The 106,339-nt window shown below is 49.2% G+C and overlaps 3 protein-coding genes across 13 annotated transcripts; all 3 read left to right on the forward strand.

The window, feature by feature from the left end:
- Positions 1-1,947: 1,947 nt before the first annotated feature.
- SCUBE3 (signal peptide, CUB domain and EGF like domain containing 3) lies at positions 1,948-36,046 on the forward strand. 5 transcript variants are annotated; one of them, XM_072730674.1, is made up of 23 exons: positions 1,948-2,526; positions 15,159-15,281; positions 16,417-16,542; positions 18,984-19,118; positions 20,298-20,423; positions 20,605-20,721; positions 22,808-22,855; positions 25,167-25,283; positions 26,965-27,087; positions 27,568-27,684; positions 28,184-28,309; positions 28,585-28,701; positions 28,840-28,944; positions 29,235-29,351; positions 29,697-29,855; positions 30,090-30,305; positions 30,652-30,813; positions 31,001-31,168; positions 31,695-31,856; positions 32,270-32,467; positions 32,963-33,115; positions 33,240-33,319; positions 35,002-36,046. In XM_072730674.1, exons 1-23 carry the CDS (start codon positions 2,442-2,444, stop codon positions 35,149-35,151), a joined length of 3,030 nt encoding a protein of 1,009 aa, XP_072586775.1. In that variant the 5' UTR covers positions 1,948-2,441; the 3' UTR covers positions 35,152-36,046. The 5 variants fall into 5 exon arrangements, with proteins under 5 accessions (XP_072586775.1, XP_072586747.1, XP_072586784.1 ...); XM_072730646.1 differs by having other exon boundaries at positions 2,298-2,526; positions 20,301-20,423; XM_072730683.1 differs by lacking the exon at positions 30,652-30,813 and having other exon boundaries at positions 2,298-2,526.
- A 9,426-nt stretch (positions 36,047-45,472) lies between these two features.
- ZNF76 (zinc finger protein 76) lies at positions 45,473-80,165 on the forward strand. Of its 3 annotated transcripts, none has more exons than XR_003233770.2 (14): positions 45,473-45,800; positions 64,587-64,755; positions 69,387-69,467; positions 69,583-69,660; positions 70,800-70,999; positions 74,237-74,353; positions 74,687-74,762; positions 75,313-75,438; positions 75,541-75,720; positions 76,508-76,741; positions 76,837-77,000; positions 77,790-77,967; positions 78,642-78,755; positions 79,300-80,165. XR_003233770.2 is itself a non-coding variant. In XM_025990794.2 (14 exons), exons 2-14 carry the CDS (start codon positions 64,683-64,685, stop codon positions 79,402-79,404), a joined length of 1,713 nt encoding a protein of 570 aa, XP_025846579.1. In that variant the 5' UTR covers positions 45,473-45,800; positions 64,587-64,682; the 3' UTR covers positions 79,405-80,165. The 3 variants fall into 3 exon arrangements, 2 of the variants coding, with proteins under 2 accessions (XP_025846579.1, XP_025846580.1); XM_025990794.2 differs by having other exon boundaries at positions 77,790-77,954; XM_025990795.2 differs by having other exon boundaries at positions 45,473-45,686; positions 77,790-77,954.
- A 4-nt stretch (positions 80,166-80,169) lies between these two features.
- DEF6 (DEF6 guanine nucleotide exchange factor) lies at positions 80,170-101,234 on the forward strand. Of its 5 annotated transcripts, none has more exons than XM_025990793.2 (13): positions 80,170-80,916; positions 81,429-81,528; positions 81,737-82,053; positions 91,314-91,454; positions 92,046-92,231; positions 93,855-94,100; positions 94,195-94,341; positions 96,903-97,011; positions 97,149-97,447; positions 98,505-98,671; positions 98,783-98,981; positions 100,358-100,448; positions 100,652-101,234. In XM_025990793.2, exons 3-13 carry the CDS (start codon positions 81,958-81,960, stop codon positions 100,873-100,875), a joined length of 1,905 nt encoding a protein of 634 aa, XP_025846578.2. In that variant the 5' UTR covers positions 80,170-80,916; positions 81,429-81,528; positions 81,737-81,957; the 3' UTR covers positions 100,876-101,234. The 5 variants fall into 5 exon arrangements, with proteins under 5 accessions (XP_025846578.2, XP_072586807.1, XP_025846575.2 ...); XM_072730706.1 differs by having other exon boundaries at positions 81,890-82,053; XM_025990790.2 differs by having other exon boundaries at positions 80,635-80,916; positions 81,890-82,053; positions 92,034-92,231.
- The last annotated feature ends 5,105 nt before the right edge of the window (positions 101,235-106,339 follow it).

Below are 106,339 nucleotides of genomic sequence, written 5' to 3' on the forward strand. Positions count from 1 at the left end.
CTCCAACTCTTCTCCTCCTTTTTTTTTTGTTTAAAACCACTCTCTTGTTTGGGGCAGAGAGGATGGCAAGTTTGCACTTGTCCCCCAGCCCTATACATAATTGGTGGCAGCAGGCAAAGCAGCTTCAAGGGGAGGGGTTTGCCAATGGAATGAAGGAGGGAGGGAGTCCTAGAGTGACAGAGCAGGAAGGGACCTGGGAGATCACTTGACCCAACCTTTTGTGGCCTCCACACCTTTCCTGTGATCTGTGTGCTTCCATCCCTACCATCATCTCTCGTGCCAGGCAGGGGCTCTCAAGACCTCCTCTCCAGGCTTCCTAAGGGCATTGTCTCCTTTCAGCCAAGGGGCTAATCCATCCTCTTCTTCTCTAGATAGCACTGAGAGGCCCATTGAGATGTGATTTGCCCAAAGGCAATCCTCATCCCAGGACACAGCCAGGACAAAAACCCCAAGTGCTTGAGTCTGTTTTCATCCTCCTACTCTTCTACTCAATCCCGAGGGAAGGAAGGGCTCAAGTCTTCTCCCTGGGGGCTCAGGAAACCTCTGACACATCACACCTGTCACCTAGCTGATGTGAGCTGCTAGTGTCAAGGTTCTGAGAACTGAGTTATTTTCAGGATGATTCTGGTCATTTCCCTTCCTCCCTGGGTACCCTGAGGGCTTTGTGAGGCTAGTCTGGGTCCCAATTGCCTTTTCGCTGCAGAAAGTTGGCTTTGAAATAACTGTCTGGAACCTGGCATGGTCTCAGGCTGACGAAGCCCCACGTTCCAAGAAAGCCCTCACTATCTTTTCAAGGGGTTTTTCTCTAGTGATGAGAGGAGAGAAGATGCCAGGCTGTAAATCCATCCAGGAGGCAGTGTCCAGGGCTCAGAGACACTTCCTTTTATACCCTTTGCATATATATATATATATATATTTTTTTTTTTTTCAAATATCATTCATCGCTCCTCTGCTGCTGAGCAGTTGGAGATATGAAGTGTTCAGAATGGACTGTTGGGGCCACATCCTGAAGCTGTGAGGGCAGGTTTGGAGAAGCGTGTTGTGCCGATGATCTTTGTGTCGGCATTTACACGCATAGGCATATTCCCGTGGATTAGCTTTTGCCCCTGTGCCGAGCGCATGAGAGTTTTATCCGTAAAACGCCCTCTATAGGGGTAGGGTGACTCAGTGGGCTACCTTCAAGGCCTTAACTGCAAGGGAGTGTGCCCTGGGGCTGGCAGTTTGAGCTGAGGGAAGACTACTTTCTTCTTGGTCCTCAATTAAAGTGGACTCGGCACTAGGATTGAACACTGAGACCAGAGGGTGTGTGTGTGGGGGGTGGGGGGGGTGGTAAGAGTTGGCAGGGAGTCGCTCGGCCCGAGGTCGGCGCCGTTCTCGGTCTTTCTTGGTCCCGTGCGGCCGCATCTCCCGTGCCCGGCCGCGTCGGCCGGCGGGCCGGGGTGCCAGCGCGATTCCGTCCGCCCCAGCCTCCCCGACACCCCGAGCTCTCTTTGTCTCGGGGCAGAGGTGTGCGTGCAAACCTGCGTCGCGCGGCCCCCAGCTCGTGCGAGCGCGGGGGGCGCACCCTAGCTTCCCCGCTCTTTCGGCGGGGAGAGAGGACGAGCCGGAGCCGGGTGCTGTTTGGTCTGGAGCCGAGCGGGGCTTGCATTGATCCATTGATTGTGCGCGGTCTGCGCCTGACCTCCCTGCTCCCGGGGAAGCCGTCTCCATGGAGACCGGGCCCGCTCCCCCAGCGCCGGATTGTAAATTCCTGCAGGCAGCGGCCCGGCAGCCTGGGGAGGGGGCCGCCGCGCCCGGGCGCGCAGGGGGAGCGGCCGCCGCGCCGAGGCCCCATTTGAAAGAAAAAAGGGGCACGAAAAAGGAGGTGGTGGAGGAGGAGGAGGGGGGGGAGGAGGAAGAAAACGAAAAGGAGCAGAGGAGAGGAGGAGAAAGAGGAGGAGGAGGAGGAGAAAGGCGAAGAAAAAGAGACGGAGCCCGAGACGCGGAGAAGGAGCGAGAGAGGAAGAAAGAGAGGCAGAAAGGGCGTGTTTCTGGCGCGGCGTTTCCCCTCCCCTTTCTCAGGTCCCTCGCTCGGGCTCTGCGCGCTCTCCCGCCGCAGCTCTCTCCGGGCGAAGCCGGGAGTTGGGGAGGACTGGACGGAGCAGCCCCGCCGCCGCCGCCAGCTGAGCCCGGCTCGGACACGGCGGGGGCTCCCCTCCGTCCGCGGCGCCCGGCGCCCCCAGCCTCGTCGCGCCCTCCGCGCCGCTCTCCCCGGCGTCGGGCCGGGAGAAGCCGGCGGCATCGGGAGCCTCCCGCCCAGGGCGCCGCGCCCCCGCAGCCCCGCGCCCGCAGCCCCCGGCCGGGGCCCGGCGGGGCGCCCCCTGCCCTGCCCTCCTCTCCCCTCCCCTCCCGCGCGCGGGGGCCCGGCCGGCTTCCGCCCTCGCGGGGCTGCGACCCCAGCCATGGGCTCGGGGCGCGTGCCCGGGCTCTGCCTGCTGGTCCTGCTGGTCCACGCCCGCGCCGCGCAGCACAGCAGAGCCGCGCAAGGTAAGGCAGGAGGGGCGCGCGGCGGCGGGGCGGCGGGGCGGCGGGGCGGCGGGGCGGCGGGGCGGCGGGGCCCCAGGGCGGGCGCGCGGTGTCCGCGGGGCCGGGCAGGTGCCGGGAGCGTGCGGCTGTCAGAGCCCGGCGCCGTGCGGGGCCCCGGTCGGGGGGCCCGGACCTCTGGGGGCCCGGGCCTCGCGGCGCCGCGTCCTGGCCGCGAGGCTGGAGGAGCCGGGAGCGACCCCAGCAGTGAGACGTCTGCCCCCACCCCCGGGGCAGAAGTCGCCACGCACCTCAGCATTCTCCGCCCGCCTTCTGGGCCACCCCCAGCATCTTCGAAAGACTTCTTGTCTTCCAAAAGTACGAGAGAGAATCTTCTCTTCTCTCAGACATTGCCAGAAACTTTTGAGCTGTGGCCTGGAGAGACGGAGAGAATGAAACTTTCAAGCCACGCCGTGTATCTCTTCCCTTCACCCCACCCCCCACCCCGCCCCAACCCTCACGCGGAGTCAGACAAAATTTCCCAGTTGTTGTCTTATCAGTAGAAAAATGTCAAAGAAAAATAGGATCTTTCCTCGAAAGACCAGCTCGTCTCTCACTGGAAGGTAGGGGGCTGAAGAAGAGAAGAAAGATTTCTGACTGGCTACCAGCAAGAATGTCGCTTTTCTGCCTCTTTGGGGGAAATCTCTTTCCTCTTGCATGGCTTTCATTTCTTATCATAATATTTATTTATTAAGGCCTCGGGTTTCCAATTCCATTTAAATCCAGGTCAGAATTGCATTAAAATAACAAAGTAAAATTCCAGGCCAGGGAGCTCTGACAGGCCCCTCTAGGAATTAGAGAGCGAGCCAGGGAGGCCCTGCGGCCCCCATCCCTGACCCCAGGCTCGCTGCCCGGCGGGTCCGAGGCTCTGCTGGCAGAAACCAGGCTGGTGGGCTACAGTTCTCTTGGGGACAGCCTCCCCTCCCCGTTGACCTCTTGTTGCACCCTTCCCCCATCATGTCCTCACCCAGGAAGAGATTTATATGGACAAAAAGAAAATTCTTCCCGACAAGCCTTCGCTGAGGAGGATCTGATTCTGCCTATTGTCCCAGGGGCTCCTGAAGCCAAGCTAGGGTGTGGAAGTGGCTGAGCCAGAAGGGAAAGTTGAACTTGGGCATTGGGGAAGCCTGAGCCCCCAGCAGTCAGGTTGCTGTATCCTGGAGCCTGAGCGCCCGCCTGGCTCTTAGGCTGCTCTTGTGTACTGGATGGGCTCCCACTCCAGGTGAAAGGAAGGTGCTATACCAACACTGCCTCTTCAGCTACCTCCTTCCTCCAACCTGCCCTTTAAGGGAGCCCAAGTGGTGGAGATCCGCAGCTGTCACATACCAGAGCTCACCCCCACCCCCTGGCAATCCCAAACTGCCTCTTCTCCGGTCCTGGCTCCAGACAGCCCACTACCACTGCCACCCCCAGCCTGGGAGCAGCCCCTCTTGCACTGTGGATTTGCTTGTGTTTTCATAAACAAAGCTGGCTTTTGTAGTGTGTGCTGACTTACTCATAACATAGAATTAGCTGGGGAGTTTAGTCTGAAGGAAGGAACAGATTTCATTCAGTAATCTAGAGACAAGATAAGGGCCTCTTTCAAGTTGGAGCCAGTGTCTGTAGTGGCCCTAGTGAGACCGGGGGGCTGGGGGCAAGAGGGGGAGCAAACAGTATATCCAGGGAGGTTCCCAGGGCTGATGGAGACTCCTACAAGGGACAGGTGCCAAGGGGAGGTCAGCTCATCCTTTAGGGACAGAAGACTCAAGATCCCTCCACGGGAAAAAACAAAACAAAAAAAAGATCCCTCCACGGTGCTCCAGGGCTCCCTCTTTCATCAGACACCCTGCTAAATGCTGTGGAGGGCTAGGAAGATGCAGCCGGAGTGGAGTGGAGGCCCCTGCCCTCAGGGAACTTACATCCTAATAGTTGCATCCACTACTTATATTCAGGCCACACCTGCGCTGACTGGGCCACAGTTAGCTGTGTGTCTTCCTTCCTTCTGACCCTTGAGTCTAACCTGGCATAGAATAAAAGCCTGTCATTTCAGCTCCCTGTGATGCTGCTGTTCAGGAAATATACCAACTGGGGCTGCCAGAGATTGGCTAATGACAGGTCTGTTGGGTTAGAGGGATGTTTCCGTACCCAAACCTACAGACCAGTGCCGCGGGAAAGCCAAGTACTGACGGGGCACACAGTGGAGTGCTGCAGACACTCCTTGCTCCCAGACATACCTCCTAGGTATCCCCAGTGCCAGGAGGTGTGCCTTTAATGCCACATGCTTTTAAATAAAGCTCTGGTGGGTCTCTTTATATTACAAATACCCTCGGTAAATGTCTTGTGTGGTTATTATACCTCTGGGTATAGTGTGTGTGTATATATAGTATAGTTACTATATTTCAGTGCCTTTTCCCCAAAGACTCCATCCCACTAAAGAACTAAAGTGGAAAGGGATAGGGAGGAGGAGAGGGACAAGGAGGGGAGCCCTGAGTGTGCAAGTGCGTGTGGGGTGAGGTTCATCACGATCACCCACATGTGATATAGCTGGGTGTCTATGTCTATTGTGACTTGGTCATTAAGCCTAGAGATGTACATTTTAGTGTCTGAAAACTGTGTGTGGACGAATGGGTGGGTAAGCGCGTGTGACTGGGAATGAGTGGGCATGAGGGTACATGGTTTTGAGTGTTTTTCAAGTGCTCGTCTGTGTATTTTAAAGTAGACAGACTGGATAACCAAGATAATTGTTAACTTAAAAGCATTAATTTGCTTTGCTTTTTTTGGGGAGGGGGTGTGTGTGTGCAGCAGTGGTTAAAAAAGACCTAATCCTTGCTTAGGGCTCAGGTTACAGCTGAATGAAAAGGTCTCCTGGCCTCCCGGGGAAAACTTGTCCCCAGGGCGGGCTCAGGGAGAGCCAGCCTGGCCGCTTAGTTTACCTGGTTGTTTTCTCTTCTCATTAGGGATAAAATGTTGATAAAGTCGTGTATTTAGAGTTTCCCAGTAACACCATCCCCAGGACTGAGCCCGTTCATCTGGTGGCAAACAGTGTCTCTCTGTCTCCGTGCGTCTCTCTGGGTCTCTGTCTGGGTGTATGTGTGTCTCTCTCTTTCTTTCCCCCACCCCTCTCTTCCTCTTTAATGTGGCTGTTTCCTTTCCTCCCCGCTTCCCTGGGCTCCTGTGGCCAGCTCTTACAGTGAGGGGACTGTTCCTCCTAGCCCCTCCCTCCAAAATATGAAATGAAAACCATAACCGTGTCAGCGGGTGAGGGTGGCCCCGTGGGCAGCCGGCTATTGCCTGTGCCCCATCCAGGCCACACTGGGAGAGAGAGAAAGCAAGTCAGTCCCCACTCTTGGAGCCTGATCTTCAATCAGTTGCTTCTAAGCCTGTCTCTCCACCACCACCACCAACCCCCTCCATTTTTCCAGAAGGGTGGAGAAGGGGGGTGGACTGCTTAGAAATTCCTCAGGAATCCCTTTGACCTCTCTTCTCTCAGTGACATGTCCCCCGGGGAGGTGGGGGGGAAGCCTGGGGCCAGGGGAGGACTTCTTCACTTCTCACCCCTCATCTCCTTGAGTCTCCGCAGGGTGGAATGGGAGAGAGGGGAGCAAAAGACACCGACCGAGGCCAGAATTACTACAGGCGGACAGAAAAGAAAGTTATTAGCCACCCCTAAATGAGATTGTTTTCTGAAACCTTCAGGAATCCGAGAGCATGAGAACCGGTTTGAGATGTGAGCGGCTGGGACCTGTTGTAAAAGGAGCCGGCCCTGGGTGTGAGTTTGGGAATGTGAGGTGTGCATTCACTGGGGCATGCAAGCGTGCGTGTGCATGACTCAGGGTGTGTGTGTGTGTGTGTGTGTGTGTGTATGTGTGTCCGTCCATCCGTGCGTGTGTGCGTGCACAGTGCTCTGGTGAGAGGAAAAAGGAAGCAGGGAAATGTGCATTTTGTTTTCGTTGGAGAAGTAAAGAAGTGGAATGGCTTGGTCTGGTGCCTTCGATTGAGTGTGGGGGAAGGGAATGGATGGTTTCAGACACTCTTGTGAAGATGGAGCTGGAGGAGCTTGCTGCCTGAGCTCACCCCAGTCCCTGCCCCCGGCTCCTGTCCCCGCTTGTCAGGGTGTGGGCCTCCTTTGCCGTCCCTGTACCCCTAGGCACATGACCACTTGCAAGAAAGAGTCCCTGTCAGGGCTGGAAACTGCAGAGCTGCTCTGAGGCTGGCAGTGCCCGCAAGAGGCCCAGACCTGGGGACAGCTTCTTCAGGCTCAGTTATAAGACAGGAGTCTGCTGGGCCCTGGGGGGAGAAGTGATACGGCTGCCAACCCAGCGACGTCTGCAGGGTTGAGGATATAGGCACCTGGGTGAAGAGGGGACATAGACCCTCTCCTCTTCCCCAGTGGCCCCTCTGTCACCAGACTGGCCACTCTCCTCCTGTGCCCTATATTGCCAGCCCGACGTAGCTTGTGGTAGGGCAGTTAGTGCCAATGGGGTTAGGTAGATGCAGAGCCTGAGGACTGGGGCCTTTGAGGGAAAAACTGAAATTCCCTTCCTCCCTTGTAAATGGGCTAGAGTATTCAGCTCTGAGGTTCTGCACATCTTATCAAAATCCTTCTTGCTAGAAGACAGAAGACACCACAGCGAGGCTTGGTCCTGTCCCCAGACCTCCTCAGGCCTTCTCGCCTGACACTCAGGCCCTCTTCTCCCCATCTGCTTAGTTTTCCTGGTTGTTTTCTCTTCTCATTAGGGATAAAATATTGATAACGTTGTGCATTTAGAGTTTCCCAGTAACACCATCCCTGGACGGAACATGTCCCTGCCACTTGGCTACTCATCCTTTCTTCCCCCACCCCTGTTTCCTGGGGCCCAAAGTACTCAATAGTTTCGTGTCCTCAACTAGAGTGCCCCCTCCCCGCCCGGGAAAACAAGTGTGTGTTTCTGTGCCTGTGTGTGGATGTGTGTGTACCCAACAACTTTGGGAAGTTGAGCTGCAGTGGTTGTGTTCTAGAAACTGAATACTGTCTAGGCAGGGCCCCTAGGCCCCAGCCCCTGGTCCTATACCGTATATTCTCAGATCCAAGACTAGCCCTCTGTGTTTTGCTCCAGCTGAAACATCTCCCCTTTATACACCAAGGTACTGTTCTGTCGTTGCCATTGGGTTTGGCCCCAGAGGTGAAGAGATGACTCCTAAATAGGGGGCTGTGGCCCTCACTCTCAACTACAGTCTCCCCTGCGGCTGTAACCACAGCCCTAGACAGCTGTGGGGTTTGGATTTCAGAGCCTCAGGCCAGGGGCTGTCCACATCTGGTCCCTGATGGTGACAAGCTGAGGAGAGACCTGGGCAGGAGGTGCTGGAGCTGGAGGGAAGATCGAGAATAAGGCCAGAGATGGAAGGAATCCCTGGGTGAGGGTGGAGCGTCAGGATGGATGTGTGGGCATGGTGGAGGGGGCCCTGGGAGAAACGGGGAGCTCAAAGGACAGATCCTGGGGAGCAAGTTGACAGAGAGGACGTTTTTACAAGTTTCTAATTATATTTATTTGGAGTTTTTCCTCTGGCGGTTTGAAGCTGTTAACAGCAGGAACCTGTATCCCTGGTGTTTGTTTTTGTTTCTAACCAGCTGCTTGGCCCAGCAGAGTGAATCCAAGTTGGAGACACCTGCCCACGGCTGCTGCCCACCCCTTCTTCGCTGCAGCTCTGTCTGTGCCCACCCTGGTACACTGCCCTCCTTCCCTGCCTGCCACTCTGCGCTCCCCTCCTTCCAGCTACCCCCATGCCCAAAGCTGGTCTCCCAACAGGAACATCCAAATGGCAGCTCCAAGACATTCCCTGGTTACGTATCGAATGCTTGCTTCATGCCTGTGCTTTGCACTGAGTTGGGGTGGTGGGGTGCACAACAACGACTAAGGCGGGGATTCCTCCCTCGGGTGTTTATGGACCATAATGCGTAGTGACTAAGCACTGGACTGGGAGTCAGGAGACCCAGGGTCTGGCTCTGCACAAGGTGTTCACTCTTATCCTCTCTGGGCTTGTTCTCCGTCTGTGTCGTGAGAGACAGGACCATGTGAAGACCATGCGAAATAGCCTGAGTCAAGGCTCTATGCACATAATTATGCACCATCTGATATCATCATCGTCATTCATGCTGTCATTTTCTCCATCAATGTAAAGAGAGAAGGCTGATAACCATGAAGCTGGAGCTTGCCTTGGCCCACTGCCTGCCTCCCTGCCCCTGTCTTTCTAGTGCTCTGTTCTTTCCTTCCTACCCATCCTCTAAAGGCCTCTGAATGGGTGAAGACTCTCAGGTTCAGCCCTGCTCCCATCCGGTCACCTCTGGTCACTCTTCAGTCAGGCTGGCTCAGCTTATATAATAGGAAGGGTCCTTTTTTTTTTACAAAAGAAGCAAATGCTCTGTGTCCTCTCCTTGGGGTCATTTGTGTGGTTTACTGGATTCTCTCCAGGCATTCCTTAGTCCTGCCTATGCTTTGTCCAGGCCGAGGATGGGCCCTGGCTCCAGCTGAGGTCACAGAGTCGCATCCCAGTTCCAGATTGGGAAGGCAGCCTGAGGAGCCAGAGCTGGGAAGCCAGGCTCTACCAGTTTCCCTAGTTGCCCTTTTGATCTAGAGGTAGAGCACATGCACACATACGCAGGTTAAGGTGTCATGGCCAAAGCCTGGGCTGGTCCTACTTTGGATGTTACTTATGTGTGGGAGGCAACAAGGAGGAAAGGATAAGTGAACGGACCAGAAGCAGCAATGGTATGCTGGTGTCAAGTGGACTCTGGGGCCCTGTCATCCCGTGCTAGTTAGCACTGAGGCTGGGGAACATCTATTGGACAAAGATGCTCCAAAGAGATGCCTGAGCAGCTCCAGATAATATCTGAAGCCCCTGGGAGCCTATGGATCCTACAGAATTCCCTAGGAATCCTACCCTCGATTCATTGGTCCCAGTCTCTTCTGGCCTCAGCATCACCAAATGGATGTGTTTAAGTGGGTCTCTTATTTTCCCTGAGTTTCCTATACTCCTACCCTTAATTTAAGACTAAATTTCCTAGGACTGTGCTCCACCTAGAACAACCGTGGGGTCACAGGAAAATAAAAAGCTTTTTCCTTGTGGTAACAGAGAATGGAGAAGATGACACAAATGTGGACCTCATCTACTCACCCATCAACCCATCCTCCTGTCTGTCATTTACATCTTGTTCACTGCTGGATGCCCAGCTCCTAGCGCAGTGTTTGGCATGTTGCTGAATGCATGTTCTCAGCCCCTAGCTGCTATGTGGGTTTCAAAGATTATCAGAAGCCCTGGCCTCAGGGAGGTTTCAAGAGGGAGATAATACATGTGACCTAAAAGTTAAATAATGTACAAGCAGCATGTAATAGGCATTACAAGACTGTGGCCAGGCAATAAGAGAGCCTGCACTCAGCCCAAACACCCTGGGGTAACCTGGCTTGGGCAGGAAGGATGTCATAGAGGTCATTAGGACACCAGGCGGGCTGCTTTGGACCTTCTCACTGGACCCAGCAAATCTGCCCACAACTCCCCCCGCCCCAGACACTGAATGATAGGGACACTACGGTGGTAATGGTGGTAATGTAAAAGTGAGGTGGACTCTCCCTAGGGGTGCCTGCTTATCTGCAGCCTGCATTCTGCATTTCCATTTGTTGTTATTCCTGAGCTGGACCAGAGCAAAATTCTGAAGCAGACAGAGTATTTCCTTGGCGGGGGCGGGGGGGGGGGGGTCTCCTGCTTCCATTTTGAGGTATACTTCCCCATCCTTGGAGGGAATCTTAGGGCTGCCCATGTTCAAATAATCCACCCTTTCAGGGCTGCCCTCTCACCCTCTATACGCCACCCCCCACATCCCAGCCTTCCTCCCTGCATTGAGCAGAATTTAAGGAGCGCTCTGCAAGGCACTGAAGCAAATCCAGAAGAAATGTCAGGTGGCACTGGGGAAAGCTACTGCAGTTACAAATCAGTGCTTTCAAGACAGAGAGGGTGAGGCAGGGAGGTTCTTACTCATCTGGGGTATCTCGACAGCTACCAATCTCCCCTAATTCAGCTTTTGATCCAGCCCCGTACTTGAGGTGGGAATAAAGGCACAAAAGGATAACTCTCACAAAGGATCGTGGAGGGTAGCTTTTTGGTTCCCAGCTGGCCCCTCGCCCACTTCACCCTCTTCCTTGGGCAGTTCCCAGCGTGGTGGAGTAGTCAGGCAGTGGAGAAGGTACCTTCAGGTATGTGTCTCCCCAACATGCCCTGTACCATCACATGCTCTCCTGCGGCTGCACGTCCCCACACCGGGCCTGTAGTAGGGCCTTTGATGAAACAAAGGAGGAGCAGAGTTGGGGGTTAAGAAATGATACTGGGGAGAAAGTTGGAGAGGGAATAAAAATAGCAGACCTTTTTGAGCACATACTGTATGCCTGCACTGCAGTGCTAAGTACTTGATAAGTATTAACTCATCTGATGCTCACAGCAGCCCCATGAGGAGGTGCTATTATTACTAAATGTGTTTACAGAGGAGGGAGCAGGTAAGTTCAGAGGCTGGCCCAGGACCACACGGACACGGGTGGAGCTGGCATTTGCACTGACACAGTACCACTCCAGAATCTGTTTTCTCAGACACTCTGTCAGCTTGCTTCCCAGCTCAGGCAAATGGTCTGTTCACATTATTTGAGATGGGAAAGGAAGACAGACCACAGCCCAGCCCAACCTCACCCTTGAGGTCCTGATGCAGCCGGTCTAGGAGAGTGCCTAGACATCCACATTTTTTTAAACGCCCCCAGGGAATCCCAGTGTGCAGCCAGGGTTGAGAACCACCAGTCTAGACCAATCCATGTCCAACTAGCATCAACTTGTTTGTCAGGCCAGTAGTAAATACTTGCTCCCTGAGAGCTATGATGAGACTATGCCTATGGGTATTGAAGGGATCACCGAATGGACAATTCTGGGTGGGCAGATGTGGTGGAAGGGTGCTCTGAAAGAATGAACTGGCAAAAGGAAGAGACACTGGATATAATTTAGGGTCCTTTTTCAGAGCTCTGTTTTGTTTATTTATTTTTAGAGAAGGGGAGGGACAGAGGGAGAGAATCTCAAGCAGAGCTTCATGCCCAGTGTGGAACCTGATGCAGGGCTTGATCTCACAACCCTGAGATCATGACCTGAACCTCAATCAAGAGTTGGAAGCAAACTGACTGAGTCACCAGGAGCCCCTCAGAGCTCTGCTTTCGGCCTGAACTGATTCAAAAGATTCCATTCAAATGGTTGAAGGGTCCCGTCCTTGGTGAGTGACCAGCCAAGTGAGGAAAGCTGACCATGCCACACAGGAGCATTAGCAGAGCGGCTCAGCAATGGCAGCAAGTGAGCAGAGGCAGGCTGAGTCCCCTGGGACCAGGAACTCTTAAGGAATAGGGCTTAGCAGGAAGAGCTTTGGGGGAGACAATTCTGAGCCAGATTTGGGAAGCCAGGAACAGTGTGGCTAGAAAAGAGAAGACTGTGTCTCAAATGTGAAGAATGAGATGTGTGTGAATGTTTGCACAGGGGGAGAATGCTTAGATGTTGTAGAGGGAGGAGGTAAGAGATAAAGACTTTCAGAGCTGAGACTCTTGGCTGGAGAGGGATAAGAACCATGAGTGGGAGGTGAGGGAGTGGGTAGGACGGTGGGAAGAGCCCAGCTGTTGGAAGGGTCTAAAGGTTCTGCCAGGAAGCCTGGGTTTGCTGCCATCAGTATCAGTGGCACTCAGGTACTAGCAAGCATTGAACTGGAGGCAAAGCAAAGAACTGAGAGCCCAGATAGTCTGGTGTAGACTCAAGCGAAGCACCCAGTAATTGGGAGACAGGCCTGTTCCTTGGAGATGGCCTAGAGGAAAGGCTTGCTGATGGGTTTCCAAATTGCCCTACTGGCTGCTGGGTAAGGGATGGTGAGAGACAGAGAGGGCTCAAAGCAGGATGGACAGGATGATTATTAGTCACTGGGATTGTCCAATGCCCCATGCCAGCCTCAAAGACTCACAGGGCATGGATATAAATGTGGGGACAGAGAATAAGGACTGGGACCTCTGGATACCTTGTCTTAATGCGTTTAGCCACACTTGAAATTTCCTCTTTCCTCTTCTGACAGTCAAATGCTTAGCCAGTCTCCAAAACTCAACTTGAATCCCACGCCTTAGGAAGTTTTTTGGTCCATCCCACACCTAGGAGCATCCCTTATGAACTCCAAGAGCAGTGCTCCAATAGAACTTCCTGTGATTGGGATGCCTGGGTGGCTCAGTGGTTGAGAGCATCTGTCTGCCTTTGGTTCAGGTCATGATCCTGGGGTCCTGGGATCGAGTCCCATATCGGGCTTCCTGCAGGGAGCCTGCTTCTTCCTCTGCCTGTGTCTCTGCCTCTCTCTGTGTGTCTCTCATGAATAAATAAATAAAATCTTTTTTTTTAAAAAAAAAAAGAACTTCCTGTGATGTCTGAAGTGCTCTCCATTAGTGGTAGCCATTCGCCACGTATGGCCACTGAGCATTTGGCCTAGTGCAACTGAGCAACTGAATTTTAAATTAATTTAAATTTAAATGGCCACTTAATGCACTAGGCCAAGTGCTCAGTGGCCAAACTTGGCTAATGGCTACCACTAATGGAGAGCATTTCCGACATCATAGGAAGTTCTATTGGAGCACTGCTCTCAGAGTTCATAAGGGATACTCCATCAGTTGGGCCTACTGATACTCCACATAGCCTCTATCTACTATCTACTATCCTTCTTGCCTTCTCTCATGAACTAGTCTTCATGCCCGCCTTCTCTGTTCTTTCATCTGCAGATGAATTCCCAGAGTGGGCCAGCAGGTAGACACCATGATTGTAGAGCCTGAGGTGGAGAGTAAGTGTGAGTTACAGCAGTTGGTCATGGCGGACTGCCGCAGAGGAGTCAAAGAGAGAAAGTAGAGTGCAGAGCTGAATAGAAGCCCAGAAGATTGGAGGCAGGATTTTGGGGGCATTCTTCCAAATTTCCGTTCTCTTCACCCCACGAAGCTTTGGTCCTGCCCCCGAAGTACTTCTTGAAATTGGGAAGCAGAGGACAATGAACTATTTCAAGCAATGATTCACGAGTGTCTAAGTTGGAGTGATTCCTGGTCCACTCGTTCATTCATATTCAGTAAAAATCAAGCACCTTTAGGATTTGGATTCCATAGCTTGGTGATAAGGCCTGAGAATCTGCATTTTCACAAAAGCCAGGCAACTCTGCAATCCTCTTCTCTTGGTCACAAATACCATTCCTTTATTGGCAGGTTGCTACTTATACACTTGGGTTCCCCAGTTCACAGCTAGAAGTAGCATCTTCCTCCTCTGATGTTCCTTTTCACAGAGATTCTCAGTCCTGGCTGCACGTTAGACTCACTGGGGAGCTTTTGAAAAATACTGTGGGCTTGTTGACTAAGACCTCTGGGGATGGGTCTGGGCCTCTCCTAGGGGAGTTAACTCTGATGATGTGTAGCCAGGGTTGAGGACCCTGTCACCTTGTCTCTAATGTCTCTGTGACTCTCAACCACACCCTACCTCATGTTACTGGTCTCTCCTTTAGGCTGGGCTGAGTCACCTCGGAGCCTCCACAGCCTTCATCATAGTACCTTCCACAAATACACCCTGTAGAACAATTTTCAACCGAATGCAACATGTTGCCATATTTTAGTTCTGCTCTATGCATACCATAACACTGCCACAGAAGTTGGAATCTTTTGCCCAAAGATGATAAATGATACTCTCTGCTATGTCCTTGGAGAACCATTCTCTTTTTTGCTAGATCTTGGCTGGCCTCTTCGTTTAGCATAGCTCTGGGAAGAGCACCTTGTGTCAGAGCGAAAGCCAGGAGTGAGATGAGTACCCTGGGTTAGATGGAAGAGTTCAAGGTGGCGGGCTGAATGAGCCTGAGTCAGCTGGAGAGCCAAAGGGCTCCACTGATCAGGCTTCAGGTTGCTGGTACCAGCCCCTGCCAGGTCCTGGTCCCTCTGCTATTGGCAGCACAGGGGCTGAGGGAAATCTTCTAGGATGGAACTTCTTTCCTTTAAAGATTCTTGGCGCCTTAGTGGGCAAGTGGGAGCAGGCCTGGTCTCAAGCAGAACTGTGAGGCAGATGAGGATTTCTCAGGTGCCCTGTCTCCTCTGTTTCTTCCTCCTTCAATTACCAAGGGCCACTGGACCCTGCCGCTTTCTCAGAGGCCACTGTCCCTGTGCTTCTTCTCTTCCTCCCACCCAGCCCCCTTCTAAGCCTGCTCATAAGAGAGGTGAACTAATTCACACTGAATTGAATATTTCTAATAAAGGTAAGTGTGCTACCTAAGGGTTTTTGTTTTTGAATTGGAGTGTTTCTTTTTTTTTTTTTTAATTGGAGTGTTTCAAATGATGGAATTTTAGCTGTCACTGTGGATTAAGTATTTCTGAGGGGAGTGGGGGGGTCTTTCTGAATTCCTGAAATTACAGAGTCAACCCACTGTGAAATCGGGAGGGTGTGGACGAGCATCTGTCTCTGGAAGGGTCACTGTGTCTATTTTAGAGGAGAGAGGATTTTGCCCTTGGGGAACCACCTTCAAGGCACCTGTGGAGTGTGCTGACCATCTCATGTGCCCCCTCTGCCCCTGCCAGATGTGGATGAATGTGTGGAGGGGACCGATAGCTGCCACATTGATGCTCTCTGCCAGAACACCCCGCGGTCCTACAAGTGCATCTGCAAGTCTGGCTACACGGGGGATGGGAAACACTGCAAAGGTGAGGCTGGGAGGGTGCTGGGGAGGGGGACCTGCCTGAGAGGGGAAATCGGTGCCACACCAAGGCCTGCAATCCCTGCCACCGGCAGGAGGAAGAGGCTTGGGAGGGGAGGCTGTTTTTTCCCTGAGAGGGCACCACAGAGGCCAACTGAGGCTCTGGTGGTAAGAGTTCACAGCCTCCCAGCTAGGGTGGGAGGGGGATCCAAATCCTGAGATGAAGGCCGGAGGTGCCCTGACATTGGGACCTCCATCTTTAGACCCTCCTACCATTCCCACATAGGATGAGAACAGACAGTTCACCGCAGGGGAAATTCGTACCGTAAACAAACACAGTCTTCCCCTCTCATAATTAAAGCAATGCAAATTAAAGCACTCTTGAGATGTTATTTTAGATTTATGACCTTCCATGTTGGTAAGACTTTAGTGGACAAGGTACACTCATTAATTCTTGGTGACATTATAAATTGAAGAGTGATTTTTTGTCAGGCCTAGCCAGAATCTGAAAAGGTATTTATACCCTTTGACCCAGAAATTTAATTCCTAGGGACTTATTCAAGAGAAATTCAAAGAAACAAAATAATGTACGGGGAAAGGTGTTCTTTAATGCATTATTTATGATAAGAAAATAAATGGAAGGAAGAAAGAGTGAATACATTATGATATAGCAATGCAATGGAATATTTTGCAACCACGTACAGGTGGTAATTAGAAAGACTGGGTGGAGACATATGAAAATGTTTATGACTTAAGTTTATTTATATGTATGTATGTATGTATTTAGAGAGGGAGAGAGTGGTGTGGTAGGGGGCACAGTGAGAGGGAGAAAGAGAATCCTAAGCAGGCTGCACATGGGGCTGTCATGGGGCTCGATCCCACGACCCTGAGATGAAATCAAGAGTTAGATGCTTAACTGACTGAGCCATCCAGGCACCCCTGTGACTTAAGTTTAGATGAAAATAGCAAAATGGTTTATGGGCTATGAAAGTAACTATGTAAACACATACATACACACACACAGAGAAAAAATATATACATACAAACATACATATTTAAACCACCACAGGGCTGAGCCCAGGGGAGGACAGTGAGGGAGCATGCTAGTGGGTCCGGCTGCCTCAGATCCTCTTTGCCCACAGATGTGGATGAGTGCGAACGAGAAGATAATGCGGGTTGTGTGCACGATTGTGTCAACATCCCTGGCAATTACCGATGCACCTGCTATGATGGATTCCACCTGGCACATGATGGACACAACTGTCTGGGTGAGCAAAGGAGAGGGAGAGGAGGTGTGGGCAAGTGGTGTCTTGTGGGGAAGGAGTTGTTTCCAGCATTTCCCATTTCCCAGGCCAGGAGAGGAAAGTGATCAAAAAGCTGCATTCTCACAAAGTAAAGAACAAGGTGAGCCTCTCCTTTGAGACGGGGTGCTAAGGATGAAATAATTCTACTGCTGGATGAAAAACATCAGAGGGGATGCTGCTTGAAAATGCTCCCAGGGCAAGGGCCAGAGGATGACAAAAATGGGTGTAGCCACAAGGAACGGAGCATGGTGGGAAGGCAATTTGGCTCCATGCTTCAATAAATGGGAGGAATGTTAAATGATGATGATGATACTGATGGTGATGATGATGATGATGCATCCCTGGGCCCCGGGGAGCCTCTAACCCTTAAAGGCTGATTCTCTCCCAGTTTGTCCTGCAATCTCCAGGTTCACCCTTTTCTCACTTCTTCTGGCCTGATCTTTGTCCCAGGAACTGGGTCAGAGATAGGAGACTTTCTAGGGGACAAAATTCAACTTTGGTCTCTTAATCATTTTGGAAAATTACCGGGACCATGGCAGATTATTCCCCAGGTGGAAACACTGAAGCCCGAAGCAGAGAAGGATTTGAGGCCAGGAGACTGGAAGACTAGAAGACAAGGAAAGGAAGAGAAGAGGAATGATGCTCAGAAAATTGGGCTAGGCTGCTTCCCCACCAAACTGATAAATTATCTGAGGTTCTATTAGTTGAGGAGAGCCTCCTTCCTACAGTGCTGCCTCTAGACCTAAACCCAGTCACATCCCATCTTTGGACCAGACTTATAGGTTTCCATTGCCAACCCAGGCCTCTATAGCCTGACCCCTATGGGGCCTTCCCCCCAGCCCTGACCACCTGGCCACCTCTTCTACCAGGAAAGGACCTCACTTCTCTTCCACTCAGTCACCTATGAGGGCCTCTTTGGAGACTCCTTTGGAAAGAGAATCTATGACACTTTGACCAGGACAGTGAGTTTCCTGCAGGACAGGAAACATCGGTTTCTGAGTTATTTGGTTGCTTTTGACCTTTCTAGGCTCCTGATTCTCACCAAGTCTTGTTTTCCTGTGACCTGGGGAGAACTAACCAGGGGGATGAGAGAATGAATAGGCATAGGAAGGGTCAGAGGGAGCAAAGGTCTACCAAACCCTAGCCTTAGGGTTGTGGTTCAATTTCTCAACTCTATCTTTGGCTTTTAGGGGAACCCTAAGTCATCCATGCCCTGGGCCTCAGTTTCCCCACTGAGAACTGGAAGAAAGAACTTGGCTAGAGCAGCAAAGTCACAAGGTTGCACTAGAAGGGAGCAAATAGAAGGACGGACGGTAGGATGGGTCAACAGTGGGAAGACAAGGATGGGGAGAAGTGAGAGAGGGGGAAGGGACAGGAAGGAATAAGGCAAAGGATAGTATACCTCCTTGACTTTACCACAGATACCTCTCAGGCAGGAACCTGCTGGATCCATGCCCCTCTGCCCTTGGCCAGAAAGGGGGAAAAGGACGGGATTTCAGGGCTCAGCAGAGAGGATGGGAAGAGAGGGGCAGATGAGGGCCTCAGGAGCTCAAACTCCAGCTGCTCTGTTTGGAGACCAATCTCCCTGAAGCCTGCTGGGCCAAGGAAAACCGAGAAGGGCTATAGACTCAAGAGGGCAGTAGGTAGCACAGAGATGGAGTCAAGGCATTGAAGTGGGAGCCCCAGAATGAGCTTGGCTCTGGGACCTGGGGGTGGTGATTTGGGGTAGTAATTAGGGTGTGGCCTGGCAGCTTTCCTCCCACCCCTCCCCGCCAAGCTACCAGACTGTTTTGTTAAACCAAAATAGGAGAAAGGCTAGGGACTGTGGCAGCAAGCCCAGGCATGGGGGGAAGGGAGGAAGGACGGGACTGTGGCCTGTCCACAGAAATGGTCCCTGCCCTGCAAGGAGTTGAGGCTTGCTGCCTTTACCCACATTGCCCCTCAGACCTAGCACCATGGCCACAGCCCTCCCTGCACTTAGAGCCAGTTCCACATTCTCTCATTCCCTGGCTGTGACCACTGCCCCAGTGCCTCTCTCTGACCAATCCCTATCCTTACCATCATCTCTGTTCCTCTTGCCCTGGCCCCTTTCCTGATCTCCTCTGCCCTCACACCCAGTTCCCACAAGTGAGGGAAGGGGAGGCCAGTCTTCACCTAGAAGAGGCAGGTTCAAATGTCCCCTCTCCACCAGTGTAGCTCCCCAGCTCTGCCCTCTTAGGATGACCCCTTCAAGAGCAGTGGGGCATTCACTGATGAGTGGGTAGGAACTTTCTGGCCTAAGGCTTGGTGCTGAATTGGGGCAGGGAGGTTGTGCTAGATTTTAGGACCGTTCTCAGCCCTTGATGCTAAAGTCTCAGGATCCTGGGCTGCACCCCATGGCCTCACCACCCACCTATCCTACACAGATGTGGACGAGTGTGCCGAGGGCAACGGTGGCTGTCAGCAGAGCTGTGTCAACATGATGGGCAGCTATGAGTGCCACTGCCGAGAGGGCTTCTTCCTCAGCGACAACCAGCACACCTGTATTCAGCGGCCAGAAGGTCAGCCCATGACCATGCAGGGCCCAGCCCTGCACCCCCAGGCTTCTCTCCACCTGCTGGGAACTTTTCCCTCAATACCCGCTATGTCTCACCCTCTGTTCAGAACTCCACTAGCTCCTTTTGCTCTAGTCCCTCCACCTAGTCATATCCTAAGGGCTCCATGGACCAACACTGTGCTGGAGCAAAATCTGGAGGAGTTCATTTGGGGTTGGGATCAGTGTGGGATTGAGGTCACTATGGGGTACCCTCTGTCCAGACCCAAGATGGATGTTGTGCCAAACCGTGGATGGCTGACCTCTCAGCTGCTGTTATCTGAGGACCTCACCAATGTCTTATTCTTGGACTGGATAGGGAAGGTGAGGCAGGAATAGTGGGGTATTGTCTGTTTCTGTGACTCTGCCATCCACCTGCACCCCAAGCCTGCGACATCCCTGAGGACAGGGCTACGCCTAATTCATTTTGTGTCCTCGGAACCTTATATACTGCTCTGTATGTAGTGGGAGCTTAATAAATATTTGTGTAATAAAATCTTATAGTAATGAGGGGCACTCACCTGGCTCAGTTGGTAGAGCAGGTGACCCTTGATCTCGGGTTGTAAGCTGGAGCCCCTTGTAGGGCATAGAGTTTACTTTAAAACTTAAAGTAATTATCTGCACCAATTATTTCCTACTCACATTATTATCTTCTTCCTGATTTGATGGTAAGCTCTTTGAGGAAAGACATCATGTTTGTTTGTTTTAAAGATTTTATTTTTAAGTAATCTCCATATCCAACATGGGGCTCAGACTCACAATCCTGAGATCAGGAGTCACCATGCTCCACCGACTGAGCCAGTCAGGCACTCCCAAGAGATATTTATTTTTCTGGGTCCTTCCTAAATCCACTGGTACCTAGCACAGTAACTATTAGATACTACTTTTGGTTGTCTGAAGGAGAGGGTGCTTGTGAAGGGCTTTGGGGGCGCTGGGTATCAATACCTATATATCATTCAGAATGACTCTGAGCCCCACTCAGTAGCACCAAAACAGGATGGGGGTTGGTGAGGGGGAGTTCCTCTCATCTGTGTTGCAGCCTCAGTGGATTCTCTCAATTTCCTAGGCCCCAACTATCCTACCCGTTCCTCTTCCTCCAGCATCCAGAGATACACAGAGCACTCACCTCCCTCCTCTTACTTTTTAGAAGGAATGAATTGCATGAACAAGAACCATGGCTGTGCTCACATTTGCCGGGAGACACCCAAAGGGGGTATTGCCTGTGAATGCCGCCCTGGCTTCGAGCTCACCAAGAACCAACGGGACTGTAAACGTGAGATAACTGGGATGGCAGTGGAGGAGGAGAGACAAAGAGGAAATGCATGGGGACTTGGCAGCAAGACATGGGAGGCAAAGGGAGCATGGGAGAGGCGACTAGACCAATCTCCATGCTGTGGAGAATGGTGGTACCCAAGGAAAAGCAAGCTGACAGGCCTCCCACCCTCTCTGCACAGTGACGTGCAACTATGGTAATGGTGGCTGCCAACACACGTGTGATGATACAGAGCAGGGTCCCCGGTGCGGCTGCCACGTCAAGTTTGTGCTCCATACGGACGGGAAGACGTGCATCGGTGGGTGAGGCCAGTGAACACGAGTGCACCTGTGATGGGGGTGAGGGGAGGGTCCCTGGGGAGCCCAGGGAGGCGGGAGCACACGGGGCCAGGTGCTAGGCACAGAATGATTGGCGAGTGGACTGAAGACCCAGATGACAAGGCCAGGTCTAGGAAAGGACAACTCTGAGAGCTTGCAGGGCTCACTCTCTTCTCTGCCCCACCCCTGGGGGCCTTGCCATCCTCTTTATCCAGGGCACAGTTTTGCCAAAGTGGGAATAATCAGCAGAGGTGCGTGTTGACCAAGGCTGTGCTTAGGAGGGGGAGGAGAGCTGGGCCAATGCAACTGACAAAGCCTGACCTGAGGCCCTGGTGACTAGCATGGGAAGATGGGAGCCATCACATCCCTTGGTCTGCACTCTGGAACTGGGGTTGGGACACAGTATTCTTTCCTGGAACAGCCAGCCCTGAACCAACAAATGGGGTTTCCTGACTCCAGGTGTCTTCCTCTCCATCCTGTGTATCCTGGCCTGCTCCCCTCCCCAGCCCCCCTCATTGCCTCCTCTCTCCTCCACACCTCTACCTGCAGCCCTTCACTGCCTCACCAGCTCCAGCCTTCCATCCCTCTCACCCTGGCTGGGGCCTTCTTAACACCTGGATCCCTTTTCCTGAATTCCTAGGCCTTACCGCACATACCTTCAGGTACTATAGATGGATTTAATTTCTTAATTCCTGGAGCTGAATTCCTAACGCCTTCTGTCTTTAGGTATTTTGTGAAGGCCAATTACTGTGTGCTCACAGAGTGCTGAGAGAGACAGTGGGACAAGGTGCCCCTTGGAGAAGTGGGAAACAAAAGGGAAGGGTCTGGTCAGGGAGCCAGGCAGGGGTGAACTTGCTGCGTGGGCAACAGGTATTTATGGAGGCCGGTCATCTCAGGGGCTACAGAATGTGGAGGACAAGGAAGCATGAACACAGTCACTGTGTATTTGTCAGAAACATGACATTCAGCTTAAGAGCTAGACTCTCCCCATCTCCCTCCAGTGACCCCACCCGTCTCTGCAGACAGCACTGCCCTACTCCCTGGATAGAAGAGCAGGGAAACAAATGATGCTGTTAGAGGTGTCCTCCAAGTACCTGCTCCAGAAACTTCATACACATGGCTCTAAACTTCTTTAATTAAACTCTCTCCTGCTACATGTTTCCCTCTGAACTAACCCTTCAAAGACCCTGGGACACTTTTAGGTCTCCGTGTCACCTTCTCCTAGCTGGTTCCTTCCAGCTCCTTTCATCTTTCCCCTCATAAGTTGAGTTCTTCTGCTTCTTAAACCTCCCACCCCCTCCCCAGGACATACTCCCACATTCTCAGAGTCTCCCAAAAGAAACTGCATGCCGTCCCCAAAGAAAAGCTGCATGTATCAGGACAGAGCTCGGACTAGTGAATGTGGGGCCAGCTCCCTCTCTGGCTTCCTTTTGTTCAGATAGTCCTGGGCATGGCTGCTTTTGAAAACACATCGTGTAAGCTTGAGCTCTTCTCTAATGCAAGACCCAATCTGTCTTCTGGACCATGGCCAAATGAGGCAGAAGAGAGCAAATGAGGCTTTCTAGGGTTGATGGCTATATTCTTCCCGAGTTCTTCTCCCTCTTTTCCCATAGAACTTATTTTGCCTTGTGCTAATCTCATTTTTCTCCCCAGCCCTGGTAGGAGGAAATGTCATTGTTAGGGGCCACCAGGACATTCAGGTTTAGTGGGGAGATGGAGAGGCCAGTATAATTGAGCCCAAAGGGTGGGCCCCCTTTGGGATTTGGCAACTTGTAAGATTTGAAATCACATCCCAGCTCTGCCGTTGGCATGCTGTGTGGTACTAGGCCCATGACGACCCCTTTCTGAGACTCTGTTTTCCATCAGTCACTTGGTGGGAGCCTAGCTTCTTTGAGGACACCAGGCAGGACAAGGCTGGAGAGCTAAGTGTAGGAGTCTCTGGGCTCATCACTTGGGGCCAGTGGTTTGGGCCTACAGGGTGGAGGAGGGTGGGGAGGGGGCTGGGACACAGTGGGCCACAGTGGCTGCTGCCCAGCATCTAAACAGCTTTTTTACAATGTCAAACAGGGGAAAGGCGGCTAGAGCAGCACGTCCCCCCTCAGGCCGTTTCTAATGGTAAATATGTCTGCTGTCTGTTGCTCTCACTGGCTTGCTAGGGGAAGGGCTAACCTGCTGGGGCTCCCACTAACTGCATGCCCATTGGGCCCAGCCTGACTGGACTCCAGCCAACCAGCAGGGCTCCCCTGAAGCCTGGGTACCGGGCCCATTGGGTGACAGGAAACCCGAGTCCCCAAGAGTGGGCCAGGGGGGCCTTCATGTTGGTTTTGTCCTTCTTTGTTTCTGTCACTCTCCTCCTCTCCTTCCTCTCCTGCTCTCTCCTGCCACCTTCTCCCACACTCACTTTTTAACACCTCACCCCTTTTCAGCCATCTGCCCCCTCCCTCTTTCTGCCTTCTACACAGCAGAAGACCCAGCAGTTCCATCTCACCCGCTGTGCTCATGAGATGGCTGAGATAGGGTTGGGATAGTTACAGGCCATCCCATCCTTGGGGTTGTGTCCTTACCTGGGCCAGCTCACAGCCCCAGCATCACTAGCCATTCTGTCCCACCATAATGGGTACCAGCATGACATCTGAATTCAGACTGACCTGAGTTTGAATGCTGCCTATGCCACTTTCTAACCTCAAGCAAGCTACTTGCTTCTCTGATCCTCAGTTTACTCTTAACAGGGAGACTGAGAGTTCTCCCTTAGGGTTGCTGAGAAGACTTGGGACAGTGTGTGCAGAGGATCTAAGTGCCTGGCACAGAGCAAGCATAGATTAAACTGTGGTTTAATCCCCCACCCAAACGCTGCCCTACAGGAGAGGGCAGCTATACCCAGGTTCCTGGTTTGACCTGCATGGACACTGTGCCAGCTTGGCTGCCCCCCACCCCGGATCCCTCCAAACGTACCTAGTCTTGGTGCAGGATCTCTGTTCCCCTCTCCCTGCTCCAGAGCTTGGGGGACCTCTTATACTAAGAGCACTCCTGGGGGGAATGGCTAGGCTTGGAGCTTGAACTCAAGGTTCTCTCTAGGTTCCTCTCATGGTCTTGAGGAACCTCAGGAGTCTAGGGTGGGAGTGGCACATAAGAGATCCCACTGTGGCTGCTCCCAGACCTGGTCCTGGTTGTATTTGAGCAACGAGGGCCTGACTAGGGACCCACAGGCGGAGTTGGGCTTCTTCTAGAACCTTGCTTTGGTGGCCTCCTTGGTGACAAGGGTTGTGCCTGGTTTTGGGAGCCAAAGATTCAAAATGATAGGATTCACTGCTGCTTTTCTCATTCAGTTCCCCTGATTTGGAGAACCACTCTCCTTTCTTCCCTAGGAGAGGGCTTGGGATTTTGTCTCTCCAAAAGGAGACCTCTAGGCCCCCCAGAGGATGGCCTGCACCTCCTCCAGATCCCTGGGTCAGGGCCTTGCACTATTTGAACTGACGGTTTTCCCCTGCCTGGGCTCACCTGAGCTGCAGTTTAAACTTGTTTACGTCCTCTTCTGAATTCAGAAAATAGAGTGATCCATCCATACTCCCCCTATGGTGACTCTTCAGTGAAGAGAGAACTTACCAGTCAAGAGGGGACAACGGAAGAGACTTAGCTCTGAAGTTTTCTAGTTCTGTAACTCTTTTATCTACCTTCTTACATCCTGCCTCATCCTTTGGATTCTTCTTTTCCCATTGCCCTCCTCCCCTACCTAGACAGTCTCTCCCCATTAGGAAAGGAAAACAACAACAGAACAGCCAGCTTATCTCCATCTGGAACAAAAGGGAGGTCTTGGGATGAGTTGGATGTAGCTGGGCAGGGGCTGGGAAATGACCAAGTTTGTGCCTCTCCTCTGAGAATGAGCAGTTAGGCCTGGAACTGGGGATCTTTTTTTAAGAGTGTGGAGCCAGGCGGAAGGGGAAGATGAATTGGTGGCCATCCCTCAGCTGTCTTAGGGATCACTAGGCTCACTCTTCCCCAGACTGTCCTACCCTGGCCCCCCCAACCACCAAAGAAATAGTTGGAGGGAAGGAGGAAGAGACTCCTATCTGTCCCTTCTTGTTCCCTGGCGGCTGAGAACCACTCTCCCTGAGCTCCCATCCCTCCCTGCACCCTCCCTACTCCACCTCCTCCACCCCCTCAGCACATTCCTGCCTGACAGCTCTGGCTTGTACCTGCCTCACTGCTGTCCACCTTGTTTCAATCAAGAAGGGGGCAGGGAAGTGGACTGCTTGGCTGCACTTGTGAGGGGATGGGGGCTGGGAGCCTCCACGGAATGCTCCTTCAAAAGCCCAGGGGGAGGCAGCTGAGGCCTTCCCTTGGGCCTCTGCGCTCTCTACTCCCCTCAAGTCTGGGACTCTTCCAAGCCAGTAACCCAATTACCATCCCCTACCTCCCTCCTATACAGAGACCTGCGCTGTCAACAACGGAGGCTGCGACAGTAAGTGTCATGATGCGGCCACGGGTGTCCACTGCAGCTGCCCCGTGGGCTTCATGCTGCAGCCAGACAGGAAGACCTGCAAAGGTAAGGGCTCTCAGGAGACAGGAGCACAGGGGTAAGGGGCTGAGGTTGGGACCAGAGATACAGTACCTTTTATGAGACCTCCTCAACCCCCCGAGGCTATACTGATTAGAAAGAACTGAGGGCATAGCTAAGGCTTGTCTCTTTTCCACCTTTCCCATCCCAGTTCAAGGGGCACAAAAGTCCAGCCAGTTCCTTAGTGCCCCCTGCCCACAGCCTACCTTGTTTTCCTTACTCTCATTCCTATCCCTCTGTGGGTTCCTAATCCTCTTGCTTAATGAGCATGCCACTCTCATTTGTCCCTGGTCTAGAAGGATATTTGAGCCCTGACTGTGTGTGTACAAGGTCACAGATGTGTTCTGTAACCTTCTTAACCCACATTCCCCAGACCTTTCCAAGTGGAAAGGCTATACTGGTCGGAGGGAGAATAGGGTAGTAGCTGGGAGTGCTGATGCTGGAGCCTGGCTACCTGGGTTCAGATCCCAGCTCTGCAATCCAAGGCAAATTACTTAGCATCTCTGTGCCTCAGTTCCCCTACAATGATAGTGCTTGTTGTAAGGATTAGATCAGTTATATATAAATTATATATAAAGTACTTAGAATGGTACCTGACGTATGGTAAGTGTCTTATGTTAGTGATTATTATGGTATAATTTCCCATATTGTCCATCCTATTTCCCTTCCTTTTAATAAGCCAGGTCTGGGAGAAAGGTGGAGTGGGAGAGCAAAAGGGAGGGCAGCCATACTGATAATAATGAGTCATCAGGTCCGGGTCTCCTGGTCACAAGGAGGACTGGGTTCCTTCTTTGTGTCTTTTGGCCCAACAACTGGCGGAGAGGATGGGGAGACAGGGAGGGCTGGGGCAGCAGGTCAGACAGCCAGAGTTGAGAGGTTTTCTGCTGAGAAGGACTGTTGACAGGTATGCTAAGAGTGAAGTGGAAGACTTGCCCTCTTTGCCCCCTCCCCCAAGTAGGGGTGAGTAGCCTGGGTCCTGTCTGCCACCAGCTTGGGGAACTTGACCTCAGGAAGGAAGCTGCTCATGGGCCCCCCCTTCCCTTCCCTAGTGCTGAAAGCCGCCTCAGGCCTGAGCCTCTCCAGACCTCTTCCAGTCCAGCCCCCTGCTTGCCCCCCTACCCCCACCCCGCAGCTACCCAGCCTCACTGGCTCTCCTGGAGGTCCTGGTGCCTGGCTGTCTCCTAGCTCCTCCTCTCTGAGGGGCTGCCCCTTTGAATCCCCCTTCTCTGTGCCACCCCACACACCATGGCCCAGGGCTCTTAGGCTAGGTAGGGGTGGGGGGCAGCAAGGTATAAACCTGATCCACTAGCCTTTTGGGGGAAGGACCATCAGCACAGAATGAGGGGCAGAAATTCACATATGCTTCAAATGCCTACCTACTTCCTACTCCAGGTAGGGAGGGCCTGACTCTGCTTCCCATCTGTCCCTTTCTGAGAGGGCTCAGTCCCAGGAATGGTGTTCCTAATGGCCACAGATCCCAGGAAGAGGGAAGAAAGACACCAGAGAGTGAGAGAGGGGTCAGAAGGGCGGCGGGCCCAGGGCTCTGCTTGATTTTCTCTGTCTTTGCAAGGGCGGGAGGGAGTGAGGGAGGCAGGAAAGGAGGTCATCTTATTTGTCTCTGGCCTTGGGTATCACCTTTGATTCTCTCTACTTCATCTTGCTTCCCCAGACATAGATGAGTGCCGCTTGAACAATGGGGGCTGTGACCACATTTGCCGCAACACGGTGGGCAGCTTTGAATGCAGCTGCAAGAAGGGCTATAAGCTGCTCATCAATGAGAGGAACTGCCAGGGTAAGCAGACTTGGGCCAAGGGGAAAGCCTTGGGAGAGGTTCTAGGGGTAGGAGAGCTTCAAGCAGCCCAGAAGGCCAGGGTCTTGAGAAGGTCAATGGACACCATGGGGAGTCTCCATAGCCAGTGTCATGCTGCAAATTAACAGACATACCCCTTCCTCTTGATGGACCAGCTATACCTTGCTCTTGGCAAGGAGGAGGAGGGATGGATTTCTCCCCAATTCAAACCCTTGGTGGGATCTGACCTGCCGGACCACATATGGTGGCCCTGATCCACAGGTACCAGATCACACCATTCCCCACTCCAAAGACTGTAAGTGGAGGGGCACAGGGAATGGGCAGGCAATGTTAAATCGCTGATCCTAGGCTGGTCCATGAGGGAGGGCCAAAGCCCCTCACGTGGGTCCTTCACCTGGGCAAGGGGTCCCAGTGTCAAGTGTCCCAAGACAGATTCAGTGGCTTGCATCCCTGTTCTTCCAGATATCGACGAGTGTTCTTTTGATCGAACCTGTGACCACATATGTGTCAACACACCAGGAAGTTTCCAGTGCCTCTGCCATCATGGCTACCTGTTGTATGGTGTCACCCACTGTGGGGGTAAGCTAGCAAATTTAGACGATCTGCCACCTGGCCCCTCTCACCTCCAAACCCTTCAGTTGAATAAGTTCCTGAGTTGGCTTGTGGCTATGGGCAATCCCCCGGTGCACATGCCATGTTTGTGTCCCTCATGATGACTTGGGAGAAACTGAGACACTAGGAGACGAGAACAGAGAACAGCATCCTGCCTCCCCAGTATCTATCCCCCATCCCATCTCTGCCTCTTTGACTCCCATCCTCAACCTCCTTTTTATAGCCCCAGTGGTAGGAAGGAGTGGAAGGTTTTAAAAAGCTTGTCAGCTGGGTCCCTTCTTAGTCCATCGTTCTTTGACATGGGACAGATATAAAGGAAGAAGGTCCTAGGCTTGAGCTTTTCCCAAGACAATAGTCATCTTGGAGTGCCTGGAACTCTAGCCAAGGGTCCTCCTCACTCACTGCCCCACTCCCTGGCTCCTACTGCGCCCCACCATTGTTGGTGTCTCTCTACTCCTTCCCCCAGATGTGGATGAGTGCAGCATCAACCGGGGAGGTTGCCGGTTCGGCTGCATCAACACTCCTGGCAGCTACCAGTGTACCTGCCCAGCTGGCCAGGGCCGGCTGCACTGGAATGGCAAAGATTGCACAGGTGGGCAGCACCCTCTGCTGGCCAGAGCTGGCACTGCACTTTTGCGGGTGGGTGGGAATTGGTGTCCTGTGCAGAGGAAGCTGTGAGGTAGTAGGGGAGGAGAATGTAGCTATTTGAGTTAGAGACATGAAGCTTCTGGTAAAGAATCCCTTCATCAGTCTCTTTACAAGTAACCGTTCTGCATGTAGCTAATTCTCTTCCTCCAAATTAGCAAAAGGTGAAGGAGGGCAGAAGAGGAAGACCCTCTCTTCCTCAGGTCTCTCTCCCCTTCCTAGAGCCGGTAAAATGTCAAAGCAGTCCTGGTGCCTCAAAAGCCATGCTCAGCTGCAACCGGTCTGGCAAGAAGGACACCTGTGCCCTGACCTGCCCCTCCCGGGCCCGGTTTTTGCCAGGTATATAGAGGCAGTTGCTGCAGGGCTGGCAGGGAGGAAAGGTTGGCTGTGCAGGGAGCCCTTCCACTTCCCTTGCATTACTCCAACCAGCGGGTGTTGGGTGGCCAGGCCAGAGCTGTGACAGCCCCCTTTTCTCAGAGTCTGAGAATGGCTTCACGGTGAGCTGTGGCACTCCCAGCCCCAGGGCCACTCCAGCCCGAGCTGGCCACATCGGGAACAGCACAAACTCCAACCACTGCCATGGTGAGCACCAGCCCGGAGGCCTTGTTCCCACCTTATCCTTTTGCTTAGTCACCCCTATTTCTCTCCATTAATCCTCCTGGCCTTACTTTTTCCTGGATCCCCTTCCTTGCCCTGTTATTCTTCAAACCTTCTGCCTTGCTCCCTCTGCCCCTAACATCCGATTCCTCTGGCTTTCATAACCCTTCTCCAGCCAAGCCCCTGGCTTGTTGCCCAGCTCCTTGATACCCTCCACAGTGGTTCCCACCCCCACAGGGCCCCCAGGCCATGCTGAGCTTTTGCCATCCCTCTAGAGGCTGCAGTGCTATCAGTTAAACAGCGGGCCTCCTTCAAGATCAAGGACGCCAAATGCCGTTTGCATCTGCGAAACAAAGGCAAAATGGAGGAGGCCAGCAGAATCCTGGGGCAAGGTCTGGACTGGGGACCCCACTCCAATGGGTTGTCTGGCCACCACACCCTTCCCACCCCTCAGCTCCTCTGTTTAGCGAGATCTCCAAAAAACTACTGGGATCCTGAACATCCTGGACAGAGCAGGGGAAGAGATCCCTGTAGGCACAGGACCCAAGGAAGTCCTGGGATACCCCCCCAAGCCCCACCACCAAATAACTGGTATCCTACATTAAAAGCAACAAACTGAGCTAGTTGTGGAGATCTGGTGAGGTCTGTCTGGGTCGGGGTGGAAAAGTGAGAGCTGGGAGTGAGAACTTTCTCTCCCCAGGGGCTGCCCCTGGGGGTTGACAAGGCCTCTCCCCCAGGGGGTGCCCCCTGCTCTGACTGCCAGGTCACCTTCATCCACCTCAAGTGTGACTCCTCTCGGAAGGGCAAGGGCCGGCGGGCCCGGACCCCTCCAGGCAAGGAAGTCACTCGGCTCACCCTGGAACTGGAGGCAGAGGTCAGAGCCGAAGAAACCACAGGTGGGACTGGGGGCACTGCTGGGAGGAGGGTGGAGAGCCGGGGGTCAGAGGTGGGGAAGCCACAGGTCTCAGCAGCAAAGGAAGGGGCAGCGCCTCTACTAAGGGCAGACCCGGCCCACCACCAAGCTCAGGGACCAGTCTTTTTTACCATGCCCCTCCTAGCTTTGCCCCCTGCCCTCCAGCTCACCGCCACTTTCTCTGCCTTCCCCGACTCCTACCATCATCTACCACCAGCTGCCTGTGGACTGCACTGCCTCCGACAGCGAATGGAACGACGGCTGAAAGGGTCCCTGAAGATGCTTAGAAAGTCCATCAACCAGGACCGCTTCCTGCTGCGTCTGGCAGGCCTCGATTATGAACTGGCCCACAAGCCAGGCCCAGGGGCTGGGGACCGAGCCGAGCTGGTAGAAGTCTGTAGACCTGGACAGCACCGTGCCGGGGCCAAGTGTGGTAAGGGAGCTTGCTGGGGAATGCGGGAGTGGGAAGGGCCCAACTTGGGCCTGACCCAGAGCAGGACACTTTACAGCCTTGGTTGTACTTCAAACCGTGAGGCAGCCAAGACCCTGTGGCCTATCACCCTCCTATCCCTCGTCCTGGGGTGAAATCTAGAGGATGTTATGTCTAGAGGGACCATCAAACCCCCTGTGTGTGGCTTTGGCCCCTGATCTTCCCAAGCAGGATTCTCTCTATTCCCAAGAGATTCTCCTTGAATCTGGGGGAGTGGGAAGGGGAATCCCAGGCCTGGGTGGCGGGAAATAGGGGGGGTGGGTGGCTAGCACGGCCGACTCTCCCTCAGTCAGCTGCCCGCAGGGAACGTATTACCACGGCCAGACGGAGCAGTGTGTGCCATGCCCAGCGGGCACCTTCCAGGAGAGAGAAGGGCAGCTCTCCTGCGACCTTTGCCCTGGGAGTGATGCCCACGGGCCTCTTGGAGCCACCAACGTCACCACATGTGCAGGTGCCAGTGGGGTCGGGTGGGCACTGGGACGCCCACGGGCATGGGATTTCCCAAGGGCAGGCCCAGGCTCCAGATCACTCTCTTAGCCAACATCCTGTTTTGTGTGCCTCTGTCCCCTGTGACTGGGTGATCCCGTGGGGATGACCAGGACCATCCCCATCAGAGCTGGGCCCTTGATTCATTGCAGGTCAGTGCTCGCCTGGCCAATACTCTGTAGATGGGTTCAAGCCCTGCCACCCATGTCCACGCGGCACCTACCAACCTGAAGCAGGACGGACCTTGTGCTTCCCATGTGGTGGGGGCCTTACCACCAAGCATGAGGGGGCTGTCTCCTTCCAGGACTGTGACACCAAAGGTGAATGGACTACTTGCTGGGGGACTCCCTAGCTTGTACTACTTCCAAGAAAACTCTCCAAGTCCTCAGAGCAAACCTAACTATGCTGCCCTACCATCTTCCCCAGACTGAGCAAGGCCCACCTGCCTGACCAACCATACTGTCCTGCTCAGAGGGCACATCCTGACCCCCCACCAGCCTCAAGTCCAGGAATTAGGGAATAAATAACAGTCCCACTTACCCCATCAGCTTTGGAGAACTGGTAACACATTCCCTTAGTATTACAGATGAGTTTCTATAGGTCTGGCACTAGGCTCAAGTGCCTGAAAGAAAAGGATCGGCATGGTAGCCAATTACTCTGTTCAAGTTTGTTCATCCCTTGGGCTTACAGTCTGGCATGACTAAGAAAGGCTGGGACTCTGGAAGGAATTTTGGTGTCTTCAGTCCCCTGCTTCTCCATGATGAACATGTCCTGCTCATCCCATGCCCCAGAACTCCCACTTTCCCGCCATCTCAATTAACTCCTGCCTTTCCCCCTTGCCTGTAGTCCAGTGCTCCCCTGGTCACTACTACAACATCAGCATCCATCGCTGCATCCGCTGTGCCATGGGCTCCTATCAGCCCGACTTCCGTCAGAACTTCTGCACCCGCTGTCCAGGAAACACAAGCACCGACTTTGATGGCTCCACCAGTGTGGCCCAATGCAAGAGTATGTGGCAGGCTAGACTGTGGAAAATGGGGTAGAGAGGCCTGGGAATTGTGGGCATGGGAAGATGTTGGGGTGGGATAAGGAAACCAACAGGGAGCAAGGCTAGGAAGTGGACTGGCAGGAATGTCCCACTTTCCATCTCTCTCAATTCACTCAATCTCAAGACCAGTAGCTGGGATGGGTCCTGTGGCACCCTCTCCCTGGACACAGGTAATGGGGAGACCAAAGAGGTGAAGTGAGACAAGAAGGTACTAAAAGGGCAGAAAGGAAGATGGACCCAGAACTTGGAGACAGATGATGAACCAGGAAGGTGGCTTGCCTACACGTGTCTGGTTTCCACTTCGAAATGCTTCAACATCCCTAATCCATTTCCCTACTGACTTTACTTCTCTTTCTTGCACCTTTCTGTACAGATCGCCAGTGTGGTGGGGAGCTGGGTGAGTTCACTGGCTATATCGAGTCCCCCAACTACCCAGGCAACTACCCAGCTGGTGTGGAGTGTGTCTGGAACATCAACCCCCCACCCAAGCGCAAGATCCTTATTGTGGTACCCGAGATCTTCCTGCCATCTGAGGATGAGTGTGGGGACGTCCTCGTCATGAGAAAGAACTGTGGGTGGCTACAGAGCTGGGCCAGGGGAGGGCAGTTCAAATAAGATTGGGAAGGAGAGAGAGAAAGAGAGGGAGAGAGAAGGTTAGTACATGAAGAAGTGGGGAAGTGAGAAGGGAGGCCGTGGGAGGAGAGCTAACAAAGGAAAACAGCAATGAATGTTTTACGTTTGATGGAGAGCAGAGTTAAAGCCAGCACTGGGACTAGAAATCTAATAGGGTTAAACATGTGTCACTTTCCTGTTCTAGCATTTTTGCTCTTCCATTCATTTAAATGTCAAATTTCTTAAACTCTGTGGGTGCCTGGATGTCAAAGAGGAGTTGTGGAACAAGTGGAGGGCAGGGGGAGAAGACATGTATATGCTGGAGGGTGGGGGAGGTGTGTGCACTGGGAGGGGGTGGGTTCTGTCAGCATGACTTCTTCCCCCACAGCCCTCCTCCAGGAGGGCTTGGGCAGCCTGCCCTGCTGCTCTCCTAACCTGCTGCTTGCCTTCCCAGCCTCCCCATCCTCCATTACCACCTATGAGACCTGCCAGACCTACGAGCGGCCCATTGCCTTCACGGCCCGCTCCAGGAAGCTCTGGATCAACTTTAAGACAAGTGAGGCCAACAGTGCTCGTGGCTTCCAGATCCCCTATGTTACCTATGATGGTGAGCAGGGGCAGGAATGCCAGGGAGGTGGGTGAGAAAGGGGAGGCTCATGAGTCTTCAGGGGGAGCAGGGAGCGCAGGAAGAGTTTCCAGCCCTAAACCGCTCCACTTGGTTGATTTTGCAGAGGACTATGAGCAGCTAGTAGAAGACATCGTTCGAGATGGCCGGCTCTATGCGTCTGAAAACCACCAGGAGATTTTAAAGGCAAGTGAACATGCATAACAGTAAGAACAGCCAGCATTTAATGAGCGTGTAACAGTATGCAGGCAGTAGGCTGAAAGCTTACATGAATAGTCTCATTTGGTATGCACGGTAGCTCTATGAACTAGGTACTTTCATCATTCCCACTTTGCACCTAAGACAACTGAGGCACAGAGAGTTGCAGAACTTGCCCGGTGTGTCTGAGTCCATCTGACTGCAGAGTCACTCACGCTACCTTACACTGTGGGGGGAGGCAGATGAGGAGATGAAATGCCTCCTACTGCTTGCACAGTAGGAGAAATATGGAGCACACATAATATGGGGCAAGGGAGGTACAAGAAGATCCTTCTGTATTAAGTCCCTCCCCTCCCTGCCTCCCTCTTCAGTTCCCACAGAAAAAGAGCAGATCTAGTGCAGCATGACCTGTTTTAAAGAAAAATAAATGTTACCAGCATTGAAGAATAAACTAGACTCCTGGGTTTGTGGATCCCAGTTTGAGAAAACTTTACTTAGCAAACTACAGTCCTAGCCACAGTATTATCCTTCACAAATTATCCATGCAAGAAAAAGTTTTATCTTTATGGTTACTAAAATCATTTTTATAAGGCCATCAGAATGAGAGACACGATGACAAAAATCCAGAACTTGCAGACTACAAAGGAAATAATTTCAGCACTGCTTTTTGAACATGTTTTAGAGCATCTGAACCCTTAATTCAGATGTGCTGTAGAACTCTGATGCATATAGTAGTGGAGCTGTTTTGATTAAAGTGGAGATGAGAGGCCGGAAGCCCTGCCTCTTCTTTTAAAAACCTGCTGATGCCAAAGGGAGAATACTAGCCTAGAAGCCAGAAGATCTGAGTCTCAGTGCACAGTGCCTGGCACCTCATAGGCTCTCCACACACCACGTTGCTGTTTCAGACAGAATGGTCAGAAAAGGCCTCTGAGAAGAAACCTGGATCAGGTAAAGAGCTACGCGTTAGAAGATCAGGAAAAGAGCATTTCAAGCCAAGGAGCATGGGAGTAGTGTGGCATGTCTGAGAACCCACAGGAGGCAAGGGGAGCTCAGCAGAATAAGAAAGTCCAGGGGGGCTGGAGAACAGAGAGCAGAATATGGATCACGTTCAGTCCATGGGCCATGGAAGGGACTGGACTTTACTGGGTGAAAAAAAAGGAACCAGAGAAGTGTTTTGAATAGAAAAAGGACATGATCTAATTAAAAACCAAAAAAACGTCACTTGGGCTGCTTTAGGGGAGAACAGTCTATTAGAGGCACAAGGGTAGGTAGAAGCAGGGAGACCAGTTAGGAGGTTACTGCAAGTAGTCCAAGTGAGAGATGATGGTGGCCTGGACAGGGTAGTAGCTGTGGAAGCTGTGAGAAGTGGTCAGACCCCAGATATGTTTTGAAGGTAGAATCAACAGGATTGGTTGTGGTTGTGGGTAAGAGAGAGGAGTCAAGGAGGACTCCAAGGCCTGGGGCCTGAGCATCAGAAGGATGGATGGAGCTGCAAATGACTGAGCTGTAAGATTCTCAAGGACGAACAGGTGGTAGGGTTGGAAATCCAGAGTTCACCTCTGGGTATGCCTATTCACCATCAAGAGGGGCTGCTTCTAAGTTGAGGCTTGGTGTTCCTCTTTCCCACTCCCAATGCTGAGGCTGACATGTCTACCTGCTATCCTCTGCAGGACAAGAAGCTTATCAAGGCCTTCTTCGAGGTGTTGGCCCACCCCCAGAACTACTTCAAGTATACAGAGAAGCACAAGGAGATGTTGCCAAAATCCTTCATCAAGCTCCTCCGCTCCAAAGTTTCCAGCTTCCTGAGGCCCTACAAATAGTGCTCCTGGGGCCCAAGACCCAGGTTTTAAAGCCCCCAGACTCCTTAGCCCTCAGAGCCGGCAGCCCCCATCCCGAGATGAGGAATTCTCTCCTCTCTTTCTTTTGGAGGAAAAAAAATATCATTATAGACCAAGCACTCTCCCTTTCTGTCTCTCTAGCTTCCTTTCCTGCCTCTCTCTGCCTCTTTCTTTCTCCCCCTCTCTCTTTACTATGGTCCCTTTTCCTTACATACTCCCTGGAAAAGCCATTAAGTGCTGGCTCTATTCCCCCTGAGGGGTGAAAGAACAGCATCTCCTTCCCCTTCCCATCCACACTGCCCATTTTACCAGCTCACGTCCCTGGCCCCATCAGTTTGGAAGGGTGCTAGAGGCCCACAAAGGAAGTGGGTCTAGTGGGGGATGGGGAGGGGGAAGAAGGGCTTCTGCCATTATAGGGTCGTGCCTTGCTAGTCATGAGCCAAAATGTCCCCTGGCTGTGCCCCCCAGGGTGATTCAAACAACCCAGGGTTCTGCCAAAGAATCCTTGACCTTCAGGCTTAATGCCAGCACTGGTCCTCTGGGGCACGTGGTTTGAGCCCTGGACTGCCCACACAGCTGGCTTTCTTGTCTACACAGCTCCTCTTTCTTCCCCCACATGCCTGCTTGGGGTCCAATCCACGAGGGCTCACAAAAGGCCCATACCACTGGGCTAGTGGATACTAGCTGAATGAGGAAAAACAGCAGGCATTACCATGTTGAATGTGCCGCTGTCACTCCCCAAGAGGGAAGACTTAGCTCTGCAGGACAGAAACCAGGTTTTAAAGCATCACCAAAAAAAAAAAAAAAAAAAAAAAAAACGAAGAAAAAAAGAAAGAGAAAAAGAAAAAGAAAAAGAACGAAAGAAGAAAGAAAGAAAGATAGAAAGAGAAAGAAAGAAAGAAAAAGAGAAAATGTATCATCTGAAGGACTAGACTACAAAATTGGAAGCCAGCCTCAAACACTAACCCCTTTTCTTTCTTGTCTTCCTGGCCCAGCCATCTTCTCACCCCTACCTGAGTGCTCCCTGGGGGAGCCCTACTCTCCTTGCTAAGTGTTGTCCTTAGAGAAACATGGCTGCTGACCAGAAGCCAGCCTGGGCCTTGCCCCAAAGTTGTCTTTCCTTTGTAGCCCCAGATGGCTTGTGGGCTCCACCAAAGAGGATCCTGCTCAGCAGCCAGCCAAGAGCCACCTACCTCTGGCCCCAAGCTGTGGGCAACAAGAGGAATGTGTGCACACTTGGCGAGCCTTCTGTCCACCCTGTCCACATCTAATAAGTGCAATCATTTTGAGTCTTCCTATGTTGTCTAGAGGGAGGAGTTTTGTTTTCTGGTTTTGTTTTTTGTTTTTGTTTCTTTTTCTTCTATTAGAACAACCCTATTTATAGCTGCCCAAGAGAGAAGAGTGTATGTTTGAAGTGGAAGAAAAAAGGTTTTGAATCTCATGAACCTTGAGTGCTGGAGCATCTGATCTGTCTCTGCTCTCCCACCAGTGGCCATCCAGACTGCTGGAGCGCTCAGCTGGGGGAACCCAGAACTGTAGCTCAGAGGCACCTGATGTGTAGGAGTAATACTGGGGACATGATGGAGCAAGAAGAGGGACCTGTGTTTGCTAAACCAATACTGCCATCCCTGTGTCCCCCCATGGATTCAGCATGGACCTCATGGTTGTAGAGGCCAATGAACTGGTCAGTGATTCTCCACCCTCAAGGAGGGAAAGCCTCCGTCTTTTCCCTGCCTTCATCCTGTTTTCCCCCAGGTGTGCACATGGAAGAGGATCAGGACAAACCCCCAGGGGATGGGCTGACTCAGGGCCCTGAGGCCAGAGACAAGGCTATGGGTACCAAGAATAGGACAAGTTATCTAGGCATGAAGTTGTTTGCCTGACCTTGGTGGTCTGCCATTCCCTCTGGGAACAGACTCAAGACTAATTCCTCCACTACTGTTTTTCAAAAGGAAGAATCCAAGTCCATGCCCAAGCTCACATCCTACACCTCATTCCACTGCTGCCTATAAACTTATTTTCCATTTGCTCCTTTTAGTTTCCCCAAAACTATAGAAAGCTATAGTTCTATTCAATCAAAAGCTGCCGATTAACTTCTAGGGTTCATTTCTAAGTGACTGTCCTAGGCTTTTGCTCCCCCAGGAGACTCTAAACAAAGACACTAAACAAAGGGGCTTGCACCATCCCCTCACTCCCTAATCAGTAGGCCTTAGGGAGTAGGTAGCCAAGGTCAAAGCTAGTTCCCCTGAACTCCATTAGCCAACACCATGACCCTTGGAAGCAGAGTATCTGGCTTCTTTTGTCTCTCTGAGTCTCTGAGGGCTCTGCTATAAAGACAAAAAAATGGCTGCTTGCATGCAAGAAAATGGCCATTTAATAGAAGTATCAACACTTCCCAGGAAATGCCATGAAAACTGCTTTAAGCAACTCTGACCATCCTAATTCTCCACCAGAAGCTAGGGTAACTTTCTGATTCTCTCCCTGCCATTGCATCTCTCTTAGCTAAAGAGAGTACTTCTCAATTTTATGCCTCAGGGTCTAGCTTCTTGCTCTCCTCCTTTCTTGTCACCCCATACATATACACATAAACATACTTCCTCCAATAATTTATTTCATGGTTTCTGGAAACTGCAAATGATTTCCACAGTATGGAAAGTATGTATAGACCACTAGGCTTCTTAACTAATGTCAAAACAGAGCTTGGTGAGCAGGTAAAGATCTGCTAATGTCCATCACGCTTAGTTTAGGTTGTCCTGCAAGTTGGGGTTAGCAATCCAGGCAAAGCTGCTGCTCAACCTATGGAGGAGGCCAGTCCTGGGGCATCAAACCAGGGGGTGAGTGGACTGAATGAGTCAACACTCAGGGACTCTCTAGGCCTTTATAGGTCAGACAGAAAAAAGGGTTTTACCAGTATAGGGAAGGAAGATGGTGTGAATGGGAACCCTTCATGAACCAGTCCCAAGGCCTCTGCCCGAAGGTGTGTTTACAGGGCTATAGGACCGTGAGGCCTCATTTATCTTAGTATAAAACCTGCCCTGATCTGAGTCTGGGGATGGGAAGCCATTTCTGCAAGGACTCTGAGCGCCAAGTGGTACACATCAGAAAGGCACTTAAATATTCAGCAACATGGCAATTCCTTTTTACTTCTCTTCCTCCCTCTTTCTATATTACTAGGCCAGGTCCATTCCCTAAATCTGAAGGAATGGGAAGGAAACTCTCAGTCAGGAGAAAACTGACCAGAGCCCAGACTTGAGCTGTCCTGCCCCAGACCTATAAACTCCCAGAGGCAGACATTGAGCTGTGACTGTTCTGAGTAACTCCAGCCAGGATTGGTTTAGTTTGAGGTAATGGAGGCTCAGACTTGTTGCTGCAAGTTCAGTTATACAGCCCTGGTCTCTGGCTCTAAAGAAATTTTTTGTATCTGAGAAGTGTTCTCCCTATGTATGTTTGAGGGGACTTTGTAGTGGATTGGTAGGTCATATCTCAAAATGTCAGAAAACAGAGTATTCAAACTTTGGTATTTGCTGCTTAACCTCAATGTAACAGGCTCAAACTAGGGGAAAGAAGACAAAGCATAACAGATCATAAGCAGAAAATAATGTTAACCTGCTTGGCTTCTTTCTAAAGCACAGTAAGAGAAAAAAGTGGAAGCAAACAACACAAGGATATCTTTAAATCTGACCTGTCTCAAAGATAGCACACCCTGTCCTTGGGCTGTTATTTGGACTAGGAACTCTTTAAGAAAATATATGATTAGGGAGAATAGAACCCCTAGTTCTGTTATTAGCTTATCTACACAACACATTTTAGCAGTTTGGACAAACTGAAAACTTTATTCTTCTATGTGAGTTAAACTGAAGTTTCAGAGAATAATCATTTCTACATGGGAGACTTTTTTTTAATGCAGAAGAAAAAAATTCAAAATGTTGTATTTATATCTGCCTTCCACTGCTGCCAATATAGTAAGCATCTCCTACACAATCAACAATAAGCAGTAAATGATGCAGTTCATAGAGTATTTTGCACTTGGGGAAAAAATGTATCTGAACTTGTAAAAAGGAATGTTTGGATTTTGTATTGTCTTTTTTTATTATTATTATTAAAATACTAAATGAAACTCCTTGGCCTGACATCTTTTCCTTTGTCTCAATAGTTTATCCTGGAGCTGAAATAGCTTTGAGGAAACAAAGTATCTTCTGGCTTCCATACAGGACTTATATTTTTCATTTATCCATCTTATTCCTAATGATTTTGGAATTTGAAAAGGCCTGTCTCTTTGTCTATTTTTTTTTTTAAAGATTCTATTTATTTATTCATTAGAGACACAGAGAGAGAGGCAGAGACACAGGCAGAGGGAGAAGCAGGCTCCACGCAGGGAGCCCAACGTGGGATTCGATCCTGGGACTCTAGGATCACACCCTGGGCCGAAGGCAGGCACTAAACCACTGAGCCACCCAGGTGTCCCGTCTTTGTCTATTTTTAAAGGCAGTATCAAGAATTATCTCTTAAGGAGGGTCTAGGGAGTAGGGGAAATTTAGGGTATTTAGTACAGTTCTCCAAATCTAGTCAGGCCACAGGTTCCCTAATTAAGATGTCCCACTCTACCAAATGCCAGGACTGAGAGTCACCCAAATTTGTTCCTTTTATGCAGTATACTCTTGGTCACCCAACAGAATTTTGAAATATCATCCAGCCACTGAGACCATTCCTACTACAGGGCAGGAATGCAATTTCTAATCTCTTACAAATGAATAGTCCCAATTTCTAGGCTCAGAGATGATAGATAAAACTTAATTGTTACAATTCTATAATTCCCTGACATGATATTTTATTGGATTTAATATCTATATGATGTAGCAATTTAACAGAAACAAGGCAAAATCTACCTAATCAAAAAATACATTGGGTTGGCCTACTAGAACCCTGAATTTCCCTGTTTAGCATCTATAAAGGATAGGGAGGCACATTCACCTCACAATTACTGAACTGTAATGTGCCCCGCATCGTGCATAAGGCTGTCTGTCATAGCTTGATGACAATAGCCATGCTCAAGATCCATACTCCTCAAGGGAAGAATCTGATTACAACTGACCTTTCCATATATATTTTCCAACAGGAGAGAAAATCCAGTCTACTTGGTCACTATGAGTATAAATTAATTCACTGCATTTGATTTTATACATTAACTTCCTGTAAGTTTGATTTAGTGTGACAAAACATGAACACTTGACCACAAAATCACATTTCTAGAACTGCAAACAAGGACCGATACAGGACTATTATGACTATATCAACTTGGGGCCATCCTCTGACTTATCCCTTCACTCTCTTTTTTATTCCAAACACCAAGTCTTCTACCTTCTTCCTAGGACATTTGTGAGGATGTCCCAGGTTAACGTATAATCAAGGCCAGTAGAGTATAGTTCTATCTATATCAAAGTCTTTTAAAACAGGGCACATGAAAACTTTCTAGGGAATTCTTTCCAAGGGTATGTGAAGACCTCCCAAGAGGTACTGGGCAAGGAATCAATCTGAGGGGCATTTTAAGGAAATAAGTTTCCAGATACTCAGCTTCTATTAGAAATCTTTCCCCAAATGAATCTGTTTGAGAACCAGCCAGGATACTTAAACACACTCTCCATTCTACCTCCTCTTTCAGCATAGTCCTTATCCTACTTTCCAAAAGCATATCCCTCACCTACACTGAATCTTTGTGCCTAGGATATAAAAACCTGGGGAATAGGAGGGAGGGGTTTTTTCCACTCATAGAAAAATATTCCTATTACAATTGGTCCTCTTATTTCATCTTAGAAGATGTTTACTGTTCTCTACCTCCTACTAGAGAACTAAATTGTTTATTAGCTGTTCAATCCATTATCTCCTAGCAAATATCCTTTCTTTAAAAAAAAAAAGTAAGAACTTTTTTACATTTTTTTTACTTTTTTACAGTAAGAAAAAGTTTGTCATGAAATCTAAAAAATTATTTGGAGTTATTTCTGATTTTTAAACATGAGTCTTATTTGTCCCCCAAAGCCAAACATCAGAATTCAACACAAGCACATACCCATATTTGCCAAGGGATAACATGCCTTCTAATCTACTACTCACTTATTAGCTAGTGGATTTAACTACATATTATATGGCATTGTTCCAAATTATATAATGAGAAACAATACTATCTTGTTTTTACAGGTTTTTGTAATGTTAATATTAACTCTATATAATTTTTTTAAGATTTTATTTATTCATTAGAGACACACAGAGAGAGGCAGAGACACAGGCAGAAGGAGAAGCAGGCTCCATGCAGGGAGCCCGATATGGGACTTGATCCCAGGACCCCAGGATCATGCCCTGGGCTAAAGGCAGACACTCAACCGCTGAGCCACCCAGGCATCCCAACTCTATATAATTTTAATCATGACTGATTTTTAGTAATCTATTTTATAAGCTATAGCTAATAATTTCTTTCCCAGTGATTTTTACAATATTCTTTAAAACAAATATTAACATATTTATTTGGATTGAAGAATGAAGTCAGACTTTTTCCTAACAGAAAGTAAGTCTAATTTGGCTGATTGGTTTGAAAGAAAAATGGCTTTGTTAATTCCAAAAATGGCAGGTGCTTTCCATACTGAAGTCAATCTGCACTTCGGTATTTTCACAAAAAGATCATAAAAACATGTAATGATAAAATAATTTTATCAAAAAAAAACTGTATTGGTAAAAGAGTATGAAAATTAGTCTTCAGGGATACCTGGGAGGCTCAGTTGGTTAAACATCTGCCTTTGGCTCTGGTCATAATCCTAGGGTCCTGGGATCAAGGCCCACATCGGGCTCTCTGCTCAGCCAACTGCCTGCTTCTCTCTCTCCGTCTGCTGCTCCCCTGCTTGTGCTCTTTCTCCCTCTCAAATAAATAAACAAAATCTTAAAAAAGAAAATCAGTCTGATTAACAAGCTGCCTCTGAGTGAAACAAGGTAACAGGTAACTAAGAATAATTTTTATAAAACTGAAACTGAGACTCTAATGACTAGATAACAAATCCTTTTGCAAGTTTAGTAGTTTCCAATTCTTTCCTTTTAATAAGATTAAAGGACTCTATCTGATAGTACTTGAGAATAGTATTTGGTAACAGGATGCTTTGTAATTGTTGGCATGTATTTTAGGAGTAGATCAAAACTTCAGGAATTTTGCTGTAACAAATCTCTTCCTTTCTCAATTACTACATGAACAAGCTTTCTCAATATTTAGGTCTATAAAAATAAAAACCAAAGAATGGATACTGTACCTTATCTCCTTCTACCATTAGGAATACCTAATACCATGAATACCTGAACCAATTGAGGAACACAGTATTTCTCATTAAGGGATGCATTTTCTTTCTTTCTTCTTTCTTTCTTTCTTTCTTTCTTTCTTTCTTTCTTTCTTTCTTTCTTTCTTTCTTTTATTATTCATTTAAGTAATCTCTATACCCAATGTGGGACTCAAACTCAAGACCCCAAGATGAAGAGTGCATGCTCTTCTGACTGAGCCAGCCAGGGACCCCAAGGGATGCATTTTCAACAAAAACTGTTCTTTCTAGGTTTCACATGTTATACCAATATGTAATTTATTTATGTTGTTTAATAAATTGTGTACCAGTAATAACTGTAATGACAATTCAATACAGAAGAAACTTTTTAACAATTAAAGCCTATGGTCACAGGCAATAAACTTAAATTTACACTCATTCTTGTTGCAAAGAACTGTGATGTGATCAATAAAAGTCTTTAAAACATACAAATACACTAATTTGGACACAGTGATGTAGAGGAAGTGAATGAAATTAGGAGTTCAAGAAAAAGGGAATCATATAAAGTCCCTACTAAAGTAGAGCTTGTTCATGTATTTTTAAATAGATAATGGTGGGCACATCGGGCTCCCGGTACATGGAGCCTGCTTCTCCCTCTGCCTGTGTCTCTGCCTCTCTCTCTCTCTCTGTGTGACTATCATAAATAAATAAAATTAAAAAAAAAAAAAGATAATGGTGGGCATCAAGTATTTAGGGTATTTGGAGTCTGCTGGATACAATTAAGAGTTACTAAATAAAGTTACTAAGTTAAACTAAGGTTTTAGTTTAAAACGTTAAAATCTACAGTAACTCAGAAGTCATATCTTCTACAAGTTCTTAAATATGTGATGGAAAATTTAGATACCAACTTTTAAATGAACAAGAGGGTACACAATCATCTCAAATTATTCAATGGAGTCCATTAAAAAAAAAAAATCGGGATCCCTGGGTGGCGCAGCGGTTTGGCGCCTGCCTTTGGCCCAGGGCACGATCCCGGAGACCCGGGATCAAATCCCACGTTGGGCTCCCGGTGCATGGAGCCTGCTTCTCCCTCTGCCTGTGTCTCTGCCTCTCTCTCTCTCTGTGACTATCATAAATAAATAAATAAATAATTTAAAAAAAATCTTAAGACCACTAGCCTCTATGGGGCTTCTGCTCAAAGGCAGAAGATAAGCTGTCTGGAATGACCTCCAGTCCTTCCCTCCAAAATATATTCCTCACCAGTTCTCCTGAGAACCTGAAATTACCCACTGTCAGAATCTTACTACAAAGTCACACACTGATTTCCTAGTTTTTGTTCACTGTGTAAATAGGAGAGGTCATGAGCCAATCAGATTGGCATCTGCACGGAATGTGAGAAAGGGCAAATGTATTTTTTATTATGGAAAAAGGTGCGGGGGGGGGGGAGGGACACAACTAGGACAACCTGAGTTCCATTCCCTACTCTATTTCTCACCAAGAGTTTATGCTGTAGGACACGCTATGTATTCTCTCGGTAGGTATGTAAAATGACTTGTCAAACTTTGACCAAAAAGGAACAGAAGGGGGCACCACACTAGTCAGGCTGTTTATTTCTACACCAGGGGGTATATAAAGGCTCTGTTATTAACTGTAGCAGGGGCCATCAGTTGTCACTCACTGCCCACTGAAACCAAGAATCCGATGAGAACTCGGGCCCCAGTCCCACCTCTGGAAAGGTTGAGTCAAAACAAGTATCTTACTTGTAGGCAAGAGGCGATGCCTAAAATTGGAAAGCAAGCTTTCTGGTTAAGCCCTGCTGACAGGGGAGGAGAAAAAGATGCTGTCAGTGCCCTCAATGGCATCTTTAGTTACCAAAGGCCCCAAATCCAGTACTTTATAAATGTTTCTCTTTAAAAAAAAAATGTATTTATTTTTTTCATGAGAGACACAGAGAGAGGCAGAGACACAGGCTGAGGGAGAAGCAGGCTCCATGCAGGAAGCCCGATGTGGGACTCGACCCCGGGGCCAAAGGCAGATGCTCAAGCACTGAGCCACCCAGATGCCCTGCGAATGTTTCGATTTCATCAGAATACTTCCTTTGAAAATTCTTTTTTATTTTTTAAGTTAAAATTTTTGGGGTGAGGGGAGGGAGGGTACAAGGGGGAAAAAAAGTTCAAGTCAGAGAGGGAAAAGTTTCTCACCTCATTCCTCCAGGCACCCAGTTCCTCTCCTAAGAAGCAACCTTGACCAGTTCCTTATCTAACTCCTCTCAGTTATTTTTAACGTTTTACCAAAAATCTCTCGCTCCCTTTTAATGTTCCCTTGGATTTCTGCAAATTCCCCCATCACAGCCCTTCCCTCCTGGAGGGGGGTTAATAGCAAAGGGCTTGGTTTGGTTCACCCCGAAGCAAGCCCCGTGGGGAGCAGCTGGTTTTAAGGCTGCGCGTGGGGCTGAGGGGGAATGAGAGTGAGAGAACCCACGAGGACCGTCAGGGCGCCCTCCCTGGAGAGGCACGTCCCTCGCGGCTCCTCGGTGCCGTCCCTTTCGAGAAGGGCCTAGTAATACCTGCAATTGCTTCCTTCAAGGGGGCTGGCTCGAAGATCGGAGGCAGTGCCTGCGGGCCGCGCACAGTAAAGCGCTTCGGGGCGGTTAGGTTCAGCAGAAGCCCGGGGGCTCCGAACCCCGAGAAGGTCCGCAGCCCCAGGGCGGGCTGTGAGACCCCCGGGAATGGCTTCCCTCACCACCTAATCCTCCGGTCCTCCCCGGCTCCTGGAGCGCCCTTCTCGCCCGCAGGCAGCCGACGAGACGGCGAGGAGCCCTCGCGGCCTCCGCTCCTCACTGCTCCCGCCTCGGGCCTCAGGTGGACCGAGTCCCTAGGCGGGACAGGGGGCGGCTCCCCATTGCTATGGCGACGACCCGGTTCGCCAGCCGCGCCCAGGCCCTGACCGGGGCGTCGTGACGTCATCACGCCCTCCCCGGGCGCTCGGCCTCGCGGGCAGTGCGTCACCCGGCCGGGGGGCGGGGCGGGGCTCCGAGGGGCACGGTTCAGAGCCCGGCCGCACCGGCTCCGGGGCCCGGGAACCTGGATAAGCAGGACGGCGGCCGCGGCGACGGGGGGTGCGGGGTGGAGCGTGCCCTGTATTTCCTATACGGGTTCCGGGGCCCGGTAGAGGCGCGCCGCGAGGAGAGGAAAGTGCGGCGGCCCTGGAACCTGGATATCGCGCGAGGCAAGCTGCGCGCGGGCGGGCGGGCTATGGCGCAGGCGGGTTGCGGGGCCGGCGCTGGTGGCGGGGCCCGGTGCATGGCGGTCTGTCGGCGGAGTCGCCCTCGGGGGCTGTCAGGTTGGTGGCTGCGGGAAGAGTGGGTCCACCGTGCCCAGGTGGGAGGCCGGGCGGGCGCAGGGCCCCGGGAAGGTCCCGAGCCCGGCGTGCCCACCCTCCTCCGGCCCTAGCCCAGCGTCCGGGCGGCTAGACGGCGACCCGACCCCTCCCCCACCCCGGGCCCCGGCCCCCGGCCTCCGGCCCCCATCCCTGCCCGTTCTTTCCGCCCTGGGACGCCTCCCCCATGACTTCTAAACCCCACCCAGGCTCCCAAACCCCACGCCCGCCTCCACCTCTGTGACCCTACACACCATCCACTGACCCTAAAACCTGCCCAGGCAATCTTCAGTTCTTATTCATTGACTCTGTCCATCCAGGAATTTCCCCAGCACTGCCCAGGGATCCACTAACCCAGTAACTCCCTCAGTTCTAAACCAGTGACTCAAGACCCGAGACCCCCACATCCCTCCGAGGTGACCCCCCAACCTTTTCAGTGACCCCATTGGTCCGGTAACTCCCACGGTCCTACCCGGTGTTGACCCACAAACTTGGTGACGCCCCTCAGACCTTTCTTGGTAACTCTTAAGCCGTACTCCAATAATTTCCCACCCAGTCGTCTTTTACAGAACCCTCAATATCTAATAACCCCTTCTTTTCCCCTGTAGCCTCACGATCTTCATTCCATGCTCCCCCTTCACCCTAAAATTACCCCCACATCCCTCTCAATATCGCCCCTCAGCCCCTCAATATCAGTCAGCACATGACTTACAAGTGCCCGAGCACCGTGCTGATACTCAGGAAGATGTAGAGATGAATATGAAGTAGTAGTAGTAGTAGTTGGAGGCATCAAAGAACTCTGGATTGAGTGTGTGATCCCACACTCAAGTCCCAGCTCTGACACTGTTGTGCTTTGGAGACCTAGGACAGCTTCCTTTTCGCTGAGCCTGTTTCTCATCTGTATTGTTGATAAGGTTGAGTAAAGTGATCTCAGAGTTTCCTTCCAGCTGTAAAATTCTTCAGTTCCCAGTCAAGATAATATTTGTTTGCAGTCATTTTTGTACCCTCCCTAGAGGGTAACCTCTAGTGTAACCTCACTTAGGGCCCACTCGCTTCATGAACCTTATTCCCTCACCCTACACTATGAATAGTCCATTCTCATTTCCTTTGATCAGGCTCATCAGTTAACATGTTCGCAAAGCAGGGTAGCAGAGCGCTTCAGCTAGGAGCATTGATGTGATGAGAGGCCTTGGTTGTAGTCTGACTCTGGTTCTTCAGCTGTGGCACCTCAGGCACGGCATTTAGCCTGTCTGAATCCTCAGCCTCCACCTCTGCTAAGGGAAAATGATAATCTTGCCTGAGATGGTGCATGCAAAGCACTCGGCACCCTGCCTGGCCCATGGAAACCCTTAGATATAAGCTGAGAAGCTCTTATGGCTCTTACTCTGTCCTGGGTAACTAGGGATTCAACATTGAAGACAGGGCCCATACGTTACATTACTTCACCACCACCACTGAACTCGTGGAATCCCCATCTCTTACTTCTGCTGTGGCCTCCTCTGATTATTTACTTCATATCTCTTTAATTATGATTGGCCGAGCACCTGCTGTGTGCCATGCCTGTATGTATAAAATTAAATTTACCTTTCAACAAGGGTAAATCACCAAGAGTTGATTATTACTGTATCCACCACCATTTCACATTTCTGTTGGTTTGGTTTGGTTTGGTTTTAAATAAATAACCTGAAACAGATGAGTAGCAGAGCAAGTATTTGAGCCCACAGTCTTCCAAACCCACTTGGTCCGCTGCCTCTCTTGCCCCCAGACCGGCAGCGTTTTCCAGATCACCCAGAGCCCCTTGTTCCTTAGTTTCTAATGATTCTTAAGCCCAACATCAACCTGTGTCATGACCCCCAAACTCTCTGTTACCCTTCACCCCATGGCTTAGTGACTTCCTCAACCCATGGTTCATGACTTTCTGCCCCACATTGCCTGAGACCCCTGCACCTTAATACATTTCTTCATCTTTTCTCCACATAGCCTGTCACAGTCCTCACTCCACAATCTCGCTCGCCCTAAAGGGGCTACCATCTCCCTGGCACTTTTCCCCAAACTGACTCATCCTGCTAAGTCTCTTCCCCACCAGGAGTTCAAATACTCTAAAACCCTGAGGCCCAGTAATCTTTCCTCATATGATTTCCTATTTTCAGTCCCTTTTCAGTGTTCTAGCTGCCTCCTTTCAACCATCCTCAGCCATGTCCTGTTACCCAGAGCCTTTAGCCCTTTTACCTAGTGACTTCCCCAGCTTCAGTGAAATGAGCCCCTCCATCCTAACATGAACCTATCTTTCATAACCTCTACACCCTCCTATTCTAAGACCCCTCTTCACATTCTGCACAGTATCCTATAAGATCCTGCCTCCCATATCCCCAGATCTCATGGCATCCTCCTCCTTGTCATCAGTGAGCTCCGTTTCAAACCAGAATTGTCTTCCCCCTGTTTCCCCTCCCTGTATCCCTGCCACTTCTCACAGTACTTCTCAGCATCCTTCCTCTTATTTTTTTTCCCAGCCATCCTCACCGCATCAATTTTGATAACATTGATTATCATGCAAACGTCCCTCTCATCCCAGTTCTCCTTTTTCCCACTCTTCTGTGCATCTAACTCCAAGGCCACATGAATGACCCTGCCACTCTCAGCTCTCCTACATTCATACACCGCACTGTCCATCCAAACCTCATTGGCTTCTTTGGTTTGTCCAAAGAACTACACTCTTCTCTGGGAACTTCTCATCATAGATCACCAGATCACAGTCCTTTAGGTAACAAGGAGAGAGATCTTAGAAATCCAGAATTGATCTAGCATTGTCTCCTTGACACACTCCCACAATCCCATTTGATTTTTGAAGCTGCTTGGTGTATATGCCCTCAGGGTAGAATGTTTTGGGTGTTAGCTTCTGCCGGCATTGAATTAGCCCCATTGTTTGTTTTCCAAGTTCTGGGAGGACTTTCCAGTTCCCTCCCACCAGAACACTGGATGGTGAATAGCAAAATGTGACATTAAAGATCCACATCGCAAAGTCTGTTCTGTGGGTCACTAAATTCCCAGGTCTCCTGTGATGTTCTTGTTGGCTGTATAGCAATAAATAACAGCAAACCTAGACTTAGGAAAAGGGTAAACCCTGGAGTCTACAAATTGACTTGTGAAAGAAGCTTTTGCCTTAGGCTTGCTTAATCTTTCTTAGGTCACAGAACTTCTGCCGCATATCTTAATGATTTGGGTACTCACCCACTCCCCAGCCCCACAGAGGCTGGGTTTTCTCTGTCTTCTATCATTTTGCTCTGATACCTTGTATTATGAGGTGGTCTGTACATACTGACTGAATTGAATGGACTCCCTCAGAAATTCTGTATCAGGTGCAAACAAGTAGAAACAGGTCATGTCTGTGTTCATTTTGTAGACCCAGAATCCCTCCCCCCAAATCCCTGCAGATGAATAATGGGCAAGTCCCTTGATTTAAACAGACTGGAATTTAGACACTTCCTTTTTCAGTCTGGGAATGGGCATAGTATTTGTTTTGACTATATATCTGGTAAGACTAGAGAGATTGGTTGCCATTCTTGCAATACAGTGGTAACAAGGCCAGGGTCTGTTATATACAGACCAGTTCTCAAGAAAACAGCCAGGTGAAATACTTACTGGGGTTTGCAAAGACAACCAGGGAATAGGGGAAACCAAATTGGCAAAATGTTGGCAATTGTTGAAGTTGTATAATAGGTTCATGAGACATGTTACACTCTTCTTTCTAGTTTTGTGTATGTTTGAAATCCATAATAGAAGTTAAAAAAAAAAAAGACAGCTAGATGAACAAGTGCAAACTTAGCACTGTTCCTTGGAAAACACCTCAACACAAATGTTACTGAGTCAGTACTATTATCTAGGTTAGGTAGTATATTTAGGTAGGTAGTATATTTAGTCTAACCTATCCCTGACCTCTTCTGTTTGTGAGTAGCAGGATGCTAAATAACAAAAATTAGCACCCTGCAGAATTGTGTACCAGTGGCCCGGATATTGTAACATGCTGGCAATAAGCACCTATTGCCCTGAACCTGAGAAGGTAAGGAGTGGGGGTAGGTGAAGGAGAGACCAGAGCTCAACTAGGATCTTCTCCTTCTGGCATAAGTCCTTCGGGTACTGGGATATCTTAAAGATATGGATGCTCCTTCATTCATTCCATTCATTCTTTCTCATTGCCAAATGTTTGCTGACTATCTGCTAGAGGCCAGGTAATTTGCTAGACATATAATAATAAGTAAAGTCTATGTTGAGGAAATTAAGCAGAGAAGAGAATACCAGGAGTCAGGGTTTTAATTTTTAAATAGGGTGGGTAAGGAAGTTCTCACTGAAAAGGCAACATTTGAACAAAAACTTGTAGGAAGTTAAGGGGTGAGTCAAGCATACATCTGGGGGAAATGTATTCCAGTAAAAGGGAATAACAAGTGCAAAGGCCTCAGAGCAGGAGTATGCCTTCTATATTCTATATTTGAGGAACACAAAGACACTAGCCAGTATGGCTTCAGTAGAATAAAACAGGAGAAACAGAGCAGAAGATGGGGCAGGTGGGAGTGAATTGGTGGCCGGTCATGTTAGCATTTTGTTGTGCATTAAGAGAGAGGAGCCATTAGAGGGTTCTAACCAGTTAAGTGACATGATCTGACATTCAGGACCATTCTGGCTGCTTTGTTCAGAATAACCTGTAGAAGGCGAGAGTGGAAGGAGGGAAACTGGTTAGGAGGCTAATATAAGAGCCCAGGCAAGGGAACTTGATGCCTTGGGCCTAAAGTTAAAGCAGTGGAAGAGTGAAAAGTGGTTGGATATTTTGAAAGAGGAGCCAACAAGATTTGCCAATGGATTAGAAAAGAGAAATTGATGATGGCTCCCTAATTTTTGGCCTGAGCACCCAAAGGATGGAGTTATAATTTACTGAAATAGGGGAGCCAAGAGGAGGGGGCAAGATGTGAGAAGGGATAAATAAGGAATTCACTTGTGAATGTGTCAAGTTTCAGGTGTTTGGGGACTCGAGATGTTGCATAAGCAGCTGGATAGACAAGTCTGTTAGACATGCGTAAATTTCTGCTCTCCTGAGAACTGAAAGAACACTATTTCCTGAGTAAGAGACAAGGCAGTACAGTGGAAGAACACTGGCATTTCAGGTGTGAGGCTGGCTCTGCCACCAGCTAGTTGGTGATCCTTTGGAACTCTTCCCACAGCTCTGACCTCCAGACCTTCATCTGCAAAATGACTGCATTAGACTAGAAATGAGCGCTCTTCTCAGCCCACACTCATTGTGAGAGTCAGTGAATTAGGGCTCAGAGTAAACAAGATAACATCTGTCTATTTGAGAGCATTTTGAAAACTGCTGAGCCCTACACCAGGTAGCAGTGTTGGTCATAAGATTCCTTCCTTCATTCCTTAAAGTAATATCCAGTGAGTGCTCGACACAGGATACAGTGCTGGAGAAGATGCATCCATGCCCCCGGATAACACTACAGACTAGTTTGCCTGGTGCAACTTTGCTGCTAAGTGTGGAGGAAACAGGCCAGAGGCTGGTGGTCTGGTGTGACATTAGCCGGGGAAAGCCTGTGCTTTTGCAGGCTTTAAGCTTATGGCCTTAAGCTACGGACAAAACCACAGACACCTCTTGCTCTGGCAGCTCTCTGTCAAGGTAGAGAAACGTGTGTCAAGTGAGGGTCTCACAGATCCTAACCTGGGTCTGGGAAAAAAGTGAACATGGATGTCAGAGATGAGGCAAGATGATATTCCAAGTGAGGGAAAGCGGTCATTGTTCCTGGGGTGGTAGGACTCTGTTTCTTTGTTCCTTCATTCTTTTTTTTTTTTTTTTTTAATTAATTTTTATTGGTGTTCCTTCATTCTTATACTCAACACATACTCCTCTGCTAGGATCTTCTCTTTAGGAGCTCATGGGTTTTTGTTTTGTTAACTATTTTATTTATTTGGGAGAGAGTGACGCACAGGGAGAGCACAAGCTGGGGCAAGAGGAAGAAATAGACTCACCGCTGAGTGGAGAGCCCAACACAGAGCTCGATCCTAGGACCCTGGGATCTGGACCTGGGTGGAAGGCAAACACTTAACCAACTGAGCCACCCAGGCACCCCAGAGCTCATTGTTCTATAGTAGATAGTTTCAAATCTGGCCTCAGGAGTTTCAATTAGATCTAATTCACAGTAAGTGGAGTTTGACTTAGGATTCAAATTTGAGCTAAAGAGCTTGATTAGCTATGTGATCTAATAATATTATTCATTTGGAATCTGTGGCCGCATTCTTCATTAGGTGCTAATTACGCCAAAGTGCATGCTCTCCAGAAACTAAGTTATAAGCAGTGTAACAGAAACTAGGAGTGTGTTATTTTTCCCCCAGAAGAGTCAGATTTAAGGAAGACACATACTGTGGCAGAGTAATTCCTTTGCTGCATCTGGAAGCACAGTGGCTGTGCCTTGTTTGTCCTTGTGTCATTTAGATGTCAATGTTTATATTACAAGGAGAGTCTCTGACCAGCTGAATAAGAGTACAAGATATAGTCCATCTCCATTGACAGGTCACCCACAAAATTTGTTTAGAGTGGATATGTAATCATCTTTCTTTAATGGAATGGGGAAGTTTTGTCCTGGTGAATGAAACAAAACCACTGAGATAAAATCCAAGTGCAGCTCAAGCCATTGTCTTTATCCTATGGCCTTAAGCTACGGAGAAAACCGCAGACACCTCTTGCTCTGGCAGCTCTCTGTCAAGGTAAAGAAACGTGTGTCAACCTGAGGGTCTCACAGATCCTAAATGGTTGTCTCTGTTTTGCTGCTGCAGGGCCTATTTAGGCTCCTCACTTATAGCTCAGCTCAGAAAGATGTGGGCTGTTGGATATGATGTACAAAGCCTCACAGCACATTAGAATGTCACCAGCTGGAAGTCAGAGCACTTCTTCTGGTACCTCTGGATTAATATTCGCCCTGAACTTGCCCTCAGGATATGGTTCATCTCTGAGAAGCCCAGATAGAACTTGCTAGCTTGGTACTTTTTCTCACTGTATTTGTTGGAAGCCCCTGCTGCTGTGGGATAGTTGATAAAGCAGGATTCCCATGCACTTATGGTAAGAACCAAGGAAATGGGGGCTCTGTGAAATTGTAGAACTGACCTGAGTCTTAGATGTGGAGGATATATCTGAAATCAGAGTTCTCTTTGAGGATATCATCCTCTCAACCTAGGAAGGAAGTACTGTCTGAGGCCACAGAAACAATGAGGGAGAAAACCCATACCTAGCCACCACTTCAGCGGAACCCGCCCTTATGACCTGGCGAGGGCCATGTATGCTAGAGCCAGCATGTCCTCAGGTCCTGTGCAAATTTGCAGTTGCCTCATGTTCAGCTTGATCACCTTTCCATACGATCCGTGAATTGTGAAGCTATGTTTTCAGGCGTGGTTTTCCTGCAAATCTATAACCTGGAATCTGTGCTGTCAGTATTGAACTGAGCTATGCCTCATGAATGGAGAATCATAAATATTCCTGTAGCCAACCAAAAGAGTGCAAGGCATGCTTTCAGACTGTCTTTTATTCCTTCATTTGTACTTGTTTATTTTACATAGATAATCCATTCATGAGACCTAAGCTCAGTGAAAAGTCAGCCTTGTATTGCTCTTCCCCACTAAGTTACCCTTCTACAGGTGACCCTAGTAAGTAATTTCTTGACTGTCTTTCCTCAGATTTTTGGATACCAGTGGTGTCATACAGAAGGCACTGTTTTATACCTTCCCATTTTTTAAAATTTAATATGTTTTGGTGATCTTTGCATGTCAATATGTAAAGACCTTCCTCATTTACCTATGTCTGCATAGTATAAAAGTTCCATATTGAAAAAAAAATTTTTTTTAATTAAAAATAAATTTAAAAAAAGAAGTTCCATATTGAGAGACATTTATACTGCTTCTAATGTTTTCGCTATTACTACATATAGGGGTGCCATAACTAACCTTAGACCTGTGTCATTGTCCACACATGCGTGTCTTCCTGCAGACCAGACATGAAATTGCTGGGTCAGATGGTACATACATTTGTACTTTTGATCAATACTGCCAAATTGTCCTACGTAGAGCTCATACCAATGTATACTCCCCACCGGCAGTAGAAGAGTCTGTGTGTTTCCCCCACAGCCTCATAGACATTGCTCTGAGTTAGAAATATACAGATCAACATAGGATATTGAGCAACAGGGCCCCTCCTTGACACTCTATTCTGCAGGACACACAAAACACAGCACAGCCCCACTTTGAGGAATACCACACTTAAAAACATAGCCACCAGACTCTGGTGGTTAGAAGAAAGGAAAAGCTTAGAGGAAGAAGCTTCCTACCTCAGTTCTTAGACTGGCATGAATTAAAGGAGAAATAGATGTCTTTTCTTTTTTTTTTTAAGATTTTATGTATTCATGAGAGACACACAGAGAGAGGCAGAGACACAGGCAGAGGAAGAAGCAGGCCCCACGCAGGGAGCCCAAGGTGGGACTTGATCCTGGCACTCCAGGATCACGCCCTGGACTGAAGGCAGGAGCTCAACTGCTGAGCCACCCAGGTGTCCCTAGACGTCTTTCTCTGCAGGACTTGGGAGGGACGAGGTGCAGCCAGTGATGGGAGGGCTGTGGGGGAAATAAAGGGAGATCCTGTGAGGGAGGAGCTTGCAACCAAGCAAATGTGTTTAGTGTTCACTGGAGAAGTACCTTTCAGCTCCATGCTGGTTTCTTTTCATTTCAGCAACTTTATCTTTTTTAAAGGTTATACCCCTTCCTTTTAGTGCAACTGTTCATTTCTTTTTGGCCTCTTTGGTTCTCACCTCACTTGAAGTTAAGGTGTCTGCAAGTTGAAACTGGATGAGTGTTCAACCTTATGTCCTGTTTCACTTAGTGTTCATTTGTTAACTTTCCTCCATTAATTCAGATGGTCTTCATGGTTCTTGTCCAAAAAGCTTAAACAAGCATCCTGTGCAGTAGCGTTTTTTTCTGTGCGTTCTTTTTTGCAGAATGAATTATGAAGATGAGGGTTCTTAGATCTGAGATCCTGAACCTTCCGCGGTGGGGTTAAGCATTGATGGTTTGTCCTCTGAAGAGCCTGGAGCAGTCTCCAGTGCCATCTGCAAGCCCATTTGTGCCTGCCTCCTGACCTTGCCGACATTGATGGACAGTTTATTTCTTAGAGCATTTTAGGTTTATAGAGAAATTGAATAGAAATGCACAGAGTTCCGGGGGTGCCTGGGTGGCCCAGGTCATGATCCCAGGGCCCTGGGATTGAGCTCTGCATTGGGCTTCCTGCTCAGTGGGGAGTCAGCTTCTCCTTCAACTGTTGCCCCTCCCCACACTTTGCTCTTGCACACACCTGTGCGCTCTCTCTCTCTCTCTCTCTCTCTCTCTCTCGTAAATAAATAAAATCTTTTAAAGAATGCAGAGGGACGCCTGGGTGGCTCAGCAGCTGAGCATCTGCCTTTGGATCAAGGCGTGATCCCGGTGTCCGGAATCGAGTCCCACATCAGGCTTCTTGTGGGCAGTCTGCTTCTCCCTCTGCCTATGTCTCTGCTTCTCTGTGTCTCTCTGATGAATAAATAAATAAAATTTTAAAAAATTTAAAAATGCAGGGAGTTGGGATCCCTGGGTGGCTCAGCGGTTAAGCGTCTGCCTTGGGCTCAGGGCGTGATCCTGGAGTCCTGGGATCAAATCCCACATCAGGCTCCCTGCATGGAGCCTGCTTTTCCCTCTGCCTGTGTCTCTGCCTCTCTCTCTCTCTCTCTCTCATGAATAAATAAAATCTTAAAAAAAAATAAAGTCCAAATTAAAAAAAAAATGCAGAGAGTTCCCATTCACCCCCTTCCCCACTCCAGTTCTGTTTTCCCTATTAGTAGCATCTTGCATTGGTGTATATTTGCTATAATTGGTGAATTAATATTGATGCATTATTATTAACTAAAGTTCATAGTTTACATTATGGTTCACTCTTTGTGCTGTATATTCTATGGGTTTTGACAAATACATAATGTCAGGTGTCTCTTGACCATTACAGAACCATTTCACTGCCCTAAAAATGCCCTAGGCTTGGGATCCCTGGGTGGCGCAGTGGTTTGGCGCCTGCCTTTGGCTCAGGGCGCGATCCTGGAACCCGGGATCGAATCCCACGTCAGGCTCCCGGTGCATGGAGCCTGCTTCTCCCTCTGCCTCTCTCTCTCTCTGTGACTATCATAAGAAAAAAAAAAAAAAAAAAAAGCCCTAGGCTCCATCTATGCATCCCTCCTCTCTTCCCACCCCCTCCCCCACCACACCTTGGCAACCGCTGATTTTATTAGTGTCTCTAAAGTTTTCCCTTTTCAGAAGCTGTATAGTTGAAACCATACTGTATGTAGCCTTTTCAGATTGGCTTCTTTCACTTAGTAAAATGCATGTAAATTTCCTCCATGTCTTTCCTATGTCTTAATAGTTCATTTCTTTTTATCACTGAATAATATTCCATTGTCTGGGTGTACCACAGTTTGTTTATTGGAGGACACCTTAGTTGCTTCGAGCTTTTGGCAATTATGAATAAAGCTGCTGTAAATACCCACGTGCAGGTTTTCTGTTGACATGAGTTTTCAACCCATTTAGGAGTAGGAACGCTGAATCATTTAGTAAGACTTTAATTTTGTAAGAAACTGCCAGACTGTCTTCCAGAGTACCATGTTGCATCCCCACCAACAATGAATGAAAGTTCCTGTTCCTCCACATCCTTGTCAGCATTGAGTGTTACAGCTGTTTGGATTTGGGCTATTGTGATTGGTGTGTGGTATCTCATTGGCTGTAGGATGTTAATACTTTTACTTTGATTTATGGTAATGGAATAAGAATTATACCACCGTGATTGTTCGTTCTTGTACTTCAGTTACTAGTGAGAGTGAGCCTTTTTTGCATTATTTATTTACTACTAGCATTTTCCTTGCATGAATTCATACTGTTATGTGTCCAGTGGGAATTTGATATTGTTCTTGGAAGTTTAAATATGTATGTGCCTACGTGTGGTTTTTTTTCTACACCATTTTTTTTTATTGTGGTAAAATACACATAACTGTCTTCACCATTTTTAAGTGTATATTTAAATTGCATGTGTTTTTAATATCATGTCTTATATTTTCTTTAGTATTTTCCCTTAATACTGATTTTTTTAAACCTGACTCTTCTTCTGACTTGATTTTCTTTTGCGTCAAAAGTGAAAACTATCTTCTCTTCCTAGTTGAGATTTGACTATTATTCCAAACTGATAGAATAAATTTAACCTTTTAGTCCCAGTGTGATGTTTTTAAATAACATGATAATCCTAAATAACTATGATGATCCAGTCCCTCCTGATGGCTGATGGCATGTTTCATTTTCAAATAACCCTTCCCAAGCCAGCAGTGACCCCAAGCTGAATTCCAGAAACAAAGTCAGATATAACTTGATAAAATCTGTATAAATTTGCATATTGTTATAAAACACACCCTTCCAAAATGACTTTATTCTGGACTTTTCTTTCCATGGACTAAATGTGGATTTGAAACAGCCATGATTCCATGTTGGGTGTTTACAAACTCAGGTGTTAAAGTTCACCTTAAATTTCAACTGAAAATTAGGTTTTTAAGTTACCTGTTTTAGTTTAAATGAATTCTGTTCTGCAGTAAAGGAGTCTGCATTTTTCATTGCCCTTTTGGAATTAAAAATAATCCAGTTTGCCTAATTACTCTCTCTTCTGTGACTAATTCAAATCTATAAAATTGTAGTAGCCAAATAGGAACCATACTAAAAAGTGATTTGAGCTTTTAAAATCAGTGTGCATTTTGCAAAGAGATGTTTAGCTGATGTTTTAAATGTGTGTGTGCAAGTTTCTGTTATTAATTTCCTGTTTTCTCTTTAGTGTTTGGAAACCCACAGTACCAAGACTGTTTCACTAGGGGTTTTGTGTGTGCATTGAAGTCATTTTCTATAATAACAAATACTGAATCATTTTAATACAGCTCTTGCAAATCTGGTTCTCATTTGTTTGCCCCTGACTCGCTCAGCCTCTGTATCTCCCAACTTAATATGATTCTGTTCCCTCTGAGGAGTTTTATTTCCAAATGAGGAATTTTCTGAGTGAAAGTCAAGTCTTGTGTACCCCCCCTCCCCCGCAAAGTTAAACACTCCTCTTTCCAAGCAGATGTTTTGTTTTGTTTGGGGTGGGGTGGGGTTGTTTGTCTTTTGGCTGCTGAATACAGTTATCCTCTGGTCTGGCTGAGACAGAGCACAGAAAGCCTTGTTCCAAATGTCCAAGGAGTCTGGGTTTGCCAGAAAATGATGGAAGAGTGAACAGGTGCCTGTAGTCAAGGCGAAGCCTAGCTTGGCGAAGCCTAGCAAGGCGAAGCCTACCCATAGCTTGGGTATGGGTCAGATTAGACATGAACCTTGCCAAAGTAGAGAGACACAAATTTATGGCTGCCATTTAGTCTTTTATTGTCTGTCTTTCTGCTTTGAGGAGACAATTGAAGCACTTCTTGTTTCATAGAAAGACCTAAGACCTGAAGTACCCAAAAAGCTTTTCCAAATGTCTGTCTCCCTGATAAATTATAATTTAGGTTTTTACATTAGGAAACATTTATATATTATGAAGCCATAGGGCTCTTTTCTGCATCAGAGCCAACAATAGCTTAAGTTCATTTTAAAATGCAACAAACAAGCTGGCTGCAAGCTCTGGAAGAGTCTGGAGTACGCCCTATTCATCCCTACCCATGGTCATGGCTCTTATTCCTCCCCTCCCCTCCCCTCCCACAACCCCCAGTCTGTCTCTCTCTTGTACCCGGCTTAGGTCACTGGGGAGCTGACAAACCTTATACCCTACAAGGAGAAAATAGAGTAGCTGCCCCTGCTCCCCCTCCATCCTTTCTCAGAAGGCCACGGGAGTTATGAATCTGAAATGTCAAGTGCAGGCAGGAAATGTGAAGTCACAGCCATCCTGAGGCAGTGACAAGCCTCTCTTTGGCTCTGCCAGTATCACCATTATTAGTTTAGTACCAGCACAGAAGGACTCAGAGTAAAGCATCCTTTCACAGAGGAAAGGAAGAAAAGTGGCAATTAGATACTTGTACATGCCTGGCAGCCACAAAACACCTTCTCCCCACCCGAGGTCAGGCTCTGCTGGAAGGCAGCAGCAGAGATCGGGAAATGTTGGAGAGCCAGAGTGGACTATCTTAAACATTTATATTACGGGCTTAAGGACAAAAATTGAATAGTTAGCCTGGACATGAGAACACGTAAAGGAGTGGAGATTTGTTTTCTTTAAGTCTAAGAAGCATTATTTTGGAAAATGTTCTTCTTTCCATTGTGCTCAAGTCCTAGAGGACTGGGCTTAAGTTATCATGGGTGAGATAAAAGTTAAACAATCAATAGTCAAGTGTTTTGAGTGCTGACACTATGTCACAGTGGATTAGCAGAAGGAAGAAATGCACCAGATATTGAAAGGTATGGACCTGGGCCAGCTAGCCTGGCTTTTTAGCCAATGCTTCACATTGACTAGCTGTGGGACCTTGGGATAATTACTCTGCCTCTAAGCCTCAGTCACCTCATCCATAAAGTGGGGATAATGTACCTATTTCTTCATAGGGTTATTTTTAAGATTAAAAGAGCTAATATAGGTAAAGTGCTTTGAACAAAGGCTCGCACTCTTAAGGGCTGTATATATGATAAATATAATTAGCATGAGCAGTGCAAAGGATTTTAGGGTCATCTGGGGCAGCATTTCATTTTACAGATTGGGAGGCAGATGCAGAAGATAGACTTGAGATCAGAAGCCATTTCTTTTAAGATTTTATTTACGTATTCATGAGAGACACAGAGACACGGGAAGAGGGAGAAGCAGGCTCCTTGCAGGGAGCCTGATGCAGGACTCTATCCCAGGACTCCAGGATCATGCCCTGGGCCAAAGGCAGGCGCTAAACCACTGAGCCACCCAGGATTCCCGGAAGCCATTTCTGCAGACTTCTAATCCAGGGCTGTTTCCACTGTTTGGCTACAGTTTAGAAATACCCATTGCTTCAAAAGCACTTCCCTTGGGTTCCTCTTCCATCTCATCCTCCTCAGAGCCAGTTTTTCTAGGGTACTTCTGTGTGCCAGCACTGTACCAAATGCTGACTTATGTGACCTTCTTAATCCTTACAGCAACATGTGGAGAGGGTGCTATTTGGGGGGGGGGGGTAAGGATTTTATTTATTTATTTATTCATTCATTCATTCATTCATCCATCTGAAATAGAGGGCAAGTGAGAGAGAAGGAGAAGCAGGCTCTCCACTAAGCAGAGAGTCTGATGCGGGGCTTGATCCCAGGACCCTGGAATCATGGCTGGAGCTGAAATCAGATACCAACCAACGAGCCACCCAGGTGCCCCAAAGGTGCTATTATTATCCCCCCCCCCTTTTTTTTACAAGTGGCACCTGAAGCTCAGAGAGGTTCAATTACTCGCCCAAGGGCACACAGCTTCAAAGAGGGAAAGCATGAGTTAAAGCCCAGGCTGTCTGACTCTAGAACCTGTGTTCTCAACCAAGCCACAGATTTTCCTTAGAAAGTCCCAACAGAGTACAGATGTACTAAGTTAAACCAGCTATTGCTGCAGCAGCCACAGGAGCCAGCCATAAAGATTTGAGGCCATTTTGTAATGGCTTTGGTTTCAGACTGAGGTCTCATGTTGTGTCCTTTTTCTGACAATGCTGTTAACAAAAACAGATCACCAAAAGAATTTCTCTCCCTGCTTAAGACTCTGAAAGTCAAGGGTCAGACCAAAAGAGGCCAGGACCAGAGCTTGTGGTTATCAGGGCTCTGGACAATGTTGGGGTCACTGCCAGGATCTTAGTAGAATAGATAAGATGGGTGGGTCATGGGATCCCTCGGTGGCTCAGCGGTTGAGCGTCTGCTTTTAACTCAGGGCATGATTCCGGAGTCCTGCATCGGCTTCCCTGCATGGAGTCTGCTTCTCCCTCTGCCTGTGTCTCTGCCTCTCTCTGTGTTTCTCATGAATAAATAAATAAAATCTTAAAAAAAAAAAAAAAAGATAAGATGGGTCAGATGTCAGTTCCCATCTAGACCAGTGGTTCTTTACCTTTAATCGCTGTAAGACACTCGTGACAATCTTAAACTCCCTTCTGTTCAGAAAAATGCATAAGCTTGCACACCAAGTAGTGTTTTCAGGTGGCTTCAGCTAAAACTCCCCAGCTAAAAACCTCTGTACTAGGCCACATAATAAAGTATTTAAGAGCATACTCTGGAGCCAGATGGCCTGGATTCAAATCCTTCTCTTCCCCTTTTTAGCTGTGCAACCTTGAGCCAATTTAGTGTCTCAGGCTTCAATTCCTTCAAGTATAAAATGAGGATAACAACAGTATTCAATTATAGGATTGTTGTGAGGATTAAGTGAGTTACTATGTATAAAATGCATACACATGATTAGCTTTACAGCACTGTTCACACTATTACTGCTGGTAGTATCTTAGCCCATTCAGTAAATGTTTATGGACAGAATGAATGAATAATTCTGGTGGGAATGCCAAGTCTAAAGTAGAACATCCCAACCAGTGTGTCACAAGTGGGCTATAGTCCTATAAAGATATTGACCTGCTCAGCCCCAGCTGGTTGCTCCTAGCTTCAAGCAGCAGCATCCACTGTGTACACATATCCTTCTCTCTGGGTGCCCTGACATGAAAACAGTTTGTGCAGCACTGATTGAGAAGATCAGCTGGCAGTTAGTGAGTACCAAGTAGGCAGTCCAGATCCCAAATCCGGGGAAGTCTGTGGTTGGGTGGCAGTGAGAATCTTAACTGCTAAACCTAGAGCAAGGGTTCACAAGTATGGGATGTGGCTCAAGCAGGCTGAACGCCAATGCAAGGGAAGTCCTGCCAGCAGGATGCTTCAGTACCTCCCTCCTTGCACGCAAGGACCCGATGATTCACTCCACAGGGATTTGTGGAGAGCCCACAGTGAACCAGAAACCAGGCTGGAGCCCAAAGTCTTGTGTGGATAACAGATGTTAAAGAGGCAGTGATAAGTATTCTAGGAAGTAGGTGACTCTAGGCTTGTGTGCTAGGAAGAGATAGTGCCAAATAGCCCCCAGCCATGCCTGCAAAGTGGTGTGCAAGGCGGCGTCCAAGGGCCATAGGAAGCTTTTGAAGAGTTTTGGTCAAGGAAGTAGTGGATTTAGGTTTGTACTTTTTAATTTTTTTCGAAGATTTTATTTGAGAGAGAGAGACCAAGCACAAGGAGGGGCAGAGGGAAAGGGAGAACCAAACTCCCTGCTGAGTAGGGAACTAGAGGCAGGGCTTGATCTCAGGACCCTATGATTCTGACCTAAGCAGAAGGCAGACCTTAACCTGCTGAGTCACTCAGGCACCCCTGTTCTTTTTAAAGTCATTCTGACACAATATTACAAAATGACTAGGAAACAGGCAAGAGTTTATTTGACATACATTAGGAGGCTCTTACAGTAGTCAAGATGTGACTTGACAAGATGATACTCACCTGAAATAGGTACATAGACTTTTTGTTTGTTTGAAGATTTTGTTTTTTTGACAGAGTACAAGCTGGGGAAGCTGCAGGAGGAGAGGGAGAAGCAGGCTTCCTGCTTCCCCACTGAGCAGAGAGCCCGATATGGGGCTTGATCCCAGGACCCTGGGATCATGACCTGAGCCAAAGGCAGGCACTTAACTCACTGAACCACTCAGATGCCCCCATTTAAGTTTTAATTGTTTTTAATTGAGGTAAAATTGACATACATTATATTTAAATTTTTTTATTTTTATTTTTTTAAAGATTTTATTTATTTATTCATGGTGGGGGGGGGACAGAGACAAAGGCAGAGGGAGAAGCAGGCTCCATGCAGGGAGCCTGACGTGGGACTTGAACCTGGGACTCCAGGATCAGGCCCTGGGCTGAAGGCAGGTGCTAAACCGCTGAGCCACCCAGGCGTCCCTATATTTAAATTTTAGATATATGACATAATGACAATATCTGTATGCATTGTAAACAATCACCACAATTAGTTTAGTTAATATCTATCACCATACATAATTATAGACTTTTTTATTATGTTGAGAACCTTTAAGATTTATTCTCTTAGCAACTACCAAATAATGTAATTCGTTATTATTAACTTTAATCACCATGCTGCATATTATATCCCTGTGACTTATTTTATAACAGCAAGTTTGTACCTTTTGACTCTTGATCCATCTTGCCTACCCCTAATCCCTACCTCTGGCAGCCACCAATCTGTTCTCTATATCTGTGGGTTTGGGTGTTTTTTGGGTTTTTTTATATTCCATTCATGAGTAAGATCATAGGGTATTTGTCTTCAACTTATTTCACTTAGCATAATACCCTCTAAGTCCATCCATTTTGGCACAGATGGCAAGATTTCCTTTTTCATGGCTAAATAATATCTTATTATATATATGCACTACAGTTTCTTTATTCATTCATCCATCCATGGACACTTAAGTTGTTTCCATGTCTTGGCTATTGTAAATAATGCTGAATGCATGTACTTTTTAAGTCAAGTATTTTTATTTTTTTCGGACAAATACCCGGAAGTGGAACTGCTGGATCATAAGCTAGTCTTATTTTTAACTTTTGAGGAACCTCTATACTGTTTTCCAATTTACACCAATTTCCATTCGCACCAGCAGTGCACAAGGGTTCCCTTTTCTCCACATCTTCCCAAGCCCTTGTTATTTTGCATCTTTTTGAAATAGCCATTCTAACAGGTGATACCTCACTGTGGCCTTGATTTGCATTTCTCTGGTGATTAGGGATCCTGAGCATCTTTTCGTTTTTAAGTTGCATGAGTTCTTCATATTTTTTGCATATTAACTCCTTATCAGATATATGATTTGTAGGTATTTTCTCCCTTTCTGTAGCTTGCCTTTTCGTTTTGTTGATGGTTTCCTTTACCATGCAGGAACTCTGTAGTTTGATGTAGTCCCACTTGCTTATTTTCACTTTTGTTTCCTTGGCTTTTGGTGTCAAATCCAAAAGAAGTATAACAAGACCGTGTCAGGGAGCTTACCACCTATGTTTTCTTCTAGAAGTTTTACGGTTTTTGGTCTTACATTCAAGCCTTTAATCCATTTTGAGTTAATTTTTGCCTATGGTGTCAGATAGTGGTGTTATCTCGACTTTTGAAGGAAAAGGAGGAATCAAGGGTGACTCCATCGATTCTGGGTGGCTGGAGATGCCAGCCCAGAGATGGGGGATACTGGAAGAAAAACAGTTCTGGGGAGTACATTGTGAGTTTTTTGGGGGACTCGTTCTGTTTGTGATACCTGTGGGGTGTTCACTGATGGTGGTCAACAAGGCCAGTGGATGAGTAGATCCGAGCATAGGAAAGCTGTCAGAATGTGCAGAGATATGATACGTGCACCCCAGAACCGGCGGCAGTGGGGCTGGCAGCCTGCCTCGAACAGGGCTTCCTCCTAAAGAAAATGAGTTTAAAAATGGATTTTGATCAATGAATCTAACTTTATAACCAGTTTGGCTCACATGATTCTGTTGTACACTCAATTTGTAGAATTCTTAAATAGGTATGTTTTGACTTTCTTCATAAAAGCTAACATATTTCTATATTTTGAAGAATTCATCTCTTTTTCTTCTCAGCTGGCCTCATTCACTCTTTCCTCATATGTCCTTGTAGCAAGAGGAAGCTGTGCAACTCATAATGTGACACTGTCCATTTTCTCAGACTTGTGACCCAGAAGGAAATCTCTGACCTCAGCTGTGGCTCTTGGTGCTGGCCAGAAGCCAACTTCATGTCTGAGTGTATGGGTAGCAGTTTGCCATGGAGAGCTTGGGGCTGCAAACGGTGACCCTCAGTGATGGGACGACAGCCTATGTCCAGCAAGCTGTCAAAGGTAAGTATTCCCAGGCACCCCAGAATCCCACCCTGTGCCCCAGCCTCTGGAGAAGAGTGTCCCCTTCTAAGAGTCTCACCACCACTATGCCCTCCCATTTGCATACCACAGCTTGCTCTGCGTGAGAATTTCTTGAGATCATTGACAAACCCTTTAAGAGAAAATGCCATTCAAGGCAGGCCTGCCTAGAAAATCAGACTAGCCGAGCCATAGGAACTAAGACCTCTGAAAGGCAGAATTCCTTACATAGGGCAAGTGGTTCATAAATGTTTCTGGAAATGATGAACACCGTGCTGGCTATATGACTTCCTGCTCTCCAGATAACTCCCTGTCCAGTTTCTCAGTGCTTTCTAGAAACTCTCAAACAGGTTAAGCCATATACAGAGAGGGACACCCCAGCATAGGTCTCATGCCCTAGGCCCCACTAAGTTTGCCAGGAATAAACACTGAATTGCCAACAAAGAGTGAATAATTTTGTAGTGCAAGTATGTCCCAAATACACCCTGGGATAGATAATGTATAAACATGGGATTAAATACTAAAAATAGTAAAATAATACTTCAGTACTAAGTACTGAAAAAGAATTTGCTGTTGATCTGAAATTTGAATTCACCTGATATTCATTTCTCAAGAAACTTAAAATCAAAAAGAGAAAAGAAACTTAAAATCAGGGTGAGCATGGAGTGTCACTGAAGGGGCAGAGCCTTCAGGCCAGGGACGCTCACTGTTGTGACAGCCTCTTTCCTTACCAGCGTTCTCAGGAGGGCCAGATGGCCTGCCTGCCCTCTCCGAACAGCACTGGGCAAACATCGCCACATTCCTGCTCTTTTATGTTGCCTTTTCTAGACTCTGTGAGCACCACCATCTGCGTGAATGCACTGTCATTGCAACATTGCTCGCCTTCATTTCAACACACTGTGGAAGTGTATTTCAGTTCCCAAGTGTACAGATACATTGTTTGTTGATTTTATTTTAAATTGTCTGCTTCCTGATGACGACAAAGAGGCCACCTTAATCTCATCAGTAAGCTCTTTCTGTATGACAGTGTTAGGGGGTGGTTGCCTTCTGGAGAGGTTTTTTGTCAAGAGCTATCTATGATATGTGGATCTGGTTGGCTTTGTTTTCTTGAGTGAGGAACTTCTGGGATACTTTTGAAGCCTGAAACCCTCAGTTTGCAGACTTCCCGTCACAGATCTTGCCCCTCAGCAGAATGAGACGGAAGAATTTAGGGAGTATGGAAATGACTGTGTCTGCTCCACGGACCCAGTTACTTCCCATGCCTGAGTCTTCTGCCGTGAATTAGTGGTCAAGTGAATGAATAAAAAGCAAATGGTGGGATCCCTGGGTGGCTCAGTTTAGCGCCTGCCTTGGGCTCAGGACGTGATCCTAGAGTCCCAGGGTCGAGTCCCACATCAGGCTCCCTGCATGGAGCCTGCTTCTCCCTTTGCCTATGTCTCTGCGTCTCTCTCTCTCTGTGTCTCTTATGAATAAAATTAAATTAAATTAAATCAAATTAAATTAAAACAAAATAAATAAAATAAAATAAAATAAAATAGCAAATGGCCTCACTTGGTGGTTGAGAAAGCTACTCTTTTTTTCTTAGGTCTTTCCCTTTTATGTCTGGGTCTTTTTGCCTCCCCCACCTCCCCATTTATATCTTTCTCTGGTCCCTGTTCTCTGGCTCCTCCACAGCACTGCAGCGTGTGCTTGGATGTGTATGTGCACAGACTCACACATAACAGATTTCACACTCCTGAGGGGAGAGCTGGCCTCCGGGAAGCGGGACCACACTGTTCTAAAAGGCATCTTTCTCACTGGTGAGCACCTCTGAAGCTCTTGACCAGGGCACTGTCATCCTTGTCAGCAGGAAGCTCTTTCTGGGTCTAGCTTAGGCAGCAGGAAGTCCTAAAATTTTATGAGATTTGTCTGTAATTAGGGTGAGCATAAAAACGTTATTCAAACCCAACACTTCTGGAAGTGGAAGAGTGTGCTATGAATAAAAATGCACTGGGACTGTTCTGGGCAAACAGGAACATATTGGCCACCTCCCCATAGTGGAATATGAGGGCCCGGCCGTCAGTTGTCCTCCCCCACCTGGCCCTCCGCATTGTTGTCTCTGGTGTAAGGGGTGATTGCAGGTTGAAATCTTTTCTCAAATAACTCTTCTCTATCTTTTGTCTCATCCCTTGAAGCAAAAGCCACAATGCTGCCAAAAGCTCTTCTAGCACTCTTAGAACCCCAAGTGCAGTGCCCTTGCCATGACAGATAAAGGGTTAAATGCAGGGAAGCCCATGGCTTGCTGATGGGAGGGTGGTGAGGGGTCCCCCTCCCTCATCTAAATGCCTCTCTCCTACTTCTTACCTTTGTCTCTACCTTACCTGTCTTCAGCTGAGTTGTAGAACTGTGGGTTACTGACCCAAGAAGACTCCATGTGAAAGCGAGTTTGAGGATTCTTCTGAGGGGGAGATAGCAGGGTTAGGCCAGAAGCAGCTGCCTGGTCTTTTTCCTACATCGTAAGAACTCAAATTCCTAAATCCTGAAACTTGTAAAGAAACAAGTAAGCAGGGGATCCCTATGTGGCTCAGCGGTTTGGCGCCTGCTTTTGGCCCAGGGCATGATCCTGAAATCCCGGGATCCGGTCCCACGTTGGGCTCCCTTCATGGAGCCTGCTTCTCCCTCTGCCTGTGTCTCTGCCTCTCTCTGTGTGTGTGTCTCTCATGAATAAGTAAATAAAATCTTAAAAAAAAAAAAAAAAAAAGAGTAAGCAAACCACTTGTCAAGAACGCTTCTCTCTCCCTTCTTACCTTTCTCTCTTTTCCCCTCATCCCCTGGGAAATTCACTGGATATGAAACAAGGCCTGTCTAATCCTAATTCTAAACCAAAGAGCCCATTGCTGTTAGAAGTGCTCCCAGTAAGCCTCTCTCCTGGTGTCCCACAACCAACCTCCCCACCCCCCCCCCACCATCTCTAAAAATAAATAAATAAATGAAATCTTTAAAAAAACGTACTTTCCAGTAAAGATCTGAGGTAAAGGAAGGTTAATAATCTCAGGAACGCTGGAGTCTTGTTCCGTTTTATACTGCTTGCTTATTGCCTTAGGTGAGTCATTTTTTAATTAGAAAATTGAAATAAAAATGTCAGAGATGAATGAAGGAGATATTCCCCACGGTGGCAGTGAAACAAGAACTAGAGGACACCCAGTAGCCCTGCAGTTGTGTTCACATTTGCTCCCTGTAGCTTTATTTTCTGATTATTCTAAAATGCAGATCAGGTTTATGATAATAAAAGCTAAGGCGGGGCAGCCCAGGTGGCTCAGCGGTTTAGCGCCACCTTCAGTCCAGGGCCTGATCCTGGAGACCGAAGATCAAGTCCCACATCCAGCTCCCTGCATGGAGCCTGCTTCTCCCTCTGCCTGTGTCTCTGCCTCTCTCTCTCTCTCTCTCTCTCTCTCTCTCTCTCTCTCCCCCCCCTGTCTCTCATGAATAAATAAAATCTTTAAAAATAAATAAATAAATAATAAATAAATAAAAGCTAAGGCTTGGGACCCCTGGGTGGCTCAGTCGGTGAAGCAGCTCCTGCCTTTGGCTCAGGTCATGATCCCAGGGTCCTGGGATGGGGCCCTCCGTAGGGCTCCCTGCTTAGTGGGAGCCTGCTTCTCCCTCTGCCTGCCACTCTCCCTACTTGTTCTCTCTGGCAAATAAAATCTTAAAAAAAAAAAAAAAGCTAAGGCTTGGGGTGTCTGGGTGGCACAGTCGTTTGCACATCTGACTCTTGATTTCAGATCAGGTAGTGATCTCAGGAATGTGAGATCAAGCCTCACTTTGGGCTCTGCCCTCAGCTTAGAAGGCTGCTAAAGTTTCTCTCTCTCTCTGCTCTCACTCTCAAATTAAAAAAAAAAAAAAAAAGAAGCAGCAGCAGCAGCTAAGGCTTATTGAAGGCTGACCATCAACACTCCTGACTTTGTCTTATATTCATTAATTCATTTAACCCTCACAGCAACCCAGTAGAAGACACAGTATTTAATCCTCTTTTTAAAAGGAGGAAACTGAAGTACAGGGAGGTTAAATAAACTGTCTGAGGACACACAACTCGTAAGAGGTAGAGCAGAAATTCAAACCCAGGATGCCTGGACAGCTCCAGAGCCACTTGCTTTTAACCATTAAGCTATAGTACCTTATTAGAAAGTCTCGTTCTGAGCATACTGCCACAGTGGGAGACAAGGAATGTATTTTGATTTGTTAGTGTGAGTGCTGAATTTTGAGCCACCGAGGTCTTCCCAGGTTTCAGGGCGTTCTTTGTTCTCTGTTTAGATCAGTCTTGGCAGCCTGCTATTAAGCTGGAAGTCCCCAGTTCATGGGGCATGGACAGAATAATAAATGAAGTTTCTACTTCTTGAGTAGAGGAAGGGAATCTGGTGGGAGCTGTAGGGCTCACCCTGGTGGGATGTCTTTCTACCCACCAGTACCTCTGCGGCCCAGACCCAGGGAGGCAAGGAGCAGGAGGCATAGGGCATGTCACCTGTGCTTAGACATGCAAACTATGCCTCAAACAGGCCTCTTTGGGAAGTAGGCAGGTGTTCCTCAGCCCTCTTCAGGGCCTGACCTACTTTTCTCCATTTCTACCTTTACAGGAGAGAAGTTGCTTGAAGGGCAAGTGATCCAGCTTGAGGATGGGACCACTGCATACATTCACCAAGTGATGGTGCAGAAAGGTGAGAGCACCCCAAGACACCCCAACCTCGTGGAGAGAGGCCAGGCAGCCCCCACTGAGGGAGGTGTGGGATGGCATCGAGCTCCAGAGGAAGACAAGCATTGCTCTCCTTTCAGAACCTCTCTCCTTTGAGGATGGACAGCCTGTACAGCTGGAAGATGGCAGCATGGCCTACATACACCGAACACCCAAAGGTGGGGTCATAGTCATCACAACTGGTGGGACAGAAGGGAGGCTGAATGGGCAGAGGTTGGGGCATAGCCTTGGGAGCTGTAGTGCCCAAGTTTAGCTGGATTAGCAGTCTCACCTCCTTTCCCTGGTGCCGACCACAGGAGTGGCAATTTCTGCCTCTGGGAAACCGAGCTGTGGGAGTCAGTAGCATGGGCCTCAATGGTGGCTTTCTAACATAGCTGCAAAAATCTTAGGGCTTTAAATAGGACCTGAGGACATCATCCAAGACCAGGAGTAAAAACTTATTAACATTTAAGACTGAAGTCTCTAAGTAGTGAGGAATAACAATTTATTCCTTTTACAAGGAGTTTCTTGAGCAACTATTGTATGCCAGGCATTGTGCTAGATGTGGAGTGTGCAAGAGATGACAAAGGCAGACACAGTCCCTGCCCTTCTAGAGACCAGTGGGGAAAACAGAAGTGAGAAGAACTATAACCGATGAACTGATCATCACAAGCCCTCCAGCTCAGGGAGGGCTTCCCTGATAAAGTGACTCCTGGGCTGAGAGCGAAAGTGTAGACTTCGCTAGAGGAAGAGGGACAACAGGAGGGAATGACATGGCTCAGAGATGGTAGAAGGAAGAATGGCATGTTTCAAGGAACTGCCAGGAGCCAGAAGGAGTGGGGCAGGATAGGTAAGATGAGAGAGGCAAGGCCAGAGCACTGAGGCTTGAGAGTCAAGAGAAAGGTTTTATTGGTGGTCTTTATCCTGAGACCAGTGGGAAGTAGTTGAACCATCAGGTAACATGATCTCCTATGTGTCCTGCAAAGATCCCTCTAGATGCTGTGCTGCCTGGTAGGAATTAGAGGGCCAGTTAAGAGGTTCTTGTGATCATCTAGGCCATGATCATCATGGGTCCCCTCAGTTCCTCATGGACCTTGTGACTTCCCAGTCAGTGCTTCATAGGAGGCCTTGTCCTCAGGAGAGGTGGCCCCAGAAGAAGGACCAGCCAGAGTGAATCACCAAGGCGAGGGACCAGGAGACCTTAAAACCTTCCTTGGTATATGTACCTCTTCTTACCTTAAAGCAGGGTAGGAAGGTATAAGATACCTTATATCTCTTTCCCTTGTGTGGCATCTGGGCTAACATGTGTTCCCTGCAGAGGGTTATGACCCCAGTGCCCTGGAAGCTGTCCAGCTGGAAGATGGCTCCACTGCCTACATTCACCACCCCGTAGCTGTGCCGTCAGACAGCGCCATCCTGGCTGTGCAGACAGAGGTGGGCTTGGAGGACCTGGCTGCAGAGGATGATGAGGGCTTCACCACAGACACAGTAGTGGCTCTGGAGCAGTATGCCAGCAAGGTGAGCTCACAGAGCCTGACACTGCCCATTAGCTCCCTTGGCCCAAACTGCCACACTAGGGGACAAGGGCAGTTCCATGCTTGGGCATGGCCTGAGCTACTCCCCTCGCCCCTCCACCCCGGCTTCCCCAACTCATTTCTCGTGTCACTGTCCAGGGCATACGTGGCAGCATGGCTGGGGCCACTGACAGTTGTTGACACTCTCCCTCCTTTAGGCCGTCTCTGCAGAGGAAAGGCGGCTGTAAGAAATGGTGACATCTGTATGGTGGCTATTTAGACTCAGCTTCACTTTTGCTGTTGTAATAATCCTCTGTGCTGTCTGAGAAAGCCCTTGCCAGTGACTTTTATTAGTTTTCACAGGCCACTGAGGTCAGATGGTCTCATGTTTATTTCTTCTCTGCAACTCATTTAGTCATTTGGGAAAATAACCTCAGTAAGCAGTGACGAGGGCAGATGCAGCAGAGCAGCTGAGATTCTTGGAACACAGGGCCTTCACAGTAGCTCAGCTGCAAGGGAGAAGGATCTTGGCTCTCCTAGCATCGGTCACTCTGGCAAAGCTGCGGTCCCACCCACAGGGAAGTGGGCACTAATCTGTGAGGGTGCCAGACCAGGGTGCACCCCCTCGGGTGAACTGCAGACCTTCAGGGTGGACATGGCAAGGCTCCCGAGGGCACTAATGTTACCCAAAGATTGGGGGCTGGGAAAGTTTTTTTAATAACAAGACTATGTGGGGGCAGCCCCGGTGGCACAGCGGTTTAGCACCGCCTGAAGCCCGGGGTGTGATCCTGGAGATCCGGGATCGAGTCCCACGTCGGGCTTTCTGCATGGAGCCTGCTTCTCCCTCTGCCTGTGTCTCTGCCTCTCTCTCGCTCTCTCTGAATGAATGAATAAATAAATAAATAAATCTATCTTAAAAAAAAAAAATCAATTACACTATGTGGCGATATCAGAGGAGAAGAGGAAATTCTCATGTCTTTCCAAAATGAAGCCCAAAACTTGCTACCAGACCACTTGGGGCTATGCCCACTCCCACCGCCATTTCCTGCGGTTTATTTTAGAAGCCGGATTTGAGATTTGCTGCTGTTAGGATGACAACTGGGCTCTGAATCATGATCCCTGAGACCTGTGCTGGCTCTGCCTCTACCTAGTCTGACGTTGAGTGAGTCATTCTGCTCACAGACTTAGCTTGCTCCTCTGAAAGGATGAGAATGGGACTAGATGACCTTAGAGGCCACTTTCAACTGTGAAGTTCCTTGATTCCCTCAAGAGCCAGTGAGGCAGGGGAATAAAATGTGAACACCTGGGTAGGTTAGTCCACCAAGCAGGCCTGGCCACCTGTGACAGTTCCCCTGCCATTCACCAGCGGTTTAAGTGTCTGTGAAATTTTGTTAGCTGCTTGAGCCCCTGACCTGGAGCTGACGAGACAGACCTTGCTGTGAATTTGGCCTCACCAGTTCGTCTTCTACTCCCCAGGACTCCCAGAGTTCTATTTCAGGAGCTCGTGAGAAGGCCAAAGTGTCCCAGAAACAAAGACTAAGGGCAGTCCCAACAGATCCCTGCTCAGGAAAGCAGAAGAGCAGCAGGGCTCCCTGAAGCCCGCGGCAGGTGTGAAGCGGGTGGCTCCAGCAGTGTCCCCAAGAGAGATGATGGGGGGGCCTGTCAATCAGCTGGGTGCTGTGGTTAGAGCTGAAACTTCTGATGCAGACCTGTAGGCCCCTGCCCTGGGTGCTTCTGCAGTTCGTTGCTTGTGGCCACCTCATTCCGGTGAACCCAGGTGAGCTTCTCCCCATGGCATGTCCATTGTTAGTGGCCCTTCTGAGCACAGGTTTCCTAAAGGGAGGGAGGGGTCTCCTACCATCAGAAGATACATGTCCAGAGCTGTGGCCTTCTAGGTACATATGGTCAAAAGTGGGGGTTGCTGGGGCACCTGGCTGGCTCAGTGGAGCATATGATGATCTTGGGGGTTGTGGGTTTGAGCCCCACATTGGGTGTAGAGATTACTTAAAAATAAAATCTTGGGATCCCTGGGTGGCGCAGCGGTTTGGCGCCTGCCTTTGGCCCAGGGCGCGATCCTGGAGACCCGGGATCGAGTCCCACATCGGGCTCCCGGTGCATGGAGCCTGCTTCTCCCTCTGCCTGTGTCTCTGCCTCTCTCTCTCTGTCTTTGACTATCATAAATAAATAAAAATTAAAAAAATAATAAAAATAAAAAAATAAAATCTTAAGGGGCTCCTGGGTGGCACGGTTGATTGAGTGTTTGACTCTCAGCTCAGGTTTCAGCTCAGGTCATGATCTCAGCATCCTGGGATCAAGCCCCACGTTAGGCTCTATGCTCAGCACAGAATCTGCTTGAGATTGTTTCTCCCTCTGCTCCCCTCCCCCATACTCACTGGCTCATACACACATATGTACTCTGTGTCTCTCATAAATAAATAAATCTTTTTTTAAAAAAGACTTAGGGACACCTGGGTGGCTCCGTGGTTGGGCGGCTGCCTTCGGCTCAGGTCATGATCCTGGAATCCGGGATTGAGACCCGCATTGGGCTCCCTGCAAGGAGCCTGCTTCTCCCTCTGCCTATGTCTCTGCCTCTCTCTATCTGTGTCTCTCATGAATAAGTAAATAAATCCTTAAAAAATTTTTTTAGGGACGCCTGGGTGACTCAGCGGTTGAGCATCTATCTTTGGCCCAGGACATGACCCTGAAGTCCCAGGATCAAGTCCCACATCAGGCTCCCTGCATGAAGCCTGCTTCTCTCTCTGCCTGTATCTCTGCCTCTCTCTGTGTGTCTCTCATGAATAAATAAATAAAACCTATAAAGAGAAAAAAAAGTTTAAAATTTTAAAAATTTAATTAATTAATTAATTAAGTCTTTAAAAAAGTGGATGTTGCTAGCTGTCAACCTAGCTCAGGGGTGGCCTGAATGGCTACTTTTCCTAGATGTCTGGGAGATGCCATTTCTTCCATCACTGTCACAGGCTCTGTGACATCGAGTCCTGCCTCTGTCCATGAGAGACAGGTGGAGACACCACAAGTCACCCCCGTTTCTTCTGTAGAGTGCTTCAGTGCCTGTTTCCTGTGTGTATGGGTCTGTCACTCCCAGTTGCCCTTCCCCCGCCCTCCCAGCAGGTTTAGCCCTGTGTATTGGGTCCTAAGCTGCCAGCAGGGCCCTATATCCCACCTCATCCCGCTCATCATTGAAGAGGATACAGATAGGAACCTCAAGATTTTTTTCCCTCAGGTCCTGCATGACAGCCAGGCTCCCCATAACGGCAAAGGACAGCAAGTTGGGGACAGAGCATTCCGCTGTGGCTACAAAGGGTGTGGGCGTCTCTACACCACTGCTCATCACTTAAAGGTAAGGTCATCCCGCACACCTCTCAGATGTCTTCCCCACCAGGGGGAAACTTCCTGCTTTGACCATAACCAGTCCCTGCCCTCAAGTTTGAACTCATTGCCTACTGAAAGGAAGAGATGAGTGTACAGAAATGGCAGCCCAGGGTCCTGTAACACACATGAAGAGTACAGGAAGGAAGAGAATAATCAGGGAGGGCCCTCTGGAAGAAGTGGCCTCTCAGCTAAAGAGGAAGAATAAAGGAGGTAGCCAGTACTGATACTTTGAGCCCTCAAGAGAACCAAAGAGCCCCTTCATACCCTGGTTCCTGAGTCCCCTGGTTGCTTGTCCTCACAGGTGCATGAAAGAGCTCATACAGGTGACCGTCCATACAGGTGTGATTTCCCCAGCTGCGGAAAGGCCTTTGCCACAGGTAATCTACCTGGAAGAAGACTAAAGGTGGACTGCTTCCAGTTGTGGGCAGAAAGTTCTAGGTTCACTTGGGAATTTCCTGCCTTCCCAGAGAAACTGCTGCCCCAGCACTCTGACTCGCAGGGCTCTGTCTCTGGGAGGAAACCATGTTACAGAAGTGAGGGGGAGCATCATCCAGGCCAGCAAAAGGAGCCGGGGGCTTGGTAGAGAGACCCTGCCTCCTGCATCGGCTGTGGGGTATCTAGGCCATTGCATCTCTCTGGGCTTCCTTACCCCTCTGAAACATTTAGCCCCAGCTCCCAGGCTTATGCTCTGGAAGGACACCGGCTGCCCCTGGAGGGGGAATGGGAGCAGCATGGGCTTTTCCAGCCCCTCTTATCTGCCCAGGCTGGGGAGGGGTAGAAGCAGACACAGGCTTCTTGTGCCTGAGGAGGTGTGGAGTCTCACAGAGCACACCTGAACATGGCGAGCCTCTGAATTAGGATGATGAAGCAGTGGTGGTGAGGCCCTCCAGAGTGCCCTTCTCAGCCCTCCCTCCCACACACGGATAGGATATGGGCTGAAGAGCCATGTGCGCACCCACACTGGTGAAAAGCCATATAAGTGCCCAGAGGAACTGTGCAGCAAGGCCTTCAAGACCTCAGGAGACCTACAGAAGCACGTACGGACCCACACCGGTAGGTTGGGCCCTGCCCTATTCACGCTTGGACCTGGAGTCCTAACCCTGGCATGACCCCCACTTCCTGAGCCAGCCCACCCCACACACTCCATCTCCACAGGTGAACGCCCATTCCGGTGCCCCTTCGAGGGCTGTGGCCGCTCCTTCACCACCTCTAACATCCGCAAGGTACATGTGCGCACCCACACAGGCGAGCGGCCCTACACCTGCCCTGAGCCCCACTGCGGCCGCGGCTTCACCAGTGCCACCAACTACAAGAATCACGTGCGCATCCACACAGGTGGGCCAGCTGGCATGCGAGAAGCACCCTTTCTGAGGCCCCAACCCTCTCGACTGTAATCCTCTGACCTGAGACACATTCTTGACTCTGAGCCCCAAGCCCTTCTGCCAGCCAGTCCAAGCTGGCCTGTGGGCGGGAAGAGGAGGCTTTGTGCTTTTCTGGCCAGATCTCCAGAACCATCTCACTTGCAGTGAGCGATTCCTTCCCTCCCAGTTAGGTCCCGTCTGACAGGTCCTGCTGTCCCTCTCAAGCTCCCTGCCACCTTCCTACAGCCACCCTGGATACTCCCCTTCCAGCTGAGCTCCCCGGAAAAGGCCAGGGTCAGGGCTGATGGGGGAAAAAGAGTGAAATGTCGCCCTTAGCTCCTCGCCTCCTCCACTGCCCATATGACTCCTGTGTGTCCTCCCTCCCCGGTGTCTGTCCCTCGTCCAGCCTTCTGTGTCCTCTCTCGACCATATGTGTCCCATCACCCCTGCGACATCAGTCATCCCTCTCTGTCTCTTGCCTCTTCTGTTTACGACTTTCAACTTTACAAGCCCCTACCCCCGCACCCCCTCTCCCCCCACCTGTCCCTTTACTAGCCCCAGCATTACTTCTGGGCTCAGTGGTCCCACACACCTGTCCCCTCTGTGTTCCGCTGGACATCGCCCCCAGCTGTGTCTATTCAGAGTCCCAGTCCCTCTCCGTCCCCACCAACTAACCCCATCTCCCACACCCACACCCCCACCCCCTAGTTTTCCCCTTGCCAGCCCCAGTTCCCACCCCCCTCACAGCCCAGTGTCCCCAGGGGAGAAGCCATACGTTTGCACGGTCCCAGGCTGCGGAAAGCGCTTCACCGAGTACTCAAGCCTATACAAGCACCACGTGGTACACACGCACTGCAAGCCTTACACCTGCAGTACGTGCGGCAAGACCTACCGGCAGACCTCCACCCTGGCCATGCACAAGCGCAGTGCCCACGGCGAGCTGGAGGCCACGGAGGAGAGTGAGCAGGCCCTGTACGAGCAGCAACAGCTAGACGGTGAGGGCTACGGGCAGGAGGCGAGAGCGGGGGCAGGCCTGGCCTCCCCATGGCCCGGCAGGTGGCGGGTGTCAGCTTGGGCTCTCCTCCCCCAGCTGCCTGTGCCGCAGAGGAGAGCCCGCCACCCAAACGCCCCCGCATTACCTACCTCTCAGAGGTGAAAGAGGAGGGCTGTGACGTCCCAGCCCAAGTGGCCATGGTGACAGAAGAGGATGGGGCCCCCCAGGTGGCTCTGATCACTCAGGACGGTGCCCAGCAGGTACGGGCCCTGGGGGAGGGGTGGGGGCTACTCCAGCTGGGACCTTCTCGCTCTTACCAGGTATGGGCCCTGGGAGAGGGGTGGGAGGGCCTCTCTGGCTGGGACCTTCTCTCACTCTCTCTGGGGAGCCCAGAAGATCTGATGGCCCCACCTCTACCCGAGTTCTCTTTTTAGCCTCTACTCAAGTTCTCTTTTTAGCCTTTTTAGTGGACCTCAGTGGAGGCTGAGGGTACCGAGTCTTGTAAGCCAGCCCCTCCTCCTCATGCTTCCACCTCAGCCTCTGGAACTTCTAGAGCACGGTTAACAGCTTCCCTTTTTATGTGGAGGCTGACAGGTCCTGGTTATCTGAGTGAGACACTTTGGTGTCCTTCTCAAGAGAGGCATGTTGCTGTGGGGCCCAGAGCATTTTGTGGGTTCTGGAGGCCTGGGCTTTCTAGTCAGCAGTATAGTAGGACCTTTGTCAGCACCCTCACTGTCAAGTGCACCTCTGTCTCATGGAGTTGACATGAGGAAGAAATTGGCTTGAAACCCTGAACTGCGTGAAACAGAGCCCCGATGCAAAGTGGTGCTAAAGAGAAGCGGTCAGCAGAATTCTTCTAGTGTCTCCTTTTGGCAATTTAGGACTTATTTTACTAGCTTGTCCCTGTCCCCCTCTACCTCTGTGACATGAAGCTAATCTTCTAGATTATCAAGAAGCTAACGTTGTCTGGAAGACCAGATACATCCACCCAGGGGCTTTCAGACAACTTTCCAACCATACTCCCTGCTCATCTTCCTTCCTATTTGCAGGTCAGTCTGTCCCCGGAAGACCTGCAGGCCCTGGGGAGTGCTATCAGCATGGTGACCCAGCACAGCAGCACCACCCTCACCATACCCAGTGAGGACGATGACCTTGCCACATCTGGCACACATACAGTCACCATGGTCAGCGCTGATGGCACCCAGACGCAGCCCGTATGACCAGGCGGTTTGCTTGGGGTTTCTTGTTCTCTCGTCCTTCCTTTTTGTGGGGTGGGCATTAAAGCAGACTGACCTCGTCAGGCCACCTTACGAGGACCAAGATTCCCCCCACAGAAAAAGGGTCTTTCTTCCCCACGGCTCCTCTGGGCCATCAGCAATTCTCGTCTTGAAAAGTTTTTCACTGGGGGGGTCAAGAGGCAGTTTCTAAAATCTTGATCTACCTCTAATTTACTTTGCTTCCATAGGCAAGTCATTTTTCCACGGACTTCAGTCCATTTTCAAAGGAGGTTATCTTTGGGCCTTTGACAGCTTTGACCTCCTATGAATCAAAATCCCTAAATTAAGTTGGCTCTCAGAGAAAAATACCACCTCACAAAGCTCTGAGCCCCATGCTAATTAATCTGACCTATAATGGTGTTATTCATCCCAGCTACCTTGCTTTGAAGGGATTTTTTTTTAAGATTTTATTCATTTATTCATGAGAGATACAGAGAAGCAGGCTCCATGCAGGGACCCCATGTGGGACTGGATCCCAGATCTGGGATCACGCCCTGAGCCAAAGGCAGGCGCTCAACCCCTGAGCCACCCAGGCGGCCTGCTTTGAAGGGATTTTTATGTGGATTGAGGGTAGGGAGGGTAACCTAGGTGGGTCAGAAAATCTCATTTTCTTCTATATTTCAGGTTACAATCATTACCTCTGGGGCTGTGGTGGCCGACGACTCAAGTGTAGCATCTCTTCATCACCAACAGGTGGCACTGTTGGCCACAGCCAATGGAACGCACATTGCGGTGCAGGTGGGTAGAGGTCCCACAGCCTGAGAGAAAGGAAGGAATAAGCAGAGGAGAGGAATGAGACGGAGATCTTGAAGAGAAGGGCATTTGGCTTGGAAAAGCTCATTTCAGAAGACAAATCCCTTTCTGCCTACATTCACACAGTTGTCTCAGGCTTTTTCTTGACTGAAGCAGAGCGCTGAAGCCCCTTCCGGCCTTCAGACTAATTTCGATTGCAGCACACCTGGTGGTCTAAACCCTTTGTCTCTTTGTGTCTCCATTTCTTCATTAGAAAAATAAGTGGGCCCCCCCTCTAGCCAGTCATCCCTTTCTGTGAACAAGCCCCTCTCACTGACCCTGGCCCATTCTTTGGCTCCCTGAGCACACCTTGTCTACCAGGACTCTATCGCCAAGCTTGCTGTTAACTTGGGGAGGGGGGCGCACTAAGTGCTCAGTATGTGGCACTGGGCCAATGGAAGGATTCAGAAAAGTAGGCTACTTACTTACTAGCACTGAAATCTGGTGGGGAGTGTCTCACTCTCCTTCCTTCTCACCCTCTTCTCTGCAGCTGGAGGAGCAGCAGACCTTAGAGGAGGCCATCAGCGTGGCCACTGCTGCCATGCAGCAAGGGGCTGTGACCCTGGAGGCTACAGAGTCAGGGAATGGCTGCTGAGTTTCAGGGGGCTGAGTCCACACCGTTTCAGACGAGATGCCGTGCCACAAAGGCATCCCTGCCTCCAGGGGCCCGGACTGTGGCTGACACTTGGAAGGTGGCCATAGAGGTCTCCAGGCAAGACGGCAGCAGGAAAACAGTCTAACTGAAAGGGACAGGGGCCCTGCTCAAGAGGAGGGCTGCACGGCTGGAGTCAGGGGAGTGTGTCATCCTCAGGAACAAAAGAGGACAAGCTGATCACCAGGCTGCACTGGAGTGTCCTCAGAGTCAGCGGGGTGCCCACTCTTCTCCCTCCAGAGAACACCCTTCCTTCTCTCAATCCACTCCCCTTCTCAGGTGGCGATGGAGATTGCTCTGGGGACTTGTCCTCTGTTCTAACTGGTCCCTGCCCACCAGGGGAAGGGGCCCACCACTCTTCAGCCCAGTAGGAGCCAAGCAGGCCCAGCCCTGCTCCTCCCAGCAATAACCACCTCCCTGGAAGCCTGCCAAGATACCTGACCACTTGGCAGCAGAGCTTCCTGCCACCGTAGTCAGAATCACTCAGGGGCCTGCGGCTGGAGAAAAGGTGCCCAGCCCCACCCACCCCCAGCTGCCCCCTATCCTCTCTGTGGCAGAGAGGCAGGGAATGGCCTTGTACATACTGGGGATTGGGTTTAATTTGTTGGTTTTTTTTTTTTTATTCCATTTTGATAATTTTTTTTCCTGCTCTGGTTGGTGGTGGCAAATGGGTGAATGAGTATTTAATAAAAGTTCCAAGTTTCCACCTGGGTCCCTCCCTTTCTTCTTTGGGCCCTGATGCCAAGTTGGTCAAATCAGGCTCTTAGCCCTGTCTGTATCCCTGACACAACTCCTCTGAGTCTCAGTGCCAGACTGATGGAACTGGCCTACCAGAGACACGGAGGGAAGAAGCCCAGGTATAAGAAAAGCCCCGAGTAGCAGCCAGTGGCTTCCTGCCCACACCTGAGCAGGTGGGCTCCAGGGTAGCCAGACGGAACCACTGTGACCACTGCTGTCAGGCTCTGCTTGGATCTCAGGCATCAGGATGGTTGGACTGGAGGAATTCTGGTTTTTTCCCCACCTTACTGGTGTGATATAGAGCCCTTCCATGCCCAGCCACACGGTCACCTACTCCAAGTGGGCAAAGCCCCATGGTGGAGTGGAGGTAGGTGCCTTTGCCAAGGTTAGCAAGGGTCTCTGGTTGATTCTGCTGCTCCGAGACCGAAGTCCCAGCTTTGGGGATGCCCACCTAGGTGTCTGGGACCATGCTGTGGAATCCCAAAGCCACGATGGGACCCTAGTGGAAAGTGTGTGGGAGGACCAGCCCAGCCCTGGTGGGAAGGGAGGGACACAGGGAAAGGGACCTGAAGGGAAGAACTCCGGGTTTGCCTCCAGAGGGTTGGGTTGGCATGGGAGCACTGCAGGGGTTGGAGGGGCCTCTTTTCCTCTCTTCACAGTGATGGATGTATCCTAGTCCCTTCCTGCCACCTGGAAATGGAGCTTCCCCCAGCCCAGGTACCCTTTCCTGAGATGCCTAGCAAGCTTCCATTTACTTGGGCCAGCAGCTCTTTGGAAGCAGAGGGGGGCCAGGGCATGCCCCCAGGGGGAGGGGTGTCTCAGGTACCTAAGCTTCATCCCTGTCCACTGTTCTGGGCTGGAGTGATCTCAGTGGCAATGGAGCTACAGAAAAGGAAGCCCTGACATGGAGGGCCCTGAGTGCCAAGCCTCCTGCTGTCAGTGGCCCTGGAACTAGGCCCCACCACAAGGTTCTCACACACATACACACATACACACACACACACACACACACACACACACACACACACATGCTTCAGAAACAGGCTCTAATCTTCAGGGCCAGTGACCCCAGAGTGGGTAGCACTGTGAGCTGAGCCCTTTCAGAGCCAAAGCCCAGAGGATAGGGAGGCAACCAAGCACGTGCCAAGTCCGCCTGACCTGGAGAGCTGCCCTGGCCCAGGTCCTCTGCCAACTTTGTGTCATTGCCTTTGTTTTCTTCCACTTGGGAGGAGCCCCACCACCACAGTGATGTTAGATGGCCCTAAAAGAAATGCTTTGTCCAGTGCCTGTGCTGCTTCACATCCATCCCAGACCTCACAGCTGTGAGAGGTGGGTATTTTTCCTGCTTTACCATGAGGGTACTGCTTAAGGAGGTTAGTAACTCACCCAAGTTCAAAAGGCAGGGTGGGCTTGCTTCCCCGCCCCCCTTCTCCAGCAAGCTGCTTCTGGGAATCCAGGAAGCCCCCAGAAAATTCTGGGGCTGAGGAGGCTTCTAAAGGGCCTCACACTGAACAGAACCAGGGCCCTGGCTCTCCAGGGTTTGGTTCCCAGGTCCCATACAGAGAGAGGGGCCACCCACGAGCACTGCAAGAGCAGGAGCAACAGGCCAGTTCCTGGCAGCTGGGAAGCACGCGCAAGCAGGCAGGTGGAGCTCTTGCTCCGCGCCATGGCCCCTCTGCGGTCTCTGCAGCCGTTTGCATTTCCTGAAACCGGATCTCGGTGTCAGAGCCGCCCCCGGGCCGGGCGGGTACCTCAGCCATGGCCCTGCGCAAGGAGCTCCTGAAGTCCATCTGGTACGCGTTCACTGCCCTGGATGTGGAGAAGAGCGGCAAGGTCTCCAAGTCCCAGCTCAAGGTGAGGGGCCCCCGGGGCCCAGGAGAGGCCAGCACACATGCCCCTCCAGCCCCTGCCGCCCAGGAGCCAGGCAAGAACGCTGTGCTGATGGCACTCAGCCATCCCAAGGCCCAGGCCTGGGAAGGGGAGACGGGACCGGGTGGTCGGGACAGTGCAGCCTGCTGGATGCTGCTGCCCATGTTCTGGGACCCCAGGGAGGCACGTGCGGAGCCTTTGCCCAGAGACCTGCCCCCCAACTCTCTGGAGGGTGGAGGCGGCATTATTCGGTTTTGAAGGCCAACAGGCCAGGCTACATCCTCTACTGGGTGTGATGAGCACACTTCTCCGCAGAGTGAGGCTTGGGCACGCACCCTACTCCTTCCTGCTGCTTCCTCCTGGCTTTGAAGAGAGACAGTTAGTTCTTGTCAGTCACTGCCTCCCCGAGCTGAGAGAAGCTTCAAGAGCCTCTCCCAGTTCCAGACCAGGCTGACTGGGTCACCTTTGGCAGAAATCAGCTACTCCGAACCCCATCTCCCAGATGCAGCCATGCTGGGAAGCAGCAATGGAGAGACCCTGTTCTGCTGCTACTCAGCTCACCCTTCCCTCCTCTCCCACACCAGGTTGGGAAACTGTTGTTCCCTTTGGCCGTGGGACCTCAGGTGGGGAGGAGGTAGGATCCGAGCCCAGGAAGAGCCCCATCAGTGATTGCCCTGAAGTTTAGTACTAGGTCCTAGACCATTCCTGGGAGACCAGCACAGCAAGTTTCTCTCCATCCCTGGCTCTTGGAACCAGGGAACACTGGGGGACAGGAGCAGGGTAAGCCTCAGCAATCTGCGACCTGCCTTAGGGGATCATTCATTCAGTTCACGTGTTTACTGAGTGGCTCTGTGCCTGGTGCAAAGCTAAGCCCTAGATTTCTGGTGTCTCCACTGGACACCCCCAAAGGACGAGTGCAGCCTCCAGGAAACCTCCATTTTTAATGACCGAGGTAGGAGGTGCCTGCAAACGTGGGAGAGATGAATGAGGCAGGAGAGATGTTATGCCCCACCCCCACTCCAACCCCTACTTTGCTGAACTTGGACACAGTAAGCTTGAATATCCCAAACTGGCCCTATCCCATAATCTGTTCCATAACCAGACTTATGAGCATCCAAACAAAAATGATTCTTGACTCCCCCAGGAAAGACAGTCCACTCCTACCTTTGATCATCGGGGAGGATTCCTTAACATTCTACTTAAATCCTTTTATTGTAGATCATGTCATCTAGTGGGGGATTCAGTATAGAACAGCAGATCATCCAAAATCCATCCCTGCAGAAACCCGTGCCCTACCATCATCTTCCACTGCCTTTAATAATATCTTGTAGGAATAATCCCAATCTCCATAGTTTGTTGTCTCCAAAATATTGTTGTCTGTCCCCATTCCCTATAGCCCCTGTAACCTCTCCAGGCTCTTTATACCCCTCACGTATGGAGAGTAGTTCCCCTTTTCCTGGTGCCAGCAGCCAGTAAGGCTTCCTGCCTGGATCCTCTTTTCTTGACCTCCAACTAGATTGACGTCCACTCTCCATCCCCATAGGTTGAGTATTTGCAGGGAAGGTTCTATTAGGAGCTTATGTACTTGAACTGTCCGCTGTCTGTACCACGTCTCAGCTCAAATTGGGCCCACTGTCAGCAGCCTTTAGTCACACAGGAGCAAAGGTAGATTTCTCCCCCACTCAACAGAAAATGTGTCCACTCTGGGAATCTGGGCTAGCGATGGGAGTCTTGGGCCAGGTAGTGGGTGAAGCAGAGATGGTTGGGCCCATGTCATACAAGAGAAGGCTAGGGAAGGTGATTCTTCCCTAAGACCATACTGGGGGATACTGGAATAGGAGGAAGTAGTGATAGTGTTGGGGGCAGGGATGCCGGAAAGGCAAAGGAGCAATAGAGAAGTGGTCAGAAGTCAGAGGAAGAAGTAGATGAGAGAGATACCAGCAGGGGCCAACCCCACCCCTGCAAAGGCTTGGGGGAAAAGGGGGAAGACCTTGGGGTTAGTCTCTCTCCACTAACACTGTCCCTGGCCTTAGGTCCTTGACTGGGACCAGGCAGGAGACCTGTACCAGTCCAGCGAGCTATGTCTGTCTGTGACAGTCACCACTTCCCTGATGTGTTGGTAGAAAGGCTGCCACTGGCTGTGGTGGACAAAGCCATGATGAGGAAGGAGGAAGGAGGGAGGAGCAAGGACAGTGAGGCCTCAGAAGTGGCCCAAGGAGTCAGGATTGTTTTCTCTGGAAAAGAGAAGTCTTGAGGGAGAGAGCAGATAGCTTTTCCTCTATTGAATTTTTGTAGAAAGTACAATGGCCTTTGTCCAGGTGAGTTGGAAAAGTACAATTAGACCAATAGGAATGGCACTTCTGCCCAGGATGGATTTAGATTGAGCACAAAATTCCCCAGGTGTTGAGGACTCTGAGTTTTCCCAGGATCCCCAGAACCCCCTTCTCTAAAGAACTTTGGGAGTGAGTAGCAGTTCCACCAGAAGGCTGCAAGGAGGAGAGCCTTAGGAATGATGGGTTTCTTAATGGCCACGTCCTTTTCCCTAGAGGAGAAGCCTTGGTTCTAGGCCTACCGGCGGGGATCAGCTGAGAATTGGGGTGAGGGGTCTGGGATTGGGGATGTGAATGGAGCAGTATGTCTCTGGCTCAGGAGGCTCTTAGGAGACAGGAGGCCTGCCCCTTCCCCTTGACTGGCAGGAGCTGGGGTGGGCAGGAGGGCAAACTGGCACCCTCCCTCCTGGGCTTTTTCAGGTCTTCTAGACTCCTGAGCTTCAGGCTTTACCTGTGGAGGGGAATAACAAACTTCCCTTTGGTGAAGGGAAAGTTAAGAGCAACTCCAGTCCAGGAATCTGCAGGCTGGGATCTTCAGCTTTGTTCTGACCCCTACCTGCTGCTGGTCTCAGGCTAGGATGGCAGGGAGTGGCAGGCTGATTTAGTGATGTGCAGAGTACTTGACTCAGAGCCACATAGGCCTGCTCCTCAGCTGGATGAGCTTGGGCATGTGGCCTTGCGACTCTGAACTTGCGGTTTCTTGTCTGTAAAGACAGAGGGTTGAACTGGGGATCACCAGGCTATCCAGCTTGGCTACCAAAAAAAAATTTTACTGAAGTACATCTAGCAGATGAAACTGACCCTTGATACAGCCTCCCCTTTCCCTTTCCTGAGCCTGTCTTTTCTTTAGTGCTCACCCTCAACCCCTTCTAGCCCTTTCTTGCTGTCAACAGGCATACAGAGCTCATCCAGAAATCCCCACCTTCTAAAACTCCCAGTGCTCCTCCCTGGTGATAGTAGTTATGCTTTAGTACCTGCTGGTTGAGAAAAATACATTCAGTAACTCTTACAAGGATCTGTATATATTTTTTTAAGATTGTATTTATTTATCTGACAGAGAGAGCACAAGCAGGAGGATCTACAGAGGGAGAGGAAGAACCAGGCTCCCTGCTGAGCAGGGAGCCCAATGCAGGGATGTGGGGCTCAGTCCCAGGACCTTGAAATCATGGCCCAAGCCAAAAGCAGAAGCTTACCAGACTGAGCCTTCCAGGTGCCCTGGATCTGTTTATTTTAAAAGAATCACCTGGCACCTAGATAAATTAAAACAAAAACAAAAAACAAAAAAACTATATGCCATCTAAAAAAGAGGTTATTCATTTTCTCCGCAGCCATTACTTGGTGCTGTTGATGGATTCCCAAATCCCTTGTATTTATCCAGTGATGGCTAGAAACCACAGGACCATGGGTACTGGCCCCCATGACCACACTTGAGTTTTTAGGGAACTCACAAGCCCCTAGAGGAGAACCACTTCCCCACATGCCTTCAGAGGACATAGTGCATAAATGAAGCCTCTCAAAGGTCAATGGCTGCCACCTCAGAGGTCAGGGGCTGCTTGGTTGGGTGGTGAGACTGTGAGAGTCCTCTCTGAGGGAGCCCGAATGGCGGTTTGTGAAAGCTGCAGACACCTGGATCCCACCCCTGGAAACTCTGAGTCAGTGAGACAGGGCGGGCCTCTGCTCACTTCAGTTTCACCAGCTCCCCAGGTGATTCTGAGGCTCAGCCAGAGCTAACGTGGCAGAGAGATCAAGAGTAGGGCTTTAGAGGCAGACTTCCAGCAAGACACTTCACCTCTCTGCACCTTGATTTCCTCATCTGTCAAAGGAGGATTATGAGAGTCTCTGCCTCTGGGTCTGAGGATTGATAGAAATCAGCCTGTGAGCTCCTGCGCACTCTGGTCTCCACCCCTGCCATTTCCTTTCCAGCCTGACCCTCCTTAGGTCACACCCTCTCCCCACCTCTAGCCCCAACCCGCACCCAGGCACAGGAAGCCTGGCAGTCTGAGGTCTGCTGAGCTCTCTGGGGAGAGGCCCTGAGCCCCGAGCATCTGGAGCCTTCAGTTCCTTCTTGTCCTGACACCTGATGGCTCACAGGGATTGGAGCCTCTGTCCTGGGCCCCTCAGATTCCACCAGCCAAAGGTACAAGTGACGACAGCAGGTCTTAGAGGACAGTGCAGATGGAGGAACCGAGGCAAGGAACAGCTCAAATGACAATGCAGCTGCGTAGTCCGTTCTATTCCCAGGGTGGGAGGGATTTTGTATGTCATCTCTTCGAACCCCGTTTTTAGAGCTATGAAAACTGAGGCCCAGTGAGGTTCATTTGCTCAGAGATTCAGTCCACCTCTGTCTGGCTTTTGTATTTCTCCTATTTCTTCCCGCGAAGCGTTTAGGTGCATTCAACAGATATTTATTGCGTGTCTGTTAGGTGCCAGACCTGGTGATACAGCAGTGAATACAGCAGTTAATAAAATGAACAAAGATCACTCCCCCCCTTGTGGTGCTGACATTCTACTCAGAGAATACAGATGAAAAACAAAATAAGTAAAAATGTATCATGTAATGGAAGATGATTCATGACATAGAAGTAAATAAAGCAGAAATAGGGATAGAGAGTTGGGGGGGGGGGGATTGAGGGAATGGGGTTATAGATTTAAATAGAATGGTCCAGAGAAGCCCTCCTTGAGAAGGTGACATCTAAGTAAAGAGTGGAAGGAGAAGAGGGTATGTGCCATGCCTAGACCTGGGAGAAGAATGTTCTAGGATAAAGGAATAGCAAGTGCAAAGGCCCTGAGGCAAGTATGTGCCTGGCCTGTCTGAAGAATGTCAAGAGGGCCAAAGTAGCCGCAGAGAAGTGAGCCAGAGGGATGAAGCAAGAGAAGGTGCAGCAGGTTGGGTCCTATGGCGCCCAAGGCCTCTCTAGGGGGACTTGCGATTTTACTCAGAAAACGATGGGAAACCACTGGAGCATTTAAGTTAGACTTGAGGAGTCAGTCAAAAACATTGAACATGTGCAGGACATCATACTGAGTCTGGAATCAGGCCTGAGCTTAGAGTCCTTGCTCAAAGAATGTAGAACACCCAGAAATGCTCACACAAAAAGGGAAGAGCAAAAGAATGCTATTATAGAGCAACTTAATAACAGAGTACATAAATAGCAGTGTTAATGGCACTCTGCTTTTTATCTCTGTAGTTTTAAATTTTTGTCATAAAAACAATATATGCTCCTAGTTAAAAAAAAACAGAGTGTAGAAGAATATAATTTTGAGGAAGATGAAATTTATTCTATAAGTAAAACATGTTACTGGTTAAAAAATTCAAAGACAAATGTAATACTAAAGATGATGAAAGTTCCTCCCCTCCCTGGGGAAGGATGGTGGAGTGATAGCTATTAACAGTTTGCTGAGTCTTCTAGATTTTTCCTATGTACAAATAAACATACTAGGTTGAACCATGTGAAATTGCTGACATTGTATTGTTTCAGCCCTATTAAAACAGCTATTAAAATTTGCCATGGTTCAACCTAATCTTTGCACACATTTATTTTACAAACATTTCATTCTATAGCTTGCTTTTTTCACCAGCCGGTATAGGATGCATATCTTTCCATGTCTGTTCATAAAAAAACATAATAATAGAAATAGCACACAACTTTTATTAAACAATGAACTATGTACCAGGTGCTATGCTAAGCTCTTTATTTAAAAAAAAAAAAAAACCCTTTGGAGTAGACCTCCTTATCATTCTCACAGAGGAGACCAAGGTCTTAGAGAAGTTAAATTACTTGCCTGTAAGCACACCAGTGGCAGATGTAAAATCTTTCCTACCAACACGTAGGTCCATGACACGGTGTACCTGTCCCCTATTGAAGGATACCCAAGCTGTCCCTGTTCCTCATATTGTAAAGAATGCTTCAGTGAACATTCTCGTACATGTTGCTCTGTTCCCTTGAGCATCTAAAGGTTCATTTCCCTTCTCCCTCTCCTTCTGCCCCTCCCCCAGCTCATACACACACACTCTCTCTCTCTCTGAAGTAAATGAATAAATCTTTAAAAAATAAATAAAAACAATCAAAATGCTGGGATCCTGCCCAATTTTAAGTTTGATACATTCTTGGCCTCCAGAAAGATTACCAATTCACACCTCGACAGTAGGGCATTTGTGTCCTCACTTCACAACCTCTTCAATACCTGGTGTTATCAGTCTTGTGATCTATGTCAATTCATTAAGTAAAAAATTGCACTTTCTGTACAGGAAGGGATCTAACATTTGCTCCATACAGATCCAACTGGCTCTCTTCACGTGTCCTCTCACTCCATCTTCACAGTCTCTCCATGGGACAGGTGAAGGTGTTCAACTCCCTTCTAATAGCTTAGCTGTTCCAGTTTTAGGGCTACCAAGTGAGCACCAGCTTAGCAATTCCAGGGGAAGAGTATACCTCTTTCCACTAGAGGAAGCAAAAATCGTAGGGCTGATTCTCATTGGTCCAAGATTTATCATATGCCCTTCCTTGAGCCAATCATCAATCACCATGACTCTGATGTGCCCACCCCTGCAGGCAGGTGGGCTAGGGTTGCAAATAGTTGATACCACAGATATTGAGAATAAGGGAGAGGTGCTTCTCAAAGGAAAAGCAAGGCTCCATTACCAAATATGGGTGGAGACAACAGAGTTCCTCAGGAAGAAACTTAAGATGTACTCTAGAACAGGAGAAGCAAAACCAAACATGCATGGGAGATGAAGAGCATGGGAAAGAGGGTGGTGGGTGTGCAGGTCAGGGATGGTTGCCTGGAGAGGAATGAGAGAAAAGAGAAGCACCCTCTTGCTAGGCCTTCCAACTTCCCACTTTGCCCAGTCAAGCCTGAGGCCCAGGAGAATACTGGAGGAAAGTCTCAATCCTTTGGTCCGCCTCATCTCACAAGAGAATAAAGAAGTGAAGACTTGGTGCACGCGCCACCTCTGGGATGTGGCCAGCTCCTGCATCAGGAACTGATTTTAAGCATAACTACTGGTGGTGGAAGCAGCATTCATCGACTGCCCTTCATGTGCAGAAGAGGACGTAGAGGGTGTGGGACATAGAGATGAGCAGAGACGTTGTCTCCAGAGTTCACAATCCACCTGGACTTGGGGTCAGCACTGTAATAGTGAGGTCGCCTTCAGAGCCAGGCACACCCGGTTCCAACCTCAGCTCAGCTATTTACTCTTTAACTTCCCCAAGCCTCAGCATCTTCATCTGAAAAACAGGGATAATGTGTGTATGTATCACAGTTGGAGTGGAGGTTAGACATGAGGTATAGAACCTCATACGGTGGCTGCCACATAGTAGTTGTGCAATAATGACTATTTTACCATTTTTCCAAAATTTTTTTTATTTTTATTTTTTAGATTGTATGAGCAGGAGGGTGGGGGACAGAGGAGGAAGGAGAGAATCCTAAGCAGACTGCCCACTCACTGCAAAACCTGATGAAGGACCTGAGCCAAAATCAAGAGGTGGCCATCCAACCGATTGAGCCACTCAGCTGTATTTTCATCCTTCACTCTGTTTTAAGTGCTATGGCAGAATTAACCCCAAGGCAATTTGATTTTTTTTCCTGATTTTGTTCAAATTTCAACCCCTTTGTTCTTATGTCATGGGTTTGATAGCCAACTCAGGTTTCCCCTCGGCACCATCACGGCCACCACCCCTTCTGGGTCTTTTCCTCCATGTGTCACAGACCATTTTTCATGACCCTTCTTTGAGCCGTCTCCAGCTTTCCATCTCTGAAGGGCAGTGACTAGAACTGCACTTGCCTTTTCTAGAGCAGATACACCTGAGCGCTTTCCTTGGAGCTGGCACACTGCAGCCTAAACACTGAGGCTTCGATGGAAATGATAAGAAACTTGGCTGCCGCAGGGTGACAGCCACCTCCCTGTTGTCAGCCCAACGTCCTAGGAAGCACCTGGGCTTTGGAATCTGTGGGACTGGATTTAAATCCCAGACTCCTGCTCACCTTGGATCCTTGGGCAAGTTACTGAATGTCCTGAGCCTCAGTGTCCTTGTCTGCAGAAAGAGGACATCCCTACCTACTACAGTGGCTCAGAATATGGCTGCTTGGGTTTGAATCCTAGCTTTCTTACCTCACCTGTAAAATGGGGATACTAACAATTGTTCCGAGGGTTAGGTGAACTATATGTAACGTGCTTGGCTCCGTGCTTGGTGCATAGTAAGGGAGTACATTTTAGGTTATTCGGTTTTTTATTGAGGTATAATCGTCATATAACGTTATATTAGTTTCAGGTGTACAACATAATGATGCGATATTTGTATATATTGGGAAATGATCATCACAATGTCTACTTAACATCCATCACCATGCACAGTTACAAAGCTTCTTTCTTGTGATGAGAATTTTTAAGATCTTCTCTTAGCAACTTTCAGCTTTGCCAGACAGTATTATTAACTATAGTCTCCATTTGGACTTGACATCCTCATGACTTACTTTATCACTGGAAGTTGTACCTTTTGACCTCCTTCACCTATTCCACTGTCCCCACTACTCCCTGCCCCTGGCAAACGCCAGTCTGTTTTCTGTATCAATGAGCTTGGGGGGAGGGGAGGTTAACTTGTTTTTTAGATTCCACACATAAATATGTGAGATCATATGGTATATATATTTTTTCTGATTTACTTCATTTTGCTTAATGCCCTCAAAGTCCACCCATGTTGTCGCAAATACAAGATTTCCTTCTTTTTTTTTTTTTTTTTTGGTTGAGTCATATTCCCTTGTATATAATTGCATAAGTTTGGGTTATGATAGAGGTGAGCATTGTGTGCCAAGGCCTTGGCCAGGATAGGATTGGGGCTGAGCCAAGTGGTGGCAGCGGTCCTCTGGCCCAGTTTTGGCTGGGGCACAGGAAGGCAAAGTGCCACTCTGTCTCAGGTGCTGTCCCACAACCTGTACACGGTCCTGCACATTCCACACGACCCTGTGGCCCTGGAGGAGCACTTCCGAGATGACGACGATGGCCCCGTGTCCAGCCAAGGATACATGCCCTACCTCAACAAATACATCCTGGACAAGGTGGGGCCTGGCAGGAGGGGGCACCTTTCCCCACTCCCCAGTACATTGCCAGCCCAACTCCTCCCACCTATAACCCCCCCTTCTGTCCCCACCTTCCATCCCCTCCCTCCCACTTCCATCCTTCAGGTTCCAGCCTCTTGCCCCGCCTTGCCCCTCTTCACTCCCCCTTCCACCCCCCTCACCTCTCTCCTACCTCCACCCTTCCACCTCATTCCTGCCAGGCTCACCTCCCATCTCCAGCTGGGACCTTTACATAGGGCTCCCAGCTTCCCCTGGTGCTGTGTCCGTGCTCCTCCCAGCTGTCCACTCTCTTCTCAGCCTCTTCCATGTCATCCATCCCCCATTGGGCTCCCGTTCTTTCTCCCCTGGGCTGAGGGACCAGTTTCTGTATTGGTAGGGGTCTTGAGTGGGTATGGTGGTGGGGGGGTGGTTGGAATCATCTAGTTATCTGATAAGCAGCTCAGGGTTTCCTCAAGTTAGAACAGGTGGGGTGCAGGGAAATAGGTGACCCCAAGAAAGCAGCAAGAGCCTAGTCTGGTGGCAGAGCAGGGATGGGTGGCCATTTTGGCTGACTTGCAGGCCTGGTGGCAGGTGGAGGAAGGGGCCTTCGTTAAGGAGCACTTTGATGAGCTGTGTTGGACCCTGACGGCCAAGAAGAACTACCGGGTAGACAGCAATGGGAACAGCATGCTCTCCAATGAGGACGCCTTCCGCCTCTGGTGCCTCTTCAACTTCCTGTCTGAGGACAAGTACCCTCTGATCATGGTTCCTGACGAGGTGAGGGTGATGGCAGCACTGGGGACAGAATCACTGGGGCCAGGCTTCAGCTAAACTGTGAAGGAGGCCAAATCACCCGTGTACCTTTCCCACATCCCCTTTCTTCTTGGTCTCCCCATGCCGGTGCCTCTCTGCACCCAGCCGCCTCCCGATGCCAAGAATTGCCCATGTCAGAGTCACTGTGTCCCAAGGACCAAAACTATACTTCCTTCAGGCCTCTGTTAGCCCTCAAAAGACGAAAATGACCTCAGAGTTTTATTTACAGAGGTGGAAATGGCTGATACCTTACTGGGCATTTACAAATGAAAACATTTAAGATTGAATGGCAGGATTTTAGGCATTGTGGCAATCTGAGAAGGTTACTATATGAGGAGAAGGGAGACTTGCCTGGGATGTCTGGCCCATTACTCCAGGGGGCAACCAAATCTGGCCCTGGTTCTGGATTTTCCTTCCCCTCTCTTCCCATCCCTCTCCTCTCCCCAAGGGCAGGGCCAGGGGAGACCCAGCTCCAGGCTCCAGAGAGGGCATCCTGAGTGTGGAAGCCTGGAATTGGTGCCTCTACCTCCTCAACTCATGGGTGAAGAAGCCAGGGCAGGTGCCCCCACTCCATACCACTTCTCTCAGCCTTCTCCTGACCTTTTAGCCCTTTTGGTGGCTGTGCAGATGCCAGGGTGAATCTAGGTCTTAGGGTACGGAGGGGATGGCTTGTCTGTGTTATAAGAAGTCCTGGTATATCTAAGTGCACTCAGATTTGTCTCCTTCTGTTTCTGGGAAGGGAGAGGGAAATACCAAATCCCTGAAATGGTACACGCCACCCCACTCCCAGCTGAGACCTGGTAACCTTCAGAATGAAAGTCCTAAAGAGAGTTTCCCAAGAAGCTGCTGCGGCAGGAAAGGGACATGTGTCCATCTACACAGGCACCTGGCTAGGCACCCTTATCAGACCCCTGCCTGTCAGGGTAAGGGGGGCCCTCAGAGGCCAGAAGGCGGCTTGCTGCTGTGATCAGCATGTATGAACAAACTGCAGCAGGATGTACCCCAACCACCACTTCCTGTTCCTCTGTAGCAGGTTTCCTGTCCCTGCCCTGCTTACCCCCACCCCCAGTCCCTTTGCCCTCCCATAAAGGAAGGATCCTCAGGGTTGGGGCTTGGGCTTGGAATAAGGACTCTGATGGGATTCAGGAGATAGAAATCGAGTTCTGACTGCCAGAACTTGCTGTATGATTTAGAACAAGTCACTTCCCCCTCTGGGCCTCAGTTTTGTCATCAGCAAAGTAAGGGTATTGGATGAGAAGGTCCTCACACCTCCTCTGACATCTTTTAGGAGTGGTTGCCTCTGCCTGGCCTCCAGCCCTCAACCTTCACCCCATGCTTAACTGAAAGCTCAAGGAGAAGGACGTGGGCCTGGAAGCTGGGGAGGGGAGAGGAATGCCTGAATTGGGGCTGGGGCTCCACAACCCCCCCTTCCCAAATCTACCCTGGTTTCCACCCGACATTTAGTCCTCTTGCTCCCCTACCCCCTGTCCCTGGACATCTCCGCACAGGCCCTGGGAGCCAGAGCGCCCCCACCCCTTCAGAGGCAACGCTGCCTGCTGCAGTCACCAGGCCTTCCCCCTCCTCCAGGTGGAATATCTGCTGAAGAAGGTGCTTAGCAGCATGAGCTTGGAGGTGGGCTTGGGCGAGCTGGAGGAGCTGCTGGCCCAGGAAGCCCAGGAAGCCCAGGCAGCCCAGACCACCGGAGGGCTCAGCGTCTGGCAGTTCCTGGAGCTCTTCAACTCAGGGCGCTGTCTTCGAGGTGTGGGGCGGGACACGCTCAGCATGGCCATCCACGAAGTCTACCAGGAGCTCATCCAAGATGTCCTGAAGCAGGTCAGGCCAAGCTGAGAACTCGGGGAGGACCCTGAGGCAGGGTGAATGGGGGCAGGGTGGGGGGAGTGAAACCTGACTTTGCTCTGGCTGGCAGGGCTACCTATGGAAGCGAGGGCACCTGAGGAGGAATTGGACGGAACGCTGGTTCCAGCTGCAGCCCAGCTCCCTCTGCTATTTTGGGAGCGAAGAGTGCAAGGAGAAAAGGGGCACTATCCCACTGGATGCACAATGCTGTGTGGAGGTGAGGGGGACAGGTGAAAGGGTGGAGCACAACTCCAGGCCCAGAGGCTCTGGGGTGGGGGCTGAGGGTGTAAAGGCAAGAGGGGTGGGAGGAGGGTGAATGGAAAAAGCCCCAGTGGCAAATGTCTGCTTCTATGACTGCAACCCTGGATGCCTCGAGGACATTCTCATCCATGCCAGCACTTAAAAAAAACAAAAAACAAAAAAACCCTGCAAATCAAATACTAAAGTCATTGGTGAGTAATGTGGATTTTGCTAAGGATTTCAGAGGAGATGTCTTATGCCTTACACAACACAGCAAAGCTTTGGGGTTTATTTAGAGAGAAAGAGAGCACGTGGGGGAGGGGGGTATGGGGGGCAGAAGGAAAGAGAATCCTTTTTTAAAAAAAGACATATTTATGTATTTGAGAGAGTGCATGAATGGTGGAGGGGCAGAGGGAGAGAGAGAATCCTTGAGCAGGGGGCCCACTGCCTCCAGGCTCCATCCCACCACCCCAAGATCATGACCTGAGCCAAAATCAGGACTGAGAAAACTAACTGGACCAACCAGGCATCCACACAGTCAAACTTATAAAAATCCTCTTGAAAAGTTATTCTCCTTCACCCAAATTCCATTCTCTTTGGCAATTCTATACCTTCCTAGTCTTTCTTCACATCCCTCTCCTCCCGTCCTTCCCCTCCCCTGGCTCTCTGTTGTTATTTTAGAGACTTAAAACAATTACTTTAAATTTTACTAAAATACACACACACACACACACACGTAACATGAGATTTGCCATTTTAACCATTTGAAGTGTACAAATCATAGCATTAAGTTCGTTCACAATGTTGTGTAACCCTCACCACTATCTATTTCCAAAACTTTTTCATCATCCCAAACAGAAATTCTGCCTGTTAAGAAAGAATTCATCCCCTCCTTTCCCCTCACCCCCTGGTAACCTGTATTCTACTTAATGTCTCCACAAATTTGCCTATGCTGGGTACTTAGAATGTAATGGAATCATGTAGTATTTTGTCCCTTTGTGACTGGCTTCTTTTCCTCAGCATAATGTTCCAAGGTTCATCCGTGTTGTGACGTGGGTCAGGACTTCATTCCTTTTTGTGACTGAGTCATATTCCATGTGTAGAGAACACATTTTGTTTATCCACTCATTCATTGGTGGAAAATGGGTTGTTCCCACCATTTTGCTATTGTGAATAATGCTGGTTTGGATATCTATGCAGAAGTTTCTGGGTAGCCCTATGTTTTCATTTCTCTGGGTACATACTGAGGAGTAGAATTGCTAGATCATATGGTAATTCTATGTTTAACTCTTTAAGGAATAGCCAAATTGTTTTCCATTGCAGCCATACCATTTTACATTCTCACCAGCGGTATGTGAGTTCCACTTTCTCCATATCCTTGTGGACATGTGTTTTTTTACATTTTAAAACATTATTATTATTTAAAAAATTATTATTATACCCATCCTAGGCTCTCTCCATTTTTGTCACATAAGGAAATAGATGTCACTGAGGACAGAGCATAGATCTTAGGCAGAAAGCCTAGTTCCACCACTAATAGGCATTCCTAGTGTGAATTGGGCATGTTCCTAGACTTAGTAAAGCCTCAATTTCTTTTTTCTGTAAAGTGAAGCTAATTATGCCTGTCTAGCAAGATTGTTTGGGAATTGCCCAGAAAATGATGCATATAAAACAGTAGTTTAGGGGATCCCTGGGTGGCGCAGCGGTTTAGCGCCTGTCTTTGGCCCAGGGCGCGATCCTGGAGACCCGGGATCGAATCCCACATCGGGCTCCCGGTGCATGGAGCCTGCTTTTCCCTCTGCCTATGTCTCTGCCTCTCTCTCTCTCTCTGTGACTGTCATAAATAAATAAAAATTAAAAAAAAAAAACAGTAGTTTAGCCTCTAGAGCATAAGAAGCTCAATACATGAGACACCTAACTGGCTCAGTTGGTGGAGCATGCAACTCTTGATGTGGGTGGGGAGTGTGAGTTCAAATTCCATATTGGATGCAGAGATTGCTTTAAAATAAAATCTTTTTTGTTTTTTTTTAAGAAGCTCAATACATGGTAGCTGTTATTTTCTACTACAATATAAGTTTAGGAAGGCAGAGATTTGGTCTGTCAGGCACACCTCCTAGAACAATGAGCCGCACTCAGTAGACACTCCAAAATAACTGGAATGGATGAATGGAGAACTTTCTCAACAGGCAGGGCTATGTGAAAAGAATGATTTGGATAATGAGGACTCTGTCACTGGAAGTGCTCAAGAATGATCTACATAAACACTCAGTAATGGACTAGGTGCTAATTCCCCTGGAGAGGCACCAAGATGGGAACACCCTGGCCCTCCCTCCAAAGAGCAGAGGCTCCAAGAGTTGTTAGTATGCCCATAACTAACGTCCGTGCCCAGCCATGCAGGCTCCTGGCGGAGTGGGAGCGGTGACCGGGAGGACGGTCCCCAAGACGGAGGGGTGGGGGATGGAGCTGGAGCACCCTGCGGCGGGTGTGGCCACGACCCCAGTGAAGGCGGCCTGTCTGGAGCCACCTGCCCTCTCCCAGGTGCTGCCCGACCGAGAGGGGAAGCGCTGCATGTTCTGCGTGAAGACTGCCTCCCGCACGTACGAGATGAGCGCCTCAGACACGCGCCAGCGCCAAGAATGGACGGCTGGTGAGTGCCCGCTGGGTGGCCTGGGGCTGTGAAAAGGGGGTGATAACACTGCCCAGCGGGAGGCTGGAGGGGGGACTCGAGGACCGCGCTGCTCTCTGCTGGCCCGCTGCTGACCCCCTCCTGATCCCCCTCCGCAGCCATCCAGACCGCGATCCGGCTGCAGGCCGAGGGCAAGACGTCGTTGCACAAGGACCTGAAGCAGAAGCGCCGGGAGCAGCGGGAGCAGCGGGAGCGACGGCGGGCGGCCAAGGAGGAAGAGCTGCTGCGGCTGCAGCAGCTGCAGGAGGAGAAGGAGCGGAAGCTGCAGGAGCTAGAGCTGCTCCAGGAGGCGCAGCGGCAGGCCGAGCGGCTGCTCCAGGAGGAGGAGGAGCGACGCCGCAGCCAGCACCGGGAGCTGCAGCAGGCGCTCGAGGGCCAATTGCGCGAGGCGGAGCAGGTGGGGCGGGGTACCTGCCGGGGACTGAGCTCGGAAGGAAGCCGAGAGACCCGGCCGCGGAGCCGAGAGCCGGGGGCGGGGCCTGGACCGGAGGCGGAGCCCTGGGCTGGGGAAGGAGGAGCGTGGGGCGGGGCTTGGAGTGTGGGACTTGGGACCCGCGCGCTTGAAAAGTGCGTGTGGGCGGAGGCCTGTGCCAGGGCGGGACTAAGGAAGGGGTGGGAGTGCAGGAACCCGGCGGAAGGATGGCTTGAGTTGAAAGATGGGGGGCGGCGCTGAGTGCTATAGGTATTGAGTGGGGCCTGGTTCAGAGACCTTGACTGGGGGTGGGGCTGCTAAAGACCCCCCCTAGCTGGCAATGAGCTTGGACCCATGCTAGACTAGATTGGACTAGACTTGATCTAAGTTTCATAGTGAAATTAGTTTGAGGAATTCAGGTTGGGAGTAAGGAGGGACGAATGTGGAGGCCGACTAGGCATTAGAGGCAATCAGATTTAGAATTTAAGAGATCTAGTTCTGGAGTTAGAGACATCTGGATTTGATCCCAGCTCTGCCTCTTAGGAGCCTTGTGATCTCAGGCAAGTTACTTAGCCTCTCTGTGCCTCCATTACTTAGTGACATGTTGATGATAACTGTGCTCATAGAGGTATGGTAAGGATCAAATGAGGAAACACCTATAGTTGTTACAACAATTATTATAATTACAGTCACTCTGCCTAGCACCAGCCCTAATTATAGTCATAATACCTAATATTATAACGCATAATAATAATTATTAAGGCTTGTGCTAGGCAGGGCGTGTCTTGAGCCCCTCGCCCCCCAGGTAGCATCTGTTCACTGACCATTATCTGACCTAGTCAGGCTCCCAGAAAGGGATCGGATCAGGAAACCCCGACATGAAGGAATTCCTTAGACCCTCACTGGGAAATCGCCTTGTGGGCCAGCCTAGCGGGAGCCAGAGCCGTGGTGAAAAGGCAGCACACCTGCGGACTCCCCTCCCCCACGCCGGGCCCCCAGTGACCCCAGTGACGTGGCTCTGCGTCTCCGCATCCCCGCACAGGCTCGGGCCTCCATGCAGGCCGAGATGGAACTCAAGGAAGAGGAGGCTGCCCGGCAGCGGCAGCGGATCCAAGAGCTGGAGGAGATGCAGCAGAGGCTCGAGGAGGCCCTGCACCTGGAAGTGAAAGCTCGGCGGGATGAGGAAGCCGTGCGCCTAGCCCAGACCAGGTAGGACTGAGGACCCGCTCTCGGGTCCCCTCCCTGGCTCCCCAGCATCCCACTTGCTGGGCACCTGCGAGGGATCTTGGCTCTGGAGACAACCCAGTGTGCACCCGGCAGGCTGCTAGAGGAAGAGGAGGAGAAGCTGAAGCAGCTGCTGCAGCTGAAGGAGGAGCAGGAGCGATACATCGAGCGGGCGCAGCAGGAGAAGCAAGAGCTGCAGCAAGAGATGGCGCTGCAGAGCCGCTCCCTGCAGCAGGCGCAGCAGCAGCTGGAGGAAGTACGGCAGAACCGGCAGAGGGCCGACGAAGATGTGGAGGTGAGGCCCCAGGGGCGGTGGGGGTGGAGGGCGTAGCAAGGAGGCCCGGCGGTGAGCACCTTCGTGCAGGATCTGGAACCTTCCCTCAAACCGTGACTCTGTCCCTTCCTGGCTGTGTGACCTCAGGCAAATTGCCTGACTTCTCTGAGTTTCAAGCCCCTCTGAGAAAGAGGCCTGTAATAGCATTGTTTGAAGACTGAAGGAGCTAATAGGGATACTTGGTACGGAGCAGGTGCGGAAGAAACATTAGCAGCTATATTTATCATTATTATGAATCTGGACAAAAAATTTTCTTCAGTGCTCTTCCAGATCCCTAGCTTGCTTTCTGGGCCCTTTGGCTGTAATCTCCATAGAAGAGGGGGTTTGTTGTTGTTTAATTTTTGATGTTCTTTAAAAAAAAAAAGATTTTATTTATTTGAAAGAGAGCATAAGCAGGGGGAGCAGCAGAGGGAGAGGGAGAAGCAGACTCCCCACTGAGCAGGGAGCTCCATGTGGGGCTGGATCCCAGGACCCCAGGATCATGACGCGAGCCAAAGGCAGATGCTCAACCAACTCAACCACCCAGGTGTCCCTAGTCTTTAATGTTCTGTTAATATTATTTTATTTTGCGCTGTTGGCTGACACAGTCACGTAAAAAATTGGAACACAAACATGTGACATAGAAAGGGAAAGTCCCACTGTGGTTCCCTTACATGACAACCACTGCTAATGGCTGGGGTTTTGCATTTGGTCCCAGAGAGGTGGTATGGTGCAGGGGTTTATAGCACAACATAGGTTCCCGGGCAAGTTGCTTGACTTCTTTTGCACTTGTTTGTTGTTAACGTCTGCCCTGGAGGTTAACTGAAATAATAAATGTACTGGGGCATCTGGGTGGCTTGATGGTTGGGTATCTGCCTTTGGCTCAGGTTGTGATCCCAGGGTCCTGGGATCAAGTCCCGCACTGGGCTCCCCGTGGGGAGCCTGCTTCTCCCTCTGCCTATGTCTCTGCCTCTCTCAGCGTCTCTCATGAATAAATAAATAAAATCTTAAAAATAAATAAATAAATAAATAAATAAATAATAATAAATGTACTTAGCACATCTAGCTGCTTAATGAATGGAAACTATAATGATGATTATCTTTGACCCTTTGGGGATCCACAAGACCACTGAAATTGGAAGCTGCGTGTGCGTGTGTGTGTGTGTGTGTATAGGAAATTGGAAATATATATATATATATATATATATATATATACACACACACACATACATGAGTTTTCTGGGGAGATGATCAATAGCCTTTGTCAGATTCTAAGGGGCCTGCAAACCTGAAAAGGTCAAGACACCCTGTCTAGGATGGTGTTTCTGACCCCTCTCCTCTGGCCCTGCCCCCCACAGGCTGCCCAGCAGAAGTTGCGCCAGGCCAGCACCAATGTGAAACACTGGAATGTTCAGATGAACCGGCTCATGCACCCAATTGAGCCTGGAGGTGAGAAGGGGTCGACCCTGGAGCTTTCTCTGGAGTGGGGCGGGAGAAGGGAGGGAGAAAGGAATACCTCCAGATCTACAGAATCCACGTGGGATTGAAAGCCACAAGATTCTCCTCTCCCCCATGGGGTGAGGGAGGGCCCTTCCACTTCTTCCCTGTGCATGCACCTTTCTCCTTACTCGTGTTTGCCTTTTCTCTGCCAGATAAGCGTCCCACCATCAGCAGCTCCTTCACAGGCTTCCAGCCACATCTACTTGCCCGCCGTGACTCCTCCCTAAAGCGCCTGACCCGCTGGGGGTCCCAGGGCACCAGGACGCCCTCGCCCAGCAGCAGTGAGCAGCAGAAGTCCCTCAATGGTGGGGATGAGGCCCCTATCTCGGCTTCTGCCCCTCAGGAAGATAAACTGGACCCAGCACCAGAAAATTAGCCTCTGCCATCTTCTTTCCCCCTCAACCTCTTACCCACCAGATCCTGGCCACAGCTGGCCTGTGGGTGATGCCAGCCCCTACAGAAGAGGGAGCTGAGGTCCTGGTGCCAGGAGCCCAGGTCCCCCAACCATGACAGTCCAGAACGGAGCCTCATTCATTTTTGGCACCAGCTCCAGGCCCCTGACCACTGAGGCAGTCTAGGGTGTAGATCCTTGAGAACTTGATCCTGTGCCTTAACCCCAAGGACCCTATGCCCTGGGCTGGAAAAGAGTAAACAAGCAAGCCAATAGCATGTGCCCTCACACTACCACCAAGTTGTGGAGGCACATTTCCAAATAAAAACTGCTCTTGGAAAGAATGCTTTTTAAAAAAATTTTATTTGTTTATTTGAGATAATGAATGAGAGAAAGAGCACACAAGCAGGGGGCAGAGGGAGAGGGAGAAGCTAGCTTTCCACCAAGCAGGGAGCCTGACGCAGAGCTCAATCCCAAGATCCCGGGATCACGCCCTGAGTCAAAGGCAGACACTCAACCTCTGAGCCATCCTGGCATCCCTGGAATGGATCCTTGATTGAGTCTGCCATCTATCTTTCCTGCCTCAAGTCCAGTTATAGGTCCCAGAAGGAGTCAGGTGGAGGGCAGGGGCTGGGAAAGTACACTGGGCCACTTACTAACTGGGTGACTTGGGTCAAGTTTGCCACCTGATTGTGCTTCAGCTCCCATATGGGTAAAATAGGGATGATAATAGTACCTATCTTATAGGGTTGTTGTGAGGATTAAGTGTGTGGCATAGGAGCCAGCACTATTATTATATCACCGAAAAGTGTTTAGTGAGCATCTATTCTATACAGTTTCCCTGGTTATTTAGTTCTCGTGGCAACCCAAGAGGGGGATATTATTATTCTCATGTTACATGTAAAAAAAACCAAGGCTCGGGGAGGTTAGCTTGCCCAAAACCTTCCAAACTCTCTCTTTCCCCATACTATTCAACTCACTGACCTTGTCACCTAAGACAGAGATCTGAGAATCTAGGATGCTCCTTCCTTCTCAACACCTTCATGCACAACCCTCTCATGCACAACCATGAAATCTGTTAGATCCTCCACAGTCTCATAGTTATCCCTCCTTCTTTATGGCTACGGCTACCACCATGGCTAAGGCCTTCATAACCTCCTCCTGTGTGCTCACCTTTGACTCCTTCTCCATCTTGTCCCATATCTAATCAGTCAAGTTCACCATCCCAGATGTGGCACCTGGGGTCTGTGACAACCTAGCCCAGGAGAACCTCCTATGCCTCTGCTTTATAGATTTGCTAATAGATCCCTCCTTTTCTTTCCTCTGGGTCTATACACTCACCGTCCTTCCCACCCTACTTCATGTAACAGCCTCCATAACTACATGCATGAGTTCCTTGAGGGCACGGACATAACTTCTTCAACTCATGTCCCCAGTAGCTAGCGCAGTGCTTGGTTCTTAGCATGCAACAATTGTTTGTTGAATGGTTAAATTCTAAAATGAATGGGTGTCATGTAGCTTAAAAGTGATGAAGGGGCTACAATCAAAACTCAAGTCTATTCATTTATTCAATGAATTATTTATTAAGCCCTTATATGCCAGGTATTATGCTAGGTGCCGGTTATATGGCACAGAAGAAAACAGTCCTTGCACTCCTGCAGCTTATGTGCTAGCTGATAATCAAAGTTCATTTCTTTTGCAAGTACACCAAACCTATTGCAAGGAACTTCATTAAAGCCTATTGAAAGTATCATGAAGCAAAACTACCAGTATAACTCATATATTTCAGGGATGGGAAGTGAGGTTCAAACTCTAAGGGTGGGGGGAATTCAAAAAAAGGGAAGGAGGCATTAGGTAGGAGCTGGGATTCACAATGGCCCTTAAAACTTTTAATAAGAAAGGAGAGTAGAAAAAAAAAAAAAGAAAGGAGAGTAGGAGAATATGGGAACAACATTAGGTAGACAGAAGCATAACACATCCTCGAGCACAAGAAATCTGGATTCTGGATGTGAATCTCTCCTCTGGTGGGAGGTCCAATGGTCCTCTCATTGGAGGTGGGGTACCTCTGGGGTACAAGAAGTTTTAAGAAAATCAGCTTGTAGATCTTCAACTTCCAAGTGTACTCTTGACCAAAACTGTCCTTCTCCTCCTCCTTCTTCTCCTCCTTCTTTTAAGATTTATTTGAGAGAGTGAGTGAGTGAGAGGGGCGGAGGGAGAAGGTGAGAGAATCTCAAGCAGACTTGGCACTGAGGGGGGAGCTGGACACAGGACTCGATCCCACAACCCCCCAGATCACCACCTGAGCCGAAACCAAGAGTTAGGTGCTTAACTGACTGTACCACCCAGGCGGCCCAAACTGCTGTCCTCTTTCACAGTGTTGCCTTCCCTACTTTTGGTAACAAGGTTCACCACTCCCTCACCCACTATCTTTCAACGGCGAACTGTCCGTAGGAGGAAATGCCCTGGAACAGTAAACAAAGCAATAGTTTGCAATGCTGGTGGTGGCTGTGGGTGCCAAGAAAATGAATGGCTCAAAAGCCGGACAACAAAATCTTTTTGTTTTCAAGTCAGGAGGTTTCCAAATCTTTGTTTTCAAAACCTAGAAGGACTTTATTGCATTGTCAGCTAAAAAATCATTAACAATATCTTTTCATAACAGATCTTTGTGATTTTTTTTTTTTTTTGGTAAACTGAGATTTAGATGCCCCTTCTATATCAAAATTCTCAATTCCAAAAACAAAACAAAAAACAAAATTCTCAATTACCTTCTACTTGGTGGTGTGAAATGAAAATGAAACATAAATGAAAACATGGGCCTGGAATTGATGCTGAAAGCAGTCTCATTACAGCAATAAGTTATATCCAATTATAAACATATAAACTACCTGGGGAAAAAAATGTTGGCCCATCCATTCATTAAGAAATACATTTCCAGGGCAGCCCTAGTGGCCCGGCAGTTTGGCATCGCCTTCGGCCCAGGGTGTGATCCTGGAGACCTGGGATCGAATCCCATGTCAGGCTTCCTGCATGGAGCCTGCTTCTCTCCCTCTGCCTGTGTCTCTGCCTCTCTCTCTCTCTCTCTCTCTCTCTCTCTGTGTGTGTATCTCGTGAATAAATAAATAAAACCTTTATTAAAAAAATAAAAAAGAAATACATTTCCAGAGGCACCTGGGTGGCTCAGTGGTTGAGCATCTGCCTTCGGCTCAGGTCATGATCCCAGAGCTCTGGGATCAAGTCCCAAATTGGGCTCCCTGTGGGAAGCCTCCTTCTGGGCCTATGTCTCTGCCTCTCTCTGTGTCTCTCATGAATAAACAAATAAATAAAATCTTTTTTAAAAAAGGAAATATACCAGGGGCATCTGAGTGGCATAGTCAGTTAAGTGATTCTTGGTTTTGACTCAGGTCAGGATCCCAGGACCTGGGATCGAGCCCCGAGCCCCGTGTTGAGCTTCCTGCTCAGTGAGGAGCCTGCTTCTAACTCTTCCTCTGACCCTCTTCCCTACTCTTGCTCTCTCAAATAAATACATAAAATCTAATTTTAAAAACATTTCAACATATATACATATTTTGGTTGCAGAGATGTAGGATATGGTAATCAATAAAAGACTTTTTTTTTTAAAGATTTATTTATTTATTTATTCAGAGAGAGGGAGAGAGAGGCAGAGACACAGGCAGAGAGAAGCAGGCCCCACGCAGGAAGCCCAATGCGGGATTCGATCCGGGGTTCCCAGGATCACACCCGGGGCTGCAGGCGGCGCTAAACCACTGCGCCACCACCACCAGGGCTGCCCAAGTAATCAATAAAAAACTTAAACAAAAAATATGTTACCTTGATCATATTTTTGAAGGAAAAGTGGAATGGAAATGCAAGTACAAGTAGAAAAAAGGGACAATGTAACATTTTTTATTAATAAAGAAGATATTCTGCATGTATTTTTAAGATGGATGATGGTAAGCATCACATCACTATGGGATGTGGGTCTTATTCAATACATTTAAAAGGGTGATAGGGCAGTTTTAGTGAAAATGTAAATATTGGGCAGCCCCGGTGGCGCAGCGGTTTAGCGCCGCCTGCAGCCCAGGGCGTGATCCTGGAGACCCTGGCTCTGCATGGAGCCTGCTTCTCCCTCTGCCTGTGTCTCTGCCTCTCATTCTCTCTGTGTCTCTCTGAATAAATAAAGAAAATCTTTAAAAAAAAAAAAAGAAAATGTAAATATTTATAAAGCAGTAGAAATGACATCCATTCTCTACATTTTAAGTTTTAAACTAATGGAGAAAAATATTGGATGTCACCTTAAAAATGTACCCTTGTACATTTATAAGCTACATAGTTATATTTTCTTTTAGGAATAGAGAGGCAAAAAAATTTGAAGACTACTACCATGAAGGACCCATGACTAGGAAGGTAGAATGAGGCCTGATTATAGACATCCTTGGAAACTAGGTAGAGTTTAGCTTGAGGTGGTAAGCCAACCCCTAAGCTTTGGTTTTCCTCACCTGTAAATGGGGTCCATTCCGGGCTTTTGAATATTCCATGACCAGCCACAGGGAGGCGTTGATGGTTGAGGGATGAGATACTGAAAGGCAGATTGCCCCAGATGCCTGAATACCATCCACATTGGAACTGGCACAAAAGGCTCTCAGTCTTGAGGGACAGAACTAAGCAGCTGGAGAAAATATTTTCCAGTCTTATAATTCCAGGATTAGAAAGCAACTCCTCTGTCCTTTCCAACATCTGGACAAGGGAGAGTGTATCCAATCTCCAATGCCCTCGGAAATCCTCATCAACTCTGGAGACCAGGTGGAGAGCAGTGCCATTGTGGGCTCAAGTCATCCAGTATGGCTTATATGTGAGGGGGAGTAGGGAGGTAGAATGATTGGCTGGGCTGGAGTGCAACAGGCTTCTTGTGAATCGTTGGCAGGATCTGCGATGCGATGCCTCCTCGAGTGCAGTGTCTATCTAGGTAGAAGAGGTGTCAGCTGAGAGTTGCCTCTCTGGCCCCTGCTGTAGGTGAGAAGGGGAGGAAGGAGGCTGATTTGAGTAGGCTAAGGAGTCTCCCAACTGCTGGCTGGGGTCTGAAATAGCTGTGGTGGAGGTTGGAATCTAATTCAAAGCAGATCTAGCTTTATTCCACACCATAAGTTATTGTTCAGTTATATTGTTCAGTTATATATCATAGTTATACTGTAATTGGGCATCAGAACAGGTTTTGGTACCTGAGATCCGTGGCTGGTCTGGAAAAGGTTACAGAGGCTTGGCAGGGACCAACTTTCCCCTTTCTGAACTGTGCCTGTGGACAAATCTGGTTAAAATGAAGATTCAAGAAACAGAAATGGACCGATTTAAGTAAAAAGGGAATTTATTAATAGAGTATAGAAGAGTTCCTTAAATAACTGGGAGGATGAAAGAAAGCCGCATTGGAGGCTGTATAGTCAGGAAAAATACCTCA

The sequence above is a fragment of the Vulpes vulpes genome, chromosome 1, assembly GCF_048418805.1.
Source record: "Vulpes vulpes isolate BD-2025 chromosome 1, VulVul3, whole genome shotgun sequence".
Lineage (NCBI taxonomy): Eukaryota > Metazoa > Chordata > Mammalia > Carnivora > Canidae > Vulpes > Vulpes vulpes.

Excerpts from the sequence above, each read along its gene's own strand:
- SCUBE3 (XM_072730674.1), top strand. The coding sequence starts at position 2,442 with ATGGGCTCGGGGCGCGTGCCCGGGCTCTGCCTGCTGGTCCTGCTGGTC. Across the intron at positions 30,814-31,000 it reads CAACGTCACCACATGTGCAG|GTCAGTGCTCGCCTGGCCAA; the intron begins GTGCCAGTGGGG and ends GATTCATTGCAG. Across the intron at positions 32,468-32,962 it reads CCTCGTCATGAGAAAGAACT|CCTCCCCATCCTCCATTACC; the intron begins GTGGGTGGCTAC and ends TTGCCTTCCCAG.
- ZNF76 (XM_025990794.2), top strand. The coding sequence starts at position 64,683 with ATGGAGAGCTTGGGGCTGCAAACGGTGACCCTCAGTGATGGGACGACA. Across the intron at positions 71,000-74,236 it reads TGGAGCAGTATGCCAGCAAG|GTCCTGCATGACAGCCAGGC; the intron begins GTGAGCTCACAG and ends TTTTTCCCTCAG. Across the intron at positions 76,742-76,836 it reads CGAGCAGCAACAGCTAGACG|CTGCCTGTGCCGCAGAGGAG; the intron begins GTGAGGGCTACG and ends CTCCTCCCCCAG.
- DEF6 (XM_025990790.2), top strand. The coding sequence starts at position 81,958 with ATGGCCCTGCGCAAGGAGCTCCTGAAGTCCATCTGGTACGCGTTCACT. Across the intron at positions 94,101-94,194 it reads TCCAAGATGTCCTGAAGCAG|GGCTACCTATGGAAGCGAGG; the intron begins GTCAGGCCAAGC and ends TCTGGCTGGCAG. Across the intron at positions 97,012-97,148 it reads GCGCCAAGAATGGACGGCTG|CCATCCAGACCGCGATCCGG; the intron begins GTGAGTGCCCGC and ends CCCCCTCCGCAG.